The sequence below is a fragment of the Platalea leucorodia genome (assembly GCF_965183815.1).
Source record: "Platalea leucorodia genome assembly, chromosome: 3".
NCBI lineage: Eukaryota > Metazoa > Chordata > Aves > Pelecaniformes > Threskiornithidae > Platalea > Platalea leucorodia.
In genome coordinates, this window is record NC_138825.1 from 111,187,038 (window position 1) to 111,329,709 (window position 142,672).

Sequence of the window (142,672 nt, forward strand, 5' to 3'; positions counted from 1 at the left end):
CAGCAGCAACGCCGTGTGCTGCAGCAAATCCCCACAAAACGCTGGTCTCCTCTAGCCAGCACTAAGGGTGTTTAGAAAAGGAAATGGGAACAGATACGAAAATCTTTTCCACTTTCTCAGACAGAGAACTGAGAAATATATTATTTTTTAAACTATCATATGCCCTTCAGTATAAGCACAAAGGCATGCAATTATGGAAATATGGGTACATTATTTCAGCAGCGGAGCAAGGCATGTTTATCACACTGCCTTCTTTAGGCATCCAACCCGAATATGATCCAAATGATTGAAATTAGGAACCTGACTTTATTATAGAAGCTCTTGATAAGTTGAAATGAGAGGACTGAGGTGCACTTTCCGAGTGAGGGTGCTATTGGCAACACCAAGAGCCGACACCACAGAAACCCAAGTACAAGTGAATTTGGATGGAGCCGTATCAGTGAGATCCTAAATACACCTGACACCCGAATGCAGCTGGCCAAATGGCTTCCCGCCTCCGCAGTCTCCTGCCATCCACGCCAGAGCACGCCACCAGGTCTTCCCCAGCACCGGGATGCTGGTGGCTGTCACCACTGCTTCTTAGCCACGGATGGCGTTTCCATGCAGCAATACCCAGGAAAAAAAAGGCAAGTGATAAGAGTAAAGAGGAAACTGCAAAGGGTCATCAGCTGTTCCCCAAAGGGTCCTATAGTGAAAATCCTGAGAGTTAAGAAATTGTCTCCTTCAGGTGCTTCACTTTGTGTCTTTGGGGTTGAAAGGCTACTGATAAGAATGAGAAAAGGAGTGAGCACCCTTCTCTGAGGAGGGCAGGGAAGGTGGATGGAAAAGAAGACCCAGTTTGGTGTATGCGTGCCATGAACGACAGGTTCCTGCTCGATCAATGTGTACTGACCAGAGCAACCACATCTTGAATGAACCTCACGCTCTCCTGATGATAAGCATCCCAGACAGAAAGACAGTGACAGCCCCTGGGGTTCAGTGACAATCAGTTAATGATTCATGAATTGACAGCTGCAAAAAGAAATAGCAAACATGAATTTTTCTGTATCTTCTTGCCTCAGATGAAGACTTAGAAAAATGTTCTGCATTTTCTGCTTCTAGTGGGAAGGTTCTTCATGATACTTTTGTGAGTTAGGCCTGAAGAATATTTAAGCTGTGCATTAATCCTTCCTCAAGCCCTGCTTCTTAATACAAGACATTCCCAGAAACTGATGGTTGAGTGGAGAGCTGTGAGAATTGCAGCTACATATTAAATACACACACATATATAAAAATAGTTAATTTTGCTTCTCCTCAGTCTCCTCACGTATTCCTTTAGCTTCCTTAATGATGAAGTCTTTGGAGCAAGGAGCGCATAACGGCATTTGTCTGGAAAGCACCTGGCAAACCCAGGGAGCAGCAATGTCACAGCTCTGCCAGCCCGGCACACCCCAGCGCCATCTCCCCAGACGCTGGTGTGTGCTCTGCAGCAGCTGATCGGCACCTGCATGGGACACCCGGACCATCCACATCAGGGGAAGCTGTACAAACCTGGATCATACTTTCCATCTTTTATTATAGCCAGAATGTGTATATGTTTTAGCCGTTCTTTCTCTCGATGGTTACACCCTGTCCAAAGAGTGACGGAGACGCAAGGATGGAGCATTCACACCTGACTGCAGGTGTCTGATCTGTTTGCCAGGCTGGAAACTCTCTGCTACCCAGCGGAGTGCACTTCTTCCTTCACAAGGATAATTCTGGGCTAGACTGTTTTGTTTCCCTGTGTGCTGCTACGGAGCTACTCAGCCATGTATGTTTTCCTGTGTGGGTGGAGATAATCTCTGTGCCTCTGCCAGCACCTTCTTAACTCTTTTGAAGCTAAGGGTCACATATGAGTACTTTCTGTTGTTGTCAGCCTGTGCTTCAAAGTTATTTCAGACTTGCTTTGTGAATGGATTATTTTAACATACTTTATTATATAATATTGTTGAAAGAACCTTCCTGCGAGTTTAGAAATCACAAAGTTAACTAATAAACCATGTGTTGTTTTTTCTCATGGGTTTGTGAATGAATAAGGGTGGAAAGTGGACAGATTTTCATGTCAGATGCTAATTCTGCAACAATTTCATATGTTTGCCTTGTATGTGCAGACCTTTTGTTTGCCAGGCGAAAGAACGCACTGGGGTGCGGTAGAGAGGCAAATACAGACACTTTCTCACTGCTTTGCCAAAGGACCATCACCCTGAAAGTTCAAAGCTCATGTGCCAGGCCCTAAGTACCAGGCAACTAGCCCCAGCTTCTTTGGAAAAGTTATGGATTTTGATCTGTCTCTTGATATTTCCAGGACTTTTTTGTCCTTGTGTGTAGACAGGGGAGAACTGTGGTATCCCCCGCATTTCTGGAACGTAGTCCCTGATGCAGAAGTTCTCATCCTACATCTGTTTCCGCTTTCCATTCCCAGCCCGTACACCAGCCCTCCTCCGCACACCCATCCAGCCCCAGGTGCGCTCCGCTGCCTACTCAGGGAGTCCACGAAACTTCAGACAGAGGGGAAAACACCGCGGGCTCCTTTATTCCACCTTCCCAGGTCTGGTGTTGCAAAGAAAGACAAGAAGGAAGACAGATAAAGGCAACCCGGAACGGATGGGCTTTTCCTACAGAATTCCCATACCTGAGAGGTTAACAAAGTCACGGCTCAGTAAGGACTGAGAGTAAGCATGGCCTCCAGTATCCAGGCCAGCAGGATCACACGGGATCTGTCATTGCCTAATAGTGTAGGTTTTCACAGGGAAGTGGAAAAAATTGAAATGTGTATGATGAGCTACAGAAAAACATTTTGACAACTTGAAGTGTATGTAATTTTCAACTTTTTAGCCTAGCAATTATTTAATTGTAGATTTAAAAAAAAAAATTCACACAAAAGTTTTTCTTCAGTTTTTCCTCAACATTTCCACTTTTCAGCACCAGAAAAAGGGGAAAAACATTCCCCTGCCACCATCTCCCAGTTTATTTTTTCAAACCTTCACATATCTACTTCTGCCTTATCTCTCCTTTCCCCACTTCCCTGCCTCTTGTGACAGAAATGCTGTCTCAATGCTGATGCTGATGAGACGGGGTTTCCCTTCCTGACTGAACTTTGTAGGGCTTCTCCCAGTTAGGAGACCAGCTCCAGCCCCAGCAAAATGCTATGACTTACAGGGAAAAAAACAACCAACCAACCAACAACTGTTGGTGAGACCGCAAAATACAGAGTGTAGGAGGAATATATTCTCATGCTGGGGAAATACTGAATTTTCACAACATTGAAGCAGATAATCTGGAGGAGGATGGAATTTTTTCCCTAGCACTCCCTAGTACAAATAAACACTGCTGAGAAAACAAACTTGTTTAGGTGAGAGAGGGTTGAATTAAACAGCGGTATCCATTTGTGGTCACCTAAAGCTGCTTCTATGCAGATCGCTTATCTTTGTTTACTGCTCTAAATTGCCTAAATGGTGTGAGCAATTCTGGGGATGGGTGTATGCTGTTTATGCCTTTGTTTGGGCTGGCTTGCCCTTGTCATATGGACAGGGATAAGATGAGAATGTATTCCTGGTTTGACTTCCAGATCTCCTTTTTCTTCCTTTCCAATGATTGTGAAGGATGCTTAGAGTACATTAGAATTTTTAAATCAGTAAATTATTCCTTCCCCGTCTTGGATATACTTTTGAATTAGCCCGTAGTGTCTTATGGGCATGGCTAAAAAGAAGAAATAATAGAATAAAGATTGTGAAGGCGCCAGTAATTTGGGCACGTGGCTTTTTTACCACACATTATATTCATGTGAGAAAGCAAGCATCTATTTGGCTACCATTGAAAAAAATTCCTGAGTAAAATCAAGCCCCAAATCCCTACTCCGTGAGGCTACACGATTTCACATGCTACCTTCAGAGTGTGATCAGACCACTAAGCAAAGGTGACTTTATTACACAGGTATGTGCTGGATTTTCCTCGGGGCGAGGGTGGGATTCCCAGAGCACTCCATGTGTCAGGGATTTGCATCCCACCTTCCTGGTTTCAAAGTCTCTTCTGAGGAGAGCTCATTTGAAGAGGTGCTCTAGGTAGGCAGCAGGGACAGGGAAAGAGAATTACTATTTGTTTAAACCTCTACAGCCAATGTGAAACGTTTGCTCTGTGCAGACTGACCCAAGAAGTGGGGGCTGTAAGAAAATTAATTACTTATAATTTCTTCACATGCCAGGAATAGAAAAGAAGGTATAAATAAATAAATAACAAAGACACGTCGGGGAGAGAAATCCCTGATGCAATAGTAAGCTATCGCCCCAGAATTACGTGCTGCAGGGTTATGCGTTGATCTGACTAAGAGAACTCATAGTGTGCAGATCTACAGATCCATCTGCAAGTGGTGACAGCGATACTTCTGTTTCCCAAGGGTGAGCTAAGGCTAAATACATTCTTCCGTGGTAATTACTACAGTACGCATACATGCACCTAGCCCAAGTCAGTGTCCAAGAGGGCATGATCAAAAATCCACTGAAATGAGTGAAAAATTTTCCACTGTCTTTAATGGACTTTGGATGGGATCTTGAAGCTTATACCTTAATGAACAACCAAATAGTTTTATGTTTAAAACCAGGAAAACAACTGGTGCAGGAATACAATGAGTACTTTTAATGGCATTGAAAGGCCACCAGATGGACAATTTTCAATCATAATGAAATCACTGTCCTCAAGTAGGACTACATTGTTTAACAACTAAAAAGTCTTCAGATGAAATATATCAATAAGCTGAAAAAAGCATGACTCATCCCTAGCTTTCCTCTTCTCATCCTCATTGCACAAAAACTCTTAAAAATTCGTTTCAGCGTTTTTGTCCTCATTATAACACTTGATCCCTTTGTCACTGCTAAACACATCCTCTTAAGCCAAAAATTTGCTAGAACTGTACTGATAAAACAGGGCTGCGATTTAATTTGCTATACTCAAAACAAGTCCTCATGGAGTCTCAGGTACACCTCAGTCCTGGCCAGAGCCTTTCTACACTTTTGATGTCCCCATTGTATGACTGATACCTGAACTAAAGACGTGTGCAGTCTTCAGCATTGCAGGAGCAAAGCTTTCCTTTGTGACCTTACTGTGTATCTACAGAAACAAGTTGTTTTAAGGATATTATGTAGGGGTGAGGCAAAAAGGAACCATCGTGGCTCCGTCCCCTTGTCATTTTGGTCTATTTAGTAACACCACCACCACAAATGCCCCAGTGCACAGGTGAGCTCAAAACAGCACTGAACCTTGCTGAGGCACAATATATTCACGCTGGTGTGAAGCTGTCTAGGTCCCATAGCATGCTGTAACTTACAGGCTTAATCAAGCTTTGAATAGGGATGGTGACCTTTTCTTTCTTCAGAAAGAAAGGACAGAAAAATAGATGGTGAGAAAAGGAGGGCAAAAGCCGTTGGGGAAATGAGATTGCAAGTCAAAGCAAAGCTATGTCTCTTATGTCTCTACTATTTTCATTTTTATTATTATAATAGCAACCACAACTACTTTTTATAGCCTCCCATTTAAAAAACAGTTCATGAACTGCAGGGGGTCCTAGAAATTTAATTGCAATTTTTTAAAATGTTGTAGTTAGTTAGAAAATATATGTTTCTAAACTCTCCTTTTAAACTCCACAATCCTGCATAAGTATTTACAATAAAAACTATCATAAAAGCTGTGTATTGGGGATGGGGAATAGAAATTGAGAAAGGGAAATATTTTCTTTATTTTAAGGGCATATTAAATATTAGTCTCGGTTTAATTTTCTTTGCGAACATTCACTTTGCCAGGACCATGTCTAGTTTAGAACGGCGTTTATCAAACATCCTTTGTAACCTTGAATGTGCATGTCGGTTTTGAAGAGTACAGCATCCTGGCTAGGGTGATCCTACTGGTTCTTCTGGATTCTCCTGAATGCTGCTGCGCTCTCCTTTTGACAGAGACAACTTGGGAAGTGCAGACTTGAGTCCAAAGCTTGGGAATGTTCTGAAAACAGGGGTTTGCATTCTGCTCATTTCTATTTCTTCTACATTTGGCTCTCCTTCACCTCTGTGTATTCTAATGTGGAATCATCTGTCACGGTTTGTTTGGAACAAACATTGGAAACCTGCTCCCGGTGCTCTATGGATCCATGCATGATGGCCTCTTGGAAGCATGATGCAATGAAGTATGACAAGAAAAGTTACACCTTTTTTTAAGATTTCCATTTTTTGAAACCAGAATAGAAGTTGTCGGTTCCTTGCCATAGCCTTGTTGTGTCTTTTTCTGAATTTTCTCCTACTACCACATGCCATCTTATACGTGGTTACATTTAAATTACTGGGGAAAAATTAAACCAGTCTGAAGCGACCATTAAAGATACCAATAGATATCTCCTGTTTACCAAAACAATGTCTGAACAAAAGGGGAAACTGAACTCTACTAAGCATAAAGGATACGTTGGGCTTGTTTGTTAAGACTTGACCTAAAAAGAATGACTTGCTATTTGCTTTGTAGCATGCTTTGGGATATTAATGACTGTTTAGCTAACAAGGATTTTGAAAGTGGTATCTTTTTTTAAATTTAATTTAACTTAGAGCTCTGTGAGTGCGTAACTAATTAAAAAAGCTTCTGGAGCTGAAACTTAGCTCACTACAAGATGGGTAAAAGCATGTAGGACTGCTCAGTGTTCAAGTCCTGCTCTGGACTTGGTTGTGTCACGATTCAATAACCAGACTGATCACCAGCAGATTATCAGCTATTTACATCAGCAATGGTTTCTCCAGCACTTGGAGAATGACTGACTCCAGCATCACAGTCCCTTCTTTTTTGTGTGAGCGTCTTTAGATATTTAAGGTCTACCGCTTAGAGGACTTTTAAAATTTGTGCTTACATAAAACATATTTTAAAGTCATCATCTAATGACAATATGTGCTGAAGATAAAGCTGCTGCTGCATTAAGGTACTGAACAATATCAAACACCTCTCCTCTTGTTTTGGTAAGACCATGTGCTGGTATCCATGTATTGGTACTGACAAGCAGCTCAGAGTTCATCATGAGAAATGACGGGAGAGAAATGGTAAAAGAACCATTTTATAGCTCCTATTGCAACCTCAGAACCAAGACTAATCTTTACTTCTATGCAGGAACAATGACTGGTGAATACTTCCAGTTATGGGTTATGTCTATCAGTGATCCCATCTTTGCTATTTCTCTGGTTAGGGAGCATTTTTCTGTGACTTACATTCTTGCCTGCCACTGCCCACAAGTATATTTCTTTGCTGTCTGTTTTTAATCAGCAGAGGAGCCGTGTACTGTGCACTCACTGAATATGCGCAGACACGTGCACGTTTACCAGATTAACAACCTCCAGGATCCCGTTGGATCTGAATTCCTAGCAGTGAGTAGCTGTTCCCAGCAGTATGATTTGGAGCCCCTTCGTGAATCCCAGCTCCACAAGGTGGCTCTCGATTCCTTTAAAAATACCACTGTGTTTGTGGATTAAACACATCCGAGAAGGATCTTGACAACGCTCTTCATGGCTTTATGGACACACAAGGCCACAGTGGAACCCAAGATCCCCATCAGCATGCTGTGTATTTTTCTTTCAGTGAAGCTGGAAGCTAGACAAAGTCTGACACTATTAAAGTAAAGTATTATAATTTGAAGGAATGTTTCATGTTAGCTGTTCAATAAAATCTGAAAAAGGAGAAAATAAAGGCATTATACCTGCCTGGAATGTGAAATGGGACACTCAAACACCCACTGCCTGGTCTGTTCCTTTGTGGCTGCTAAGATCACCTTTTCTCCTAGAAGCGTCCTTCCCCTACTCTGTATCTCTGTGGGATCAGGTTAACATAGTCACCAGGTACTGAGGGGTGCAACCTCTGCCAGTATGGACAGTGAGATAGCAGCTTGGTGCTCCTCTGGAAAGGGGAGGGCCCACAATGACGTCTTTACCTGACTCCAGCCAGCACTTCAGCATCCCCAGGCAGACCTCCCAAATCACTTTGTTGCTGACCACACATTAGCATGGCTTCAGATCACACGAGGAGGTTGAACCCAAAGAGTTTTACCTCCTAGAGCAGCTCATCTGAATGTGAGGTCCTCCCCTGTGGTCCGTGTCTCCAAACACCCCTGGTTAGATGATCGCAGATGATCACCAGCTCTCTGTGGCATGGAGAGTCACACGTGAAACTGGAGCGAGACTGTGGCATTGCAGTGCACCTCTGTGACGGGCTGGGCTGCAGCCTATGTGCAAGGCAGAAGCTGATGGTGCGAACTGCATACTCAGTGCATAAGACTGGATAAGTCTGCCCTCCCTCCTGGGTGCGGTATTGCTGCTTTTGGCAGTCAAAAATTCAACTTCATGCTGCTTGCATCCTAAGAACAGCTCAAGAAAACCTGAATAAACTTTGGGAAAATAAGTTATCTGCTTTCTATTGTTTTGGATGTTCGAGGTTGTATTTTCAAGTTTTCCACAGCAGGGCTAGAAATGTATTTTAAAAATAAAATTTGAGAGTTGAAGCTATATCATAAACACTATTGCAAGGCAATGCTGGGTGTGTCTGAGCTGTAACGTTAAATTCATTCTTCTTCTGGCTTCCTTCAAAGCTCCGCTGAGCTCAGCCCCTCCCTGGTTATCCTCCCCTGCCGAGCTTGCTGCAACCCCTACGCTTCGCGGCTGCTCCCACCTTTGTCCCTTCGCCTGCCGGCTTCTTGCACAACTGTCTCTCCCTGCCTTCGCCTCCACCACGCTTCTGCTTGGCACAGCTTTTCCCCTGGGCCCTTTCTACAGTGTGGTCTCTTTTAAAGATCAGTTAGAGTAAAGCCATCTGCTTCTTGTTTTCCTAATTTCCCTTTTGTTTTCTGCCTGTCTTTAAACATGAGTTCTTCCATGGAGAGATGGTGCAAAAATCAAATTGTGGGTGCTAATAACTATGTATATTTTCTATTAACTTGAATCTGGTAGATCTGCCCTGTGTTAATCTGCACAATCTTTAGGGCAGCTGAGGTTGCCTTTCTGCTCTAACTCTTTGTCGTAGGTGTCTGACAATGGGTAAAGACTCTGGGGAGAATCTCTGCTACAGAAGTTCGTATCCTGAAGCCAGCACAATTTCATGAGCAATATCCCGAACGACAGGCCAAAGGACATATCTTTCAGTCCAATATGTAGTTTTTACGTTTTCACATGTAGAAAGTCTGCAGTCAAGAGCCAGAAATGTGATATCAGCAATGGAACCCAGTTCATTAAAAATTCAAATCAATGGAAACAACAGGACGTATTATTTATCTAAGCCTTGAATCAATCTGACTACTATGCGTAATGATCTTAATTAGAAAAGTGAGCCGAAGCAGGAAGACAGTCTGTCTCCTGGCTTTGAAATTATCATACCCCTATCAGTATGCTTGGGTAACTTGTAATTAGGGACAAAGGTTACACATAATTTTATATGCTGAAAAACCGGTTTTATACCTGTCATTTCAAAAAATATTTAAGAAATAGACACAAGACTTGCTACCCCTATTACGCTTTGATTTTTTGCTGCTAGATTACTAGTCTGCACTAATTATTTGATGGTCTTAAGAAACACCGATAGAAGCTTTGCATTTATATAGAGCCTGGATACTGGTAACTAACTAGTAATATCAGTATTAGTTTTTGTACAACTTCCCTTCCTATAGTTTGGTAGGTTTTCATATCTCTGTTTCACCTGCATGGAAAATGCAGTTCAGAAAAGCAGCATGGGTTGTCCAAAAGCAGAGAGTAAGCGCTTGCCTGTTCCAGAACTTCACTGGCACGTTACACCAGTATGCCCAGAAATACACCAATACAGTTCCCCGTGCAGTCACCCCCACTTTTCTTCTTGTCCTGCTTATCTTCAACTGCTGCCATTGAATATGAAGTGTTCTGGTTCTGACAAATTGGCAGAGTCCTGTGATTATGCTTTAACATTTTTTTTGACCAGCTGTAATTAGAAAGCAGAAGTCCTAACTCCGAGGTCCTGCCTCATCAAAGCAGTCACTTCCACGCTTAATTTAACCAAGTTCTTCGATGTAGTTAAATCCACTGAGCAGGCCCACTGCCTGCTCACAGTGTCGCGTCACACGCGAGCACCGCTCTCAGCAGGAGCAATGCCTCATCTTCTGAACTGGAAGACAACTCCTCCTGTTTTATCACAGCTACAGCTGCCCTGATTTTTTTCAAGGTAGTACTTCATCTTAGAAGTTCATTACAAAAAGATCAAACCCTTTCTGTCACACGAAATGGCCTTGCTTTCCCAGAACAGTATTTCCACAAACAAAAAATATGGAAATTAAAATCACAAGTAGGATCTGTTTCATCAAAGTATTAGCTACAGTTCTGTGAGGCTGACAATCACCTTTTTAACATGTCAGGAATTACATGCGTAATTCTCTTTAATGGGTGTTACAAATGTTCATCCCACACTGAAAAAAGATCACAGTTGGTATGAGTAATAACTTTTTTTCTTGAACATCAACAGTTCCCCTCTAGGTCTGTACATATCCTCCAACATCAATGTAACCACAGCTGTCAAGGCAGCCTCACCTCTTTCTATGTATATTTTAGCTTTAATTTTTTCCCATGCTTTCACTTAGTGGACCTTTTTTTTTTTTAAGGGGCCTAAACCTGTTCTCCAATTTTGTGGGCAAATTCATTGCAATAACAGATCTCAGTGTTTAGACATCTTTAAACATTATTATTAGCGTGCAAGAAATTAGAGACCTACATCAAGATCTGGAGGTTTGGGGTTTTTTTTTTAATTGAAAGCGAATTTCAAATCATAGTTTCCCTCATTCAAGGATCTCCAAGCACTTTACATAGTTAAATGAGTTCTTGTGGCCTCCTTTTGTACAGGCAGTAGCAGTCCCCCTTCAACAGCTTCAGCACAGCCGCCGCGGTCACCCGCCGTGTGTACCCGGCCAGGGCGACGCAAGGGCAGGGACGCAGGAGCTCAGCGCAGAGGCATGGCGGTGGGCTGGGGCTGGAGGGGCGCGTATCCCCTCCAGTCCCTGGGACGCTGCTGTGGAGAAGTGTCCCGTGTCCCCTCAGGGAAGTGCTCAATGTCCCCTCAGAGGTGAAGCATCCATGTCCCCTCAGAGGGGAAGCACCCATGTCCCCTCAGGGAAGTGTGCAATGTCCCCTCAGTGAAACACTCAATGGCCCCTCAGAGGTGAAGCACCCATGTCCTCTCAGCGAAACACCCATGTCCCCTCAGTGAAGCGCTCCATGTCCCCTCAGAGGGGAAGCACCCATGTCCCCTCAGTGAAGCGCTCCATGTCCCCTCAGAGGTGAAGCGCTCCCATCCCCTCAGAGGCGAAGCACCCCGTGCCACCTGAGCGGGGACGCGCCCACGTCCCCTCGGGGGGGAAGGGCCCCGCTCCCCCCCCGGGGCCCCAGCGGGCCCCCGGCCACCGCGGTGGGCCTGCGCCACCCCAAGCAGCGCCGGGGCGCAGCGGTCCCTCAGCGCCTCCGGGCCGCACCGCCAAGGGCTCTCCGGCGAGGGGAGACGGGGCGGCAGGGCGGCACCCAGGGGCGCCCGGAGCCGCCGGCGGGGCGGGAGATGGCGGTCCCCCCGCCGGGGACAGGCTTGACAAAGGCAGCCAGGCCGGGGGTGCCCGGCCCCGCGGCGGCCGCGGAACGCAAGTGCCGGGGCTGCCGTTTCCAGGCCGGCCCGCAGCGCCGGCGCTCGGCGCGGTTGGCATGGTGCGGGCCCCGCGGCGGCTGCCGGCATGGACGAGGAGGCCACGGTGGGGGCCGGGCGGCTCCGCGGCGCAGGGAACGGTGGGGGCGGCTGGTTTCGCTGGGCCGGAGGGCGCTGGCGGAGCGCGGCGGCTGCGGCCGCGTAGGAGGCGCTTCCCCGCCGGGCGTTCAGCGGCTGCGGGCTGTGGGGTGGGGGGGTCCGGCGGGAGAGCGGAGGCGCCGCTGGGCGCTGCCTGCCCCGGCCCGGCCTTGCCCCGCCCCGCCCGCCGGGCACGGCCAGGGCCTGGAGGCGGCGGGCGAGGCCCTGCCCGGAGCCCTCGGCGGGGCGGCCGCGGGGTCGGCGCTCGGCAGGCGGCGGCGGCGGCGGCGGGGGCTTTGTCCCGGCCGGGGCCCGGTGCGGGGCCGCGGGTGTGCCGGCGGGTGTGCCGGCGGGGGGGACCGCCAGCCGTGCCGCCAGCCGCCCCGCCAGTCGCCCACCCGGGCCGAGGGGAGCTGCCCGTCCCCAGCACGCTCCTGTGGGGTGCTTCTGAAAAACACCTTCTTGTAATCTGTTGTTTTCCCCCTTTGCTCCTTCCTCCTCCGGTTTCTCCAGGAAGTTGCCCTTTCTGCCAGCACGTCTCCTCACCGCCGTGTGCAGGCTTTCTTCCACTGCTTCTGTTTCTTCACAGTTTCAGAAATTTATTTTTACTTTCATCTCCCCCTCTCTACTTTTTGTCTCTGCTTCCATTTCTGATGTTCTGTGGTTTTTTTCAAGCCATGTCATGTGTGCTAGGTGTGGATTATTATTCCCCTTGCACTAATGTTCACATACACAAGAGCTCACGCTTGCCAGCTAACATTATTTGTTCACAGTTATCTATGACTGATAGCAAATGCTATGATTACTTGTTATCAACAAGAGCTAACATAAAGGGCATAAATATTCTCCTCTGAATAATCTTAAAAGCTGTGCAGTAGCCTAGTAATAGTGCCATTTGTTTTACTTGAATGCATGTGAAACTCCATATTTTTTTTTTCCTTTTAGAGAGATTTTAATGAACGCTGTGCTCAGTGTTCAGAAGTGAACTGGGGTCTCACTGATGGAGGCAGATTTTATTGCAGATCTTGCCACAATGTTACTGAGGTAAAAAGCTAAGCTACTGGCCTTGGAAAAGGTTTATTTTGATTGTTTCTTGGGTTTGTATTAAGAAAATGTTAGATTTCCTCTTTGGCATTAGGAGTTGAAGGCAGTATTGTGATTCTTCCTTTTTCACGCTTTACTTGACACTGTTTAAAACTAATGTTCCTTGAAATCACAAAATTTAAAATGAGCCGTTTTAAGATGCTGTGTTGCTGTAGCTGTAGTGCCAGCACACTGTCTAGGTGCCTTAAGAGTTATTGCCTGGGTATTGCTGCACTTTAGTACAGCACCGATGTAGGCAAACCCTGATGCATGTCACCTGTATGTCCAGGATAGTAATCCTCTATTTTTGCAGTTTCTGAATGAAAAGTTCAGAATGTTCTGTCTCCCTTTAGTTTAGGAAACTTGAACAAGTTCCTCCAGTATGTTTTATGATGGGACAATCTGGGCCTGGCTTTTTTTCTTGCTAAGATATATTCCTGTTTTGCAGAGAACTAGAGAAGTTGTAAATGCTGATTTTGTTTCTAATGTAAGAATCCAGACAATCTCCAAAGGTTTAAGAAAGCAGGAAAAAACAGGTATGTATGAGTTTCCCTCTGTATTTTGCATGAGTGGCTGTTCAGCCAAGGTTCATCTACCCCATTATGTCTTTGACAGTGGCCAGAAGCAGATAGCTAGGAAAGACTGTAAGAACTGGAAAAAAATACACCCCGCAAATGCTGTTAGTACCTCAAGCGCTCACCTTTGGTGACTTCCTGAGCCACAGGTGACCTTTGTGAGCCCGGTGGTGTTTTTTTGGCCTTGAACAGAACTATGTGTTACTTATTGCCACTTTGATTTGTGGAAGCCAATACTCACTAAAGATACTGGTGGCATGCATTCAGATGCAGTGATCCCTTTGTTCCTTCCTTGTGATGGCTATCACAAAACCAGAAAAGTTGTCTGTCTTCGTAAGTGAAATGTGATGGTGATCCAGCTCTTAGAATGTCAGTCTGGCTTGCACTGCAGGTTCTTGGCCCTGTAACCTACACACAGACCTACATGGAAGAGATTTCATGCAGTTACAATAGCTAAACCAACATTACATCTTTCATCCAGAGTCACTTCTGTACTTTTAATTTCATGATTCAGAAGAACAGTAGTCATTACGTATGATGATATATGCCGTGAGGATGTTATGGTAAGGCTGCTGCTGGAGCTATGTATGTATACTGTGATGGCCGGATAGATGTTCTACTGTTGTGGCCACTTTCAAAAATCAAAAATGCATTACAGTACTAAATGAAGCACAGGGTTATCTTTGTCTCTGATACGCTGACCTATCTTTGCTCCGCTGCGCTGGCAGTGGATTACTACATTCCTTTGAAAAGAACAATTGTGGGGAAGTGAAGGGAGGAGTGAAAAGGGGAACAACTGTAACACCTTCACTTGTCTTTATCCTGTATTGCTCCTGAAGCCTGAGCTGTGTACCACTTCAGACTTTTTATTTCTCCTGTTAGGAAGGTCATTAGCCATCCCCCAGGCTTCTTAAGAAAGAAATCCGTAGCTTTCTACCGTCCCTTCTGTGAGCGCAGTTACATTATACTATGGCAGCTTATTTTCACGCATTTCTAGGAGTAAGCTGTATCTGTGGTTAACAGTTAAAGCCAACATCATTAAAGCAGGGCAGAAGCTTTGGGCAGATAACTTCTAAGATGATGAGATGCGAGGTGTGATTGGAAGGAAAAATAATGAAGAACAGGTGTGGAGGAATGAAAAGGGAGGTGAGAAATGCAGAGAAAATTTTTAAGACCAAAAGCCTGTAGAAAAGAAGTTGTAAATATAGAGAAGTAAGGGCAAAAAGTAAATCTAACACAGTCTGACAATAATGAACAGATTGGAGAAGGCCTATTCCTTATGAAATTCATGTTGTGCTGAGATTTGCTAGAAGCTCTGAATATCTGAGAAAGTTTCTTTCATTTAAATGTGTATGATTCTGTGGGAGAGAATGGTGAAGAACGTGGCGATATTGGTTGTTTTTTGCCTGACTCACCACCATAATGTGTTCCAGTTTTCTGTGCTGGGGATGGGAAAGAAATGATCATATTTCATTTTTTAATGACAGGTTCTCAGTTATTTTAAAACTGGTCACTTAACAACTCTCCACTGGATTGCCACACTAGAAATTATAGTGAAATATATTATTCTTGGGAAATGTGCTTGTTCAGTAGCTTTTCTTCTTGATTAAGACTGTGGATAAATGGAAGTTAATGGAGTATTCAGTGTAGCTGGCCTTTGCTCTAAGATCTGAAAGTATTTAATAGAGAGACATATCTCTGTCCTGATACCAAAAGAACAGAACATTAAGTGGAAATAAGTGTGCATAAGGCTAAAAAAACCCCAAAACAGTACAAACAAAAAAAACCTTACTTTTTTTTTTTTTTACTTAGATGGAGGCTGTGAATGGTATGTTTGTGAAGGCTTTCAGCTTGTGCTCAAGAAACAAGCTGAAGCTTTGGAAGCGTTAGGAGTATGTCCACAAATGAAGGTATGTAGATGTCAGTGTGAGTTCTGTACACTGTGAGTGGGGTGCTATGTGAAAAGATTGTAGTTTTTAAAGTGAATTGAACAACTGCCTGTTTAAAAATATTGAGCATATGAAAACCAACTTAGTTTCTCTGGTAATTTTAACACATCGTTTATAAATCACAGTTAGTAAAATTAGAGCTGGAACATTATTCAGATTCCTGAGTTAGAAATTACACTCTGTTCTCTCAGCAATTAATGATCTTCTAAACTTTGCACTAATCACTATCCATTTGTATTTATCAGGATGAAATTCTGTGCAATTTTTGGAGGCGTTATCTTCAAAAGAGCAAACAGGCATATTGCAACAGACCGGCTGGGGAAACTGTCAAAGCATTATCAGTAAGTGAAAAGCTCAAATCCCATGAGATGTTTGGTACCTTTTTAAAAAGCAACAACAGAAACCTTCTATGTTCAAGCTACACATCTAGCTTGTATTAATGACACTTCAGTATGAAGGATGTCTTCTCAACAGGGTTCCACATGTCCATTTTGTTGTTTTGTTTTTTTTCCCATTTTAAGAGACAAATACTTCTCCAAGTATGGAAAACTGCTTGTTTAAAAATATTGCTTTGTCTTGGCATAGATAGTCAGCAGATAGAGCAGAAATCATGATACAAAATGCATCATCAACTACTATCCTTTCCTGCCTGCTCTCTTGAAGTTACTTATTTCATCAAGCTTTGATTCTATGTATTGCCAACTTTCTGGTCACTGTAGCAGATTGGAATGTAATGTAATCACTAGAAATCTTTTTATCTTGAGAAATCCTTGTAAAATACTTTTTTTGCAGGGTTTCTTTAGGTACCGGTGATTCATAGAGAAAGAAAAATGTGAACAGTTTGGGTTTAAACTTCATTTACTGTTGATCTTGCATCTGCCATGCTTTATTTGGTTTCTTCAGATTGAAACAGTAACTAACAGTAGATAATACGATGACTTATTTACAAAAAACAGGTATGCGATAGCAGTACCGATGTGGACAGTGAACCAGAGAGACCTAGCGTTCTTCACTTGTTGTCCCTCTCTGAAAGTGAGGGGGATCTACAAACTGATTGCAGTTTTGCCTCATCAACTAGCAAGGTCTCAGGTAGGAGCAATGAACTGAACTATCTGGAAACCATTTTTGTATAGTTTTTTAAATATAAATATGTATAAAGTGTATTCATGTACAATGAATTGGAGGAACTGGTTGGAAAGTGTAAAATTTTCAGTCCCGTTTGCCGCTAGAGTACTTTATATGCTACAAGAAATAGCAGACCTTCCCCCCGAAACCCTACTCAAAGAGATGAAGGTTGAACAGGACCTGGAAATACAATGGGCGATGCAGGAGGAAGTTCTATTTTATAACAAGTTTGCTCCATGCCTCCTGTTTGGAGTGGGAGGAAATTGCTCTTATATCTGCAAAGCTAGATGTTCACAAACGTGGCAGCTTTAGAGAGTAAGCACTTGTTTAGCTAATAGCAGAGCTGTCAGTCATGACTTTGATGTTAAAAAACATAAGTTTGTTCTTTTGGGGGGGTATTATTTTTTTTTCCTATCCTGTAGATATATTTAGCTTTCTAATTTTTTTCCTTACAGTATTTTCAGGACTTCTGCATCTTTTGTCTCTGCATTCTTTTTACTACTTTCCCTATAACCCCTTCTATCAAAATCGTCTGTTAGCATTCCACTAGTTTTTCCTTTCTGTTCACAATATCAACTTGAAAATAATTACAGAATGCTAAACGTTTTAATGAAAATGTTATAGAAAAATTAGAGTGTTTGGTGCTACTGGGCAAGTGTAATGCCAGACAGTGCTGCAATGTCTGATATTGGAAATACATTTCAAGGCACATTTGAAAGTCTTTGCTTGCGTTTTAAGCTTCTGATGTTTTTTTCTTTTCTGCTTTATTCTTTGCTTGCCTCTTCCTTCTTTGTCTGTTTCAGTGTTTCTTTTTCCCCTGTTACGTACTGTCATCTCTATGTCCCATTTCTGTTCTTCTATGATATTACCTGTCTGCTCTCAGAAGAATGGAATCTTGTTCATTCATGTTTTTCTCTTTATTTCATAAAGTTCAGAAATGGTAATAGAATGAGAAACTTGATCTCAGCAATTAAAAAAAATTAAGAAATTTTTAAAAATCCAAACAGAATTAGAGAGGAGAAAAAGGTTCAAAAATGGTGACACAAATTTTTGTGAATATAATATGAGTACCTTTCATCCTTATATATTAAAATGACAGAATTTTCAGGTAAAGAGTCACTGTATGTTTGTACATGTAGCAGATCTTGGGTGTTACACAAATATATATTATATAACAAGGAAAGAATTGAGTGAAAGAATTCTAGTGAAAATATCCATTGAATTTTCTTCCCCTTTTTGATGTCTAGAGGAACTCCTTTCTTCCTTGGTATTTGTGCCTTTTATAGTTGATGTTTCTTAGAGTTTTAGAACAGCTAGATAGTCTTAAGATAGGCCGTAATTTAATGTGTTCTTGGTCTGTTTCAGAAATTGAATTCAGCTTTAAGTAGTCATACCAATTTCACTAAAAGCACTTGAAATGGATCAAGAGTTCAGCAACACTAAAAGTACATTTTAGTGAAATCAAACAAACATAGGAATTGTTTTGTATATTGGAATTTAAGACAAGTAATACTAGATGTGTTCTAGTCAGTAATTGTTGTGAAGATTCATAGGTTTCCTTTTCTGTGACATTTTTACTGAGCTGTTACTGCTACAGACTGGAAACCTCAACACCATTTTTTTTTCCTAAGAGGCCTGTCCAATGTGCAAGCATTTTTTTTTGTTGTTGTTATTTTTGTATAGGGATAATAGCAAATTCCACTGAGTATAGCACTGAGATATTGCTAGAGAAGCTTATTAAACTCTTAAATTATTATATGTGTGTGACTGTGTGTTGTCATGCCTTGCATAAGCTGGAAGAAATAAAAGGAAATTTTGTGCCATCATTAAGGCCATAAATAGAATGAGGATTATTTTAAATTGAGTTGAATGTGAAATTAATGAAGCTTCAGTTGTGAAGCTGCTTTAAGCACAAGTATCCATGTAAAAGGTGAAACTGTTGACTAAAAGGATTAACTGGTGTTCCTGATTTTTTTTTCCTCCGACGCACCTATGCGCGATAGACCTCGTAGGATGCTCTCATCTAGACCTTGTCTTAGTCGGTACGAGGGGTATGTTTGAGCCGGTTCTTTTAACCTGTTGCTGTGTCCCTGGTGCTACTGGCCGCCGTTTTAGGAGCCGGTAGGTGGCATCACAGACCAGTTCTGGCTCAGGAACACGCTATTTGCAGTGTCTGCCTTCACATTGCGTGTCAGTGGGCGCTGGAGCTCTACCGCTGACCGCTGTCACCTTACAGGCTTGGCTGTCACCTGCCAGCATAACCGTGGAGTTGCCAAGCTCTCTCAAGTTTTAAAACTGTTTTTTGCAGGCTGCTTGCCATGGCCCTGCAGCTCCCATCCAGGGAGCTGTGGATCCAGCCCTCACTGTTCCTTTCTCAACAGGTGAACAGTCTGTGGGGAAACACAGTGAGGAAAATCTCTGCAGAATCAATGCTGATATTTTGTGCCGGTGTGCTTTAAATACAAACCACTTTCATTTGTCCTAGCTGGGTCATGATGTAGGGAAGAAGAGAAGCTTTTCTTTTTCTCTTCCTCCTTCCCTGAACTCCCAGGTTCCACTGCTGAAAAGGTTCCTAACTCATAAATCACTCCCCTAAATTAAATTTCTCATTGCTGCTTCTCTTAGTTTTCAGTGATTCATCTCAGTAAGGAAGTAAGGAGGTTTGGTTTTATGTTATTGGTTGTTGTTCCCCCCCCCTTTACCATTTGCTATACTTTTGTTCTAAAGGTATCTTCTTTTTCACTGAATGTAGATATGTTTTTCAAAAGGATACTTACGTTTCCACAGTTAGAGGTTATATGGCAGATGGATACATACCTTAACCTCAGTAAAATTTCTGTGACGTAAATCATGTTTTTGTCAAAGTCCTGACTGTGCTGAAGTTTAAAACTCTGTGCTTTAATCCCCAACTTCAAGGTACTCCTTTAAGCATATCACATTTTCCCTTGTTTCCCCGCTGTTCCCTTCTCTCTCAAATGGAAAATAGCATTTCCAGCTCATAAGTACTGTTGCTTATATGTTGTATAAGAGTTAATGTCCTTCTAGAACTCCAGGTTTAAGTGTAGCTCCCAACAACAGGTCTGCTTTGATGGGTACCAGAGTGAGTTTTGTCTCTTCATATGATCCAGTGTCTTAGTCAAGTGAAGTAGCAGTTTGTGAAACAGGTTGTCATCTCATGTTGTGGTAGATGAATAAATTAGAGTTAAGCTGTTTAGTAGAAAAGTACACAAACTACTCAAAGTAGTGATTTCAAAATGTTACTAGTTGCTGAACAAGAGGCCTTGTATGTTCCTTTATCTCGTTTTCTGTATACCATGGATTGTGTGTATATCATATCAATTACTTTTTTTTTTCTTTTCTGTTTTTAACATAAACCCAAGAAAGCACCTCTGTGTGCTCTGGATCGGTAGATGGTAGCTTGTATTTAATGAAGAACCAAAAGGACAAACTGAGGATGACGATGCCAATGACCCTTTCATTTTGTTACATGGCATTACTCTGGTTGAGAGAACCAATGACATTATCTGATCTCTTAAGGTATGAATAGTCTCTAGTGAAATATTTGTTGTGTTTATAAGTAATATATTTTTTAAAAATCAGATCTGTACTATTGCCCTCTTACTAATTTGCTCAGTGATAGTGAGAAGTTCTCTATATTTAGTTGTCGTATCTTTTCTTTGACATAACTATTTGTGCTGCTGCTTTTGGAGTACATTCTCCTCTGGCAATGAATCTCAAAGAACTGTAAAGGAGATTTTGGAACTAAAGAAGTTTTTTATCCTTCTTCAGAATTTCTTAAGATTCACTGGAGGTGCGTGTGGTCACACTTTTGCTATTTTTGTTGTTGTCAGCATGCCAGAATTAAATGAGTAAACGTTCTCCAGGACTTACATCAGTGTCATCATACAAACAATACCAGCAGTATATAGTGATCTGAAAGGTAGCTAAGTAGCTTCACGCAATGGAGTTGGGCACAGAAATTAATATATGAAGTCCTCTTTTGTCTTTGTATCTTTGTATCTGTAATTATCAGAGTTCAGAATAATATAGCTTTTAATATAGGAGAAATAAAGTGTTCTAATAATAGGGTTTGAAGCTAAATGCAGACCATCAGACTATTGCCAACAATGCAACCCCTCCCCCTACAACAAGGCTATGACTACATTCCATGTTTACTTAAGGAATGAAAAATAGTTCAGCTTTTCTTGTTAGCAATAAATATTTTAAATCAGGTGCAAATAATTTAAATCCAGGAATTCTTAGATTTTTCCTTGGAAGACCTTTTGTATACTGATACACCTTTTTAACTAGTGTTGAAATACTGGGTATTTCTAAAAAGATGGGGAAAAAATGTTACTTTGCCAAAATTTAAGGAACAGAAAGACTCAAGTAACTGAACGTTGGCCATTCAAATTGCAAACTCAGACAAAATAAAGGAAAAACTGATTCAAAATTCAGTTGATACAGTAGATTTCAGTTCTTTAATTTTTTTTTCAAATACATAACCTGTGAGGTAAAAGGCAAGGTAATGAGTGCATCATCCCCGACCTGTGGTGCATGTAACTAGTATTGCTGCTGGAAGTGTGGTGAATGCAAGGGGCGTTTACCCCAGAGCTTGATCTTCCATCATGGCCTCTCTCCCCCTGGAGTGCCAACTTCCACCTGCAGCTTTCTAGCTTTGTACAAGCTTTCCAAGAAGGATGGGTATTGAAGAACGCTCTTTTGCAAGTACTTTTAAAAAAGGGGAGGTTTGTGTGTCTCCAAGTACAGTAGTTAATACTAGCTAATTTATTTCCATGCAAAACAATGTTAAACTCTTTGATTTAACTTTAGGGGGCAGCTGTTGCCTTCATCGATCAGAATTGCACAAACCGTGCATATTTGCATAGCTGGATCTGCTGTTGTTGCATAAAGATGCTTGTAAAATGTTCAGCAAAATGCCACAGTATTCGGAATTCAATAGAGAAGTATTTATTGAGTGGATTAAGAAATAGTAGAACTATTCTAGTCTATTTCTAGTAGAACTAGAGTAGTTTTCAATAATAAGATTTGTTATTGACTATCTTCCTAAAAACATTCTGTAGGAATCGGAACTACTGTAGCGTACTCTGCATTTTCATCAATGATTAGAAAATAAATATATAAATCCTGTCTGATAATGTTTGTATATGGCAAAAATCCAAGTAGTAAATTACAGTTACTGGGACGGAGCAACTGGTTCACAGTAAAGAGTTCTTGCTTAGCCCGTCCTATTTGGAGAGAAAAATAAATAATTAAATATCTGTTCTTGGGTTACTGTATCTTGGAAACTGTTTTGGAAAGTATATGGGGGTCATACAAGGCAAATACATCCTCACGAGTTCCCGTCTTACTATGATGGTGTGGTTTAAAAAAAAAAAAAAAAAAACCACAGTCAAAGGCAACTGTTAAGAGGAAAAGTAGATTGTGTTGTTTAATTAATGCTATATTGCTGTATTTGGCACTTTAAAAATTGGGGACTGGAAAAAAAGGTCCATGAAAATGATTCAGAACCTGGAGAACATCCTTTGTACTGAGATCCTTAAGAGCTGAGCACATTTGCATGACAGGATTTAGAGGAAGCATGAAAACAGCAAAAAACGCTGGAAAAGGAGAGAAAAAAGATCAAGTACCCAATATAGCACAGAAAGGCATAATCAGAAACTAATAATTGGAAGGTGAAATAAGATGATTTGAATGAGAAGTTATCATTTAATTAGATACAATTTATACGTTTAATACTTTTAACAGTGGGTAAATCAAAATAATTCAGTGACTTTAAATGCACTGAACATATAACTGAATTAAATGCAGAAAGTGATGTTTAAAAGAATGTCATTTGTATTGCAAAGTTTTACAATGATACGATAGTTATATGAGACCATCATTATATTATCATGCTTCCCTCCCTACCCTTAAGGTCTTTGCCTTTCACAAGTTTGATGAAGAAGGGGAAAGAATTTTAAATTGCGTGAAGTACCATAAAACTCTTGTTTTCTAACTTCTGAATATTTAAGTTTTTTAAAAAAATCAGACGTTAACGTTTTTGCATGCATTAAGATACACAGATCAAAATAGTGACAGACCAGAGATGAAAACTATGCAGAGAAAACCTTAAATAGTCAGCATTACCCTTTAAATCTTTATAGGCAAATTGTTTTATTTAAACCACCCGAATTACAGTTGTGCTTAAACTTCTGCCTTGTTTCTTCCTGGGTTTGGTTTTCTCCCTGCCCTGAAGTCAGCTGACTACGGCTCCTCCCTTGTGATACATGCTTAGGCACTATGGTGGGGCAATCTGCCAGCTTTTAAAGGATTTACAACACCAAAAATATACTCCTCCTTGCTACCTGACACACTTAGAAGAAAAACACAACAATTACCTCCTCTCACAGGGACATTTTGTTTCAAAAATAACATTTTTATCAACCTTCTACTCAGGTCCATGCAACACATTAAATCCTTTTCCATTGTGAATAGTCTCACAGTAGTCCATATGCTGTATATTATTTATCTGTGTAATAAAACTGTTGGCTTGTGGAAAAAGTTTAAAGATGCTAGACTTTGAGATTCTGAGAACTAATGCCTTTCAAATGAGGTTATACCTAGCTGTGCTGGCAAGACTAAACTTGTCATCAGTTTGTGGCATTACTGTGTGGCTTTAACAGATGCATCATTTCCTCATAGCATGCAGAGGACCTAGGATTTTTTTCATACTTGGACCTTGCTAATGTATGCTGCTGCTGTAATTAAAAGAACATGGACTGTGTACTCTATCTGCCAGTCAAGTTTTCAAGCACTTCACTGATACAACATAGTCTTACAAGTGTTTTGATCACCTGTCTGTTAAATGAAAGGTTTGGAAGAACAGCAGAAGAAACTGTTCTGAAGTGCTCTTCCAAATTTGGGCTTTTGGAGTAAGTGTTAAAAACCTGAATCATCAGCACATTGTATTCATAACAGGGCATTTATGCTGTTTCATGTATTTTTAGAATGTAAAAACAACTCTTAACCTGAGGGAGAAGAGCATTCTTTTGTATGGAGACAGTAATTTCAAGCTAGGAAAGATGTCATTATTTTTTAAACAGTTGCAGTGCTTTGACTTCGTACAGCCAAGTTAGTGAAAACTTTTTTTTTTTTTTTTTTTTGGTTAAAAATCATTTTGATGGACATTGCTTGTCTCTTGCAGTGTAAGGATGCGGTTCCAGCATCAGTTTAAGCTGATCTGAGTTTCTGTTGCTGTGGTCCTGCATAAACATTCCTGCTCTTTCTCTTGCCCTGGGTACTAGCATTCATCTGGTTTATGGTATATTAGTTGAAAGAAGTAGATCTGCAGAAAATTAATTTTGCAAAAGAAAGTTTCACTGCATTATTTTAGCACAGGCTGATTTGCTTCACCGCAGTCCCTTTCAGCCTTGTGCTGGCAATAATGTTCCTGCAGTCAGCTGAGTCTGGAAATCTGTCTGGTTGAAATCAAACCCTGGAAAACAAAAGACTAGTTCTCAATCTAATCCTCTGCCTGAGAAGTCACACAAGTGCTTTTGTCAGCAGGGAGGAGTGTGTGGCAGAGGACTTAAGGGAGGGTGGGATTTCCCATTTCAGAGGCAGCTAGCTGTTAGGGTGGTTTGGCTGCAATCACCACTACACCACACCCGAAGGAAGGTCTTGATTGTTTGTCCTCTTCCAGCTGCTGCTGTGCTGGCTCAGGAGGTTGCTGCTCTCGGTGTCTTGGTACCAGCTCCTCAGATCTGACAGCTAAGTGTGTGATTTCGCCTTAACACGTGTCAGCCAAAGCTTATCACCAGCTGAGCCAGTAATGGGTCACTCTTGCTGAAAGAGGAAGGTCTTGCTCCCCTTTCTTCTCTCCTCCTGCCTGTGTGATGCATCCCCTTCTCTCTGCCGACCCTTGCGCTCGTTGGAGCCATCTGTGAGCCTCCTCAGTGCATTAGATGATGGGAAACAAACCCTTCTTTCTTGCCATAGGGTAAGGGGTCATCTTCTGCTGTTGTGAGTTACATTTGTGGAAGAGAACGATGAGCAGCAGGAGCACACAGCCAGACCAGGAGGAGGGAATTACGACTACTTATGTTGAGCTTTTAGGTTGGCTCAATCCATTTTGTGAAACCATCCCTCAAGTTTAAGTTCTTCAGCGTAGTGCAGCTGACCTTGACTAAAATGAGCTAAGGAGCTGTCGTGCAAGCTGCTCAGCAGATCGGGCAGGATGGCAAGGACAAGCAACTGGTGCTGGGTTTGGATGATAACCTCACCGAGTATGTGGACCAGTGCACGTCTCCACTCGGGGTGGGGAAATGCTATTTACTCTTGTTGAGGAAAGCTACTGAAATTTCGTTAGCAAAATGTACATCACACAACTTGATTAGAAGGGATTGCGCAGCGACTTTTACCCTTCGTTTAAGAGACTAATATGCAGAGCTTCAGAATAAAAAGTATTGAGCAATGTGGTTTTTCAGATTGCTGTTATTTTTCAGAAATCATTATAAATGGTGGGTTAATTCTAACTGAGAGTTTTGAGCAATGTGGTTTTTCAGATTGCTGTTATTTTTCAGAAATCATTATAAATGGTGGGTTAATTCTAACTGAGAAAGAGTTTTGATTAAGAAATGTACTTTTCATTTTAATGCTGGTTTGAATTAAATTTTTTAATTAAACTGAAAATTCAGTTACTATTTTTTAAAAAAATTAGGCTGTAAGTGTAAAACTTTGCAGTAGCTAGCCCTTAAATAGAATTTTAGTCAACTTCAATAGATATACACTACATAACATGCAACAAATGGTGATTAGGGCACTGGACTGGGAGAGGGAAGGTGAGCTTGTGAATTGCCATAGGCTCAGGAGGGAGGCGAATCCTCCTCAACAGTGGCTGCTCTCTCTGTGAAGACGTTGTTCTGCCTTATTTTTGGTCTCCCCCCCATGCATTTTGAATGAAAGTAGCAGATTGCTGTGCTTTATGAGGAATTTGGTATTTCAGCTTGTGGGATTGGATGCAGCTAGCGACCGCAGTGTTTAGGCACTGCCCCGCATTGGGAGCAGATGCGGAGCCCAGCCTTACAACCGCTGGAGGAACCCCGGAGGGACTTGTGGAGTTCGTAGACCAAGAAGTTACTAACCTACGTAGCAAGAGCAGAGAGATACAGTGCAGATCGCTGGCAGGAGGGAAAATTGTTTTCAAATCTCTAATATTCTTTAAAGAACGGGGTCTTCTGTGTTTGAAATGTTAACTTATTACAGTTCAACCAAATCGTTTTGGAGGAGACAGGAAGGCAGTTCTAGCTTAGTGCTGTGGGAGACCCCTAATATGCTTTAATCTGAACTGAGGGTAATGTCTGTTCCCTTGTGAAGATCCATGCTTGTTCAGTGCTTGCTTTGCCTGGTGTGAATGTCAGCGAAGATGTTAGATGAGAGCAGGGGTTTGGTGTGGTGGTGCCTGTTTACTGGTAGCTGTTGTTGAGTCCCATCTTTTATATACACATATATATATGTGAAAAAGTCAAGAAAAATTCCAAATAATACTGTTAACCACTTACCAAAGCCATTTTTTAACAAAAAATGCATTCTTAGGTGCAAATAAAAAATAAATTATTTTGTATTTATTAGTATACAAAATAATTTCAATTCATATGCGAATAATACTTTTTTAAAAAATCAGAATACAGATTGTAATTAATGGGGTTTCAGTTCTGTGTATCTGCTCATCATTTTGTGACTTTCCTCCCTACCACATTAAATGACTCAAACTCCTCCAGCAGAAAGTGTGTGTTTTAAAAGTAAAATTTACTTAAAGCTGTAGAATTTTGAAAAAAAAAAAAAAAAATTCCATACCATTCAAAGGAGGCTTAAAGCAGTTTCAGACATGCAGTAGCTGAAGAACATGGCGAACAAACTCCATATGAAGTGTGTTGATTGTAAGCTTACTGCCATGATATTATTATTTGTCAATCATATCCGAGTTTGAACTTAAAGGCCTGTTAAATGATTGAACTGGTTTTTGTCGTATGGAACATTTAGGGATGTGTAACTTCAGATAGAATTACTTAGGCAGTATAATACTGATGTTATTTCAAATCAGAAGTTGATTTGTATATTCATTTTAGAATAAACATATGCATTTGTCATACTAAATACTATTTTGATTTCGTCTTCATTTTTTCTTATGCAGGTTTGTCGTTGAAGGTCATATTCCATATTTGAATGTTTTTCAGCATTTTCCAGAGAAGATGAAATTATATGGGCTTGATCTTAAGATCTTTTGTGTAGAGGTAATTTTTTTCTTAAAGGGAAAGATTAAAAAAAAACAACTAAAGCCTAGTTATCTTGTGGTATTTTAATTTTTTTGGTCACTGTACGAATAAATTGATTAAATCTATTCTTATGTTGTAGAGTTCATGTTTTCAATTATTAGAGCCTGTGCAGAAACCAGTGCACTCTGAGACTGGGAGTGCTTTAATCTTTAACCAGTCTTATTAAGCCGATTACCCAAGTTAAAACAAAGTCAAGAAGTACTTGTGGAGAAAAAGGTATTCAGAACTGCTTTTAGAACACTCAGAAATAGGATTTGGCTTCATGTCTGAGGGCAATATATTATCCTTTTTGGTGCTTATTTAAAATATCTCTTGAAATTGTTTGTAATTCCATATTCTTTTCATAAAATACAGTTTAGATGCTATCTGTTGTTCTGTTTCTTGCTGTGCTGCTTGAAATATATCAAACCTAAAATCTACATAAGGGGTTATGGCCCTTCTAGAAGCTGAATAGTGATGGACTGTCTTGAGTAAAATGTAAATTTCCCTTATTTAAGGTTATTATGTACTGTGGTAATGGTTGCCCACTGGTGTTTGTGTTGCAGAAAAAAAGTTTATTATGGATTTTTGAAGTGTGCAAATAAAAGCTTTTAAGAGCAGAAAACAGCAATTCTGCTAACAGGAAAAGTTCGGTTTTGGTCTGCTATAAGGTGTTTGTGGCCCAAGCCCTCAGTGATGATGTTGCGAGTAATGTTACCGTTCTCCTATATGTAGCTTGTATTCAGCAGGTTGTGGGTTGTTCAGAAGCTAATCTGTAGCTTTTTTTTTTTTTTTAATACCACTGCTATCCTGTCTGGATAAATAATAATCATGACCTCAGCTTTTAAAAATCAGGAGATAAATCTAATATAAAACCTTTTGATTTTTTTTTTTCTGTCTTAGATCTTTCGTTAATAGAAAAGATACATCAGGTTGAAATGTGGGTGTAAATTTTCTTCTTTTTTAAACTCTCTTAATTCTCAGTCTCTCTGTCTTTCTTTGCCTCTGTCCTTTGGAGGTGTTTTTGTCTCTCAAAAACGGTTACATAGAACTTGTATTCTGGCCTGACTAAATGAAATAAACCCTGCGCCCCCCCCAATCCTACAAATCGCACAGATAAAATTTTCGCATGAATTGTAGCTGTAAAACCTGTACCACTCATCAAAGTGGGAGATCTGGTTTGCAGAGAGGAGATGACAACTGCCCTTGGAGGCTCCTACTTCTTTCTTTTGTGATAGAGCTGTTTCTGGCGTGCAGGATGATCTGATGCCAATCCTGAAGGCGATTTCATCAGTCCCTATTAGCTTGCTTTCTCCCAGACCTGTCAGTTTGGTTTATTCTACTGTCCCTCCATAAGCACGCTTCCACTCTGGATTGTAGCATGTCCTGATGTGGGAATGGGACTTCACAACTTGAGAGCCACAAGCTGGTCAATTTAATCTCATTCCACCTTTATATAAAAGAGGAAGCCTAGCCACTTTGTTCCTCTATCTTAGACAGTTATATAGCATATATGCACTTTTCTTTTTTCACAAACTGGGGAAAAAAAAAACCAAATCTGATTTTTTTTGTCTTAATATTTCTTACGATGAGTCTGTATCTAGTGTGGTCTGCTGTGTAGCTTACAGGAAATTGCTGATCTAAAAGCTGAATTTGTGTAACTTTTGACTTCCATCTTGCTTGTCTGTGATACTGACACCTGCACCCCTCACTTCCAAAGTATAAGTAGATATGCATACTAATCAGGTCATCTCCTAACTTTGTTTTCATTGAGATACGTAAGTAAAGTTCTGTAAGCTTACTGTACAGTTTGTTTTCCGGCCACTCCAGTATTATTGCAGCTTCCTCTTTCTAGGAATATCTGCTCCCTACTTTACCTTCAATGTTCCTTAGTAATGCAGCCTCAGGTTTATTTAGTTTTCACATTTTTGATACATCATTGAGCTCATAACTGCAAAAACCTTACTAGCTGTTTCTTACATCTTATGTTTCAGAATTGATCTTGCTGCTCATTGCAGCACTGAGATTACCAATAGCTTACTGTATCTGGTTTTGGCATCTGAGTTTTGAGAAATTCAAGAGATGAGTTTATTGTCCTGGAGCAGGAAGTTGGATTGTGTAATACTCCATCCTGAGAATATAGCCTGCATTCTTTTCTCCTTGGTGTTCTGTATATAATATTCTATAGACAATTATCTTCAAAACCTTTATGGGATTATGACTGTTAATAATCAGGCAGGTAAGATGCTCTACTGCCATTATTTGTTGTGCTTCAAGTCTGGTGAATGTAAGCTGCAAACATGTTCAAACATCTTGATAACTGACCGGACTATTCAATATGTCTCCTTTTTATTTTGAACAGATTTTTTGTGCTTTAATTGTGTCCTGTGCTAATTCCCTGCAGCCCAAATTTGAATCAAGAAGTAGTTATGTTGTAGTAGCTTGAAGGATTTGAAGTCATACTAAGTATCATTTTATCAGTTAAATACAGATGAAGCCTAACTTGATAAGGCTCATCTTATATAAAAACATTCTCAGTGGCTTACAGGTTTTTTTTTCCAGTAACAATTTCCCAGATACCCAAAATATACTGAATTTGCACAAGGCTGAAGTTGTTATGGCTTTAAAAAATAAATGCAACAACTATTAGAAGGTGAGTCACATCTACTTTCTATCTTTCCGTGTAGTGATGTGTGTATGTGTACATGCACAAGTTTTTGTTTTTTTATGCCTCATCATTTAGTAATAGTATTTCGTACGCAAGGAGCGTGACTAGTCTCTGGCTTTCCAGCTGATGAACTTCCGTGCTGTGTAATACAGTAATGGAGTCCATATCACTGACAATTTTTCCCTGTCCTGCGTACAGTTTAGCAATTAGAGGTGATTGCAGCATCTGTCATACAAGGAGAGGCTGAGAGAGCTAGGATTTTTATCTGTGAGAAGAGAAGGCTGGGGAGGGATTTCAGTAATGTGTATAAACACCTGACGGGAAGGAGTGGGGATGGAGTCAGAATCTCTTCTTGGTGGTGCGCAGTGCAAGGACAGGAGTCAACGGGCACAAACTGAAATACAGGAAATTCCATTTAAACATAAAACTCTCTTACTGTAAGCATGATTGAATGCTGGAGCAGGCTTCCCTGAACCACTGTGGAGTCCGCATCTTTGGAGATGCGCAAAACCTGACTGGACACAATCCTGAGCAACTTGCTGTAGTTGACCCTGCTTTGAGCAGAGGCGTTGGACTTGATGATCTCCAGAGGTCCTTTCCAACCTCAAGTATGCTATGATTCAGATGGCATAGTATACCTTGTATTCTATTTCACATTTTCAGTGTAGGTGGCAGATAAGCCCTTCGTATGTTAGTAATGGAACAGCTAGTAAGAAGGGCATAATTTTTCATTCTGCCCAAACTGAACTTTAAAATACCTGCCACAAAGGTTATCGTATCTGGACATCTCGGTCTAGAAGTCTGGGAGCTCTGGGCGTGACCGCCTCATAAATAAAGAGAAAAGGAGCCTCCACCTCTTCGCATCATCTTTATCATGATGCATAACTGTTAGACACGTGTCAGGTCCTAGCTGGAGATAAGTACTACCTCACAAGTATTTTATGAAGGATAAAAGTACTTTATAAAAAGATCTTGGTGTAAAATGAGTTTTTTATCTTCCATTGCTCCAAGTCTCTTCTCTAAGCCTTCACTTGATTAGTCATCCTATTTATCCCTTCCTCTATTAAAATCGTGTATGTTAGAAGTTCGCCTTTGGTAAATGGGTTTTACCTAAATGCACGATCAGAGGGTTCACAGGGCAAACAGCAGCAGTCGCAGGATGCTCCTGCTTAGTTCTTAGTTCAGAAGTTCGAAGTTCCCAATACAAGAGAAGAAAAGCAAGTTTTCATCTCACTCTGCAAAATTTCATTTTTCTAAAGCAAGTGGTTTTATTCCATTTGATTAAAGCATTTTTTGGTGCATCAAGAAAGAATAAGATACTTAAGTTTTGGTTTTTGTTCTATGCAGGAGGTCAATTTTTTTTCTTGCTATTTGCAATTTGTTTAACTGCAGTAAATCCCAGCTGATCTTGAGACTTGTGCCAGTAGCCAACACGTCTTTGATGAGTACAGTCATCTTTTCTCTTTTAGGTGGAAGTCACCTCTGTTTCCTTTTTAATGCAGATGATATCTATTTCTTTAAAAGGCTGGTAGTGTAGGAGTTAAAATGAATTTGTAAATTAGTAGTAGTATGTATAAAGTTCTGTGGGTAATTTGCTTTCAGCTGTTTTATTTTTATTGATAGTATCTGTCCTCCAGTGGAGCTGCACACAAATTTCCTCTTCCTTGTCTGCTTGAAGTAGGGATACATCCTTAAGATACACAACCTCTATTTTGCTTTTAGGGATTTATCTTTATCCTCATACAAAATTGATTAAAGCATCCGTTTTCTCTTGAGCTAGCAACAACTTGTCCTTGCCGTAGATCTGTTTTTCCTTACATTTTTGACTCAGGACTGTATACCTGATTATCTTTTATGTAATTGTTTTGTTTGTGCTTTAATGTTGGTTCTGCTTTGCTGTCTCAAGTTTACCTTTAGCTTTCATTACTTTTTATAAAACTCATTACTTTTTGGCATATTTTACCATTAATGCATCGTAGACTGATTTTTTTTTTTTTTTTTTTTTCCAAAAATAATTTTTGGTTTTGATTCTCACATTCTTAACACACACATGCAAACTTAAATGTACATGTATATATATATAGGTAAGCAAGTCACTCCCATGGCTGTTGGGCAACATGATTTACTGAAGTACTGAAGATAACAAACCTGTCACTTTGCAGTATGTGCTGTGTGGAACAGGATAGGTGTAGTCTCATAAATATCCTTTGGATCCTGCTCTGAAGAGCTTTGGGAATGGTCATCTTTTTAGATGCACAAGTGTCTAGACTTGGCAAGGAGCCCAGTGTGTGTCCTCAGTGAAGTTCCCTTCTTTCAATCTCTCCTCCAACTTTAAAATAACTCCTTTATTCCTAAACTTGTTAAGAATCTGTTTTTTTTCTAAGGGATGGGGGGGCTAGGAGAAGGTTGAGCTTGGTGAGTGTTAGATGAATTCTGTTTAGAAATTGTCCACCAACCTGCCCTCAAAGACAAAAGGAATGGGTATTTACCTGATTATCCTTGCTACTACTTCTGCCCTGGAGTGGGGTCATGGGGTGACTTCTCTGTATGAGCCTTTCGTTCTTTTTTTCTTTTTTTTTTTTTTTTTTTCTTTATTAATCTTAGATGGAAGTAGCTGCACAATTCTAAGTCTGTCTGAAACCTTCTATCTTCTGAGAGGGCCACTGAATGTTTCGGTGTTGACAGTGTGTTGTTGATATACTTTGCTGTCTAGGAACCTATATCTTGAAAATGCTTCCTTTTTTGCTTTATGATTTAATTACATTCCTCTCTGTCTTCCTCTGTGTATTTTTTTTTTTTTAATAATCCACTGAGCGTTGCTGTCCATAACAAGAAGTGTACTTACTTAGACAGCTTTGACCTTGCAACGTGAGAAAATTAATATCCAGGTTACTTTTTGGTTGTCTTAGTATACATTCTTATTTTTTTGTTTCCTTTTACACATCCTACCTCCAACTCACCCATATTAACAGAAGCACTGTTTAGTTTGAATTCTGCTCTATGTAATTCACCTATTTCCATCCCTAGATGTCTTGATTCTTAAATAACTCCTAGTGTTACTTTTCAGGTTTTTCCATGGTACAGAAATGTTTTTTCTAAACTCCCAGCTGAGAGGGTTGTTAGCATCTTCCTTACCTTTGCCTGTGCAAAATTCTTGAATGCATCCTGGTAAAGTGGCAGCAATATATTGGGCTTCTCAGAAATCAGTGTTGTGGACAAGAGGACAAGAATCATGAAACTCAAAAGCAGTGTCAGGATTTTCTCCCCTTTCTCCCAGCTAACTGAAAGGCTTCTTGTTTCTTTCTTCTCCCTGATACCTTTTTTTCTTTCAGGCTTATCTTTCTGCATAAAAACGATGTCTGGTTTTGTCTGTCAGATTAGGCCAGTAGTTCTGGGCAGCTCTCCATTGTATTCAGTTTAACAAGAATTTTAACTCGTGCTCCATTATGAACTGATGTTGGCTTTGATGGGAAAAGGAAGAGTTTGAAAAGAAATATTTGCTGCCCAAAGAAAAGGTCTAATTCATCCAGGGTCTTCCTTTAAGTAACCTGTGATAGGTGTTGAAGTAGATACCATAATGTATTTGTAAAGTAGACTGGAAAACTTTAGCTCTTTTGAGAATGTGCCTCTTCGGTGCGGAGTGTTTTAATCTGTATGATGCTTTGGATTTATTTTACTTGAGTTGGAGGAGTGTATACCTTGCACACATGCGTGCACACATAAATCCTCCCTAGCTTGGATTATTAAATTTCTTTCCTCTTTTATTTGGGAATGAAAAGTATGAACATTGAGAGATGATCATTCTTCTCTGTGCTGTCTGGAAACTTTTCAATTCTTTGGTTTCTTCTCTTACTGTATCCTATAGCTTGTATTTTTGTTCTTTTCTTTTGTTTCTTTCTTTCTTTTTTTTTTTTTTTTTTTTAATGTTGCTTGGTTTTGTTCTTGGCAGCAGTTTTGTATCCGTATTGCTCTGCCGCTAATCCTTTTGCCATCCATCTTTCTATGTCAGCTTCAGTCAAATCTCACTTTTGCTAAGGATTTGAGAGATCCAATTTCTGAAATGAATTTGCCAAGATTTTCCTCTGGTATCAAGGATGCTTTTGTTTTGCTTCTTTGTTCTGCACACTTTGCTTTCCAGCAGAGCAGTTCTTGAGTTTTGAGTAAAATTGAGTTACGGTCTTCCAGTGAGACTCTGTGTAATTTTTTTTTATTTGTGTCCCCTTTAGCTATCCCGTAGCGAAGGAAAAAGATTTTTCAGAGCAGCAACACCAGTAGATTGTGCTGTCTTCCTTGTGGGAGCTGGAGCTTCAGTCGTCTCCTCTTCTGACCTTATGAAGGTTGCTTGACTGACAGGATATTTTTAGCTTCCATTTTTCCCATTGCTATTGTATTATTTTGTTCGGGATCCGTGCCAAGCTAATCATTCTAGAGTTCCTGAATCTCCCCTTTTACATTTTTTTTAAATACTGCATATTAATGTGGAGAGTCCTTTGATGTTTAGAATTTCTTAAGATTATTTAAAAAACAACATTTGTGTTTCAGAGAGCTCCTCAGTTATTTCCTTGAAGCTTCTTGTGTGTAAATTATCTGTGCCTCTCCTTTGTAAAATACTCAGTTTTATCAGATACTGGTTTGCTTTTTTGCAGACATAATTTTTCTCTTCCTTACATATGATTTTAATGAGATGAAACCATATTCTTTTTCCAGTTACAGAACAATCTTGCTTTTTCTTCATATTTGTTTCATGACTTACCCATTTACCTGTGGCATTGAAATTCAAGGGTTTGGGTTTTGTTTTGGGTTTTTTTTTTTTTTTTTTTAGTTTCCCTGCTGCTTACGGCTTAGTCGCCTTTACCTCTTCCTTCATTGCAGAATATCTGTAGTGCTGTTTCTTCCCTTTTTTTTTTTATCCATGAGATTGTCCCTGAGCACTATGCAGTCAAATCCTCCCTCTGCTTCAAAAGGAGGATCTTTTATTTGTGGTTTTCCCTGTATCCCATTATCCCACAATAAAAAGAGGGATATGACAGACCTGTCTGGGAGCGTAGTGACCTACCAGGACTGTATTTGGAGAGGTCTAAAGCAAGTGCTTTCGTATCTAGGAGCTACGCATTTTTGTATCGTTTACTATCCTACTTGAGAACAAGTTTTAAACTCTGGACTTGTATCCTTGTGCAGTACTACCCAGTGTGGGACTTGTCTTCCAGGTTCAAAATGATGATGTAATGTTAATCATTTATGGTACAACGTGGTTAAATGTCGCTGAGTTTTACTATGGCAAGAAGGTTAAAGATATCGAACCTCAGACTTAGCCCCTCTTTCCGATTCTCTTCGTTACAGGCAGCATTGCAATTGGAGTACGGTTATTAATACTTGTGCTGTATAAACATTTTGTGCCTTGTGACCATCTGACGACTCAGTTGCTCGGTAAAAACTGGTTTGAATTAAATGGGGATGCACCACAAAAATGTATTTGAATCAATTCAGCATTGTTCAAGCATAGTAAAAGCCATTTTGTTTTGTAAATTTAGCTGACAAGTTTAAGTAGTTTAAGACGCCTCCTGATTTTGATTTCCCTGTGAATGTTGGGGGCAGAAGAACTGTCAGGTAGCCTGGAGGAAAACAAAATTTGAGGGTTTCTCATGGATTAAGAAAAGAAGATTTCTCAGTATTTTAACGATTACCTGCTGTATACAACCAAAACTAAGACTTGGTTTGACTCTTCAGTTTTCGAGGCTAATGGCTCAATTTTAGAAGTAATTTGGCATTCAGTCCTCATTAATTTCTAATCGCCTCTGCCAGCTTGTTATAAAATGTGAGGGGGTTCATGTAATTTATGCTGCTAGGATTGGTTGAATAATTTGGCGATGTTCTAACCAGAAGCGGCATCAGTATTACAGGCTTCTTGAAAACTAGTTCTTTGAATATATAGTACTGAATAACATGTGAAAACTGTCTATCAGTGCTGTATCTAAGTGTATTGCTTGGCTTATTCACATTGGAAACACCTGTTTGCGTTTTCTTGTTAGATACTTTGAGCTGCTTCTGTTTTGTTTTGTTTCCTGCAGTCAGGAGCATATCACAAATTGATAAAATATTTTACTGTGTTTGAAGTGCCTAAACTTAGATAGGATCTTCTTTGGGAGGCTTTGAAAAGTAGCTACCTCTCTCACTTACTGAGAGCATTTTCACTAGATAATTTAAATGTAGATACTGAAGAAGCACAGACAGAGATTAGCAGAGGGACTGTTATTAAGAGTATTGATGCTTCTCTCTTCTTACCTATGCTCAGCTCTTTTCCTGGTGGGCTGGGCAGGCTCATAGAGTTTGCATGCTACTTGCAGTCACGGTGGTAATTCTTCCCACCTTGAACCAAGAACAAAGCCTAAATGCTTTTTCATCATTCTTTCGAATACAGAAAAAATGAGTATCTTCTCACATAATAAAACAGATGAGTGGTGAGCTTTATGCACTGCTTTATACTGTGTGATGAGCACAGGGAAGAGTGAGGTCTGTACTCAAACCATGAGGTGCTGAGGGACGAGCACGATGTCTGTGAGAACGTTCTTACTTGGGGGCGGCTGTAGAGCACGCTGCTCCTATCTGCCCTCCTGCGTACGTAGGGCCAGGGGCTAGGTATTCTGGGTAAAGTCTAGTGGTGGCATAAGCTTATATGAAGTAGCAATACTGACCACTGGAGATCCCTAGAAAACTCACGATGGACCATTTTTAGCATTGCTAAAAATACGGGTATTTGTCCTGCTCTTCAGGCGAATGCCTCCTTCAGGTTTGCTGGTATCGTTCCTTGGTTACTACCCTAAACTGGATGCAGTGTGGCTGAGTGCTTTTATACAGCAAATGATATTTCATTCTTTGTGATTGTTTTATATAAAAGATGCTATTTATGGTACTATAATTTCATCAACTTAAAAGCAGAAGGATTAGCATTTGCTTCATTACAGAGTTTGGGTATGTGAATAGAAGTTTATAAACTTGACAGTATTTCTTAAGTGCTTGTGTTTCTTTAGTTGTGGGTGTGGATTTAGTCTCCTAATTATAGTACTCTTCTAGGAGGGGCAGATGAAGTGAATCGCTGTTCTAGGGCTTTACGTTTTTTGTCCCACTGTCTAAGGAGGAGTGAAATTCCTCTGTATACTTTTGTATTCTGAATAGTGCATGAGGTCACTGTACTGAAATTCTTACTGTGGGAATGATTTAAACCATTTGGTGACTGCTTTGGTATTGCTAATTTGATAGGTGACAACAATGCATTCTCTAAATTGGCATTACTGTTTTGAATGCTGATGTGTTAAATCATTTTCTAGTCTGAAAATGGTTTTTAAAATAAAATGGTCTGCTGACCATTTTTTATGAGTAAGCCTTGTAGGAAAAAGTAAAATGCATATCATTGATGCAAAAAACAAAAAGTCCCAGTGTAAACAAAAGTATACCTACAAGTTGCTTAGTCTTCATCATTCTATTCAGTCTTGTTTTTTCACTCTTGTTCTCTTCTTTCTTGGCAAAATTCTTAATCCTATGTTATGAGCAGTTTGGAACAAGTCTTGAAAAAATGCCACCCTCTTGATCAGATTTATTGGGGAAAAAAAAAACCCAAACCAAAAAAAAAGGCAAACCTGCCCCATTCTGCATCTGTTGAAATATGTAATCTCTGGGCTTCACAGTTATGGGAATACAGATGGAGAAAATACAGCTTGAAATTTCTCAAATTTTCTTCCTGTCCAACAGTTGAGTTAAAAAAAAAATCTCGAGTCTATTTGGAGAAAACAACATTAAGTAAAGAAAAACTGAGTGGGAAGGAGACCTTAAAAGACAGATGCAATGCAAGTTTTGGTTTTTTTGTATGGCATCATTACAGTGGGTAAGCATTACATGTTAGTTTTCGGTTTTCTTTAAAAAAAGATTATAAGTCATTGACCTACAAGCTGCTATTAGAACACACAGATATACTTTTTTCCCACCAATCTCTGTTTTGTGTCCAAGCACACCCATGAAGTACATGTCAATCAACATATTTGTCCATGCTATTATGTTTGTTAAATAGGAAGAGATTTTATTTTTTAAAGAATAAAATTCGTAGCATTCTCTGAAAGCTGGTGTTATCAATGCTATTATGTTCATGTACCAGCCTTAATTTAAACATCTGTGTGATATTAATTATACATGTTTCTTTAATCCCTTGATGATGCTGTGTTCGAACATGCTGTTGTTGTAGCCCAGCTACACTGGAATTATTTTCTAATAACTCCTGACTTCTAGTAAAGAAATGGAGATCAGTTTTGTGTTAATGTATAAATCTATCATGCACCCATATTTTAAATACTTCATGGATTTCTGGTTGGGTTTTTTTTTTTTCTTTTCTTACCCTCCCTCTTCTCAAAGTTATAGAAGAACTAAGAGGTACAGAGAGTCACAACAGGGATCATCAAATGTAGGGACAATTTTCCTACAAGAAACAATTATCTACTTACCTTTCAACCTAAAGAAGAGGTGACTGAGAGGAAGATGGGGTGATAGTTTGTAGAACGTGTTTAGGAGGCAACTGTTCACTGTCTCTTCCAGTACAAGGACTGGGAGGTGTCAGAAAAGGTTGCTCCTCTGCAGGTTCAGAATCAAACAGGAGGAAATGCTGCTTCATACATTTTGTGGGTAACTGGTGAAACTCCTTGCGGTAGGATGTTCTGGATGTTAAAAGGGCCAGATAATGACTGGACAAATGACACGAAAGAAAAGGTATCTGGAACTAAAAAATGCAGAGATCTCACTGCTGACTCAGCCACAAACAGTGTGAAGCTGGACAGATACTTGGTAAAATGTCATTGTGGCTTGCTTGGTTCCTGAATTCCTCCCTACGCATCTCTCTTGCTCGCTGCTGGATGCAAGGCTAAATAGATCTTTTTGGATTGATGTGGTACAGCCACTTTTTTTTCTGTTCTGGGATTTCAGTTACGGTTTCACTTTGTGGTTTTTGTGTTCTGGGGAGACTTTTTTTAAGATCGTAAAACTTCGTTTTTCATTAACTAGTTATCTCACAAAAACTCTTTTTTAAGTCATAGTTCAAGCCTTTAAGTTAGGTGAACTAAATACCATCCTTTAAAGTTTCAGATTTAGAGATCTGGGGATGTTTCTTATTCAACTTGAAAAATGCTGAGGAATGATTAAATCGTGAAGTATGCAAAATCATTGCTTAAAACGGCTATCTCTAGCCTATGGCAAAGAATCCTAAGCAATGAAAACTACCCAGTTTTCTTAAGCAAAAACTTTGCTTTTTGACAAAAGATTTTGCATGCTTGTATTTTTCTAGTGATCCTTTGGTTTGTTTTGTTGGAGGGACTGAAGGAATTGCTTGTTTAAAAATTCACAGTGTAAAATTCTTACTCTTAAGTAGCAGTGATGATCCCAATGCCAGGAGATAGAAGGAACGCTTGCAAGAAGTCTGGCCTAGAAACGTGGCAAGACGAGAAATGTGAAAAGCCATGTAAGAGTAAATAAATTCTAGGTCATGGGGAGCCATCAGATGGCAGAGATGGCAGCTTAAGGGTTTTTGTACTTTATCCATAATATTTCTAAACAGACTTCAGTTCTGTGCAATTTTTCTTGGCCCTAAAAGCACAGGTCTTGGATTTGTGCGTAGATTAAGCTAATACTAACTTCTTTTCATGTCTTTGAATAGCAATTACGGTTTTAAAGTTAAGCATATGGAATTTAGGAATTACTGGAATGAATTTGCTTTTAGCTGAGACTGATGTGTAAGTGCACTAGGGTGTAGTCATTAATCACTTCATCTCATATAGTTTCTAAACCAAGATAGCGTCTTAGTTTAGCATGCGGAAAATAATGAGCTGCTCTGTATATCTTTTCCTTTTCTTCATTTAATGTGGGAGTTTAAGCCTGCTGTAGCACACGCCGTGTGAAGCCAGCAGCGTTGCAGAATATTTGGTTCTTCCTCTTCTTTTGATGCTGGTCATTCCCTCTCATCACGCAAGGGTGCCTTCAGCTGCCCGGTGGCAGCTCAGGGCCGGGCTCTCAGGGGTGGTGTTGTGCTGCTCTATCACAAGGTGGAAAACTGGGACAAAGAGACCTGCCTGAGGCAACGGGGTGGGTTTGTGACACCACTGTGAGGAAACCCAAAGATTTCCTAAACCCTGTAAAGTTGTCCCAGTATTTAATTTTTTTTTTTTTTTTCCACACTGGCTTTTCAAAAGGATTTTGTATCACTTAATAATCTACTACTGGCTAATACCTGTGTCTTCAAGTCATCACGCAGCTCATAGGAAACTGCTGCTGTTCGGATTGTCTCACACTCCAGGTTTTGGTGGATCGCGTATTTATATTTTAGCTTGGATCTGATTCAAACGAAGTAATTCCTGACTAAATCTATTAATAAACTCATGAATGCAGGTCAAAATGTTTGCTTTGTTTTCTCCCAGAGTGTTCAGACTGCAATGACAATGGCTTTCTGCTTCCCTGGAAAGTGTATCCACCAGACTGGCTTTTAGACACGTTCCTCTGTTCGTTGAGGTCCTTTTCTAAAAACATTCAAGGTCTGATCTGTAAGAGCCTCTTTTCCTGACTAAAATTTGGATGAGCTTAATTGCCATATGATTTTTTTTTTTTTCTTTTAGTGGTAACTATTTAAAGAATTCAAATTAAGACAGAAGCCGGTCATTCTTGTTCATTTTAAAAAAAAATCTTCTAAGAGGTATAAAATTCTAGCCATACAAATTTTGCTAATCAGCTATGCTGCTTTTACTTTCCAAAACAAGCAGCAATTCCTGCTTTGGTCTCCTGATGTTTTGAGATACCTTGTAATCTTAGTTCTGTTGGCGGTGGGTGTCTGTCTATCTGTGGGATTTTTTTTTTTTCTGTCTAACTCTGTATTTTTTTGGTGCATTTTAACAGGTGCATGCAGTACTTGTTCAGGACAGAAAGTAGTGCAGAATGAAAAGAAGCAAGGGTGAGGCTTTTATTTGAAAGAAAAAAAAAAAAAAGAGCTGAGGAGGAAGTTCACTGCTGAAAGGGTTATTGTAATCAAGTTTATCATGGGAGCTTGCTGTTGTGTAACAGAAACTCTAGCTTGTCCATACCTGTCTTAAAGCATTACTTAATGAAGAAAGAAAACAAACCTACCAAAATATTTACGAAATTCAATAAAATTTGTTCCCAAACTCTTAAATTTCAGTACATTATGACAGTTCAGCTCCTTATTGGATTACATTTGTAGAAAGACTACATTTTTTTAGAAAAGTGATATTTGTCAATTAGCTTGTGAGCATGATCAGGCTAATGCTGAAGCACATGTCTCTGTTGGTTTAACAATATTGAAACTCATTTATTCAAAAACCACTTTAGCCAGAAATTATGTAATGTACAAGATGTCTTCCTCTGAAGGTAGCATATTAAAAGGTCTGCTATGCATCCAACGAAAATCTCTTCTCTCTCTTTTTTTTTTTTTTTTTTCTTTTTCTTCCTAGTAAAGGAGTACATCTGTATTGGGTGTTCAGTTAGTCTTTTCTCTTGTGTGTGGGTTGCTGGCTCATCCACATGCCATCTTGAATTCTTCTGTAAAAACTGCCTTTGTCAATTTAATGCAGTCTAATACCCTAGCACACCTAGATTTTTTTTCTCTCAAAAATGCATAAACATTGATTATTGAGTCATCTTCTAAAATTAATCTTTTTTTCTATACAAAGATCCTTCTCAGTTCCTCTGCAGCAATGATCAGGAGTAATTTGGGATTTTAAGATGTAGTAGCTGTTTCAGCTGAGACAATTATCAAAGGGGAGAGCAAAAGAGAGGCTGCCAGTGTGACTACTTCTATGATTTTCAAATGGTATCTTGACCACCTTTTTTTTTTTCTTTTGTTTTTTTCTTTCCCTCTTCCTCTGCCCATTTGCTGCCAGGCAGGTAATTTGGGCAGCATGTTTGCCTGGCTTCAAGGTGGACAAATTGATTTCATTATCTTGTGTTAACCTTTCAGTTATCCTTTCTGCTTGATGAGAGGCTTGTAAAGCAGCAGCTGTAAGTGTGTGCTTGGTCTCGTTATGTTTTTTCTAATGGAAGAAGTCTCATGAGATGCATATTTCTTAGCAGTTATCTAAATGGAGTTGTAGCAGTTTCACCCGTCTTTGTTCTTGTCATTTGGTTTCCTTTTAATAATTCCAGGCACACCCTCTCGCTGTTACATCAGCATCTGTATGTGATTCATGGATATCAGGGTTTGAAGAAATGTATCCGCTCGTTTAGTCCACATAAAAATGGCTGCACCAAGTCGGACTCGAGGCTCACCGAATCTGATCTTCTGTTTCTGATAATGACCTAGGAAGGGATGTAGGAGCAGGGTGCAGTGGCTCTCCCCACTGTACTTTCACGCTCACCAGCAATTCACAAGCCTGGGACATTTCTACGCAAAAGTGGTAACAGTGCTTACAATGCCCAGCCTTTACATCATGTGTGTCTCTTTTGTATACCCTGTGCTCTGGCAAGGAAGGCGTTCATGAAAAATTTAGCTTGAGACTACATTAGTTTTACTATCTAACCTAGCTGGGGAAAAAAGTATTAGTGAGTGCTGCTTATTTTTTAAAGTTTGTATTCATAATAAAACACACTGTTCAAGCACATTTAATTTGTGTGTGATGGCTGTTGCATTAATTTGCTGCTGTTCCAGGTGGGATGGTGATGGTCCCTGGGAGGTGGACAGAGGTTAGGCAAGGGGGAAAAAAAAGATGTTTACAAAATACATATCAGCCAGATTCGTTGGTGTGTGTTTGTATGGGAGGTAGCCACATTGTGTGCTGTGAGAGTACACACAAAACATGAAAAAAAATCTTCAGTAATCTAGGAGTTTGGGCTAGCCAACGATGTTAAGGATGTAGTACGTAACGATTGGTTCACGAGGTCATTTTATTCAGTTTTAAATACTAACTTGGGTGCAAATTTCACAGCTGATACAGTTATTGTCTTTATTGTCAATTCTTTTATGTAACCTACATGCACTGCAGCTGGCGTCGTCCCACATCAGGCTTATGCTGCAGATGCCCAGATATATCTGAACCAGTTGAGCAGCAGAAGCAAAGGAAGGTCTTGCTTTACGCAAGGATTGAACCAAAATTCTGGATCATGTTGTAAAAACCCCTTCTCCAACCCTCCTAACTTGATGTTTTCCAAATCTTCAAGTTAAATTGCTTTCTTAGTCCATTTCCTGAGGAGTTTGGTATACTCTTGTTCAAACTTTGTCTAGGTTGATGTGGTCATCTTAAAAATGATGAAGCCTTGCTGGTTTTTAGATAATTCCAAGCATACCCAAACTCTAAATGTCAAAGATTCCCAGAGGCCTACAAAAAGCCAATAATGAAAAAGTGAAGTTGGACTTTATTAGATTCCAGTATTCAATGGTCATTAAAGGAATCACCTAGGAAAGATGTCCACTGCTGAAAATGAGCAGCACAGGTGAAGGCAGAGCCTTGGAGAATGTGCAGGCATGGGAAGAAAGGGTTCTCGGGATGGAAATTCACCGGTAGAAGGGTGATGAGGAAGGGAGCTGTGCTGCGAAAAAATTACTGAACAGGAGAGGAGGATGGAAGGGGAAAAATATAAAGGGAAGAACTTAAAACAACTCTATGATTAATTCTTTTCAGAAAGGATAGAACATTATCACAATAGAATAAACTGAAGTGTGAATATGTAAGTAATGGCTGCTGGGATATTGTCCTGATACAGGAGAAGGAAACAACCTATACAGTCATCTAAGAGGAGAGTCAGTCAGACCACATTTAAAACAAGAAGCTATGGAGCCTGCAAATGAATCTAGAAAGCCAGCCAATGCATACTGTTTTCCACTTGTTGATCAGCAACATTCTGATATTGTCCAAACAAGTAGGAGAGGCTGCAATCGTGGCTTACCCAAAACAATTACCTGTTACTGTGATCTGATTATCATGCTAATAGTTTGGCTCATCAGCTTCTGAAAACCAGCTTGTTCTTTTCTAATACAGGTGAAAAATTCCATGTAACTTTGAAAGATAAAGGCAACCAATTTAAATAGTTAATGAATATTTATCATCATGAAAATCCTGTTCTAGACACTTCTTCACCAACTCAACAGTGTGTATTTTGTCCTCCTATGCTCAGTTGAAGATGGGGGGGTTGGGGAGGAGAAAAGAGAAAAATGTTCTCAAGTAGTAGTCATCTTTCCTACTGCTTTCTGGAGAAAACCTGAAATTACTGTATTTGTCACATGTGGGAAAAAGATACAGAGACTTTAAAGACAAAACAGTTAAGTTCTTGGTAACCTCTGTACCCAATCTAGACAAGCTATAGACTCTGTCAGCGTTGTTGATCAGCCTTGAAGAAATCCCAGCTTGCGAAATACCTGAAAAGGCTAGCAGGTGGCATAACTTTAGAGGAGTTTTCTGTCAGTCTTCCTGAAATTATTAAGTGCCCTCAAGGGTTTGTAACTGAGTTTTATATGTGGAGTGTTTCCCAGGTTCTCAAAACAAGGTGAGAGCTCAGTAGCTCCATGTGCTGATGGACAGGGGAGTTGTCCTAATATTTAGCACAGAAATACAACTTGAAAATATGTAACGCAAAATTTTTTAATTTATGATTGGATAAGTGAAAGTTATACTTGGAGAGTGTGTGGCGTATGACCTAATGCTGTTCCCCTCTTGTCCAAGTACTCCTCCCTTGGGGTTTAATCACGGGGTGCTGGAGGCAGAGCTTTTTCACCTGAAGGAGGGAGGCCCCAGCTCTAGATCTTGCTTTCCTCGTTGATTTCCTGGTTGACTTTCAGTGCAACTTGTTTTATCAGGTTCTTTTCTTCTGGCAGAGATACATAGCTAGGTAGAAGGTGATAAGTTTTATTAATTTCGAGGCTGCTTGTTTGCTGTATCTTGCTTCTTCTTAATATTGTCCTAACATTTGCTACGTAGGTTGTGTAGAATTTGGGTGTTCTTTCTGTTTTAACCCTCCCAGTATGTATGAAACTTTGCAGAGTAAGGGGTTTGCTGTAGGAACTCACAGCTCTTTTGGAATTAAACAGAGTACGAACAGGGTATGTAGTGACAGGTGAAAATTGTCAGCGCTTGATTGCTGAAACACTCTGCAGTCCTCAACCTTTCAGCCGTCAGCCTTTTGCCATGATGTGTCCTACTGAGATGTGATCTGGCGTTGGGTTCAGTTTACGCTTGCAGTTCACAGTTCAAGAGATTACTGCGCACTCCTGGAAGTGTGGTGTTCGGTTCAACTTGCATCGTCATGACTCAGCGCTGTGTTGTAGAAACATGAGTACTACGGTGAATGTTTTTGAGCTTAGGGGGTCAAGCCCTGGAGAGAAGCAATTGATTTGGTTGATCTTTATGGCGGATTAGTATGCCTTTCCTAGATCTGCACGTCCAGTTGTGTTTACATCTCTTTATGAACACACATAAATTAAAAACAGTTTTTGTCTGTTAACATCCTCTCTAAAATAGCTCTCAGTATTAATTTTTTATTTGTAGTTTTTGGACACTTGTTTGATCTTCCAAAAAAAAAAAAGCATCAGTTGTCATTGCAAAGCAAAGAGTGATTTCTAGCGATTCTGAAAAAGAACCGAATTGCCTTCTCTAAATTGCGAACAAAAGCTTTGAAACAAAAGTCGGTGTTGGGCTTGAGGAGGAAGGGATGATTCACTAGTACCTAGGATAGGAAAGCAGTCTCCTTAGCCTCGTGCAGTCAGAGAAGCTCAGATATGAGGTGATATAGGTGCCTACCTTGAGCCCTCCAATTAAGAGCTATGTTCCTTATAGTGCCTCTGTGTTAAATTAGACTGTTCAGATAACTTCATAGGTGATAGTTTAATCTTTGAGAATGGAAATGCTTCAAATGACTGAATTCACGTGTCTTAAGTTATTTTCATCTGTGATATATTATTAAGAAGCTACTAATTCAACTGCTTTTCATTAAAGGGAAAATGTATTTTCTTTATATCTAATTAGGAATAGCATTTATGTGATGCTTTTATTTGAATTATGTGGGACTTTAATTTTTCTCCAAATACACTGAAGAGACGTTACATATGATTCAGGTTTTGTTCCAGATTGTTTTGGTATTCAATTTAGCACTGCTTTTTAAGAGGAATGGAAAGTACCGTGAGCCTGGTCTTCTGTAGAAGTCTGGTAATGCATGTTTTTCTTGTTTCTCAGGACAGTCCTGTAGCAGTCTAAGTGAATTTTTAACACTGTTTAGAAAATATAATGAACATGATACAACTTCCTAACTGTTACAAAAAGTTGCATGTGTAAGAGTGACAGCAGTATTATTCATTTGCTTAAGCATGTGTTCACGCAGTTAAGCAAGTCTGAACTGCGGTCTGAGGGGAGATCTTTTGAAAAAAGAAAAGGAAATGTTGGCAATCATTCAAAACAATAAAATTTGAGCACTGGCTACACAGCTTATATTAAAATAGATGAAACCAAATGATTGAATAAAAATGCATTATTTCAGTCTTACTGGTATTGTAAACATGATTGCTCTGATTAAAAAAATCTGGTCTAGAAAAAAAACAGAAGCCTGAATCTGTGCACGAAGTGTAAACCCCTGCTAAATTCCTATTAAAGGAAAGTACCTTATGCACAAATTGACTTGATAAATGTGAATACATGATAAAGTGCTCTGCTGAATTAGAACCACTAACACAAGCAGAAAGAGCATTGCTTTTTATATGTTTAAAATGGTAAAGTAGCCTGAACAACTGAAACTTACTGCTTTAAGAGGTAAATTCAAGTAATCATTTAAAATATAAAGAATTAAGAATGTTTAATAAAAACAGTTAAAGTATTAAGAAATGAGGGTTAAGTCTTACAGTCCATACTTACGCAAACTTCAGGTCCTGCTGAGTTCATTATGAATGAGCATGTCAAAATCTGTTTGTAAGTTATATTTTCCTCTAGTAGGAAAACCTCAGTAGAAATTGGGAGAACTTTCTTCATGCAGTCAACAGTTTTGAAAAGAGAGTTGCAGATTTATTTTCATGAATAAATATGCCAATATGGAATTAGATTTTTTTTTTTTAAAAAAATGAAATTATATTAAATATTCTGTGAAAAGGTTCTAGAGAACATGGGCCTGCTGCTGAGTGGGAATGGGGACATGGTCACAAAAAACAAGGAGAAAGCTAAGGTGATGAATGCTTTTTTTCGCCTCAGTCTTTGCTGATAAGACTGCCCTTCAGCAGTCCCAGGTCCTTGGAAACCAGCGGGAAAGTCCAGGGGAAGGCAGACTTACCCTTGGTGGAGAAGGAGCAGGTTAGGGAATATTTAAACAAAGTGGATGTAAAAAGGTTCATGGGCCGTGATAGGATGCAGCCACAAGTGCTGAGAGAGCTGGCTGGTGTCATTGCAATGACAATGCAATTGTCAATAATTTCTGAAGAGTCATGGTGACTGGAGGAGTTTCTCGAGGACTGGAAGAAAGTAAACATCACCCCTGTCTTCAAGAAGGGCAGGAAGGAGGATCTGGGGAACTAAAGGCCTGCCAGCCTCATATTGATCATATTCATATCAATAAATATTACAAATAAATATATAAATATGATAAATATGGAAGGTGATGGAGCAAATAAGTGTGGAAACCATTTCCAAATATAGAAGGTCAAGACGGTGACTAGGAGTACTCGGCATGGATTTATGAAGGGGAAATTGTCTGGCCAACCTGATAACCTTCTATGATGAGCAGAAGGCTTGGTGGGTGTTTTTATCTTAAGTAAAGCTTTTGACACTGTCTTCCACAACATCCTCATTGACAAACTGATGAAGTTAAAAACTAGTCAAGTGGACTGCAACGTGGATTGAAAACTAAGCAAGTTTGCAGACAGTGTGAAACTGGGAGGAGTGGTTGACAGACCAGATGGGCGTGCTGCCATTTAGAAGGACCTTAACAGGCTGGAGAAATGGGCCAACAGGAACCTCATGAGGTTCAACAACGGGAAATGTCAAGTCCTTCACCTGGGGAGGAATAAATGCAGACACCTGCCCATGCTGGGGGCTGACCAGCTGGAAAGCAGCTTTTCAGAGAAAGTCCTGGGAGTCTTGGTGGACAAGATGCTGTGAAGATGAATGTGAGCCAGCAATGTGCCCTTATGACAAAGAAAAACATCATCCCGGGCTGCATTAGGCAGAGCATTGCCAGCAGGTCAAGGGAAGTGATCCTTCCTCTCTGCTCAGCACTGGTGAGACACATCTGGAGTGCTGGGTCCAGTTCTGGGCTCCCCAGTACAAGAAGACAGGGACATACTGGAGTGAGTCCAGTAAAAGGCCATGAAGATGATGGAGTGGAGCATCAAGGAGGGAAAATGACGAGAAGCTGAGAGAGCTGCCATCGTTGAGGCTGGAGATGGAGAAGACAAGACTGGGGGGGGGGGGTATGATGTGTGTATGAATACCTGACAGGAGGGTGCAAAGGAGAAGCACCAGATCCTCCTTAGTGGTATCTATTGACAGGATGAGCGGAAATGGAGACAAATTGAAATACAAGAAATTCCATTTAAGGATAAGGGGAAAAAAAAACAAAACAACAAACCTTTTTACTTTTGTAGAGTGAGGGTGGTGAAACACTGGAGCAGATTTCCCACAGAGCTTGTGGAGTTGCCATCTATGGAGATATTCAAAATCCAACTGGACGTGGTCCTGGGCAACCTGCTCTAGCTGACCCGAGCAAGGGGCTTGGACCTGATCTCAAGCACTGCCTGCCAACCTCCACTCTTCTGTGGTTCTGTGATCTTTTAGCTCTTTAGAGAGTTCACCCTCAATTGCACCCATTTGGGTTTTTTTCTTTTTTGTTTGTTTGGGTTTTGATTTTTTTTCCGATGCTCTTTCAGTTTTGGAGCATCTGGAGACATACTGATCACTTCACAAAAAAGGTAGTGGGTTGGCTGCAGGTCTGAAGCAACGTTTTATTTGTGGTGGTGTTTTTTTTTTTTTTAAATATATTTCATGGGCTTTAAAACTAGCACGTTTCACTTTTTCTCTACAATCTGGTTCCATTCTTGCATGTGTGTTTAGTCATACAGAGTGCTAAAAGAGTCTGTATAAATAATTCGGTATTAAATAATACAGAATTTAAAATGGATAACTAATTTCAAATCAAGAACAAGTATGGTAATAGAGCAGATGTATAACAGCTTCTAACCCTGTCTTTCAGTCATGGCCTGTATATGAGGAAGTATACAGCAAAATGCTTGAGCTTGCAGCGTTTTTAGACCTACCTCGTTTTCCAGATATAACAGACAGCTGCTTTCTTCATCCAGACATGTTGTGCATGAAGTACTTGATGGAAGCTAATTTACCTGGTAAATATTTTCCCAAACCCGAACTGATAAAATTTTTCTTTGGTTTATTAAACTCTAGCAAAAAAACTTGAATTACTACTTTAAAAATGCCTGCTCTTTCTCTTCTAATTTATACCTGTTTAAGCTTGACCTGAAAGATAATTTCTATAGAAAGCACCTTCATCTAACATTTAGAGGATGTATTATAGGCCCAGATATGCAGGGGCACTCTGGTGCTCACTCTCTAAGGCTGTGGAGTGGATACTTCATTTCAAATCTTTCAGTATCCATGTGAACTAAGAGGCACTAGTTAAAGTCACTTGACTTATTAACTTTAGTTAAATGATTCATGAAGTTGCGACCTGATTGCTTAGTACTGGATTGTCATATATAATAGTGAATATATATTCTATAATATTGCATATTAGCATTAATTTCAGTATTAACAAGTGATGCTGTGAGACAAATCAGCCGCTGTCTCACTTGATTTCCGATTTAGTTTTGAAATTGTATATTGCATAAATATTGAAAATTTTTGTTTATCCTAAAATTAAGTCTTGAATATTGAATTGCCAAAAAAGACCAGTAAGTTGTAGTTTGTGAACTGTCTGTTGGGCTGCCATACTTCCTATCAAATACCACTGTCATTGAAGATGAGTTATACAGACAAATAGCCTGTAAATTAATATTTTTTTTTTCCTCAAAGCATTCCAGCAATTAATAGTTTGGGGGGGTTTATTGTCTTATTTTGCAGTTAGTTACGTTGAATAAAGCTACTTGGCTTTTCTGTGTACTCACAGTTGAACGAGGAGAAGACAAACAACACATTTAGGGCTAAAATTCCAGAGTAGAAATTCTAATTTTGTAGTTTTACACCAGTGTTGCACTAGAGCCTATAGAGGATCCCATTATGTTTCAGATTTTGAAGTATCAATTGAATCAAAGAAGCAGCTGGAAATTTGGCATTTTCAGATTTATTACAGAGAAATACAAAGCTAAGTACTCTTTGAAAATTACTGTAAAAGAAGACTATATTGTCCTTTACTTTTTCCTTGCAACTAAACTTTTTATTATGTAGAAGCATTTTTTTACAGTTTGAAGGACTACTGATGTTGTCTAACAACTCCTAAAAAATAAATTAAGCAATGAATTGGCAGTGCCTCTTAGGACATAATAATAATAATGATGAAAAGGCCATTTTAAGTATCTGAAATAAAGAAAATATACTGACAGTATTCATAAGAAAATTTGGTTGCCAGATTTTGTTTAACTTTTACTGTTATGTATGAGAGGATTAAAAATGAGTTCCTACTGAACTCTTTGTAAGCAGCAAGAGAGTATAAAGTATAGCTGGATTAAGGTTGTACTTAGTCATACATTGCTAACCTTTGTGGAATCTGATGGTGATGTAATCAACTCCTGCATTTCTTGCTGAACAGGAAAAGTGAGAAATTTGGGGGATTTGTATCTGTGAAAAATAAGCATAGAGTAATAAGAGACTGTATAGATATCTTAACTGCTGCTTTTGGAGCTGTCGTCGTATCTTTTTGACATAACCCAGCTTTATAGTGTAATGCCAGTTTTAACCTCAGCTGGGATTATCTGTGCCTCGGCCAGGTTTTGTCGGGGTGGCAGCGAGTGTTGCCCTGCCATGCTGGGCTCCTGTTCATACCCGGCTATAACTTCTTTAAAACTAGCCTCTGTTCCTCTTTGCAGTACTGAATCCGTTCTTGCATGGATGTTTAGTCAACATGCAGGAAAAAAGTTTGCGACAAGTTTTTGGCTTTGGGGGTTTTTTGAAACTGTATTTATGTAGATCTAAGATAGGCTTTCCCACAACATTCAGGATGATCCAACATCATTCAAGTAACATCAAAACACTATTAAAAATGTGAATTTTTTTTTTTCTCCATGTGAATATGTAAGTCACGACTGTTTTCCATGTGCGCACAGTGAAGGTTGCCTAGTATGTTAAAAAATACCCCAAAATACTTTTTAGCCTGAAAAAAATTGCTGTCTAATGGTCCTAAAAGACATAAGCATTGTTTTCCTCAAATGACCAACATATTTGCACTGTAAAAGTACTTCTAGCGTGTCTCAACATACTAATTTTAAATTTTTATTTACATTAATCAGATGAATTGCATAATTGGACTTGTCGAGTGGTGAAAAAGATCTGTATTGGAGAAGTGGATTTCCTGACTCTTGTGCCTGGAAATAAGTCAACAAGAAACGTGAAATACGATGTTCTTGCTGCAGCAGTTATTGTAGTTGTGCTCAAATTATTGTTTTTACTAGATGATCACTATGAATGGTAAGTGTACAGGCAAATCTCTAGCAAAGCCCATATTTCAAATAGTGTAAATGATTGTCTTGGATCATTCTTCCTTTAGTAATATTAAATTTAAAGTATTTGAATTTTGATTAAGTTCAGTAGCATAAAACATACACTGAAGGCATTTTAGACATTACGTATTGCTTCTTTTTAAAAATCATCAATTTGAATCTGAAACTTGGAATAAAATTAGGGTGTAATTTTTGTTGGTTGTATTTGAAATTCATGTGAAAAGTGCAGTATTTGGATCTATAAAATAGCCTGATTTTTTTTTTCAGGTTACTTTCAGACTTTGCTGAAGAAAGAAATAAAAATAACAAAGAAGGTACATAAATATTCTAGTAGAAGCAGTCGTATGATTTTGTAAATGAAATAACTTTGTAATCAGGCTTAGAAAGACTTGTCTTATTGATCATTAAAATGTGTTTTTGTCATTTATTCTTTTAGGGCAAATCTTTATTCAAAGAAAACAGTAGATCTTGTTTATGTAAAATCATCTCAGTTTACCTGCATAATTCTTATTGTACTGGATAGGGGAATTTGGTACACATTTTGCTAGGTACTTTTTTGCTTCTCCTTGTGCGTGTTTGCCTCTTGTTTTAGAATTTTATGCATGGTAGGTGAAGATGAATGGATACGCAGTAAAGAGGGAACGCACTTTGATCGTAAATAGCAGATAGTTATTAGGGGCATCAAACCACGTTTATGATAAAATCCAAACTTGTTTAGTCTTGTTAAATAAAATGTCTTAGTGTGTAACATATTTCAGATGTAATCTATTTTCTTAGTCCAAATAATCCTGAGAGAGTGTGGAAAAGCTAGCAGCAATTAAGATAGAGAAGATAATGGTGTGAACATGGTTCTTTGAGGGCAGAAAGACCAAATCAAAGATTAGAAATCTTCAGGAAGATGTTCCACGGCCTGATCCAGATCACAGTTGAAGATAAGATCAAAGATGTGTTACAGTGGTTTATCTTTTAAGCCTTCCATCCAGTTTTGGGTCCATTTGACCCTTCTGTTACTTTTTAAAAATTTAAGTCAATAATAAAATCGGTGTTAGCCATGCGTGAGCACAATTACTGCTGTATCTAGAGATAGTCATCACTGTTAACTAAAACCGGTAATTCTCATTTTCAGGTGGATACACAGACTTATTTTTGGATCTTTTTTTTTTTTTTTTCCCCTTTCATTTCCCTTGAAGACTTGAAGTATGTAATAGTGACAAGAGTAGAAGTTGTGCAACAGCTTACAAGCTGAGGCTCAAAGCCATTAACGTCTTAATGGGGTTTCTCCCTTATTAATAAGTCTCATTGCCCTTGGGAATTAACAGCTCATTCTTTGCCCACTTTTTACTTTAAAATCTGCTGGTGCAAAATGATATATGTGCAATGTTATGTTGTCCCTATCCTTAATATGTTGAGGTGAAGGTGAGCAGCTGTGCAGAGGAGCTGATGTGAGAATTTCTGTTAGAGCACTGATTATTGCCAGAGCTCAAAACTGCCTCTGGCATTTTCCCAAAGTTAGCGCGCTGAAATGAATAATGGTTAATACTGAGTTTTAAAGATCCAGTTTATGTTGACTCCATTCTCAATTTAACTATTCTTTCTCTAGTCTTTTTTTTTTTTTAATTAAAAAAAATAGTATTTCAGCTCCTACAGTTTTTCAAGACAGACTGGAAGCTGTACAGTAGATAGTTGTAGTTACCTAGTGTGTTTGTGTGTGTATGTTCTGTGAACTGCACACATACACAGTACTGTTTATGTTCAAATAAAACATGTGACCGAGATGTATATATGGATGTGTGTATCGCAGAGCGGTGTATTTTTCAGTCAGCTCAGCTATATGAACACCGGACTAGCAGTACTGGCCAGGTAAACGGTTGTTATAGTGTAGCATCATGTCTCTGACAGTGGTTTTGCTTGTGACAGATGCTTAATAATTCATAGGAAGTTTAAAAAAAATTTCCGTCACCCCACCCTGGAATGCTCTCCCAGCACTTCAGGGGTACTTACTTAAACCTCTGGGTTTAAAGAGTTCATAAAAGAAGTTGTATCCACACTTTTGAATTTTAAGAACTACTGAAGGGTCTTTCTTCCCTTCATTTGTCTGGTGCTTTTTGAGTCCATCTATATTTCTAGCACCTAAGACATCCTGTGGCAGGATAACTTGAATAGCAAAAAGGCAGATAATACAAAACGTATATAAGCTTGATTATAAGAACAGTATATTCACCTTCAAAACAGTTTAAACAGCTAGCTGGCAAAGCTAAGCATGATGCAAGCATCACATGCAGTGCAGCTGGGGTGATGGGGAAATGCAAAGCCTGGTTAATTCACAATGCAGATAATCCACCCACAGGTAATGAGAGTTGATTATATTTTAAGTATATAAATCTACACCATAGTTCTGTTTGAAATTCTTACACTTACTGTACCCAGTTGGTCTACTTCAGTCCTGTGCCTCTTTGGAGCATCGATGATAAATGTGCTGCTAGAATGCCATATGCCCTAATGTTCTTGCATGTGCTGGTAAATATTTGTTCGCATATCAATGAGTGAAGTTCCTGTGCTCAAAAACATGGGAGGCTGATACGAAGTGAGTACAGTTGTCTGGTCCATCCTTCCTGCCCTGTAACATTTCAAGGGTAGTAGGATAGACAGGGGGGAGTTGATGAAACTATTTGAAATCTTAAATCTAAGCTTGTTTAGATCTTATTTGTTTAAACCTAACCTTGATGTATAGTTTCATTAATCCCTTGAAGTTAGCTCTCAAAAAGATGAAGGCCATTTCACACTGTGGAGATCTAGTTCACTTGGTAGAGAGGGGGTGGTTTCTAGGCTTAATTTTCAAAAAGGAGGGAAAAGGGTTGAATTGTGGTAAATCTATGAAATTTATACTAAGCTAAGGAGCTTCTTTGCGCTTCTTATGACATGCTGTTCTTTCACTGCATTTCTGCCTTTCTTTTTCTTACAGAATTGTTAGATCAGGTATGTCTTCTTAAAGCACATAAAATTCAGGATAGGTTTGCATACAGGTGGAAGATGCAGGGTCTAACTGTGTGAAGACCACCTTCTGTGTATCACATGTTTCTTTGACTTCTTCCCAACCTAAAATGTGAATGTTTTATTCAGGTGGTCCATATTTTGAGTTCAAAAAGTGGTACAAGGTTATAAAATGTTCCTTGGATGTAGAGCAAAAGAAATTGGACGAAGAAAGAGCCAAGTAAGAGGTTTTCAAGTACTTCATCTTTTTTAAGGTAGTCAGTTTTATATGAAATCCTGACTCCTACAGAAATTAAAAAGGTTAGGAATTTGCTCCATATTTCCATCCAGCAAGCCTGGGTGAATAGAGCTATTAAATCCCTATCTTAATTTTTTATTTACACTTGTAATATTTACCCAGCATATTAATTAAATGCTCATTTTCTGTGACAAGTAGCTTATACAACTGAACAATTAACTGATTACAGTAAATCTAGGCATACATGCCTCAGTTTTCCTACTCTGAAAAAAGTCTTCCTAGATGCGTTGGGGGGGCAGTGGCTTTTAATAGCACTAACCATTAGATTATTCTGATTTTATTTTAATAGCTCTAGAAGTATTTCTAAGAAATTACTATTCTTTTACTTATTTGCTCCAGCTTTCTTTTTCCTAACAATTCTTATGTCTCTTACTGGTAGGTATCTGTGGAGATGTGAAAAGCCACTGTTTTATTCAGCACAGAAGAAATCTAAAGTTCTTAAGAGAAGACGTGAGTAAACTTTGCCTCTTCCCAGCAATGGAGAAATCTGCTCCGACTTTTCCCATCATAGAAAATCTGCGGCCCTGACTGTGATAACATTTACATCTTAAAATACTTAATCTTCTCTCTTTCATCTCTGGGTACAATTACTGTAGTACTGTTTTACAACCTGTGGCTGGAATTCTTCAGACAGACATTTTCCTCATGCTTAACTGAAACTGCCTTTGCCAGTCTTCCTAATGACCTACTGAACCTCATCTCAGAATGAGTACTCTGTCCTCATCTTCACTGGTTGGTCAGCTGCCTTTACATAACTGTGATCTTTGTGAATTGTTGTTGGTCTTCCATAGCTTTCCAGTCCCTTTTCTCCTCTACTTCCTCGTATCCTTTGGTATGGATATCCCAGTATGTCCTTTGGTAGACCTTGCATGTCCCTCTTCTCTCCCACTCCTTCTTGCAGTCTTCTATAGAAAGTGAGGAAGCCTTGTCTGAACATGACTTTACTTGACCAGCTAGCTATACGTGGTCAGAATGCAGGTACATCTACTTTATTTTAGTAGCTCTAGAAGTACTTGAAAGAAATTACTGTGTTTTACGTTGACATAAAAGCAAACAAACAAAACAACAAAACCCCTGCTTATCTGTGGAAATACGGAAAACCAGAATTTTATTCAACCAAATTAGATCTGAAGCTCTTCATTCTACATTTAATGGTATCTAGTAAGCAGCAGATATTTGGAGAGAGATATTAAGTGTGGCAAGTGATATTTTTCCCTTTATATACTCTTCCAGTTTCTGGAAGTGACTGGTTCGGGGACTTCTAAACAAGTTGAATAATCCTATTTGGTTTGAATAACTCATGTTGGATTTCTCTTTCAAGAATGCAATTGGGGTTTCTTGAATGTTGTTACTCTTCAAAATTCAGTAGGGGTGATCCTTCAGTCAAGTCATGTTCTGTGGAAAAACACACTTAGGTTTATTTATTTCAAGCTGATCATTTGCTCAGATGTCCTCTAGTTCCTGTGTTTATAACAAAAAGTGAATAATGATTCATTGTTCATCATTTCTGTGGCACTCTAGATTCCTCTTCTGACTCTGCTTCTCTTTGAGCTAGAAGAGGACCACTTAGATTATGGAGCTTTACCGCTGGCTGTTGCAAGCAGGAATATCACATAGTGCCATTGCAACTGGGCAAGATTAATCTTAAAACAAATTTAAAATAGTAGAGACAAAGAATACCTACGCAAAGAGTGCTCTAGAACACTTAGTGCCAGATACAGGTTTTCAGAAACCTTCCTCAGACTTTGTTTTGATGGTAGATTTTAGTGTCCTCTTGAAAACTAAGATTCCCAGGCCTTGGATTACTTTAGGATGTCTTTTCTGCTTTTTTTCCAGTTTATGAATTAGTTTATTCAGATACAGATCATAAAAAGAAGTTGAAGCTCCAACAACAGTGTTTTTTAACTTGCTTTTTATCCTAGGAAAACATGGCTTAGGCGGTCATATTGTGTGTGCTGATCTATCATCATATCTTCTCTCCCTTCTCAGCCTCAGTAACTTATGAAAGTTTCTCATTGTTTCACTAGCAGTGGGGAAAGGTGGAGTGGGTTGGGGTTTTTTTTGTTCTTTTTTTCCCAGTTGAAATTTGTACTATGAAAAGTTTAACCTTAAATCCATATGGGTATGAAACCAGGCTTCCTTAATTCTGGTACACAGGAAACTACTCAAAAGATCTTAGCCAGTCTGAGTGATAGCATACAACCAGGTACATACAGAGAAAGGCATCCTGGCATGCGTCTTCTATCAGAATAAAAATACCAGCAGTATCAAATGGATTTTACTGTTTTTACTTGGGGAGTCCTTTTGGAGTACTCCAGTATTAGTATCATTAGGTATGAATTGTCTTTAAATTTTTAAATTGTTTTAAATTGTCTTTCAAAATCTTTTTCCCTAAAACACGTGACAGAGTTGAATTTTAAATGGAGTGGAGGAGAGAACATACAGGCCTTCCAAGGTTTCTCGGTATTCCATACAGAGGTTTAAAGAAAAAAGAAAAACTAAAAAAAAGGCACAGATACCCTATTTTCTTCCTGTATTAATTACCTCTAAACAGTATTCTAATACTTAATACTTTTGCCTTGTTTTTTTGTTTCTATTTGTACAGAAATGGTTGTGAACTTACAAAATCAGTTTGGCAAGCTGTCTGGTTCAGTGCGACCTGCTGAGAAGCCAAATCCTTCAAGTTTTCAGTTACGTTGGTCTGAAGAAAACACAGATGGGAGTTGTTTTCACGGGCATAGCCTGAAGGGAATTTTGCAAGAAAAATGTGGTTTACTTACCGCCATGAACCCTGACTATTGGCTGTGTACAGTTAAACTATGTACTGAGAAGTAAGTATCCAAATTTTTGTTAAATACATTTTGGAAGGTTCTCCTGAAAGTAAAGTGCTATATACATTTTTACAAATGACAACTATGGGGTGTGTACACACCTATGTATTCACATATAGTTAAAATCATTTGTAGAAAAGGGCGTGTGCAAAATGGTTAGTCTTGGATTGGGAGTAGACAAATTGTAATATGAAGAGTGATCAAAGTGAGCTTTTGAGAAGAGAGGAGATGAGACAAAATCAACAACTAGAGTCACATGGCAAGAGTAGCAGCTAGATACAAATATTCACTTCCTTCTTCATAGTATTTTAGAAAAAACTTGCGCCACAGCTCTCCAGAGAATGGGAAAACAGTTCTGTTCCTCTCTCCCCTGGACCCCAAAAAAGCACAGGAAATTAATTTTTTAAATCACTGTACTTCTTTTGTTGTGGCCTTAATCAAAATTAAAGTTAAAATTAGTAGTCAGAGTTCAAATAAGCAGGCAATTAATGCTTCGAGAACATGTTTTTTAAAAAAAAATTATGAGTGAAAAGGACTCTATCACTATTTCATCTAGGCATATCGGCAATCAACAGTTGTATTTTTTTAAAAGATGACATTTCTTTTACTGGAAAAGTCAAATAAGAAATATGGGAAAAGAAAACATCTTCTGCTATTAAGGAAGTTTAGTGTCTGTCTTTACTAGAGAACTGTTCCCAAATCCTGACTTTCGCAAGTGAAAGGGAAATTTTTTTTTTTTTTTTTTTTCAATTAAGGGTATATCAAAACAGTCATGCTATTTGTTAGTAAAATTATTTTCTTTAAAGGACCTAAGTAGCAAGGAGAATGATAGCCCAGCTAATCCAGCCTTGTACAACGTTATAGGGATATTTCAGTACCTGCCTGGTTTGTGTTGAACTTCTCACTGGTCCTTAATATCTTCTTCTCTTGTATCAAATTGAACAAAAATTGGTGAATTTTCTGTTTGGTGGGTGCTGGCAGAGAATCATGGCCAGAGACAGAGAGCAAAAGCCCTGCTGAGGGAGCATAGGAGTTCAGCAGCATTTACTCCAAGGAATCAAAAATATCTAATATAGTGTTTCTCACAAACTCCCTTGGTGGTGTAGATAAGGCTTCTGGATCATAGATCAGATTTTGGTTCTGCCATTGGTTGTATCATGAAATCCTAATGCAGAAAATGAATGTACGAGCGGGTATCAGTGAAAAAGATTAACTTTGCAGATGGATTGGATTCTCCTGAATTTCTCATGTGTGCAGTTGGAGGGTGTTTTTTGGAAAAGAGGTACGTTAATGTGAAATGAGTTTTCATTAGCACATTGAATAACATCTTAATTCTTTATCTGGTATATACTTCTAAATGTCAAGCTTAAGAGAGCAACAGCCCCTACAAAATCGTGGTGATATGCTCCTGATTTTTAAGACGTTAAATATTCCCCTTGAAAATAACTGGCTTTTACATGTATGCAGTCTTTTCTGTCTTTCAGTGGATTTATTTGCTTATCTTTTTTTTTCCTTTTCATATTACCTTTCACATATCCACTGTGACAGAAATGGGTTGGAATAATGTAAACACAGTGTTATATTACAAGAGCTTTGGTTGTATGGATTCATTCTTTTGTATGAATAAGAAGCTTTTTTTTTTTTGAAGGGAGGAGAGGTAATAATCCTTTTACCACAAATTTGCGTAAATCTTGTGTACACACTGAATGAGTGGATATTTTGGTGTATGCTTGTGTGAATAATATTTCATGCAAAGTCTGTTTTTAAGCCTACATTTTCATATGTAATATATTAAAAAGTTAATGGCAAACTGTCATAGCCTTCATGAAACAAGATTTGAATTTAAATTCTAACTGGTTAAATTTCCCATTATATCATTTGCAATGCAAGTAGTTAATTATACATCTGACACTTACTTAACTTTGGAAAACATCATCTCCTCCCTCAGATATGAGGTTTTATCTTATGAAACTGTGTGTATGTATAATAGAACTAAAACCAAACTTACAAATTCTCTTTCTCTAAAAATCAGCATGGTCTAACTCGGACTACTGAAATGCTTTAATCCTAGGGCTAAAGTATGATTTCAGTGTGGGCAAAGCTGAGATCGGTCAAATGGTTGGTAAAATGCTTTTACATTTTACTTTATTTTATTTTAAAACTTTCAGTTTTAAACTGGATTCTAAATTAATTTGGTATAGAAGTCTTTAGGTGATCTATGATGAGGTATTATAATGTGTGGAAAATGTTGAGAAAAATGGATTTCACTTATTACATCTAAATTTAAAATCACTTGGGATTTTTTTAGCTCTTCAGAGATGCTCTTAAAGGTAAATCGCACAAAATGGGGCAAAAAGGTCTGTGTGTTTAGGTGCTCTTGTGAAAAGTGTAACTGCAGTTAATCAAATAGGTGCTTCACAGTATTGATGTAATTTATGTGTTTGCCTCAGAATATACAATATCACTCCCCTCCACCCCCAGTGAAGACCGAGATTTGACACATAAGTCGCCATAAGAGCTGTAATTGCTGAATCTGGGGTTAGGACTAGGATGTAGCAAAATGCCTTAATTCATATTAGCCCAAAAATGCAGGTTTGGTTCAGCCAACAACATCTCTCAGTGAAGCTCGAATTTAGCGAACGCCTTGGGATGTGGGGTCAGCTAATTCGTTCTGACGCTGCCGAAATGTCTGATTTAATTTAGTTTTTGTAAGAAGTCGCTGGCAGCTTTTGGGCAACATGAGGTAGGGCAGATGATGGGATGTACAGTGCAAGAGACCTGATTTCAGATTTCCCATCTGCCAGACTTCGGGAGGCTTTAAACAAAGACTCCGCTCCCCGTAGCGCGGCTTGCGTGGCACTCCGGGACGGGTCCGTCTGTTCCTCCAGTTTGAGGTAAAATGTAAATGTTCGTTGGGCCAGAGGGAGTGAGCAAATGACTCTATAGTCTAGTAATTAGCACACTTGCCTGTAAATTGGGACAGACAGGTTCCAGTCCTTGTTCTGGTGAATATTTAAGACCGCTGCTCTGAATCAGAGGGGAAATTTTAAACTCTGCTTCTCCACATCCGAGGGCAATACCTAGTAAGCTAGACAATGCATAGGGCTTATATGGGGAATAGCACCTAAATCCCCATATCAATGTAAAGGTTTTTTTTTAAAAATGAAACAGATGAATTTTATACTATTTTAAACTTACCACTTTTAATCAAAACAAATTTGGGAATAACCCCAAACAGGGTATTTTTCCAACCTAAATTGCTGAACTTTATGTTTATGGATCGATCTCTACAGTCTGTCCTCTGTGTCATTTTTTGTTCAGTCTGACACTTGTTACCAGTGAGTCTGGTCTGCTATTTTCATTAAATACTTCATCAATAAAATCACCTCATCATTTTCATTAACATTTTCACTGTGAAAGCTACAAAATAATTAAGCAGAAGGCTACTACAGCATTAATTACTTTCTGTCGACCTGGTTGATGTTTGCCCCAGTGTTTCCTGTGTTATTCCATTGACTTGAACTTAGCTTTTCTCTCTTGTTTCTAGGCAGATAATTTATAGTTAGCCCACAAAGGCAAGAAATGGATGGGTTATAATCCCATGGCATAGTGTCAGGAATAGGAGAGGGGACCATACAGAGAGTGTGGGCAAAGAATAGAGAAAAGAGCCTGGGGTGTCTGCACTGGATAGTCTTAGAAATTTTAAAAATAAATTAAGGTAGCCATTTACACACTCTGCTACATTTGCTAAAAGCTGGCAGGACAAAAGCTGGTTCAATTTAGTCCGGAAAGGCAAAGAATGCATTCTTTGCCTGGTTGAGTATGGTCTTGATTCATAGTGCAAGAAGCTATACGGGCTTCTCCTTCTTACCGTGTCTGCACCATCTCCGAACATGTCTTGGTCTGATCCTCTGCTTCAGGGTTTTGCAGGAGTGGATCCCTTCACAGAATCGACATTGTAGACCAGAATTGTGATGTATGCTGTTGGTAAAATGTAGAGTTTTCCTCTAATTACAATTAAATAGAGAAATGCTAGCTAAATACTAACTAAATACACTTGTAATTTAGGGCTTTTTTTTTTCCCCTTTCTTTTCAGATTGTGTGGTCATCTGGCTCATTACAGAGAAGTGGACTTTCCCCAGAGTTACCATTTTGTGCTAAGGTTATTCTCCTTTCTTCTGAGGATACAGCCCTCTTATATCCATGACGAGGTGTGTGTGATAGAACACAAACTTTTTAATAAAAAACTCTATAAAAAGCCAAAATACAACACAGGCTTAAGGAAGTAAAAAGGCGTAAAAATAACAGTATTAAAACTGTGTAAATTAGTTGGTTGGATCCCAAACCATGGTATTACATCTAAACTTAGATTGATCCTTTTGCCTGCATGGAAATCTTTTGTTAAGATAGTAGTGCTGAGATCTACTACTGTACTTTAGTTGTAGTGTCATTTTATCTATAATTTAAGTCACTGGTTTCCATCTGGGAAAGTTACCAAGGGAATTGTTTATCACAATTTATTTCCTCACTTTGCATCAAAGCCAACAGGAAGCTATGAAATTACCATTTTTTGGCATAATTGTACATACTTCGAGTGTACCGGACAGCACGTTAGCATCTAATTACATGGTGAGATTTTTGCAATTAAAATATTATCTATTTTTTTTACCTACTGTTGCAGGACAGCAAATACATTTCTAGAAAGTAATGTTTACTTTGTTTTGAAATAGCATGTTAACAAATAAAAGGAGCAGTTGGTTGATGTTTTCACTGCAGTGAGTTTTTTAGTCATTGTTTCTAAACAGGCTGTTCTGGAGCAACTCTGGCACTGTTTTCTACGTTCCCTTCCATCCTGTATATCTCCCAGTCTCTTGTTATGCCTGAGCCTCTCATTCAAGTTAACACCTTTCAGGTCCATGTTCCACTCCAGGCTTCACAGATTTTGCAGCTACTTTTATACCTGGAACTGCCTATCCTACTTCTTGTGCAATGGTAACTGCCAGGTCCTCCTGTCATTCTTCTTTTGCAACGCTACTGTCGTTTGAATTTCTTCTGACCGCTTTATGATCCAGCATCTTCAGCAGCTTGTGCCTCAGCCATTCTGCCAGTTTCTCATGCTTGATCTTATTTATGCGCTGTGTTTTTAAAGTGTCCCAGACAACGTGTAAATGAGGTTGGGTGCTGCCACTACATTAAAGACACCATAACGTATACATATGTTGAACAGAGATGTTGAGTAGATCCCCGGATGAATAACGCTGCTTTCAGTTGAATGGAATAAAATTCAGCAAGTCCGACCATCAGTACGGAGTACAGAAGTTGCCAAATCTATTTGATCAAAACCAAAATAAACAGCTGTTTCTAAGCATTATTATAGACAAGAAAAATGGTGTCTGCAGACTTTAAAAAGAGTAATAGCTTCCTTCCTGAGCAAGGGCTTCAGTGAGATGTAATCTGGGAAGGTAATTAGTTCAGCGAGTAGACTCTGAGCGTGATGGAAGGGTTTAAAATCTGTTGCAGTTAAATCCGTGAAGCTGTTGTCTCAAAATTGAGAACAGGCAAATGATAGGAGAGGAGATGTGCTGCCCTACCTGTCTGGAGCAAAGTGATAAAGCAGTTATTTGAAGCACGGGTAGAGCAGACAGGACTATTAAAGGTAAGTTGTAATAGTTAATTGAAAATACTGGCAAACCAGGAGGCTTCGCTGGCTCAGTAGAGGCAGGAGGTAATTGAGCGCGGTGTCCTCATTTAAGGTGACAGAAAAGACACGGTTTGGGTGGAAGTTATTACTTTTTCAGATATTTTAAGTAGTTATTGTAGAACAGGGATTTAGAGCAATGGTCCTAGAAAGTGATTGTAACATGCAGATGAGAAGGCATAGTTTTAGCCATACAGAGCTAAACTGTGCGTGATGAGGGAAGAGCAGACTGAGCTGTTGTTGTATGTTACAGATTTCATAAGTGTGTACAATTTCACTGAGTTTCATAAGCATCTGTTGCCACGTTGTGCTAGATACCTAAGACTTCTAACAAGATGTGTCTTGAACTGATGTTTGCATTAATGGACTCTGAATATACCAATTTGAATCTCATCTTGTGTCTGGTGTTTATGTTTTAAAATTAGCCATTACCTAGTTTGTTTGACCTCACCTGAGTGAATTACTAAAGTTTGTAAATATTTGGTAACATGTAATTGTTCGTTGTTCTTGTTTTAGATGAGTATTTGTATCAGTTAAAAACCTACAGAAGTGTAATACCCATTGTCAGTGTTTTCAACAGTGCTTGCTCAAGCGACTGAAAGTGTCTCATTCTTTTTACTGCAATATCTGTTAAAGTTTTGAATTAACTATCTAAAAGACACCTTATTATACATAAAGGATTCATTTAATTCAGAATTCTTTATTTGAAAGACTTATGCACTTAATTATAGGTACACCTTTCTTTTAAAACTACTGTAGTAGTAAAATCCGAGCTTCATAAATTAAAAATACTGTGCTCATTGTTACATTGTTACAAATGTAACAAAGCTCCCTTAGATGTTAGAATAAATTAAAGCTGTACTTTAATAAACTGGAATAAAGCTTGCAGTTAATCATCAAGAGCCATGTGCCTTCTGGACACATAGGTTAAGAGTCAGATTTAAAAGTAAAGGGTGTGCCCCTAAAATACTTAATGTTAGTTCTATCCAGTTTAATCAATCAACACTTACGTTGGAGTAATGATGTTTAAGAAGCTGACGAGCCACAAGAGTGCCTTATCTTCAGTGAAGTGGAGTTGAGCTCTCTTGGGACAACTACTTTGAGTCCAGTTAACGTAACCCTGAGGTGGAGCCGCGCTGGTTGAACAGACAGCTATCCGCGGATCGCTGAAGGGTAGGCTGTCTGCCGCAACCCAGCAGCTCCAGCCACCTCTTCTATCTACTTTTAAGTTGCAGCTCCTTTCTGTAACTATTTGCTGAAGATGTCCGGAGAAAACTCAACTTTCTGGCAGCTACTTTTTTTGTACTTCTTCCCGTGGAAATTTTAAGTAAAGAGACTCAGTTTGTTTTGTTTCTTACTCTAAAAGTTGAATGAGAGTTCTTAAGTATATAGATAAAGGCAAGTGTTTTTTTAGATTAAACTTTTAAAACATTATATATAGAGAAGATTTATAGTTAAATAATTATTAACTATATTATTAACAATAGCAAATCAGTTATTCTGAGACCTTGATGTGCCTTCTAAAGTGAATTTAGGCTTTTTCCTAGTTTGTGTGTTATATTTTAACAGGTTTTTTTTCTGTCTTTAGGAGTGCAAAAGTAACCTTGCTTTATGAGTTCTCCTAAATAATGCAACCTTTCTGTTGTTTCAGTGGAGAAATATGAGAGATGTCTCATTTTCTTTTGAAAGGTACAGCCTTCAGCAGAATTGGAATTTTCCCTTACTATTTTTTTCACTACCTTAGCATGTCTGCATTCTCAATATCAACTTAGTCTCAGTCAAATACATTTTTCTTTTTAAAGTTTTAACCATTTTCCAGACATGAAGGAGAGATGTTTGACTTTCTCCTTAACCTCTTATGCAGTGAGGGCCCTGAAACTGATTTAACCAGAGAATAAGAATCAGCAAAGCCCTATGCCTGCAAGCAATACTAGTCTAATTTATTGTCCACAGTGTGTTGTATGGGCTTCACTGTAATTACATGTTTCCAAACCTCTTTTTAGCATGACCCCTGAAACAATCATGTTTGGAAGCTTTGAGAAAGCTTCATGCAATGTTGCAGGCAATGCAATGAATAACTCGCTTTCTCGTAACTTCTTGGGAAGCTCAAAAGTCCCTTCCTCAAAATGACTTTTCCCCCTTTATGGATAAACAAGACTTTTGCTGATGGTCTTGAAAAATGATTTCAGGGTATTTATAGAAAGTTGTTAAGAGGGTGCTTTTGCAGGGCTGGGAGCAAAGGGGCCAGGATCAGGACCCACAGGGCCTTTGGGAGAGGTAAAGTCTGGAAATGTTAAGTCCCTGAGTAAGTGTCTGCTCCTTGGTTCATCCATCCCTTCCCCATGTCAGGTTGAGTCAACTTTATGCTGCTTCACTTGCAAAGAAGAGTTGGGATAACTTCGATTAATGAATCTCCTATTTGATCTAAAACAACATGGGCTTCCCAGCACATACCATCATACATATTTCCTGGCTGAGCGTGTTAGTCTGTGGATTTGCCAAAGCAATGTCTCTCGCTGCATTTGTCCTTGCACTAAATGCAGAATGCTTGCTTTCCAGTATCTCCTCCACAGTTACTGGTCTTGTTGCTCCCCACGTGTGAAGCTCCTTTGTTCCTGGCCGGATTAGATGAGGGAGAGCATAAAGGGGAGGCCAAGATGTGGAAAGAGGTATACGTGAAAGAGCTTTCCTCACCGCTGCTTCTGCTAGGATGCTGCTGAAACGGTTAACAACAGTGAGTAAGGATTGGCAGGAGAGGAGATGATGAATGCTTGTGTCCTCACGTGAGGTTATAGTTGCCCTTGTACAACTGCTAATGCCAGCATTTCCAGAGCCAGAACACTCCTCCCTGATCCTCAGCATCTATACTCTGCCTCTAGCAGTACATCAGGTAGTTTTAAAAGAAAATACAAGCATGTTCCTCTAATAATCTCACATGGCTGCTCTGTATTGTAGAAGAATTGTGTGTCTGCTCCCTGTTGTCCTAGCAGTGGCTTTGCTCATCGTCTGCATACCCTGCCACTGCCTTGTGAGAACACTGTGGAGCATGTTTAGTGTCTGTGTTGCAATCCGAAAGCTTGATCTGGATCCTGGGGTGCTTCTGTGCTGCCTTTTCATGGGGGATGCCTGCGGTGGCTGTCTGAGCGAGCATTGCCTCCCTCTGACAGGGCTGCCTGAGGGGTGCGGAGTAGAGGCTGCTGCAAGAGAGAGGGGTGAAGACACCACCTCTTCACAGGCCCAGGGAAGAGAAGTGTCCTAAAACTACATCCACGTGCCCCAGCTGTCAAGGACAGGATATCAGGCTGCGGAGCTAGTGAGTTCCTAGTGAGCTGTCAGCTCCTCGCAAGCTAGGCAGGCTTCACATCTGTGGGCAGGCTGGTTCTTGTGCTTCTGAGCAGGACTTCGACCGCGGTCCCTCAACAGGGTGCAGCAGGGCTCCCCGTGACCGCCCCTTGCAACTTGCTCTGACGCTAGGATGTGAAGGAATCCACCTGGCCCTGGATCTCCTCAGCACAGTAAGTCATGCTGTGTCGATAGAAGATTGTGACAAAGCATTTTTCTTTACTGAACTGAGATCCCTGGCATTCGTAACTCCTAACTGGGCAGCTGGGTGGTTTCCGTGCTGCGGAGCAAAGCGGATTAGGCAGAGAACAGCATGCAGCCAAAGAGCTGCACACGCTGTTCTCTTGCTACACCGCTGTCAGCCTGTGTGGCAGGACCTATGTACACAGAAGTCAAACCCAGAGGAAGCAGAGACGAGACGAGAAACGTTTAGTGAGACTGGTTAGCATGCTAAAGATTTTATCATTGATAAAATTCTAGGCTTCAGGCTGACTTCTTTTTTTAATACATAGGCTACTGCAAAATTGATCCATTTACATTGTAGTTGTTTCACAGCATCCTCAGTCAAGCTGATGGAGCTGCATCTCCAGCCTCTGATTAGTCTGTATGCTCTCAACAGTTTCTACATTATCTTTAGGGCTAAATACAGAATTAAAAGGGGAATCTTTAAGGAATGCCTGCAAGATTGCATATAGGGATATGACTGACGTGAAAACCAAACCATTTCTTTACCTGTTCTGTATTTCACACATTGTGCTTTCATTTATTTCTTTACCCTTTTTTTTTCCCCTGGCTTTTTTCCCTCTCTTTCCTACAAGGCGTTTCCAGCTTCCTTTTCCACTGCCACTTGCCTTTCTATGTCTTTCCACTGTGCCTGCTTTCACCTCGCTTCCTAGTGAGTTCATGAACCTCTGCCTGGGCTTTTCTCTTTTTTTTTTTTTTTTTTTTCAGCCCTTTGATGCCTCCAGGCTAATTCTGTGGGGGTCAGTGATCAGCTTCGGGCTTACTTTACCGGCTCCATCGTTAGTGACCACAGGCCTGTTGCAGAAGAAAAAAGCTTTCCTGGTGGGCTGTGTAATGGAGAAGCATAGGAGATCCGCTGCTCTTTACAGCCAGCTCTGCAGCCTGGCCCTCGCATCTTAGGGGTTCAGATTAAATAGAAAGTACCTTGTTTTGACTCCCTGCTGCATTTTGTGAAATCAAACGTACTGTTACAAACTTGATGCAACTTGTTTGTGTATTACACAGGTGTGAATGGCCAGTGCGCGTAGATGATAATTATCAGGTATGGGACTTTAAAACCCTATTTGTTAGGTAAGTCGTAACAGTACCTAATCCTTGTCTAGAATAATTCCCAGTTTCTCTAGATAGCGATGTCAAAAGACAGACTAGGAAGAGGTGCAAGCGCGTTGAGACAGTGCTCAGCCAGATGGTCGCAAATGGTGCGTGAGTTCGGTGGGGTTCCTTGGATGTTTCGCGTGGGATTCATTTAAAAGGAAGCAAATCCGTGAAGAAGGGAAGGAGGCGGCTGAAGGCAGGACCGAGGCAGAGGGAAAGGTAAAGGGAAGGGCATGAGATGTGGAGGAGAGCAGCGAGATCGAGGTGAAAGGGCTGAGCGCGGGAAGAAGCTGGAGCGAACGCCAGTCAGCGCAGGGCAAGGGAAGTCCTGCCAGAGCGCTGCCGCATCAGGCTGGCACGGCTTTATGCCCGAGCCAAAGCTCTGCTAAATCCCTGTGTGCTTCTTGCCTGGTTTTATTCAGCGATGATGCAACCTGGTTAGTGACATCAGAGAAATACACCTACAAGTGGTGTTACAGAGTCTAGATTGTGACCGGCAGATTAGTCAGCGGTGTCACAATCCGGTGTTTATATCATTGTCTCCTGAATGTGGAAGTGATTGCTATGTTGATAGCTAAGTTTTCATCGGCGGCTCAGGCTGTTAAGAAAAGCCGTCCCTTTTGCAGAGGCAACAGCTTTGATTTATTTGGAATAAAATCATGGTAAATTCTAGCTAAGTAGAAATACCAAGCGAGGCACATTACGAAGATTTTAGCAATTCGGGTGCAATGTAAACATGTGACTGAACTTCAGCACGTACTGCATCTGGGTCACTTATAGCTACGGGGTAGTAGTATTATATTTTATTGGTAACAAAAAGTATGCACGTGTGCCAAAAAGCAGCGATTGTGTCTGCACGTCCCAGAATTCTACGACCGGAAGCGGGGAGCGTGAGGAGTGAGTAACACCTGAGAAAGTTAGCAGTCCTTTCCGATACTTGCAATTTTGAGCTGGTTTTGCAATTTGTTTCGGAAACAAAGCGAGTTATGCTCGTTTGGAAAAATGTAATTTTCTGACATCTTAATTGGATGTCAGTATTTTTTTCATATGTGGGAGCAGATAAGAAATTTTCTTCTACGTAATCTCGAATTAAATTTTAAAGTGGGTTAAAAATACAGAATACCTTTTATTGCATGTCATAAAGAACAATTTACATCGGTTCATTTCACTTTGTAAGGCAAGATCCTACTTCAGTAATGATATTTATCTTTTGCCGTCCTAATGGCAATGTTTGCAGATCCAAACAAAGCATTTTGTTTCTAGAACACTAGTTGTAATCCAGTCAGAGGATATTAAGCAACTTCCAGGATTAGACCCTTAGTGAAAGTTTGTTCGCTTTAGTTTCATATTTCTCTTCGGTTGGCTGCTTGAGTTATCCTTCTATAATTTTGCATTGGAGTATATCCTGTACAGATAGGGAATAGATTTTGACCTAGAAGGAGAGACCTCTTATTAGTGTGCATACTTTTAGATTACAGTAACTATCTGAAGCATCTTGACATATGATAGATAGCATTGTTGCTATATGGGTTTGATTCAAGTTGTTACTTAAACAAGCAACCTCCCACCCTTATTTCTCAAGGAGAAACTTAAATCAGAAACATCTTAAGTTCATCTGCGCCGCTTTGAATATATGCAGTGTATTTGTACTGTTGCTTCTGCTGTTAAACCAGAGGATTTAGATGCATTTCTAGCAGTACCTCCGTCGTAAACCTCCCTTTCTCTTCAAGCGCGGGTTCCGCTACGAGGCACTACCGATGCTAGGGTCCACTGTGCTTTGGCAGTCGGCGCAGTGCTCGTGCGAGTCGATGCACCTTGTGCCGTCTTTAGACCTTCCTAAAAATGGCTTTAGTGCAGGAAAAAGAAATAAGGTTATGTGGGGTGGGAGAGGGAGAAGGGAACCCCCGGGCGCTTCCCGCGTCCCCTGCCGTGAGCCCTCGCCCAGGGCCCGGGTCCCGTGAGGCGGCACCGGGCCTTGGGGGGAGCGGGCGGCCCTCGGGGACCCTCGCCTACCGCGGCCGGGAGCGGAGGGCTGGGGACAGCGCCTTAGCCCCCGCGAACGCTGTACGTGCCGGGGGAGAGGCGAAACCGGGGGGAAAAAGGTTTTTTTTTCCTCGGGAAATCGGCCTTTGACAGCGGGGCGCGCTGCCGGGCGGGCTGGGGGCCGGACGCCAGCCGCGGGCGAGCACCCTCCCCGCCAACTTCTACTCGTCCCTCACTTGCGCCGTCCCCAGCGTTGTAAGGAAGGGGCCGCGGCCAGCACCCCGCGGCCCGGCCCGCGCCCTCCGCGCTGCCGCCGCCGCCCCCCGCGGAGCCCCGCACCGGCGGCGGCACCGCCCCCCCGCGCCCCGCCGCCCAATGGGGGCGCGGCGGCTCCGCCCCGCGGTCGGCGGCAGCCAATGGGAAGCGTCGCCCGGCGCCCGTCCACCTGCGGCTGCGGGAGCCACCTGAGCGGGCGAGAAAAGCCGACAAAACCCGTCGGTGCGGCGGGCTGCGCGCTGCTCTCTCCGCTCGCCCCCGCCTCGCCCTCCCGACCCGCCGGGCCAGTTCTGCCGCCCGCTGCCTGCGCCAGACATGACACAAGACTACGACAAGTGAGTGAGCCGGGCGGGGGGGGGGAACCGGGTCCGGTCCGACCGGTGCTGCCGCCCCTCCGGGGGGCTGCGGCGAGAGGGACCCGCCGCCCGCTCTCCTGTGGGGCCGGGCTGGGGGGGAGCCGCTCTCCCCGGGGGCCCGCCCCCCTCCATCTTCGCGGAGGAGTAACCGGAGGCTGCGGCGGGGCGGTGCGAAATGGCGGGGGGTGAGCCCCGGGGTGGGGGGGGCCGGCGGCGCAGCGGGGCGACCCCGGCGGCCACCCCGCCCCGCGAAGGCGATCGGCGAGGCAGGGCCGGCTTTGAAACCCGACACCCGCGGCGAGGCGTGGGTCAGCGCCGCCGCCGTCCGCCCCCCGCCCCGCCGCGCCTTAAATGCGGGCGGCGGCGGCGGCGAGCGGGCCGCGCCGTCGGGAGGAGCGGGCGCCGCCGCAGCGCCGGGCTGCCCCTCTCCCGGGGCTGAGGGAGGCGGGCGGAGCCGCCGCGGCGGGCTGTGCCCCCCGCCCGAGCCCCGCGCCGCTGCCCGGCGGCCGCAGCGGCCCCCATGGACTTCTACGAGGCGCACCCCTCCGGCAAGGTGGATTTCGGCAGGTACGGGGGGCGGCGGGCGGGCACCGGCCCCTCCGGCGGGCCCACCCCGCCGGCGGCCGAGCGGGGCCGGCGGCGCGCTGGGCTGCGGCTGCCTCGCACGACGCGAAGGGGGTGTTGAAGAGCTAAAACTGGGCCGAAAGCGCGTTTTGTGTGACTTGGCGGTGTTGGACGCCGAGGCGTCGCCTGCGAGGGGTCCCTGGCGGCGTGCGAAGGCGCGGGTTTATTCCTGCGCCTGTCGCCGTGTCCGTCTGGGGATAACTCTGACGTGATTTGGAGGACCGATTATAAAATTACTGTATTTTGAATGATTTCTTTTTTCAATATACTACTTTCTAGAAAGAGGACCTATGCAGCAGCTCACTGACTTCACCCTGCGATCAGCATTTTTCATATGTTTTTTTACCTGCAGTGATGCTTAATAGCTGAGGCCATAGTAATTTAGGTACATGCGCTTCTTTTCTGGCACGTAGAAGCCGGCGAAAGAAATGCCTTCTGCTGCCTCAGCACTAGAGGTGTGCTCTGCGCAAAGAGCGGGCGTAAAGCGCAGCGCGGCCGAGGAGCTGTTAAGGTCCGGAGTTAAACTGCTGCACGGCGAGGGGGAGAAAGGGTGGGATTTGGGTCGGTGAAGTAAGTGGGAATGGTTTCTGTGATCCGAAGGCAGAACGTGGCGGGCGGGGGGATCCTCGCAGGCAAAGAGAGGCTGTCTGCTTTTTGTCATACTCCTCTGCTTCCACTTCGGTCGCGTAGAACATAAAATCCAGAAATTATTCAGGCTGCAGTAGGAAACTTATTTCCAGCCTTTGCTGGACATGTCTGCTACTTTGTGAGCAGATCCACGTGCCAGTAATCTTGAAACCTAAAACTTAGGAAAAATAAATGTTTGCCTTCTCTTATTAGCATGTTCTCATTCTCCTGAAAGAAGCTGTGGTTCTGTTAAGGGATCGAGTTACTGCCAAACCCTGAGCTTCTCTTGATAATTCTGCAGATAATTCTTTCTATACTGCTTTTAGGAGGGTAGGTTACCTTTAGGGCAACGTGCATTATATTTAGGTGTTGCAATGACAAAAGAAATCACGCAAAAATACGTAGTTTTTGCATTTGCTACGTTTCTGGTTAGTGGCTGCTTTAATTCTCCGTATTTTTGGTTCTCCCTTGGTTCTCTCTTTCCATGTGAGCGTTGCACTGCTGGAGGGAATCAGCTCAGTGGTCTTGTGAGTCCCAGCAAGGCTGACTTAGCCCTTCAGCTTGGCAGAGATGGATCAACTGAACTTCAGTTGCCTTTTTCTTTACGAGTTACTAACTGGAGGATTTACCCACTTGCTGTGGATATTCGAGTTTTCTCTTATCACATTTTATAAGAACAGGAGCGTGTACCATGTCCCTAAAGAAAATTCCACTTTGTCTTCTGCTGTGCAGTCTTTGATACAAAGTGGATGTCCTCGATAACCAGATCTACGCTGCATTTTGGTATCTGCGTCAGTGTGTACACAAATATGTACAAAGACCTAAAGAAAGGGCTTGGTGCAAGAGCTTGTCTCTTTTGTTGTTGTTGTTTGCTTTTTTTCCAGCTATATAATACTGATTTATAGCCACAAAGCGCTCTTACAAGTCCTGGAAACTCCCACTCGCTTTAAGTGTCTTCAGCTCAGCGAGACTCCTTGTGTAACTGATAAAGGATCGAACGCGTAATTTGCAAAGTGCTTTGCAATCTTTTTGGTAGAAGGTGGTGATAAATGTAGGATACTGTTAAGCTGATTATAGTGATTAGAGTATTTCACAACTTTATATTTCACAACGTTTTGTATTTGTAGTATATTTCAATCTCTGAATGCATCTGGGTAAATAGAAGAAAAGTGCTTATCAACTGGGGAAGGGGTGTGATGGTGGTGGGGAGCTGGTTTTTGTGGGGTTTGTCTTTTTTAAATAATTACTTATTTATTTCAAACTGTTACCAGTTCATTAAAAAATGCCGAGTTTGGGATTATTTAAGAAAATAAAAAAGCGTCCCTCCTCTCCCTGCCAGTCTGCAGTAAACTAATGTTATGCTTGCGCTGGAAAGAAAACTGTTTGAACTAGTTTAAAAGTCAGATTTAAACAGCATTAGCTTTAGCCGACTTGAAGTGTATATTTTAGCAATAGAACCAAAGTATATTAAGTTGTCTAAGCTGGTAGGACAGCATTTTCTACAGGTGTCCCACTTTCATCTGTGGGCAGAAAGGTCCAAATCATCTTGTTCCCAGCAATGTCAAAATGTTCAGAGTAAATTTTTTTTTTTTTTTTTTGTATACTATAGCATAAAGGGAAAAACTGCCTTTTTCTCCTTTTTCTCTTTATTCCCCAGTCGTCTGTTGAGAGTGTTTCGAACTAGTGTCACAGATTATTTCAGCAGTAACCAGGCAGTAGGTCTTTTGGCTTCCCTTGTCAGAAAAATTCACTGCCGAATTGATTTGAGGTCCCTTTGAGCAATTTCCCTGTGTGGTGTATAACTAATCAGCGGCTTCTAGGTGGTGTTTTCAGATACACTCTGAGAGGGAAGATGCCTTCTGAAAGCTCTGGGAGAAAGAGATGTTTCATTAATTCACGTTTTTTAGTCCCACGTGGGAACTGGAGCAGGTTGCGGCTCGGTAGTATTACGTAGGATGTGCTAGAGGTTTCGTAGGTGGTAGGCCAGCAAGCGCGTGTAACTTTTTCTGGGTTGGATTCAGAGTGTGAGCAGGTCAGTGGTGCTCTGAAACGGCTTTGCGATTTTTATATAGGCTGGTGTAATCCAGCTGAGTTTGGTCAAATTAATCCTGATTTACACTGAGCGTGAGTGAGATCAGAATTAGGTTTCTGGGCTTTTTGTGTTGACTAATCCTTGCAGTGCACTGAATCAGAATATGAACCCTGTGAAACTGGGGCAGCTAATTTTGAAGAACTTGAGGAATGTTTTTCATGTGTTCTAACAGGTGGCCTTTTTCTTTCTTCTTTTTTTTTTTATGATTCAAGTAAAAGACCTGTGTTGGTTCTTCAGAATGACTCTCTCTACTCTCAGAGACGTCCTTACACCAGTGAAGATGAGGCCTGGAAAACCTTTCTTGAAAATCCCCTTACAGCAGCTACCAAAGCTATGATGAGCATCAATGGTGATGAAGACAGCGCGGCTGCCCTCGGACTGCTGTATGATTACTACAAGGTAGATCGGTGTGGGTGTGCTCTGGCAGCCAGCGGAGCTCTTGTTCCGCCTATGGGAAAGGTGTCATTTGCTAGAGGATTTTACAGAAGCTATGAATAGATCACGAGTGGGTTTTAAATGGAAAAAATTCCATGTCCCTTATTCTGAAAATTGGTTTATTTTTAGCTCAGTAAAATAAAATCCCCTGGATCTTAATGTAATGGGTCAAAAGCTTCAGTTGCACTTTGCCTGTCGACTCCAGGTTCTGCAGGAGGCAATGTATTATAGAAATAGTGGTGAAGAATGAGACTTTGGGAGCATGTCCCTATCTGACTGTAAATACACATGGAGAAAGAAACTTCTCTCCTTTTGCTCGCGCGATCCCTGTTCTGGTGGGACTGTTGGCTTTTGCTGGGGCTTTGATGTGCTACCTTAGTGTCAGCTGATACTAAGCTATAACTACAGATTTTGGTGGTGTGTGGGGCAGAAGTGTCCACCTGAAGGAGTTGCTGTCTGCATCCCTCTAACCTTCAATGAGCTTCAGCTGCCGTAATCTGTTAATTCTTTGGCAACTGTGGTTGTCTTCTCCAGTGGTCACGGTCTTCTCGGAGACATGTGCCTTCCTAGATGCTCACAGGTGAATTGAACGCAGTCAAACAGATAACCTGGTTTGCGTGGGATACGTTTTGCTGAGCTTTCTTTCTGAAGTACCAAAAGTCTAGGCCAGGGTAGCTATCTCCGGTCCATGTCCAAGTCAGTGGAGACCAGCAGGCACTTCCAGGCAGGGAGGTGTCCTGCTTGTGTTAGACGCCTGCATTACGGTGGCCTGGCTCACCGGGTGGAGACGCCTGTTTTTTCTTTGCTGAGCATGCAGGGAGGCCAGGAGGCTCACTTGGCTCATGTGCTGGACGCTTTGGCTAGTGTCTTTTAACAGTAGTGAGTGCAATCGCCAGCCTTGCTATGTTCTTCAAGCATGAGGAGAGGCTGCCCTGTGCATACAAAATCCTTGCCTGTCCTTTTAAGAGTTGAACATGTCTTACGTATCAAAATATTCTTGTAATGCTTAATATGGTGATTAGCGCTCCACACACAACACACACACACGGCAAAATGCCACGAACTCACTGATGTGGATGTTATTTAGCTAATTTTGTGAGAAAACTGGCTTTCTGCTTTGTGCGTGCACTTGCTATGCTCTTAGAAAAAAAAAAAACACTTTCACCAGAACGATTTTAATCCACAAAATCAATTTTGATTTCTAAACCTGTAGATTACAAAGAGAACGTTGATGTTGATCCTTCACGCTTGGCAAAGCAAAAGGGATTTGCTGTACATTAATGTCTAATTCGAGGTTTCCTCTTATGTTTGGGTATCAGCGGGTGTACAGAAAAATCAGTGGAAGAACAGGTATGCTGCATGCTTGCGTGAAGCAAAATGGTTAGAGGTTGAAAGATTTATTGAGGGCTGTTAGGAAGTAACGCTAGAGGGATGATGTCTAGGCATTTCTAATATGCCCCCTCTGCAATATTAAAGGCAGCCGATGAGATCACCTTTGTATTTAAAAAACACCGAATCAACTTTTCTTCCATTTGACTAATGGGCTACCCTGATAGCTGAACTGTGGTTAACAAGGCCTTATGGGAAACAAATTTTTGATCAAAATTTAGAGTTTAGGAGTGTTGGGCTTGAGGCCAAACGCAGCTTGGAAGACCTTTTTTTTTCTCAGTGACTAGTTAGCATTGGCCTCCCAGCAGTCTCCAGCTAGAGGTTCTCCAACTTTTGCTGGTTACTGTGGAAACTCCAACAATTCTGGTGTTATTGGAGATTCCAGGTTATGTGGAAGAGCCAGGACTTAGGTTTTAGTCAGGGGCTGTTTAGAGAAGTATGCTGTTCACACAGATATGCCATCAGTTTTTGAGTTAGCAGTAAAGTGATGGTTCCCCGCGTTGCACCCAAGCTGGCAAATGCAGGCAGTATCTGAGCAGGCTTCAGCAAAGGAAAGCGGTAGGAGCTTACTCCTCCTTACACCACAGAGTGTTTGCTTTGCTCGTTCAGGAGGTGTGTTGAAGGTGACAAAAGTCCTAGGCACCACGTGTGTGTTCACATAGGAGCTTGTGTGGACTTGCTGCGTGGCCGAGAGGACCTGAGCACCACGGGCTCGTGGCAGCGGTGGCGAGAGCCGTTCAGGTCGCTGGGGCGCTGGCTCTGTGCTCTGCTGAACCGAGCTGCCATAAGTCAGAGAGTTCTTCTTCTGCGTGCCTTGGCCTTGCAGCGCACCCAGGAAAATGGCGTGCATCTGCGTGTGGACGAGGTGGCTTGTGTGATCGGTGTTGCGGGGTGTGGCGTTTTCAGGGCAAATCCTGTCCACGGCATAAAATACGAGGAGCAGGATTGAGCTGTCTTAAATCCAGAGCATAGTGGTTACCTTTCCTTTATAAAAGACTTAATACAGTTTGGGCCAGTGTGTTGTGCGTGGCCATGCACAAAAATGAGCTGCGGCATCCCAGTGCACTTATTGACCCTGGTCCTCCCCGAATCCCCTGGTCTCCGAGGAGCAAGGAAAGCCTCAAGTGGTCTTTGAGGAAGTGGCCTAGAGAGCACATGTTTGTGGGGAAGGGGCTGTGGAGCAGTGGCCTTTCACAAGCCTTGAGCTCATCCAGCAAGCAGAGGAGAAAACCTGCCAGCCTGCAGAGGAGAAAACCTGCACTGCCAGCACAAACCTTGGGGGCTCTCCTCCTGGTCCCGTTCACACCGGTGCTAGTGCTCCAGCTGGGGATGGCCAGTTTTCTGCACTGGTTTTCCCACCAGCCGGCACTGGCAGGAGCCCAGGGCTGGCACAGCTGGCTGGGTCAGCTACACGGGGATCTGTGGGGCATCACCTGAGGTGGGCCTGGCATCCCAAAGCCATGTGAGCATCAGTCAAGCTGTAGTGCTAATAATGACTGGTATCAGAGAGCAATGCTTTCTTAATTTCACCAAATGGCTGTGTTTGGAGGAGCTAATTTTTTTTTTTTTAATGGGAGGAAGAATGCCATTATAGTATGTCTTCTATTTCCTAGGTTCCAAGGGAGAGGAGATCTTCAACAGCTAAACCAGAGGTAGAACATCCTGACCAAGACCATAGCAAAAGGTATTAGTTTTTATTATTGTGTGTCTGCTTATCTTCCTTCCCTCCTAGACCCCAAAGCTGCTGAAGGAAAGTAACTTGCCGCACTGCAGTGTTGCGCTGGAAGAGAGAAATTGTTTGCTTTTACTCTGTGCCCCAAATTCCTGTGCTGCCCCAGGAACAGGATGGGGGTTGGACCATGATGTGGAGAGCTGAGGCTCAGACTGCTTCTCATTGCCATCCTGCTTTCTACGTACTGGTGTCATACAGTCAGCGTAGCAAAAGCTGCTCTTTTGCTCTTATGCTGCTCTCTTACACTAGGCACGGCCTGGTAGCACAGGCACCCCTTCCCAAGGCTGTGCAGGTGACTGATGACCCTTTTATTTTTGCATGTGGTTGCTTCAGTTGCTCACTGCTGATTTTGTTCTCGGGCACCAGCAGCGTGTTTCTTCGTGCATGGGCTGATAGGGAAGGACTTCAAAGTGCTTGTGAATTAGTTTTGGTTTTGTATTGTTTATGGACTTCTTTTGTATCCTCTGGAACTCCTTTCTTTCTTCCTTTTCCTGCCCTCCCTCTCTTGTGCCTCCCAAGCAGAAGAAGATACTGAGTAAGTAAATATTACGAATGCGAGGTTCATTCAAGCCAGGCTTCCACTCCTACCATCCTCTTCCTTTGGACAGACTAGAATGCTTTAAGGACTCGAGGTGAGGTTTTGTGGTCTGGCTGAGCCGACTGAACGACTCGTTGCTGAGAAGAGCGGTCTGGTTCCCAGCCATGTGTTCACACTGCTCCCCTCATACCAGCTCTGGTCTTCCACTGACCCATAACCTAGCAGGAAAAAAAGAAGTGGCTAGTTTTCTGCCAGTGTAACAAGCCGAACTGGCTAACTAAGGGGACAGGGAAGCATCAGAATTGGTGCAACAGAGAGGGCAGGACCACGTTGTGGGGAGGGAGAAAGGGAGGGCAGGCTGACTTAGTGGCTACTAGCTATGAGCTCAGCTCGGCCACGGACCTCAGTGTCGTCCTGGCAGAAATGAGTGTGGTGGGGTGGAGAGTGTGAAGTTATGCAAACCACTCCAGGGAGTCTCGGTGTGGATTTTCTCGGGGGTTTGTGCATGAAAGAGGGGTGTAATTTCCCTATTAGTGCTTCCCGGGTGGCGTGCAGTCCTAGGGCAGAAGAGCAGCAACCTTGCTCTCAGTCCTCCTCCATCCGCCAAAGAGCAGTTTCATGGAGCCTGCATGTGCCAATGCGTGGTGGGAAGGGCCTCAAAGTGCTTAGTTTTGGACTGCTGTTTTCCAAGCAGTGAGGATCTGGGCTGTGAACCCTCACCCTTTGCTCCAGGGTAATTCATCTCCGAGGTGGGGTTGTTAGCAGTGGGTGAGGTTTCTTTTTTGAATTAGTTTCTCAGTTTTTCAGGTTAGGATTGAGCTGTTCTCCACAAGCAGGAGAGTTGATATCAGCTGTCCCTGTCCAAAAGGCTGAGAATTATTTCTAGCTCTTGTTTAATGAGAAAATGAGCTGTATAATTTATGCATGATTTTTTTTTTCTTTGTGCTTTAAAGGAACAGCATCCCAAATGTGACAGAACAGTCGCTCATTTCTGCTGGAGAAAACAGAGTCCAGGTTCTGAAAAATGTGCCTTTCAATATTGTCCTTCCACACACGCCCCAGATGGGCATGGACAAGAGAGGCCACCTCACAACCCCTGACACGACGGTCACGGTTTCAATTGCCACGATGCCCACCCATTCCATCAAAACGGAGACGCAGCCCCATGGCTTTGCAGTGGGCATCCCACCAAGTGTCTACCACCCTGAGCCCCCTGAGCGGGTGGTGGTCTTCGACAGGAACCTCAATCCCGACCAGTTCAGTTCCAACGCCCAACCTCAAAATTCCCAGAGGCGAACACCAGACTCTACCTTCTCAGAGACTTTCAAGGAGGGTGTACAAGAGGTACCAAGAGAGGCAGTGGCTCTGTGTGTGTGTGCGCGTGTCTTGATTCTGGATGGAGAGATCCCGTCCCACCTTTAATTGTTCTTGTTAGATGAGCCCAAAATCTGTCCAGTGATTTAGGAATAGAAGACTTTCTCAGAAAGTGCATAAGTATAACTTAGTAAATAAAACCTTCACAACATGAAATCATTATCAAAAGCAAATGACTAATCTTACTAGTGACAGAGCCTTTGGCGTGCAGAGTGTGGAAGTAGTTGTCTTGATCCCCAGCACTGGGCCAGGTTTTGCAAGGGTTCAGCACTCCACGGTGCCTTTGCAGGTACTGAAGTGACGATGTCTGTAAGCTTCCGTACTGCCAGTTTCTAGGCGTGGTGTGTGTCAGTGGAAAACAGCTGGTTTATTTAGGGGCCTTGAGTGAAAGTTAAACCTGGATGAAAATCCATGGTTTTTGTTTTATGGTACCAACTGAAAACAACAGCGTAACTCTGTTTTGATTTTTAAGCCAGACCTCAAGGAACTGTGTGGCTATGCCCTTTCTTTGAGATTTGGGAAAGCTGTAAAATGTTGCCCTAAGCTGAGTCAGAAGGCTTGTGAGATGTTGTGCTTAGTTGACACCCAAAAGTTTTGGATTAAAACCCTACTCAAGTGTCCTGTTTGTACAGACCAGAAATCAGTTGTTATCTGATGATCAGTTTGCCTGCCAGAAGCTCTGTGGTAAAGAGTATCTGTTTAATCTTGACTTTTCTCGTTGCTGCTCTGTTAATTGTTGTGTTGTTTTGTGTCTACCCCAGGTTTTCTTTCCTACTGAACTGAATCTCCGGATGGCCAACATGAATTCAGAAGATTATGTGTTTGACAGCATTTCTGGGTAATGCTTTAAGCCCCCTGCTTGCCTATATCCTTCTCTTACAGTTGGCTTGTCCACGAGCAAGCAGCACAGCTCACTCCCTTCTGCGCTGATTCTCTATCAGTCACTGGGGATGCTGTGGATCTCAAAACCACAACAGTGCCTGCTCATTTGAATTTCGCAGTTGAAAATCCTACCTGTATCTTTAAGGAAAACTATATGCAGGGTTGGAAATAACACCCTGTTTCAGTCAATGTCCTTGTACCGACTCCCTGTCCCATGGGAAGATGCAGTGCTGTCTGTCAGCTCTGCAGTGGTCTCGTAGCTGGTTTCCAGCTGGGTCCCTCTCCCTGGCCTGCTTGCCTTGCTCTCTCCCTGTTGGAAATCTACAGCAGAAATAGGAAGCATGAAACTCACCTGAACTCCAAGGGAGGGGAATAAACTAGTTGTTTGGTTAGCTGCAGTTGACCAAGAGGGAAGAGGAGAAGACCGTGGCCGCTGAATGGCTTATTAGGTTGTGAATTTAATTGCTAATAGATACTTTTCTGTTCCATGAGAGCAGCTTGCTGCTCTGAGTCTCAATAGGGAGCTTCCAGTCTTGCCTGCTGATGTGTCTTGGGATTTAGCTTGCCAAGAACTTTTCTTAAATGTTCATTCATGAAGGAAATGGTTGAAAAAGGGGCTCATCCTGTTTTCCAACTTCCTTGCCTGTTGATGGCTTAATGAGTCAACTAACGACTTTGGAATTTCTCCAAATTAAATGTGGAACGTTTAATCGGCTTTCCAGGAAAATACCTTAGCAATCACTGCCCTCTTCGCTCCGTAGGAATAACTTTGAATATACTCTGGAAGCCTCCAAGTCCCTCCGACAGAAGCCTGGGGACAGCACGATGACTTACCTGAATAAAGGTCAATTTTACCCGATCACACTGAAGGAAGTCAGCAGCAGTGAAGGAATCCATCACCCCATCAGTAAAGTCCGAGTGAGTGGCAGCTCTTGTGGTTTCTTGGGAAAGAGAGTGTGTACGAGTGGTAGCCTTAAACTGTCCCGAAGTGCAGTAATCTAAACCAGAGCATCAGCACTAAGGCCAGCTTACCCACTCTCTTACGTCAGCGTTCGTTCCTTTGCTGTCCACCTAGTCCAACCCATCCTGGCTCAGTCTGTTAAGAAGTGGTGTCAGCACTTGTGTAAAGGTGATGCAACACCTGGAATGAGATCCTTGAACTCCAGTTAGGAGCGCAGTTCTGCTCATCTCTGTTTATGACCCAGAAAGCGCTGCTGTCTGCCTTCCTGTTGCGGCGGCGTGCCAGGTGTACCGCGGTGCGTCAAGTTGGAAAGCCTAAAGCAGAAAACCTGATACCAGGGAGAACTTCCAAAACAAATGTACTTTGTGGCCTTTTCTCTTTCACGTGTTTGCGCTTTATTTTTTTTTTTTTTAATCTTGTCCCCCCACCCTTTCAGAGTGTCATCATGGTTGTGTTTGCTGAAGACAAAACAAGAGAAGATCAGCTCAGGCACTGGAAGTACTGGCACTCAAGACAGCACACGGCTAAACAAAGATGCATTGACATAGGTAAGGAACATTCTCATTGCTGATGTCAAACTCCAAACCTAATTCCTTGGCAAGGTTTGGTTTTCTGCTAAAGCTTTGTTATTTTAAGGAACCTTTGGATCACACTCTCTGCTATCCATAGCTTTGCTGAAAGCCCAGAGAGAGCTTTTGACTGCTTGAAGCTAATGCTGTAGTTTTTAGGACTCCTTAAAGAGGCTGACTTTTGGAGGGTTTTGGTTGGTGAGCCGTCTGAGTTCAGGGTTTTGCCCTGGGAGATCTAACACCCCCCTCCAAACTACAGTTGCTTTGGCATATCCCGGTGCTTGTAGCTAAATCACAGCTTACAGACTCTGTGGCTGTCTAAATATTGTGTTTCTTCAAAGGACAAGATCTCTTAGAAATACCTCGACACTAATGATCCTTCTTCCCACAGCTTTGCTCACAACTGGTCTTTGGTACACACAAAAAAAGAAAACACTGCAAATTTCCACTTGCCTCCAGACAAGGCTGGGGCTGGCTGGCTTCCAGCCTTCTCTGGCTGAAGGCTGGGTTGTACTCCTAGTCCCGTCCTTCTGTGAATAAAAGCAGGGATTAATCACTTGGCACTTAAGGCAGACGCGCACGCAAATCTTTGTTTGTTATTGAAGGAGTTTTATTGAGAGCTTATGCCCTTGCTGTACAGGGTAGAGTTTCCCGCACATAGCAGGCTGTGGCGCAGGACGTGGGATATCTGGGATGTCTGCCTTTCTCACTAGAGTTTCTAGTTTGGAATTTCTGCGGAGTCCCGTTTTTCTCCTTTCTCCTGTTTGTTGTATTTTGGTTTTGTATGAGAACCATTTCCAGTCTTTTTAATGATCCATTCTTAAGTACAGTTCAGCTTCCTTTGCCCCCAGGGAGTTGCTGAGGAGTTGCAGTTTCTGGCTGCTTTGTGTGATTAAGGACTGCAGATGGTATCTCCTCTTCCTCTCCCTCATGCATCCTTCTTTCTAACAGCTGACTACAAGGAGAGCTTCAACACCATCAGTAACATCGAGGAGATCGCGTACAATGCCATATCCTTCACTTGGGACATCAACGAGGAAGCAAAGGTGCGTGACCACGATTATATTTCCTGTCCTTTTAGCAGATTCGGGGGCTGGGGGAGGGGAAGGGTGTGTGGCCTACCTGGTGATTAGCATGTAACAAGTTTGTTTACGCTCTTACATTAGGCAAAACCTTCTGGCTATTTCTTAAGAGGGTTTGCATGTGCAACTGCGGAGAGCTTTGCAACTGCTTTAAGGTTCTTGGCAGAACTGCCTACCTGACAGACAAGTACTGACAAAAGGAAGCGCCGAGTGTTTCCAGAGCAGATGAAGTGGTGCGGGAGCTGTGATGGAGCGTAGCTGGGCTCGGCAGGGAGTGCGGTCTCTTGGAGGATCCCTGCGGGAGGCAGGGGGGCAGCTTCTGAGGGAGTTAAGACCTTTAGCAGAAGAGGGAGTAGCTGCTGCCATTGCGCTCCCAAAGCACGCATTGCTGAAACCGTGGATCCCAACACCCAGTGACCTGTTTCAAGTTAGAGCAGCCTCCTGGTGAACTCTGGTTTGATCTTATTTCAGAACTGTGGGAACTACGGTAGATGTGTAAGTACGGGCAGCTTCCCTAGCTAGTAGCCAACTGCAGCTGTTTGAAGCCACTCCAGCTTTTGAGAAAGGCCCGTACATCTTCTGGGTGCCAGGACAGCAGGTTGGAGAGCAGAGCCACCTCCATTCCAAAGGCATTTCCCACTGCTTTGTTGCTGGAGTCAAGGTGCAGGCATTTTCTTTGGAGAGTTTTGTTACTTCCTGGGTTTTCATTAAAAATTGGGAATGGTTTCCTTCAGTTTTTGGAGGCTACCTGTTCCCTTGCTAGTACGTCATGTGCTAGTCACCAGCATCATGGGGAAAACTGCTGGTGGCTGCAGAGCGCCATGCGTAGGGAGAGCCCTAGCCGGGGGGACATAGGAGCTCTCAGCAGAGAATGCAGAGGTCCTCTGGAGCCGTGTGCGCCGCTATGCTCTGCAGGAGGCACAAGGGATGGTGTCACTGCACAGAGCTTGCTGTCACCACGAGCTTTGCTCTGTGCAGCACAAAAGCTTTGGAGAAGAGAGGGAAGGGTTGCGTGGGGGCTGCTCTTGGGTTTCAGCTCTGTGGGAGAAGTTTGGTATGGTTGGCAGGCAGGGGTGAGGAGCTGTGTGTGCTGCTGATGAGAGAAAGCTCTGCCTTGCAGCATGCGTGATGTTACTTTTGAGGCTGGCGTTGGGTGCCAGGCTTCCCTGTTTGCCAGATTTGGCTTCAGTCGGGTTGAGAGGGATGGCAGGGAGGGCCTTATCTGCTGGAGGATGCTAAAAGGCTGATGTGATTTTTGAAGCACGAAGCACTTCGCTATGTGAACAAACAGATGAAGCTTCAGAAGGCTGTCAAAAGGAGGCAAGAAGTATTCCCAAAATGGTATCCTGCTGCCATAGCCAGTCTAATATTGTCCCATTCAAGGAACTCTGTGAGGCACTCAAGGGCTTAGGATTTGTATGCATGGATGGGTCATGCCGACAGAGTGGTGATTTCAGGTCCCCAAGGAGTCAGAAGCCTTTCTCGGCTCTGCAGCTGCCTCTCTGCTGGCTGAGCCATCCTATAGCAGTAGGGACTGGCTGCTAACCCAGGAGCAGGGCTTAGAGCCAGTGCCGAGAACCCTGTGACTGCCCCAAGGAAAGCTGTCCCTTCCCACCAGGTGACAGAGCCAGCCCTGTGAAGCAGGTGGTTATTGCCCAGGTGCTCTGAATGAGTAGTTTCAGTCCATAGCGAAATTGCCAGTAGCAGCTTGAAAAGGTCTAAGGACCCTCAAGGTGGTATTTCAGCTCAGAGCTGAACTTCATGGGATGAGGTGGTGTGGGGAGGTGTGACCCACACTGGTTTTGCAGCTACATAGGCAAATTTACCTCCAGATTCACAGTTTTAGTGTGTCAGATCCATATACTTTGAGTATTGATTTGTATGAACCTGCAGAGAGGACTGTTGATACCGAGAGTGCAAGCCTTAGCTCCTGGGATCAGAATCATATTAAGACAAAAATACTCCGGACTTCAGTGTTCAAAGAACTGGCATTTTTAGCAAGTGCTCTGTGTGTTTAAGTGTCTGTTTAACTTTTTTTTTTTTTTTCCCCCCCCCTGAGTGGATGCGTTTTGTCAATGGTTGGATTTCTCACCAGTAGAGCTGCAGTTCTTTCTCAACTCCTGTGATCTTATCAGGAGATGCCTGAGCCAATTTCAACAATTTTTATTGCATGGTTCATTTACCTTGCATGCTCTCTCTCTCTCGCTTTTATTCCACCACCCCACCCCCCCGTCTTGAAGTATATGAAGAGAGCAGGCAATAAAGAGAGCTGAGTTTCTGATGCTACAGAAAGTCCTCCACAATAATAAACATGGTGTCTTAAGTTTAATAACAGCAGCGGCGTTGCATAGGTGGTATGTTTAACCAGCTAGCAAGTCTTGATTATTAGAAACTTGCTTCCTGAGCCCTGGAGTTACCTGGATCAGAGCCAAATGATTCTTCTGGGGTTGCTGCTTCTCCAGTTTCCCTCTTGCTCCCAGTTTGCTGTGGGAATGATTTGGTCCTGTGCAGCAGTGTCAAACAGGAGGTGATGAGGCTCTGCGTCTGGGTTTTCTGATGTAATAACTTGTTTAGGCAGCCAGGGCTCTGGGTGTGTGTCAGATTAAGGGAGGAATAGCATATTATTGCAAGAAGTTACCCCTAGCAGCTGTGGGACCAGGTACTTGCCCTTCTTGTGCTGTCCCTCATTGTGGGGATGTACAGGAATATCGGACCTCTGCCGCTTTGTCCGTTCAGGAGCGTGTCAACTGCCCGAGAGAGTGCTTTGCCAGTCCCCTTGGGGCACTTCAGGGATTTTGTAAAATACAGCTTTCTGGTGAAGAAACACTGTTTTCAGGTGGTACGAGGCGTGCGCTCAGTCTGTAGCAAGGAAAATGTGTGGATTTTGCAGCTGTGGAGTTGGGGATGGAAAGGATGTTTGAGATGCCCTCAGCGATCAGTATTTCCCAGTTGCGTGTTGCTGGGAGAGCCGAGGGCAATTCCAGGGCTTTGGACGCTGGATGCAGCAGGCAGGTCTGGCTCTGCACGGATGGAGTTGTCATGGAGCTGGCTGCATTTGTGTGCTGTTGTGAGCCCATGTGTGTAGAAACCGGGAGTATTTCATGCACGACAGACAGACACTTCCCACTGCGGGACCAGTGTCTGTGGGTTTCGGAGCAAATGCTGTGTGCTGCTTTCTGGCAGCTCCTCTCTGCCCTCTCCTGTTGCTTTGGCACATCACAGGAGCTGCTAGAAGCAGCCGCTTTATAGAAGAGTGGTGGCTTAAGTATTCTCTGACCTTCGCAAGAGTGTATTCAAGCTGGAAAAGGGCCCAGGATCCAAAGCCTCCTTGCTCTGAGACAGCGAAGGGAGCCGAGGGTGGGGAGGAAGGACAGGCTGCCCTGAAGTGGTGCTCCTGAGATTGGAAGGGAGAGCAAGGTCAGGGTTAGAAAGATTGACAGGAGGCGCTGTGGAGTGGGGAAGCAGTGATTCAGGTGGGCTTCCAGGTGTCCGTGTTAGAGGTGAGGTCTGACCCCACCACCTGGGAGACCGGGGAGGGGAAGAATTAGATGAGGAGACAGTCATGCTTTGTGAGAAGAAAGGGGGAGATGGTGAACTGGGAAATTAGTTGATGAACTGGTGGGTTTTGAATGGGATATTTAGGAAAGCCAGTGTAGCTACTCAGTCAGGAGCCATCCTGGTTGGGTGGAAGCATGGTCCGATGAGTCTGACAAAGATGTGTAGCTGATACTCACTTGCACGCAACAGGTAATGCCGGAGTTACCCTGAGGCTTGTGGAGACTTCAAACAATTTCCCACCCTGTCCCGGATGTCTGCCATGTTGGGCAGACAGTCAAGGTGGGGTTCTTCTGCAAAGAAGCTTTTAGATGTCTGAACACAAGCTCGTCATCTTTCTCTTCTATGACTTCATTAGGGATGGGGTGTCTAGAGCTGGGATGGAGCTTTCTCTGGAGGTGCTTGCCCCTCCTTGTTGACTGAGCAGGCTTGGCCATCTTTAAAATCAGGGGATTTTACAGGTAAGGTAGAGAAGAGGAATCCTGTCCTTGCAGCCCTTTTTGCGTCTTTGAGCTCCGTATGTCAATCAGGAGAAGCATTTGTAGGTTCAGGTCATGAGTTTTTGAGGCTGGGAACCATCTCTTCCCAGGTCTGTACGGCATGCCCAGTTCTCCTTCTCTTGGTTGGTACCCATTAGAGGTCTTCTAATGAAAATTGCCACTATGTGCATGGTTAAATGCACATTTCTTCTGAGTGTTTCTTGCTGCTCTTCATAATGTTGGCCATTGTCCTGTTACCTCTTTTGGGTTACCCATTAGGCTGTGAAGCAAATTCTCTATCCCTTAACGCTGGCCTGGGGACACGGCCTGCTCTCAGGTCAGTGGCAGTTGAACAATCTGGACAGATCGGTTTCCCCAGGGTTAACTGGCTTTGCTGGATCCCGCTTTGCTCAAATCCTGTCTGAGCTCCTGCCCGCTGGAGCAGGAGGGTTGGGGCCTCGTGTCTGAACAGGGCGAGTTGTTGTCTGCGCGGTGATTGCAAGAGCCACCTTGCCCCGTTTTTGTAGTCCTAACAGCGCAAGGACCCTGCTGTTGTGCTGGGGCACCCCTTCCGCGCTTGCCAGTGGGTCAGTTTTGAAATGTAGCATTGCTTCCAGCAGCTCCCGGAGAAGGGCCCCCGTGGAGGTCTTCTGTCTGGCTTGCTTTAGGCTGGATGGTGGGACTGTAGCCAAAAATGATGTCACTGCACGTTAAGGGCTCTATTGTCCTCCCACTCCTTCCCTCAAAAAAAAAAAAAAAAAAAAAGGCATTGTAAGCCAGATGCTCTGTGTGAAAAGACCCTTTCTACTAAAAAAGGATACATGGTGAGGGTGTAACCGGCATTTTGAGCAGGAGAATATCAGAGCTTTTTGCTGTCTTTCCATCAAAGAGAAGGTGCTGTGGTATCTCTTAAGTGACACCCTGAATGACAGACCAATTAAACGATGCTGCTTTTTCTTGTGTGTGTGTGTCCAAGAAAGGTGGAACAGTCCTGTAATAAGGTAACTTGTGGCTAATTTGGGTTGGCCTTTTGAAGTAGCAGATTGGGCAACGAGGGTGGTCTTCTGGCAGATCCTCATGTGTGTTGACTGAAGTTCTTGGGCAGGATTTTTTTGTTCACATGAGCTCAATTTTTGAAGAGGGTGGATCTGTTGCTGCAACTTGAAGTAAGGCTGGGGTATGCACTGCTGATTTATTTCAAGAGTGTATTCCAGTATAATCCTCACTTGGTGTTCGCTGTAGGAAGAATTTCACCTTTTTTGATTGATGAATATTGCATGCATTTATATGGATGCCATTGTAATGAAACAGCAGTCATATGCCTCATTAAAGAAGGTGTTGCCACCTTCAGCAGCATTGAGGAGGTACAGGTTTGGCTAGTTGGAAATGAAACTATGAAATATGATGAGTCAAACATACTTAAAGGAAAGAGATTGGTTTGAAGCCAAGGCTGCAGACCACAAGTGCTTTGAGGCACAAGTACACACAGCCTTTGGAGCAGTGACATAGGAAAGTCATAGCAAGTATTGCTTACCTGCCTCGTAATGCAGACCTCTCCCTACTGTGTCCTGGGTTTTCTTAAAAACAAGCACGTGTTGCCCTTGCTTTTAAGTGTTGCAAATTAGAAGCAGGTTTTCACCTCGCAGTTTTTCTTCAGAATTTGGTGTCCCAAATTCCACTATCCAGCTGGTCTTCCAACAGCTACGGAGCTCACAGTGTATTTCCTAAAACTGAAAGAAAAATCTTCCTGAAGTTAGCTTTTCTATAGAGAAAACTGGGAGGTGATTTTTTTTTTTTTTCCTTTTCTCTATTCCTCTTATACCTGATGGCAACACTTCCTTTTCAGCCATTTTTGTGCCTTTGTAGACTTAATTCTTTCAGTTTCGTGGTGGGTGTTTTTCTTGTTGTTTGTTTGTTTTGGGGGTTTGGTTTTTTGTTTGTTTGGGAGGGGGTGCGTTGTTTTTTTGGGGTGGCTTTGTTTATTTGTTTACATATTGCCACTTTTTTGCCAAACTGCTGTTTTTACTTTCTTTCCAACCAACCTAACAAAAGCTGACACCTGGCCCTGCACCTTTATCTTATCAGAGCGTGGGGTGGGAGGAAGCATCATTAGGACTGGGAACCTCAATCCCCAGGTTTCCCACGTGTTGCGAGCAGAGACATTCCTGTATTTCCTTGCCTCAGAACAGGTTGGAATAACAATCAGTGTTTCTCTTTGTGAGCAGGTATATGTATTTTCCTTTCATTACCATTCATTTTTGTTTTGTTGATGGAATGAACTTGCTAGGAGGATGTTTTCTCTTATCAGGGGCTGGGTCCTGTTTCCCACTCGGCGTTCCTTGGCGTGGTGTGGGACCCGCGATGTGTTTTGTGTCAGCCATCCAAATTGGGCTTGCTAGGTTTGACTGCAAAGTAACTTCCGTGGGCTGCGGTGCTGGGTCTGGCTGAGCGGAGCCGGGACGGATGCGGCCCTATCGCACATCTGCCAGACAAGCCTTATTTGGGACGTCCGATCCCGAAGGCAGGAGGCGGCTGGGGAGCCCACAGCTGCATGAGTTGCCCAATTTTTTTTATCTCTTTTTCCTGGCTCGCCTCCTGCTGATGCAAAACCTGCGGTGGATGTGGGAGGTGAAGAAACGAATGTGAGAGCAGTAAGATTAGCCACCTCTCAGGTGATCTATACCAAGCTTTTTTTTTCCCGCCCCCCCTTCTTCTTTTAAAGACGGAACAGTCTTCCCAGCGCTGCTTTCTTAGGCCGTGCCTCCGCGGATGTGTGCAGGCAGACCTGTGCTTGCCCTGCCTGCACGCCGAGCTGCCGGGCCGTGACCCAGCGCCAATCCTGGAAGCCGCGCGGCTACGTTAGCGCAGCGCGGTGCCCAGCCTGACAGCTCTGCCCTTCAAGGGCTCGGAGCTGCGCTGGTGTCATTTATAAGGCTTTTGGGCTGAAGGTGATTTGCATCCAGCCAGCTCACGGCATAGATGAAGCACGTTAAGGCCTATCTAGTATACACCCATGTGGACAAATCTTTAGGAAAAGAACCTTTATTTTTCCCTTTTATGTTTATATTTGTCCAAGTCTTCAGAGAAACCACATGCTTTCAGCCATCAGCATTTAAATAACAACCTTTGAGCTTCTGGGTAATTTTTCTTTAGTGGAAGGCTGATAAATGAGTCGTTTATGGAATTTAGGCCTAGGGCTGCTCCTTCAGCTAGCCGGCAAGGAGTGCTGTGACCAAATGGGTGCATACCCCTGAATTGCACGCGCATCCGCGGGAGACCAAGTGACCTGGCGGCTGCTGGGCTTTGCACTGACATTCCCAGAATTCCTGCTGGCAGCCGGGGTGGGGAGCGGCTGCATCCTGGTGTTGGTGATAGCTGTGTAGCTTCCCGCTCCCCAGTGTTGGATGGTGCGTGTCTTGGTTCTCCGAGGGAGTCTGTGCAGGCAGAGGAGGGATTTGCTTGTGTCCTCTGGTCCCTACCAAGTCCTTTTATTTAGGTCTGATGGATCCTTTACCTTATTTGTTCCACTGGTTTTTAATCCACTGTTGTAGTCTCAAAGGCTCCTCTTCACATCAGTTTGGTTGAGGGTTTCTATGACCCTTTGTCCTGTAAAAAGTGAAAATAACATGTAGATCAAGTCGGCCGTGCAGTCACTGCTGCCCTCCCTAGCCGGAGAGCACGGGGAGGGCCTTGCTGCTCCGAGGAAAAGCAAAGCGAGACGCAGCGTAGGTCCCGTGGGTCCCGGCTGCGTGTGGCCTCAGGCTGGTCTGCCAGTAGGATGCGTGGTGATCAATCCACAGGTGAGACACTGCCTTTGTGTTGGGGAAGTGGTCCCAGGGCACGCTGGAGTCCCTTTGCCTACTGTGTCTTGGGCAGAACATTGAAATTATTTAGCCACAGTCAAGAAAAACAGTATCCAACTGCCCTCCCTGGAAAGAAGCTCATCGCAGTTTAACCTGTCCCTGGTTGTTATGTTGTAGGCTCCAAACTCTGTGTTCTGTCCAAACACAATAATCCAAAATCAAAAGCATCCTGACAATTTTAATTTGAAGATAACATGAAAATGAGAGGCTTTTGCCTTCTAGTGCTAGAAAAGAGCTAAAGTTTTACCTGAATTCTCAATAGAGAAATAAATACCCAATGGACTTGGATTATTAAGTGATGTCTTCATCCTCTGGGTACAAAAATATAATGGAGCATAAATAGGAGGAGGTGAATTCAACTTACCTGTCTTCGATTGAAATGAAAGCCATGTGGAGCAAGGTGATCAGACTGGAATAATCCCGAGTCTGTCTGTACCGGGTCTTATCCAGCAGGACGTACAAGACTTTGCATGACGGGGGGATCTGTTACGTGGCCATTACAGTCTTACCCATGCCTGTGTTTGCTGGGGACTGGCCAGAGCTTGCCGTGTGCCAGTACTTACCTGAGTTGCTTGCCGTTACCTATGGCAACCCCAGACATTGTTGATGTGTACCTATATATTGTTGCTTTTCAACTTTGCTTTGCAGTGAGACTGAAGAGGCTGTACAAGATCTAAAGCTCATCTAAAGCTGCTGCATATGTAGCCTTTGGACTAATAAAAATGGCTGGTGCTTTTTGTGTGACAAAAGAGCACGGCGTCCAAGATAAACCAAGGAGAAGAGATCTGGGTATGCAAGCCTTCATTTAAAAAAGGCATCTTTCATCTCGCTGACAGCGAGGTTCCTGGAGCTCTTTGATTGCCCTTTAATTATGGCTGTTTTTCCTGGTTTGTTTGAAAGGCAGATCTTGTTAGAAAAAGGTGCTGTGTGGAAAGAACTTGGCTGTCTCTGCTGCCCTTCCTTGAGGGCACACAGCAGAGCCGCCAGATTAATTTTTTTTTTCTGCGTTATTAAAATGGAAGATTGTTTCTCGTAGATTTGAACGTAGGCACGGTGTGTTTCTCCTGAGTTAGGCGAGGAGAGGCGCGAGTGGTCGGGTGGTTAAAGCAGACTGGGAAGTCATGAGGTCTGGCTCCTTCCCACACTGACTTCCAGCGTGATCCCGGAGGAGCTGCTTTAATCCTTCTGCCTTCGGTCTTTCGCTGTGTGTGGCTGGGCTGCTGCTCATCTGCCACAGAGGAAACCCAGCCTGGTGCTGGGTGGAGGAGGGCCTGTGGTGTGTTGGGGTGAACATCACCAGATCTGGGGGCTTAACAACTCATACCAGCTCACAGGTTTCATGCTGTGTGGTGTTTTATCTTTAAACCTCGCCGCTGTGGAGTCATTTATCTCGATGAGAATCTCGTCTTTCGTTAATAGTAATAAAAAAGCACGAAAAAACCAACAAAAAAGAAATGGAAAATAAAAACTGGCTTTGATTAGGGAGAAAAGCCTGGAAATATGATTCAAATATAGACTAAAGGCTTAACTGCCAAGCAAGCAAAATAACTTGAGAACAGGTTTCTAATCCTTTCAGAAATCTCAGTTTTAAAGAAAACCTGCGTAACTTTGGAGGGCTTGACTCATGTTTGTAAGTGCTGGGGCTTGACAATGCTCTATTTTTAAGTGCTGTCTTTATGTTGAATCTTGGGAGGTGAGATGAAAATGTTTTTTTTAAAAGTAACAACAAATCTTAATATAGCTGAGAATGCGGAACTGCCCTTAGAAAAATAGGTTGGACACATGAAAAGGAATCTTGCTCAGCAGGCTGAAGACGCAGAGCAACTTCTGTGGTTACGTTTTTCTTTCTTCTGGCAATTTTGGGGTGGGGATGTAGCTGGCGCAGTCACTTGGCCTTACGTTTCTTTTCGAACGCAAGTCAAACCTTCCTGAACAAAAAGCACCTGGCTTGAAACTGTTTTAGCACAAACTGGAAAAGCTGTTTGCTACAGCTCTGTTTTTGTGGAACTTGAGGCAACCTGAAGTTGCTCAAAAATAGGAGTTACAGGATGGGTAGGGAGAAGTTGATGATTCTTTTGAGCTGAAATGGCTTTGTATGAACAGGAGAAGACAGGCTGGTGCTCTGTTGCTTCAGAGAGGTGATTAGGTTTTAGTTGTCATCTCCTGCCCAGGGTCCTGAAGACTTAAATGGCATGAAACTGAAGTCACCTGCTTAAAGCCAAAAGCAATCAAATGAGGAGACTCTAAAGTAGGAGGATAATCTTTGTCATCTGACAGGCAATCCCAAATTCCTATGGGATACCCATGCAGCTCTGCTACCATAGCATGGGTCTGTTGTGCTGCGACCAACGCTTCTACCATGAGCCCAGTGTGCTGCATGGGCTTTGCGTGGCTGGTAAGCCATGAAAACTGGAAACATAGACCTGAACTATCTGGTAAAGAAGTGATACTGCTTTCTAGGGAACTGGTGGCCAATGCTGTACGTTGAGTCCACTGGTGTCCAGTGGTTTGAAACTCAAACGAGGGATTTCACAGAAATTTTGAGGCTGTGATGGACCTGCTGGCACGGCTGCTCGGGCACGTTTTCTTGAAGAACGCAGTCATTTCTTCATACAGACGTGAGAGTTGTGTGTGAATATTCAGTATGGGTAAACAAATCTAAAATTAAAATTTAAAATGTAAAAATATGCAAACACCAGAGCTGAGGCTCTTTTTAAAAAACAAAACCCCTGCTCAGGGAACACAATTATTCAGGCTGTGCATACATCTGATTACCTAGCTCCGAAGTGGGTGAAAGCAGCTCTTCAGACTCCTTGAAGCTTTCCCCCGGGGTGTGCCAGCGCTGCGGGCAAAATGCCCTTGTAAAGCTGAAGGTAGCAGAAAGAGAAGGAGGGTGGATAAAAGCTGGCAAAGCCATCATTTGGGTTAGTCTGGGGAAGATTGAGAAGAGCTTATTTTAAAATAATTTTCCTGGCTGCAATTTGGGATGTATTTAATGCTTTCAAAAAAAGTTGTCTTGGAATAGCACGGGTTTGGGATGCTGAGGCACAGGCTGGAAGGCGAGCGGGCATTGCGCGCTGGCTCACCTTTGGCGCTGCTGTCCCTACGTGCTGTCCTGGCTTGGGCCACCGCAGAACAAGCGGCGCAGGCTGGGGTGGCTGGGGATGGGCCTCTGCCGGCGTGCCGCGCTGGCGTGATCTACATGTTGTTTTACACATTTCAGTTCCCCTTGGCACAAGCGGGACTCGGGGGGGGCATTGCCAGCTCTGTGAGACAGTGTGCGTGCACAAGGGGAGGGATGGGGACTGTTGGCCGAGCTGGTGTGCCGGCAGCTGCCTCCCTGCTCTGGGGCAGCTGGGGCTCATAGGGGCTGCAAGAAATTGCATGTGAATCTTGAACATTCAGACAAGTTATTACAAGAGAAGATGCTTATCTATACTATTCTCCTCCCCTCCCCCCCCCCGGCTTGTTCTACTGTGTTATATATGGGGAATAAAAAAAAAGAGCTTATATCCCTAATCTAGTGATAGTTATGATATTTCCGTTTCCCCTCTTTTGTTAAAACTAGTAAAGGATATTGCAGAGCCTGTGTGAAGAAGCCCATGATAAGCGCTTTGCAAAACCACAAATCTAACCCAAACCCCATAGCTTTTCAAAACCCACCTTGAGACTTTGCAACACCGGGCCGGCTCCGGGAGGTGGCACTCGCTCACTGCGGAGGCTGCCCGGCGGGTGCTCTGTGGCAGTAGCACAAGAAGTGAGCGATGGGGCGGTGGGACAGTATTCCTGCAAAATCTCTGGCAAGGCGCTTCTGACTCCCAGGGCTTTGATTTCTTTTATTTTTTTTTTTAGCAGTGGGTTCCCAGCTTTGTTCTTGAGGCGGAGGAGCATAGGCACTGCAGGTCTTGGTAGCTCATAAATTCCTGGTAATTAATCATTACAGCTTCTTCTGAGGCATGCCCATAATGAACGTTGTGTCTGGAGAAAAGCCCTAGCACACAGCAAGCCTATGTTCTGGATACGAAGTACTTTGGTCTTTCAGCTCATACACGCACAAGGATATTTCTTCCTTCCATTAAGCAGCATTGGACTTGTTCCCTGGTTGTCGGTTTGTTTGGTGGTTTTGGTTTGTTTTTTTGTTTTTTGTTTTTTGGTTTTTTTTTTTAGGCGATTAGGAAAATGAAATTAGATATGTTGAAAATCACTCTTAATTCATTTTTCCCATAATTAAATTTTTTGTATTAGAATAATGAAAATTTTACTCTTTCCCTTTTGATCTGAACATTAACAGGGTATTGTAGGTCTTAGTGGGGAATATTTCAAATGGTGTTCATCTTTTTAAGTGTAAAGCCCAGAAACTCTTTCACTGAAATAATAGCATTATTCCTGTGTTTAAAGGTAACATATTGCCTAATGTTTTTTAAAAGCTTTTAATATCATCCAGAAAAAAACAACAACAAAAAACCCAAGTAGTTTCAAGCACAAGCTGTGCTCACAGCAGCTTATGTAAAACTCATGGAAAGCTTTGTTTTAACTTGCCCAAAGTCATGTAAACTTTTCAAAGCATGGTTGTGTTCTTACCAAGATGGTAAAACATTGGCCAGTGAAGGTTGGGTGTAGGAGGATTCCCGTTGCTAAAAGTTTGATGACGACATCTGAGATCTGTTGGGTGGGAATATGTGGGGAAGATGGGCGAGTTTTCATAAAGTGTGGAGAGTTGAAATTCATTCTGGACAAAGTGGGTTTGTGCCCTGTAATGGTTTATATAAAGAATTAAGAATGTCATACCGCTTCTTGGGGATTTTACCTGATCTCTCAGAAGACAGAAGGTCCTGTTTGTGGTGGCAAGGACCAGCACTGAGATCTCAGCGCTCACTTAATAGTCCCTTGCTCGGCGGCCAGCCTGGGGTCTGTGTGTCACTACTGACGGGTGCTGCTTTCCTCTTCTGCAGGTTTTCATTTCTGTGAACTGCCTCAGCACGGATTTCTCCTCTCAGAAGGGAGTTAAAGGCCTGCCCCTGAATCTTCAGATTGACACCTACAGCTACAATAACAGGAGTAACAAACCCGTCCACAGAGCCTACTGCCAGATTAAAGTCTTCTGTGACAAGGTAAGGTTGGGTCAATATGCCAGTGACCCTTTGGGAAAGGCCATTCCACAGCTTAGCAGCTTTTTTCTTTTTTTTTTTTTTTTTTCTTTCCTTCTAATTCTGCTGCTTGCTATTTTGGCTCTCTGAAAACTCCCATCTGTGTTCAGCCTTTGCAATGAAAAAATTTCAACCCCTTCTACTTGGCTCATAGATGTTATGATGACCTCAGATAAATTTGCTGCTCTCAAAATGCTGGAGTGCTGAGAAGTGTTCCTGAGCATTGACTTTGGAGAAAGGTCAGTCAGTGGTGGAGACTGACTGTCAGTACTCCAGACACTGGAAAGCCCTGCAGGGTGCCTTCAGTAGGAGAAATCATTGCAACTGATTGGAGCAAGTGGAGGCTTGTCTTTTTGCCGAAGCTGTGTTGTGTTGGTCCTTTTAAATTTCTTTGTGTGTTCTTACTGCTTTTTTTATTAAAAAACCCAAACAACTTGCACATCTTGTGAACAGAAAATGTTGCTGTTTTCATTGTGCCCCTGTGAGATACAGCAGTATAACGAAGCCCATTTACAAGCTGGATGGGTGCTGTAATTTGACTACTCTGCCTAATGCACTTAGCACACAGAGAATTAACACCTTTCCCAAAGCCACTGTTCACCTGAAGCTGTGAAAGAAACACAGCAGGAGCTGAGCTGAAAGCAGTTGTAAAAACTTAACTGAGTTTACAAAGAAAGGACATTTCCCCAATCTTTGTAACCCGTTCCGCTTGGAACGGTCTTTTGAAGGGCCAGAACAAGTAATGTGCAACGTTACTATTTCCAGAGTGACCAAGATCTTTCTAGGCTGGGATGAGCGCTGCCCAGACTTCCCCAGTCCCTCTTTTGATCACTGAACCACTCTGACGTCCTGTTCTGTTGCATCCTACTTGATTAGAGCCTCTCATTCTTTGCATCCAGACTGCGTCTTCATTGCATGGAGTCTTAAATACCTCTCTGTGCAGCTTACAGGTCTGAGACGGGTTTGTGATCCCCACTCTTGAGTCCTGTGCTAGCTTTGCACCAGTTGCACACTATGCGGTCTGGCCTTGTCATCCCCCAGGGGACTGCTGCAAAGATTAATCTGAGGAGCCATTGCTCTGCCTCTACTTACCTCCCAAAATGTATGGACCCCTCTACAGTCTGCCTCTGTTGTAGCATCCTATTGACTCATCCTGCCATGTTTTATTGTCCATATATATGCTTTTAAATAGGCCCCTCTGCTTTCCTGCATGGTTGGGAGAAGCTGCCTCTAGCTGCCTGCCAGTGTAAAGTTACTTAGTCATCTTCCTTCAAGTGCCTCCTGTTGTGATGATTTCTGCAAAGACTTTACCAGGGAGTTGATGAATGCTCTCCAGAGCTATCTTAAAGACTTGCCAGTAAGCCTAAGAGGCTTGGTTCTCATGGGCTTTCTTCAGGCCTTTCCCCTCCCCCCCTTCTTTTTTTTTTCTTTTCTTTTTCCTCTAAAATGAGACTGAGGCAAGTGTGTCATCTAAAGCTCTTTCATTATCTCGGAGTCTTGTGTGTTATCAACCCGTATTCTCTACAATACCAGTGAGTATAGATTTGCTGCAGGGAAGGGGGCGGATCTTTTACTAATAAGTTGTCCAGTCAATTACTGACACTGTGCTAAACTTACTGACAGGCTCGTGCCACTGCTAATAAGACAAATTGGCTAATAAAAGGGCAGACGTGTAGTCAGTACATAGCTTAAAGGAAACCATTTGAGTCTATACCATAAGTTTCAGCAAATCTAGTAGTACAGTAATGCCAGTGTATCTTTTATTTTCCTTCGGGATTTTGACCTTTTCTCCTGCTTTATTCCTCCAGATACTTTGCAAATTGTACCTGAATTAAAAGAGGAGGGAGGAAAGGAGGAAAGATTACTTTTCTGTATTTAGTCTGGCTGTTGTTCATTCTGTGAACATGCAGCCAATGTGAGGCTGGTGCCTGAAGATTCTGCAATTTGTATTTTTAGAAAGGGTGTTGAAGTTTGCTGCCTTTCAGATCCCGTCTGGGTCCGGCAATGAGAGCTGGGGACAGAGGCCAACAAGCCGAGTACTATTTGTCACCGCATTGAATCAGACTCTGTACTCAAATGCTTGTTTGAGGCACGGGGCGAGTTCTCCTGTGAGCAGACCTGTGACTCGTTGTGGTGGGTTGACCCTGGCTGGATGCCAGGTGCCCACCAAAGCTGCTCTGTTGCTCCCCTCCTCAGCTGGGCAGGGGAGAGAAAATATAACGAAAGGCTCATGGGTCGAGATAAGGACAGGGAGAGATCACTCACCAATTACCATCATGGGCAAAACAGACTCGACTTGGGGAAATTTAATTTATGGCCAATCAAAATCAGAATAGGATAATGAGAAATAAAACCTAATCTTAAAACACCCTCCTCCCACCCATCCCTTGTTCCGGGGCTTAACTTTACTCCTGATTTCTCTGCCTCCTCCCCCCTGAGCAGCGCAGGGGGACGGGGAATGGGGGTTGCAGTCAGTTCATCACACGTTGTCTCTGCTGCTCCTTCCCCCTCAGGGGAGGGCTCCTCACACTCTTCTCTGCTCCAGTGTGGGGTCCCTCCCACAGGACACAGTCCTCCATGAACTTCTGCATTGTGAGCCCTTCCCACGGGCTGCAGTTCTTCACAAACTGCTCCAGCGTGGGTCCCTCCCACGGGGTGCAGTCCTTCAGGAACAGACTGCTCCAGCGCGGGTCCCCCATGGGGCCACAAGTCCTGCCAGCAAACCTGCTCCAGTGTGGGCTTCCCACGGGGTCACAGCCTCCTTTGGGCATCCCCCTGCTCTGGTGTGGGGTCCTCCATGGGCTGCAGGTGGATGTCTGCTCCACCATGGAGCTCCATGGGCTGCAGGGGCACAGCCTGCCTCGCCATGGGCTTCACCAGGAGCTGCAGGGGAATCTCTGCTCCAGCGCCAGGAGCGCCTCCTCCCCCTCCTTCCTCACTGACCTTGGTGTCTGCAGAGCTGTTCCTCTCGCATATTCTCACTCCTCTCTTGAACTGCAGTTGCCCCCCCCTTCTTAAATATGTTACCCCAGAGGCACTACCACCATTGCTGATGGGCTTGGCCTTGGCCAGCGGCAGGTCCATCTTGGAGCTGGCTGCCATTGGCTGTATCGGACATCGGGGAAGCTTCTGGCATCTTCTCATGGAAGCCACGCCTGCAGCCCCCCTGCTACCAACACCTTGCCACACAAACCCGATAGACTCCTAGACCCCAATGCTGGCCATCTTCTTCAGGCTCCTGTAAGAACACTGGCATTTCAGAAGGAGCACCCATTTTCTGCTGTGCTTTGAATCTTAGGTAATCGGTCAGCTGGTCTTGAATGTTTACAGGATCATCGTTACTATAGTATCCACACGTATTGCAGTCCTTAATGTGTTTGTGCTCATGTGGCCGCTCTCACCTGTAGAAGTGCTGTTATCCACGTGTTCTTCGTGGAGGGCCAAGTCTATAGTGTGGAGGTCTGCTGGAAAAAACAGCACAAAATGATGATGCCGTGGCCACTTAACAGGGACGGCTCTGCGTAGGTCCCCTTTATTCCCTTGTCTGTTACGGCTGTGCTTGCATTGCACACCTGAACTGACTTTGAACCCAGACGCTGGCATGGCTGTCCTCTGCTGTCTCTCTTTTTCTGTGTACAAATCGATAGATGTCCTACGAAAGGTCAAACAGTTTAGTTAATGTTGTGTGGTGGCCTTTGCGTGGGAAAGGAGTGAAGGAGGAGGGTCCCCATGCTTGGGGTGGAAGGGAAAGCTGCTAATACTTGTTTCTAGTTTTTGGCTGCTGCCTGTCAGACCAAGTTTCTTCATGCGTTTCTGTCTTCCCCTTCGCGCGCTCTCTGTGGAAAGGGGGTCCGCAGGTGCCCAGGACGTTTGATTTTCATCTAATCCTATGTGGCTTCAAGACCTGAGTAAAGCAGTATGAGCGTAATGGTGTCATCCTGTAGCATGTTACAGCATAAGCTTCGTTCAGGCTTGGCCCAGCAATGTTTGGGCTGTGCAGGGGTGGGGGTGACCCATCCCAGAGGAAGACAACCTCTGCTGTAAATGGTGCCTCAGCTAGCATGCATATGGGGAAGATTAAATACAGGATTTCACAGGCTACAGCTAGTGTTGTCCTCTGGGACCTGCTGTGACTCTTGTAGCGATGGGCAGTGCTGTGGGAAGGTTTTTGTGGGAAGGTAGGAACCAGTGAGAGAGATGGTGCAAGACAGCTGGAGGCAGCATTGATGCAGATGTGCAACAATCCTTCTGTTGCATGATCACAGAATCATAGAATGGTTTGGGTTGGAAGGGAGCTTTAAAGATCATCTAGTCCAGCCCCTCTGTTGTGGGCAGGGACATCTTCCATGCGATCAGGTTGCTCAGAGCCCTGTACAGCCTGGCCTTGAACACCTCCAGGGATGAGGCATCCACAACCTCTCTGGGTAACCTATTCCAGTGTCTCACCACCTTCATTGTAGAAGAATTTCTTCATGTGCAATCTAAACCTACCCTCTTTCAGTTTAAAACCACTGCTCCTTGTCCTGTCACTACAGGCCCTGGTAAAAAGCCTTTCTCCATCTTTCTCATAAGCCCCCTTTATATACTGAAAGGCTGCTATAAGGTCTCCCTGAAGCCTTCTCTTCCCCAGGCTGAATAACCCCAGCGCTCTCAGCCTGTCTTTCATAGCAGAGGTGTTCCATCCCTCTGATCATCTTTGTAGCCCTCTGAACCTACTTGAACAGGTCCATATCTTTCTTGTGCTGGGGACCCCAGAGCTGAACACAGAACTCCAGGTGGGGTCTCACCAGAGCAGAGGGGCAGAATCACCTCCCTCGACCTGCTGGCCACGCTTCTTTTGATGCAGCCCAGGATATGGCTGGCTTTCTGGACTGCAAGCGCACACTGCCAGCTCATGTCCAATTTTTGGTCCGTCATCATCCCCTGGCAGCTCAGCCGCTGGGGCCACAGGGCAGGAGAAGAGCTTGAACAGTTCATGGGCTGTGCGCCAGCGCTGCACCCAGCACGAGAGGGCGTGCAGAGAAGTGCCAGGGAGCAGCCCTCCGTCTTCGGAGCACAACCGACTGGCGCAGCCCTGGTGCGGAAGCGGGGAGTCCCGTGGTGCCATGAAGGGCCCAGGTCCCACTGTGCTGTGACTCGACATCGCGTGCTGTTCCTGCATCTCTGTCGCTTATCAAATACGTGTTTCTCTGCGGGAGGGAGGGATGGCAGTTCTCCCCAAAATGTTGCTTCCCTTTCTCAGCCCAAGAGTCCATTACACAATTGGAGACTTTGAGGGAAAGAACAACAAAAAATAACCCTGCAGCCTTTAACACATAGACAAGAGTGTGAAATCTTGTTTTTCAGACTGTAGGCTGTTCTCTAGGTGATGAAGTTGGAAAAACCTCTTTTTACAAGCTTATTTATTCTGTAATTGCGGAATACAGGATTGCCAGTATCTTTTCTTCAAAAGCGTCTGATCCTGGCTGTCACTGAGCTCTGCTGACAAGGCGGAAAAGCCTGTTATCAAGGCATGACTTTATTTTTTTTATGTGGGTTTTGAAATGTGTTTACTCGGGCCCCTGTAGCCTGGAACAAGTTGACTTTCAAGCAGAACTCTGGCTGTAGGTATGGAACAGTAGAGGTTTTCTCAAAATGCGTGCTTTTGATGGATTAGCCCGTTCTCCACAAGGAAGCAGGTGCTGTTCTGTAGCACAATGTTTGAGTAGCAGAACTTCATTATTTCCACATGAAAGGTAAAAAACAGGTCTGGAGCCAAATCTGATCTTTCTGCTGTCAAGCTGAGATGTTGTCACTGTTCTGGTAAGGCAGTTCACAGAAGGGTGCAGGTCTAGCTGTGCTGAGGTTTCAGTGGGATGTCTTTACTACAGTGGGCTGTATCAGCTTTATGGGGTCAAGCAAAGCTGGCAATGCCTCTGTCTTCATTAGTAATTTTTCTCTTCTTTACAGCAGCTGCCTGAAGCTGCTTGTGTCCCTGTTGTTAGGTGGGAGAAGAGGTGATATATGTTAATGCACGTCAAATATCTAGGCTAATTTTCCTTTTTATTGCTAGTGCAGGCATGCCCACTGCTGCCCAGCAGGCATGGGCATCCTGTCACCTACAGGGTGTTGATTTACGGGGGGTTAGGAGGGCTGTTGCCCTTCTCCCATGCTGTGTCCTGTTAGGTACCATTTCCCACCCCGTCGCCACATGCTTTTTGACATCTCACTTCCCATAGCTAATCTAGTCTTTCCCCAAGCACCGTGCAAGGATGTGGGTGTGTTTTGGCAGCTTTGCAGGAGTGAGAATGAGAAATAATGGCTTCCTGTGGCCAGATAACTGTTACCTTTTACCCTGCTTTGCAGGAGGGTGCTGGGAGACAGGTAGAGCTTGTGTATACCAGTTTGGGCAGTGATCTGGTGGTGGCACCAGGATTGAGTGTTGGGGATCTACTGTGGGCTTATCACCTCATGCAATTGGCAATGTGACATCTCTGACTTAACCCACAGTCACGTATGAGGTCTGGGCAGAGCTGGAGGAATGAACACGATTCCAATACAAACTTCCTTCCTTCCTTCTCTCTCTCTGTCATAGCTGCCTGCACCTTGCAGAAAATATGGCTCTCCCCACTGCTGCTTGCTTTGGAGGGCCATGGAGGAACTGTGCAGGCATGAACCCACTTAGGTATCTGTGGATTCCACCATAGCCTGGCCCTGATAAAAAGAGAAGAAATAATGTCTTCTTTAAAATGATGCATGGCTACAGCTTGAGATCGGTGAAGGCTGGTATAACTGCTGCCGACTCCATGTGCAACGTGCAGGAAGGTATCTTGCACTTGGTGATCCAAGTGTGGCGTGACTTTTGTACATCAGGATTTAATGACAATCTAGTGAACTCTTAAACTGAGGGAACTTGCTTTTTTTTTTTATTGTTTTAAACACCTCAGATGTATTTTTATCTCACACTTTATACAGTTGCTATAGCTGTGGGTATCTTTTGTCATCGTATCCCCATCTGACTTGAAAGAAAAGCAAGGGTTTGCATCTTAGCTATGGTTGTTGGATTTCATTAGTTGACAAGACTCAAAAGTAAACAGATCTCAAAGTTGGCACACTCTGGCAAACCTGCAGCTCAGGTACCATGGAGCTCCACAAACACAGCTCTGGAAGAATCAGTGGTCCTGCCTCTGCAGCTGAAAACCCCCCAAAAAAACTAAAAACACCTTCTCTCTCCCCCCCTTCCCTTCCCTTAATCTCTTGTCTGGCAGGGAGCAGAGAGGAAGATCAGGGATGAAGAGCGAAAGCAAAGCAAAAGAAAAGGCAAGTGCACTGACCCCAGCTCTCAGTTGAATGCCTGTAAGTAGAAATTATTCCATCGGTATTTTAAATAGTAGATCTCATTTTGGTTACAAATAACTTGTGCAGTAGATCTCTTAAGTCATTTTTTTATCTGCTATGGAATAGCGCTTGTTTTAAGTGCTTATGGAGTCATTAATTGTGTTTTGCAACATACTGGGTCACTTAGGACTTCACTTCTACGTAGTTCTTCCTGTCCAAGACAGGGTCCTGCTGTGTATTCAATCAGGTATGGGTTTTAGCAGTTGAAGTGGCAGGGTGAGGGTGGGATTTCTGGGCACTGCTGGAGCCCCTGCAGCTCCAGGTGCTGCGAGAACTGGAGCTGTTCGAAATGATTCCAGCTTGATCCTAAACTTAGGCTTTAACTTACGTTAAAAATGTGTTTACAACGCTGCAGCAAGGCAGTGGCAGCCTTGGGACTGAGCCTCCACCCTCCCAGCCATTCTTCTAGAGCAAAGTGGTCCTTAGTAAATAATTTCAATAGAAGTTGCTTCTGCACATACGAAAGATGTGAAGGCGTCAGCACCGTAGCATGTCAACTTCTTCCTGCTGAGCATCTTTTCCTTTAACTGCTGCAGATGACTGCAGCAGATCCTGTGTTTGGATGACTAGTTATTCACCAGCAGAGCTCCTTAGAGAAAGATGTGTCTCCCTGTTCTTCCTTTGCACGGGGCAGGTGCGTGCTCTCCCCGGCTCTGCTCAGTGTGCTTGTCGGAGCTGTGCTACTAACAGTCCAACTGGTTCAACAGGCATGCACCTCACAGCTTGCTGGGCAGGATTTTCCTGACGCAGCAGGTACAGGCTGCTGGAGCAGCTTCAGAAGAAGATAATGCTACAAGGGAACCCATTTGCTCAAGGGCAGTTGCAGAAAGGGCTGGGGTTTTGGGTTTTTTCCCCGAAGTACATCATGAAAGGTAGGTTTAGCACACTGTTAGCATTTCACAAATGTAGTAGCCCCAACGGCTCCTAAAAGATTAGTGCATGCAGCCCTTTGCGTAATGGCTGGAAAGCACAAACAGTTTCAATACAGATTTCCAGGATCTTATGATTTTACAAAAGCTGCTTTCCAATATGAATTTCCTAGGCTTGGGATTAGCCTGATGTGTCCTTTGTTTTCCTGGAAAGTACAATCCATTGCTATTCTTGCGTGGGAAGTTTTTGATTGCTTTAAGCCATAAGCTGTTATACCCACCTCCAGGATCACAAACGCCATGCGCGCATGGACTCATCAACAGCAGAAATAGTTTGTGGCTTTTGGTCAAAGTTATTTTTACAGGGATTGAGCAATCTTGAAAAAAAAAATCAAGTTTTGCAAGGGAAGAAAAAGTATATTTTCCACTAGGGACATGAGAAATGAAGTGTTTCGTTTGCAGTTAGTTTGACCCAAAACTGAAATGTTTCCTCTTTGTAAAATGAAGTCTTCAGTTGGGGTCAGTCTGACATGAACGTGTCTGAAGTGCAGCTTAAGGCACCTCCTGCCTCCCTCTCTCCCAAGCGGGTCTTTGTGGGTGAAGTCTGTCCACTTGGTGTCTTGTGTCACGTCAGCTGGAGCATCGTGAGAGCCGAAGTGCTCCGTGGGAGGCAGTCCTGGTCCTGCTCGGGGTGAACTGGGGTCTGGCAGCTGGAGGTGACCAGGATGAACAAAAATGTAAAATTTGAAAGTGTGGAATCAAAATGTAACTCTAAATGTAGCATCTTGCAAGAAACAGTATTTGTACCACCTCTGTAGTGTGATAGCGCTTCTGTGGTGCTGTTTCTTTGAGAGGCTCCCAACTGGAACCATGTGGGTTGCAAGGTGTCTCTTTGTTTGTCTTTCTGCCTTCCTGGTATAGGAAATCTGGCAACCTTTTGAGAAAACAGACAGGGAGAAGGGGGGACTTGGACGAGCTTTTGCCCTCTGTTTGGATGGTTTGCTTGGTACGTGGGACACCAAGGTTCCTCTGTTGGCATGAATGGCGAGACCATTCCCCAGCCCAGTTTAATATCTGAACAAAGTCAAGCAGGTCCCTTGCAGAGATGGAGCAAACTTCTTCTGCTCTGTGGAACAGGGTGTTTTCTCAGAGTCTGGGCTCTCATCTGAGAGATAAGACAACCCGGGTTCAAACTTCTCTACCACAGGAGCTTCTCCCTTTGACCCAGACTGCAGAGTACCCTTCTTCAACAGCATATGTGCCTTTTAAGTGATGTAGGAAAGCCGCAGCCCCGTCAGTGCCTTCACTATCCTCTGTTCCAATCTTTGCTCTCTGCAGTTTCTGATGTCAAAGTGCCCATGCTTCCCTCACACAAACGTACGGACATCACCATCTTCAAGCCCTTCATGGATCTAGACACTCAACCTGTCCTTTTCATTCCTGACGTTCACTTTGCAAATCTTCAGCGTGGGGCTCACGTAAGTAAAGCTCACGGGTGTGGGGGCGAGGAGCCTGTGGGATGTAGTTGCAAAAAGCCAGGGATGCATACATATGAAATGACAGACTGTCTGCATTGGTGCTGTAAACAAATACAGGCTGAGTCTCATGTGAGCAAGAGATGTTGCTCCTAGACGCATTGGCTCAAGTTAACCGGGGATGTTTTCTGATTAAATTATTTTCCTATGAACTCCTGTTTCCATGATCCTGAAAGGATTTTTCCACCAGATCTCCAGCCGAGAGTTCATTGAACGAACTGCAGGCTGGCTTTCTCTTGTAAAGTCCGCTGGGTTCCTGCTGCGCTGCTGTAGACTGTGGGCTCCTCCAGCCCGCTGCTGCAGGGTGAAAATCCGCTCTGTGGAACTGGCAAGTGTGTCAGCTCTGTGATCCGCTGCCAGAGCGCCCTGCCTCAGCGTTCCTGGAAAGTCCCAGCTGACAGGAAACTGGAAGGGAAAAAATTAGAGTGCAACCAAGTTTCAAAATCTTGAACTTTACTGTGCTGGGAGTTCTGGCATGCTCTAACGTAATCTAAATGTTACTTTTTAAGAGCATAGCCTAAGTTCCTAGCAGGGATGGAGAACAAACTTGCATCCGTAAGGCTGAGTTTTCCGCATGTTTTCCTACGAAGGCTCTAGTGCTGAGATCTGTCAGAAGACTACGCCAGTCCAGATGGAAAGCTGGTTAGCTCTTGTACGTTACTGCCTCTCTCGTTTGAGGTCCTTTAATTTCACTGTATGAAAAAAGGTAAAGAAGATGCTTACTGGCTTTTGGGAGATTGAGCCAAAGTGTTGTTTGGTACAGGGTTCAAAGATAACAAGAGGAAATTAATTCTAGTTCTGGATAAAATTTTCACAACCCTAAGTGCAAGTATTGTTTGTGTATTAAAATGAAGGCCAATGTTTATTGCTCGGACCAAAGTATCTGACTTCTAGTAGTGTAGTTGTGGCTGGCTCCCTACTTGACAGCCTTGGTTTCCCCTACGTCCTGTACTGATGTGGCTACGAGTGAGTTGGGTGGGTGAGCCATCTGCCTGTCCCTTGCAGCGCCTGCCGTGGGCTCAGAGGTTCCCTCTCCTTCAGCGCGATGCTGTTGGACCTCTGCTCGTGCCAGGTGCAGCAGGATTGTTGTTCTATGCCAGTGACGCTGTAATGCAAACAGAGCTATTGCTAAGTCGCTGTTAACAGGTAGCACTTAGAGGGACGGGGAGAGCATTGCTGACAAGACCATGTTAGGCCAGTTAATGGGTCTGTCCTTATGCAACTTTGTTTTGTAGCGTTCGGAGCCCTTTGTAGTGTTTTCCGAGGACTGGGTACCACATAAGGTTCTCACTAGTTAGCTAATTCAGTGTGTGTTTTTCTGCATATGACAAGAAAATCTCCCCTTTGTTTTAAAAGGTCCTCCCTGTTGCTTCAGAAGAACTGGAGGGTGAAAGGTAAGAGCTGCACTACTTCAGCCTTCTTGCCCTCAGACGAAGGGGTAAGTCCCTGTAGTGGTACCACTGCTAACTTTTTGTCTTGTCACAACGACAGTTCCAATCTGAAGAGAGGAGCCTATATCGGTGAAGAGGACTTCATTGCTACTCCAAATAAGATGGCCAGAATAGAAGAACCAAAAAGAGGTATTATTTTCTTCTTTCAGAGACTGAATTATTGGTGTATTTGTCCATCAGGATAGAGATGTGCATCTGAGGTTGAAGAGTTGTTTTAATTTATTTTGGAGTATACTTCAGCCTGATTTTTCTGGCTTTGAGTAGTAATAGAAAGAGTTTGTACATCAGGATGTAGTTCAGCTACGCAAATCTTCTACAATGTCAGAATTTCTGGGTTTCTCTGCCAACTCAGACACCGGTTGGCTCTGAACCTGTAAGGAAAGAGACTCAGAGGAGGTGAGCAGCTTACCAGTCTCCTTGGTGGATTGAGGAAGAGAATTCATCACGTAATCCACTACAAAATACTTTTGAAATCTTCTCTAGGACTTTAAGCAACAAATGCCAAGAACTGGCTGTGGGTATAAAACTGTTGCATCTTTCGTGGTGTTGGAAAATGGGCTATTCACCGCTGAAAGCCAGACTGAGAGAACATTCTGCTTATTTTTAACCTGTTGTCAGCCTTTGCAATTTGATGTGGGATTGGATATTGCTGTGGTGTTGTGGAAGGAGATGAGAGGTCCCTTTGGAGATGGTGTAGAAGATTACCTGCTTGATGACAGTTGTGTGTGGAAGGACCACAACAAAGCTCAAAGGATTAAAAAAGGAGGATTAAACTTGTGATGCGGTGAAGGTTAAGTCTAGCAAGTCTGACCTTAGTGGGGCTGCACTTCTGTAGTCTGGATAAACTAGTGAGGAAGGATGGATTTTAAAAAAGGAAATTAGACTTCTTGGTTTTTCTTGTTGCTCTGTGCCATAAAATGAGACCCATGGGATTCTCTCTCCTTTGGCTGGTGTATCATCCGACCTGCGCTGTAACTGAGAGTGTGTGCTGTCTTCATTTTTTAAATCTACGGTCCTTCTTTAAACCTGCCTTTAGTGGAGGAAATCCGTCAAGGTCCTGTGCTGTCCCAAGTTCACCTTGTTCCATTAGATATGCCAGTAATCGTTCCGTGTTGCAGGTGTGTCAAAGCTGTGGCTGAGGAACCCTTGTAAACAATCCAGGCTGCAATACCTAGTCATTAGAAGATGGATTAAAGGCGGCAAAGCTGTTAAAGTCCAAACTTTCTTGCTCTCATGGCTTATTCCTCAGCCTTAATGCAGTTTTTAATGAGGCGGCTGTTACATACAATGACTCTCTGGTAGCTTGAGAACGCTAGGGATGCTTACCTAATTGGGTTTCTTATTCTTTCGTTCCCCTCCTAGCAGGAGACTAAGTCTGCATTATATGTCAGCTGTGGTGGTATGAGTGTTACTGAAACATGGCAAGGGATAGGGAGAGAGATGAGACAGCGTAGGAGGAGCAGAGGACTGTACAAATAAATTATTTAAAAATGAGGAGGTGGCCAGGATGGCTTCACCTGCTGTGGTAGCATCTGTCAAATCATTCTATTGCGCAAAGTCTTACGGCAAATGACCTGTGAGATACGGAGGGACCTAAGAGTCTCAAAGCTCCGTGTTTCATGTTCGTCCTTTCTGTGTTTCAAATATGGCCTTTTTTCAAATAATAGAGAAAATATCTAATAGAAATTTTAAAGTATTTTGACAGTAAAGATGCTTGAGCATGCAGTATTTGTGTGTGCAAAAAGTATGTTTTGAGCTAACCTAGCTATGCATGTTCACGATGCAGTCTTCAATGTACAGTGAATGTATGTATGTATGTCTCTTCATAAGATCCTCAATGTATGTTACTGTGTGCTTAGCCACTATCATATACAGATCTCTTCTGAGGAGCAATTATGCAGTTAATTCCTCTCTCCAATTTGCCTTTCAGTCTTGTTGTATGTCCGAAAAGAGTCAGAGGAAGTCTTCGATGCACTAATGTTGAAGACACCATCTCTGAAGGGTCTAATGGAAGCGGTAAGTAATAAGGCTGTTTTACAGTCCTTGCCTCCAGTTTGAGAAGAAGCGAGTGTAGTCCCTGGCTATCCAGTCCTTACACACTGGACGGTCACAGGAGCTAGACTCTTAATTGCAGCTTGTGTCCACATATCCCTGCTCTTCTGGATAAGAAGCATAAGGCTGATTTCCTTTCAATAATATGGAAATTAATGTAAATAATGCTTTAATTCATTATTAAGGGACTTCAGGAAGCTTCCTTTTTAAGTACCTTACCCCACATCTGTGGCGTCTGGGTGTAAAAAGGTGTTTCTCAGCCTTCCTGAAAATCCAGGTGTGTCAAGCTTGATGATACCTGAGATAGTCCCAAAATGACAGGCGCTGCTGGAGAGAGCCTTCTAGGCTTGCTTCTTATGCAGGCCCTGCTTTGGCCAAGCTCTAGAAGCAGCTGTGTAGGTGTTTTCCTAGCTGCATCAAAAACCGGTCAACAGAGTCCTGCTGTAGATGTCCCTCTTGTCAGAGTGTATTTTAATTAGAAGATGGAGTGATTTCCATAATGTGTTCAGTGACTTGGGTTTATTTCAGTCTTTCAAAGCCTGTTTTGGGGGCCTCCCCTCCCCTTTCACAACCTGCTTGTGAAGAGCTCCAAGTCCCAGCTCCCGAGTGTGCTTGAAGACTTATATATATGTGCACATGCGTGTGAAATTGTTCTCTGGTACTTGACTTCCAAAATAGCCTTCCACTGCCCCTGCTGCTGCAGTGCCGCAAAGGAAATAGAGAGCTTAACTCTGAGGAATGGTGTAATGTTTGGCACGAGCTCAAAACTGACGTTTCTAGCTGCCTGTTTCTGTGACTAATGCCTCGTCGATGCTCAGAGGACGGAGGCTTTGGGGCTGTACAGCCAGCTCTTGCCATTAGCTTTAGGACCCAGAGATGGTTCTGCAATCTGAAGCTCTCTCTTCCTGGCTGTGGGGCTTTGCCAGCACAGGCAGGCTGGAGGTGGGGGCTGACGGGGAGGGGGATGGAAGGCTGTGAAGTCCTCCCTTACCCCATGGTCCTGAAGTGAAGCTGCACCTTTGTTGTTTCACTTGGACTTCTTAAAGCCAGGAACCAAGAGCTCATAACTGTAGCTTGGAGGAAACCCCTCTGTGCTTTCGTGTCCTGAAACGGCGTATGGGTTTGGTGCTTGCTGTTGGTGTGATAGAGCAATTTGCCAAAGTAAACCAGGCTTAGGTTACTGACCTCATGACTTTCTGGAGGTTTGTACGGTGAAGTGGCCGTGGTTAGTGGCTGTAGTTTCACACTGAGGTCACCCTGCTGGGTAAGGGGACATTTCTGATCAGCTCCTGTCCTTAGCAGCAGAGGTCTTTGCTCTGTTACTATTTTCTTCCTGCACCAGCCGCTGTGATGACTAGTTTTCACTTGATCCCTCTGACACTGAATTTAAAAATGGTTTTTGGTATGCTAAGAGGAGAGAGAGCCAAGAGAGGATGAGAACCAGGGTGTGGGGCGGTCTTTTAATGCGTGGGCTTTTTGGTGTGGGGGCAGGGGGTTGCTGTATGAGAAGTCAGTGGCCAGCTTTAGAACATGATTAAATTTTTTGCACAGAAGTTGGCAAACTGCAGAGGAGGGGTTCTCATCTGTAGGCTTATGCTATAGTTCAGGATTTAGTATTGCCTTTATAGGGCAGAGCAGTTGTTTCCATCTGGTGACTTTTTTTTTTTTGTTCCTTTCTGTAAAATAGTAAGTGGAAGACAGTGCCAGCAGTCTCCTTGCTTCACCAATGCTTGCTTTCTTTTGTTCTAGATATCTGACAAGTATGACGTTCCTTTTGATAAAATAGGAAAAATCTTCAAAAAATGTAAAAAAGGGTGAGTATGTACCTATGCAGCGACTGTCTGAGAATATGAACTCCTTTCTTCAAACCCGTAGGTGAATCTGCTTTACGATTCCTTCATGCACTGCACGTATGCAAATGCCATTTGCAGATACGTGTGTGTGCACACAACGTACACACGTTCCAACATCATACACAGAGCTGAAGACCGGAAGGGTCCTATAGAAATATGTAGTCTGACTTCCTGGGTAAATACAGGTCCCAGAACCTCTCTGAGATAATTGCTGTTTGAATCAAAGTTGATCGTGTCAGAAAAAGAAGAGTTCAGTTTGTTTAAAGACTACCAGTGACGGCGAACCTACTTCAACCCATGTTAAATTGTTCCAGTGGTTAACTGTACTCCCTGTGTCTGCATTTGGCTACAGTTACTAAACCCGGTTGTCTTTTTGTGGGCTAAATTGAAGAGAACTTTACCGTGAAGTGCCTGTTCCCCACAGAGGCCACACTCCCCCATCTTTTTTATTTTGTAGCATAAATAATTGAATTCCTGAACATTGTCTGCTTTTGTTTTACCTTTTAATCTCTCAGTAATTTTCTTGGTTTTTCTCTGAAGTCACTTTGGTGCCTCAGCCCCTTCCCCAAAGCCCCTCTGGCCAGAAAATTATGTCCTTTAATCACCTTTGGAATGTGATTTCAAGGGTTGTGCTTTCATAGCAGAATTACCCCACCAGAATAACTGCAAAAGTTTCGAATTGATGGTAGCTATACCACTGCCAAGGACAGCTTTGTGCGTGTGTGTGTGGACACGCACACTCACATGTGTGGTGCACACAAACACACAGATATTGACCTTTCTGGCAAATAAAAGAAGTGGCCAAGCATCGGCGGTTTCTTCCCTGAAAGCTCTGTAGGGTTTTGTGCTGATTGTTTATACTGTCAAACAAACCAGTTCAGAGCCCCAAGGTTGCCCAAGTGTCTGCAGCTTCAGAAGGATTTCTGCCAGTTCCAAGATCTCTCTCCCTCCCTGGTCCAGGAGCCAGAATTAACCCTTTCATTCAGATCCTAGAAACACAGCTGCAAGCCTTGATGGCAGGTGTGGGTAAGGTCAGCTAGATCTGCTGTAGGAAGCAAGGAGTGAGAGATAGGTGAGCAGGGATCTTGCATTACCGCTGGGCAGTCCGGGCTCTCTGAGGTTTGAGGGCGCGTTCGCTGTCTTTGACATTTAGAACTGTAATATATCCCTGATTTATTTTATTTTTCCAGAATTCTGGTCAATATGGACGATAACATCGTGAAACACTATTCTAATGAAGATACCTTCCAGTTACAGATTGAAGAAGTTGGAGGATCTTACAAGCTCACTCTGACAGAGATCTAAAATCACGGATGCTCTGTGGATTTTAAACAAAGGTCTCAAGTGAACATTTTCCCATAATTTAGTATGTTGGGCAAAACACTAATCACCTTCTCCAGAAGAAAGCCAGGTGTTGACTTGTTCTGGGGAGCAGAGCAGTGGTTTTGCTTAATACATTTGTGTGTCTGTTCGTTCCAAAGAACATTGTAATGCTCATGACCTTATTTGCACTTGAAATGAGCGAGCAAAAATCAGCGATTAAATAGAGAGCATGTATAAAACACTAGTAAATACGGGAGGGGAAAACTCCTGGAAAGTGGCCTTTTAGAGTGGTGATATCTTATTTATCTATTCAGTAACCATGTTTGAGCCTGTTATCAGCGAATACCATTTTATTGGACTGTTTTCTGCTAGGTTGAGCTGCAAAACTACTAATTGATACTAGTAGGCATTGCGTGCAGGTTGGAGAAAAGTCTTTATAATGTTTACTCTTGAACAGGGCAGACTGTTGAAATCACATGTGTCATTTGGGGGGAATGTAAAACTGCCTTGCTTATGAAGAACTCGCCTTAGTAACTGTGTGAACTCTCATCAGATGAAGCTATATTGTATATAAGTGCAATATATTTTTGAAGGTTTGTAAATGTGTACATACAAGTGATATATAATATATATAAAATATGGTGTTCTGTATATACAGTGAATATATGCAATGAAGCCCATCTAAAAGGATGCCATATGCAAAGAAAACAGATATTTAACGTAGCTATTTAAAAACGGACAAACCCTTAACACGCACCAAAGGTGAGCACATGTTTGTACGTTCATAGAAGGCACGAGAGACCTGCTTGTTCAACGTGGATCTTCCTGTGTGGAAGGAAAAAGGTACCAGCGCTCTCCTAAACCCTCCTGCACAGCCAGGCGACGGCAGTCCTGGCTTCTCTTGTGAACTGCCGGTTTGAGCCCTGAAACGGCTGCGTACTGCTGCCCTGGGAGGTGATTCGGGCCGAGTCTGAGAGCTGGGTCCCAACAAGAGCTGAGCAGATGCAAGTTCCTTGAAATCTCACTTCTGGGGGTCAGGAAGGTCTCCCAGAGGGTGGATTTTTTTTCTGTAGCAGTGTACTTAAGGCTCAGCTGGATGCTGCCCGCAACAGCCACTCAGGCTGGATGAACCCATGGGTCGGAGCCAGCTTGTAAGGTCCTAGGATGTCAACATCTGGAAGTGCACAGGCAAGGCTTTTGAGAGAGGAAGGCGGCATCCCGGCTCAGCAGGCCAAGTGTTAGCGGGGACTAGGGGCTGCAAGCAGGTTAAGCGTTCCTGGTGTATGTACATCGTATTGACCCGCTGCTGAGGTGGAGAGACCGAACAGGGGCAGCTGGTAGCAGGCATCCTGAGCCCAGCCCCAGCTGGGAGTGCCAAACACCTCCAAAAAATACTGCTCTGCAGTAGATTGTGCAGTATTTACTCATCGCGTGCATGTGGTTATGAAGGAAAGGCACCCTCTGGTTGGTAGCAAGTGAGAGAGGAACATTTAAACAGCAGCACGTGGCTCTAAGGCAAAAACCTGCATTACAGGGTGAGCAGGTGAGCTCAGGTGAGTACCAGGTCTGGTGTCACTCAGTGCTTTTGTTAGGGATCTGGATAACGAAAGAGAGCTTTATAACATTTTCAGACGGCACAAAGCTGCACGTGCCTCACCTAGGACGTGAAGGTCAACCTGGATAGGCTGGAGAAATAGTCTGGAAAAGTAGGATATGATTCTACTTAATGGTTAACGATTCTACTTAACGGTTAACGAATCGTGACTGAATGTTGCTCTGCTGTGTCATGCTGCTGTTTGGAAGAGGGAGGCAAATGCCACGTTGAGTTGATAAACAGGAGCACGGCCTGCAAGAAACAGGAGACCCGCCTTTTGCTCTACTTGGCATGGCCGAGGCCTCGGCTGGAGCGCTGTGCCCTGTGCTGAGCCCGGCCCTTCCAGCAGAGCCTGGTCCTATCGGATGTCCCAGCGAGGCCAGGCCTGGTCCCGCAGCCAGAGCTCGTGGCGGCTGAGGAGGAAGGGCTGGATGCCTCGCCTGGGGAGGGGTCGTCTTCAGAAGGGAAGGTCGAGGGGAGCAGCCTCCCAACACGTGGAAGTGCTCTCCCGGTCCGTTGCAAGCACAACGAGAAGCAGTGGGCGTAAACTGCAGAAATGCAGGTTAGGCGTCAAGGCGGTTTTCTCTGGTGAGAGGAGCAGGTTGCCCAGGGAGGCGGCGGAGTTTGGCATCGGAGGTCTTGGGAGCCAGGCTGGGCAAAGGTGTCTCTGGACTGTCACAGCTATAGTTGATTCTCCCTTGGTGCTGAGACTAGGTGACCACTTGAAGTCCCTCCCCACCATATTTTTTTAATAATTTACATGAAACATAGTATTCTGGGATTTGTGTTCGGACCAATCCTGAGCTGGTTTATAGACCGCTCCATTCCCCCCTCCTTCCTCCTCCTCCTCCGTTATCGGGCCCCACGAAGGCTCGCCAACGCTCTGGGCACCGCGTGCTCCTCTCTCCGCTCTGCGGCTGGAGTTGAGCAAACTCCACGTGGATGCATCCGCGGCTGGGCGCGTGGACGCAGCCCGTGGGCTTGAAGCCGAAGGAGAGAAGCCGGCCTGCAGCACGGCGCTGAAGAGGCTTGGCCGAGGCACGCCAGCCGTACGGGGATCCACCGCCCGCAGAGCAGAGCACCCGGCCGACAGCAACCCGCCGCTTGGGCTTACCTTCATCAGTCACAGGGAACAATGTCACTATGGCAAGGGAATTTTTTTTTAAGCTTGATATATAGAATACATATATATTTACACATTTTTATTGAAAATGGAAGTTTTATTACAGAAACGCAGTCTAGGGTCAGGGAAGTAGATTTAGAGTCTCCATAGAGGTAGGATTGACATGGATGTTATTTCTTTTTACTGCTTAATGAAGTACGTGAACTAAATCTGACGATTGTTTTCCACTATAAGATATTCTGGGACACGGGTCTTATAACAGTAGCAGCAATGTCACGTATGTTTTATGAAACTGATTTTTTTGGTTTTGCCTGCTGTTTTTTAATTGAAAATGTATTTTAAACCAAGCTATTAAATTTTATATGTTTATTTCTAATGATGAGTCTTTTATCTAGTAAATGCATCTGCCCTTCCCCCTTTATTTTTTTTCTTTGACAGGGGATGTATAAAACAAAACCCCAGTGATCATTTACCAGTTTCTCTTCTTTGCAGAAGCAAATAATCCCAATGCCAGCCTTGCTGTTATTCCCACATAAGCAGGGGTTAGTCCCACTCTCATTCCCTGCTTGATTCCAACTGACCTCATTCATTTTTCAGTATGGGGAAGCCATGTAGCATTTTGTTGCAGTAGGACCGTTTCCTTTGGCAGTAAAACAAAACCAAAAAAGCCATGGGTGAGCCGGGATGCGTAGTGGGTCGGCGATGGCTGGTGGTCTCTGTTGGAGGTTGAACAAAAGCACGGGGGGGGCATTGCCGCCTTCCGCACCCCGTGGGGCGCTGGATGGGGTCTCCCGTGGCTGCAGGCGTGGAGCTGTGGCTCGCAGCAGTGCCTGCAGCTGTCCCTGGCTGCGGTGTCCGAGGTGCTTCGTGTAATCGCCAGCCCGCAATCGCTGCCGGCAGCGGTGGGTGCCTTTCCAGGAGGAGCTGTCGTAACCAGCGCTTCCCAGGCGCCACAGGGGACCAGCGGTGAAGCTGCAGCCATTGACTTTCCTGATATGAAAACACAAAAAGTCCACACTAATTCTCAACTAATCCTAATGCTGCTGTTGCTGTAGTGTCTGGAGAGGTGTTCACCTCCTCCTTTTCACTGTTAGAAAATATCTTGACAAGCTTTTGCATTGGCCAGCTCCCCAGTCCCTGCAGCCGCGGCAGGGCGCTGCCCTGGGGCAGCTTCTGCGCTGGCACCTTCCCCATCGCTGGGCTTGCGTCGGCGCGCCCGGGGCTCGGTGGGGAGCAGCGTGGGTGGCAGAAGGTGTCTGGGCTAGAAAAAGGCAGGGTAACACTTTTTATCTGTATTTATTTATTTCAAGTTCTGGTATGGGCTGTGCTTGCAGAGTGTGTGTCCCAGACGTAGGAAGATGCTGCAGGATGTCGCCTAGCAAGTCCTGGGGTGCCCTGGGTGATGCCGGAGCGCCAGGTGATGCCGCGTGTCACCTCCAGCCCAGCTGGTGCCCACTGGTTTAGCCCCTGTGCGGTCGGTCTGTGGCGTGGCGGCCATCTGGCAGTAAACCTCAGCGTGAGGCCGGACCTGCTGCAGGGCCGGCTGGGAAATGGCAGCAGTGCTACTGCCTCTTCGGGCACGCGATAGCTTCGTCTTCCCAAGCCTCCACGTGCTGTGCGTGTGTGCGCCTACGCCATCCCTCCTTCCTCCTCCTGCCACCCCGCCGGCCCCTTTCCGTTCATCGAGTGAATTTAAAGAAAGCGTGTTTTTAATCAGCTGTTACCTGCATCAGTGGATGAAAGGTGAGCTCCCAAAGATGCAGGTTTGAGCTCCCAAGCCAGGCAGCCTTACAGGGAGATCCGTGCTGCTTCCCTGGGGCGTGACTTGGGGCTTTAATATCACAAATGTTTAGTTAAGCTTTCACCATCCGATCTTTTTTTGTATGGGAAAGCTGAATTCTGCAGCTTATTCAAGGATCTTTTGTCTATACGAATTAATTACAGGAGCTTTTTCTCAAGGCTTTGCAAGAGCATGGAGATTACATGCTCCTAATTTTGGTTGGTTTGTTATTTTAGATTATTTGATTTGTTATTATGATTAAATTATTAAATATTAGATGATCTTTAGATGACCCCTCAACTAGATGAATTGCTCTAATGAAAAAATAAGAGCTCTTACAACTTGTTTTGCTGTTTGTCCTTGGACTACCCTACTACAGCACCAGGTGCTTTTCGTTGGCTGCCTTTGCATAGGTCACAATACTGCAGAAGGGATATTTTGGCTTTTCGTTTCTTCTTGGCTAGTTTCAGTAGCTGCTGTGGCCGGGGTGGTTGCGCAGTTTTTGGTGCATCTTGCAGTTTCTTGTTTGCGCAGGGCAATCCTCCATTACCTCATCAATCTGTTTGCCTGCGCACACAGGCTGTGGATGGATGGCACGCCTGCTGGCTTAAGCGTTATTTATTTTGCCATCTCTCCGGCCTGGCCATCCTGCAGGCTGCAGATGCGTGTGCAAATACCAGCTGGTGACCAGTGTAAGCAGCATTGAACTTGTGTGCTCCCGCTGCAGCACTGGTCATCTCGGGCGGCATCCCGAGCCTGGCGCTGGCCTGCAGGTCGGTCACCTCTGCCGCAGTTTGTCGGGTGGGAAGCACGTGCCGGGCAGAGGAAAGGTGCGTGGCTGAGCCCGGCAGCAGCTCTGAAGAGTGGGAACGTGGTGGAAAAGTGTTTGCACCTCTTGGGCGTTTGACACCTGGAGGCAGGGACAGCCCCCGGCTCAGGGATCGATGGTAGCGAGGGATGACGGAGCATGGTGTGTGGGTGGCTGCTGCCGCCAGGCTGGAAAAGACAGTGTAAATTGGAGTGAAATCTGGAGCGGGGGCGAAGTGACGTGGGGAAAGGGAAGCGAATCAAGTCCTCTGGTTCCCCAGCACCAGGGAAATAAGTCCCATCGTTCCTCAGCGCCTGGTGGGTGAGGGGAGCTGGATGGAGCCCCGGCCGGGCAGCGCTGGCCCTGCCAGCCTCTCGAGTCTGCACCCATGGTTTCTGGGCTTGATGGCTTGGGGCGAAAAGGGCGCAGTCCTGCTGCTGCTGCCAGGCAGCCCGGCTTGAACCAACTTGCCCGCTCCAGCCGTCGGCATGTGCACGGGCAGAGCCCGGTCCCCTGCCCGCAGCGGCGCGTTGGCTGCCGTCGGTAGGGACCACACCGCGGGGCGATGCTCAGCCCTGCCCGCGGGGGCGGCGGGTGCCCGGGGACAAGGGCGCAGGAGCACAGGGATAGGCACCAGCTGTGCCGGGCAGCTGTGCCGGCGGCACCGGGGTTGTCAGCGCTTGGTTTGATGCCGCTTTTAATTCTGTCATGATAAGGTTTGCTTGATTTTTTTTTTCCTTAAAGTAAATAATTACATGAGCTTTGCAAACATTAATAAGTAAATAAAGTAAAAATGATCGCTCGGTGGTCAGCTCTGCAGGTTGTGTCTCCACAGTCTCTGCTCTGTGACCCTTCTCGCTTGAAATGCGTTGCTTTGAGCCCAATAGCCAGCGCTGGCCACAGGCTTTCAGGGGGCATCTTGTCCATGTCCCCCACCTTGTGGGTGTCAGGGCCCTAAACCAGCCCTTGCTCTCCTGCTTGCTTCTGCTCTGTCTGCTTAAAAAAGAGCCCAGGCTGCAGGCGAGAGGCTGGTCGAGACTTGCTGCGTACGAAGCCCCAGGTCAGGATAACGGCCAGGACAGTTAGAAAAGCAGTGATGGCAAGCTAAAAAAAAAAAAAAAATCTGTTGCTGCTTGCATCACCCCTTGCCGTGCCACGCGGCCGTTCCCGAATGAGCTGGCATCTCCCGGCAGTCCCGTGCGGAGCTTCGCCTGCGAGCAATGCCCAGCCCGGCCTCGGCAGGGGCTGAGCGGTGCCCGTGGGGATGCTGTGTGCCCGTGGGCTCCCCGGAGCTCACCAGGGGCGATGGTTTCGGCGAGAGAGGGGCCCAAATCCACCCGGTCTCTGTGGAGGCGCAGCTCGTCCCCGCTGATCCGTACGCGCTGCGGCACCAGGGGCGCGGCGCTGCCCTGTCTGTGGCCGGCAGCTCCCTCGGGACCCCACGCTGGCTTCTGTTGCTTTTTCAGAGGAAAATTTTGAGCCCTCCTCTGGGGCTGCAGAGGAAATCTGGAAGATGCCTCAAGAGGAAGATAAATGAAGAAGATAATTACGACCCTAAATCACTCTCTTTTGCTTCTTTTTTTTTTTCTTCAGGTCCATCTTCCAATTCCTAAATGCTTGGAGTTAATGATGCCTTTCAATGCCATCAAATTTTTCAATATTTAATTTCTTGGCAGAATTTCTCCCCATCACCCTGCTTTGAAAAGCCTCTCTCTCTGATCCTCAAGGTTTTCTTCATGCTGCATTACGCCTATCCATTACCCCGCTGTTATTTTGCTCCAAAGGTACATCTCGAGGCTTTTACGAAGCATATTCGAGCTCCCTGACGATGGCGCTCGGGCAGATGTGATACAGCGTGACGGACCGTGCGAATGCCGTAAAGCGCAGAGATGGCAGGCGGAAAGCTGGCCGGAGGGGACCTGGCTGCCTGCAGCAGTGCTGGGATTTCATGCCCAGGTGAAGGGAGAAGGAGGACCTGGCCTGAGACTGATAGAGCTGGGGAATAAAATAAGCTTTGAGCTGGGCAAGTCTGTCTTTGGCACTGAAATGGAAGCGCAAACCTTCAGGTTAAGGGCATTAGGATCTGCACTGTGCAAGGGGAGTAACAGCAAGGAAGTCTGAGCAAGCACCAGTTATGAGAAAAAGCATCAAGTGCTCTTCAGCAGCCCAGCCTGGTGGGATACTTTATCAAAGCAGCAAGTGGGGTACGTTCTGCTTCTGAGCAAGGGGGTGGAGGAGACGGAGTCACCTGTGGCCAGCAATACTGCTGGGGAAGTATCAGGAGAGCAGGAATTCTGGTTTTCCAGCTCCTTAGCTGGGGCAGGGATGGGATGCGGACATCGCCGGGGTGAGACACCCCCCTTAGACGCTAGGACAGGGGTTTAAACTGTTAAGTGACTCAGTTGCTACTGACTTTCCCCCCCAAAACCCCAAAGGCTCGGAAGAACGTAGGTGGCTTTTATTTACTCAGCTCCTAATGGAAAAAAGTATTCGTCAGCAGTAAAATCCTATACTTGATTGTGACTGTTCAATTGTAAAGCATGGTGTTAATTCAGCATTATATATATGGAGGGCAGTCAGGGAACATAATTATTAGTTGTATAGTTTGATTGCAAGCGTTGCAGGGGGATATTACCCTTGCAAGCAATCTCATCCCCAGCTCGTGCCCTGCTTTGCTTTGGCTGCCGTTAAACAGGGACGCGTCCTTGTCCCCGGGCTTGCCGTCCGTCCTGCCACCTGCAGCTCTGCTCGGCCCCCAGCGGGAAGGTGGCATTGGAGAGGGACACAGAAACCCTGTCACCCGTGAGGGAGCAGGGGCTGGCTCAGCTGGAGACAACACGTTTTAAGAGCACCGCTGTTCTGCCTGCCCAGCAGCGTTTGGGGAGGCAAAGGGAGGTGTCAGGCGAGCGCAGATGGAGACCCTGCAACGAGGAGCAGAGACAGGAGTGGGCACAGTGCAGTCCAAGGAAACTGGGAGAAGGTGATGCTGTAGCCACACTGGTTGGTGAGGAGTTTATTTATAAACATAATGGGTTAGCGATGGCATCTCAGTTCGGATGTCAGTGTAGTGTGACAGCTAGCTGTCACGGGGAGGATTTTATACAGCAAAATTCGCAGCGGCACTCACTCAGACATTATTTCAGGCATTTATGTTGTTATAGGAAGCAGCAAGCGAAGCTGAGCATGCAGAGCAGGGGTAGCTCAGCTTTTGTCTCTTGCTCATCTGCTCCTGCAGACCCTGTGCGTCTGCGAGTGGCGAGCTGGCGAGGGCCGTGCTCCCGCTGCGCTGGTGGCCCTGCAGCCCGGCTCTTTGGCCCTGCCCGGGAAACGTCCGGCGGCGAGCAGGGCCGAGCCTCGGTGCCTGTGAGGACGTCCACTGCAGGAGAGCAGCGCTAGAGGCGAGTTTGGTGCTGAGGTCGGTTGCTGGAAGGCGGCCGTCTCATCTGTCCCCTTCTCTTCCACACAAGCTCTTGTGCTTATTTCTGTCCAAGCATGCCCTGGCTGGTCTCCTGGCCTCCTCAGCACCCTCATCTGTCTCATTTTCAGTGATGGTCATTAACTGCAACCCAAGATAGTTACTTCTTTATGTGGATGTTCCTTCTCCTTAACGTTTTGCCAGGAGAGGGCCAAGAAGGCAGAGGGAGAGGCGCTCTCTGCAGGGCTGGGGAAGGGAAGGGTGGGAGATGCAGCTCCAGGGTGGAGCAGGGGAGGCTGCAGGATGGACGATGTGGACCAGGGACGTGTAAGGGATTAATTCCCCAGGACGCGCAAGGTCAGGAGTCACCACCGGGTGGGGGGAGAAAAAATACAGATAAGGCACTAGACCAGAAGCAAAACGGACAACTATTTTAAGACCTGCTTAGAGATGTGACCCAAGAGGCAGTAACTTTTCATCAGGCAACCAGGTCTGGGATGTCACGGCCCTTCCCAGGCACGTAAGAAAGGCCCATTCCCATAAAGAGGTGTTAGGGGAAGCCTTTGAAGATGCTCGGTAGTGTTGTCTCACGTTATTAGACATGATGGGGGACAGAAGTTGCACATCTGAGCCATGCAGAAAGCCCCTCTGGCATCAGCCAGGTAATCCAGAAGCAGTGGGAGGAATGGGAAAAAGTGCCAGGATCTTAAACACACCCCATTTGGTGTCAAAACACTCCCAGTGAGCTGCCCGCTGCGGCCGTGTGGGAAGACCACGTCGACCATCTCTTCTGACCACACAAGGACCTTGGCCGAGAGCCAGCGAAGAGATGAGTGAAGACATCTGATGAGACAGCCGGACGCCTGCGCTCAGCAAATCCCCCCACCCACAGACCTCCCCTGGGCTTGGCACCGTGCTGCGCTCGGTGCTGGACAGCCATGCAGGTCAACATGGACAACGTCCTGGAGGAGATGGCAGCGCTGGTACGGGAGGACCTTCTCTCTGCCTGCGAGGACGCCGTTGCGAACTCCCTGTGCGAGGCCACTCCTGCCCGGTGAAAGTCTGCGGTACCAGTCACCCGCAGCTGTGAGCGTGAACCATGTCCGACGGTCCAGAAGTTGGTCTCTGGTCACACAGGACATCTTCCCAGCATCCGAGTGCTGCACGAAAACACTTCAGAGCTAATAAAATGTGAAAGATGATTCAGGATGAAACACGTTTGCACATAGGCTTGATACCTGCCCAAGCAAGTTGTGAGATGACCAAAAGAGGGGAACATCTGTCAGCATTGCTAATGCTTTAATACACTGTGTGTCAGAAAATACGCATGGGTTTAGCTAACAGTAATATTGAGGTCAAGAGAACAGTGAAAACGATGAAGACATCCACTTAAGCAGAACAATAAATAAGTAACATGTCATTTTTATTTTTGCTGGTATTTGAATCCATCTTCTGGTGCCACTAAAATAAGATCAGGGCATGAATAGCAGCAGTAGAAAAACCAGATGGTGCACTCGAGCGAGCAGATGGTGCACTAGTGTGTCATACTTATTACTGTCACTTACTTTATTATTTCTATTATGGTGGATCTCTGGACAGTCCTCACCTGTAATCAATATTTGTGTACTGGATTTTTTTAATTCAGTAAACATTATGGTTCACATACTTGGGAAAAACCTGGTTGAGTGGTGATTTCTCTCTGTAGTACTGCCAGGTCTCAGGAAGCGTTTGATGCAATCAGTATTTTTTCAGGTAGAAACATGTTTTTGGGGGTGGAGAAAAAAAAAATGGCAGCGTGTGTTTATTCTATAAGCACCCAGGGTCCAAAATAAAGTCGGAAACAGTCCGTGTGGCTCTTCTCTTAAACCCTTTCCTTTGCTGTAACCTGGCTATGTTTCCTTACGCCGTGCTGTCTGCTTACCCGCTCCTTGGACGCTTGGACGCTTATCCATGTACTGAAAGCTCAGCCTGTTTCTGAAAGCGAATACAGAAGATGCAGGTGAGGAAGAAGCCGACTTTTCCCTCACACCAGTTGGGGATGGCACACAAGGCCCGTGTTTGTCGTCCTCCCTTTGGGCAAAGGCTGCTGTGTCACAGCCTGTCCCTGCTAGCAGACACGTACGCAGTTTGCCAGGGAGGGCTGGGGCTCCTCTCCCAGCGGCGGGGGGGATTCGCTGTGCTATTCGATAGCCCGCAGCGATAAATGAGATCTCCCCTTCGGCAGCTGGCCCACATGCAGCGTGACAGCGCGGAGGGACTGCACGTCTGCACTCCCCTTCCCTCTTACGCGCTGTCTAGCACCGCGCTCGCCTCTGTCGGCATGTTGGGAGCGTGTCCCGTCAGCTCCGCGATGCTGCCAGGCACGGCGACAGGCGCGAGAGCAGCCAAAGGCTGAATGGTCTGTATGGCTGCACCCGTTTCCTCGCTAGGAAAGAGGCAATCTGTCAAAACATCGTTCAGACAGACCCTCGCTGTCGGCTGGGGCCAAAGTCTGCATAAAAGCCCCTGGATTTATCATCGCTTTTGCATTCAGGAATTATTCTAGCGAGAAATACTCCTTGTTGGTCTGTCTGCCTTTTTTTTCCTTCTCTTTTTCTTCCTTTCCCTCACTCTATTCTTCATGGATATCTGTTATATCCCTTCCCCCTCTATTCTTCACGGACATCCCATATATAACTCTGTAACTATAAATCCCTTCTCTAACGCTGCAATTCCCACTGAGGTTGGTGCATTCACCCCCTGGGTGAATCCCTCCAGTTCTGCTTCTGCCCTGGGCTGGGGGCTGCTGCAGCCGTTTCCATCAGCTGGTGTCAGGCAGCACCTGGCAGAGCTGCTTCGTTTGCTCCGTGGCGGGGAGTTCCTCCTCTGGCTGCTGCTGTCGGGCCGGCAAGCGTGTTTTGGGGCAATCCAGGGCTGCGGCAGCTCCCACTGCTCCATCCTTCAAGTGCACAACAAGAGAAGGAGAGTAAACGGAGAGACGCATCCTACGCGTGCGTGGCAGTATGCATTTCTTCTGATACATCTTCTCACGTCTCCCGTATGGGAGCTCTGATTGTAATTATCTATATTTATTTAATCCTGTCCCATTTGCTAGGCTGTATGCGTTTGCTACAGTAGCCTGCTGCTGTATTCGGCCAGACCAGATGCTGCTGCCAAATTGCACTAACTCTAAAGCTGCACCCAAGACAACTGCTTTAGTCTATTTTTAACGGCTGGTAAACATTAGGAAAACTGTCTGAGCCCGTAATAGTCTTCTTCTAGTCTCTTTTGAATTGTTTATTGTGTGATTATCTGCAAAAAGGGAACGGGGGAGAGTTGCCTGTGTGCCCTTTTGTTGTTTTCAGTCTACAGTATTAAATATTTTCCCTCCTGTTCGCACGCAATGTTTGATTCTTTTCTTGTCTTCCCAGCCGAAAGGATAAGATAACCCGAGTGGAGCCTTCTCAACCCTCCGCTGAAGCAGCTTACATCTGCTCGTTCCGATGCCGGAACAAAGACGTTGTCTGTCTTTGACAAAGAAAGCTTTTCTCTGAAGTGTTTGCCAACAGTCTGAGTTAAATACGCCTTTATAAAACCAAATGGTACTCGGGGAGCCAGATCGCGAGGACACCGGAGCAGCAGCAGCACGGCGGCAGGGGAGGATGGGGGAGGACGGCTCTGCTGGGCTGGGGGCTGCAGGGCAGGGGCACCGGCAGCCTGCAGCCACCGACACGGGTGGGCTCCTCCGAGCTCTTCGGGAAGGAGTACTGCAGGTATTTAGGTCCTGTTCCAGGTCGCCTGCTTCAGGAGGGAAACCACAGCCAGCGTGGATCATCCCGATGAGCACGCTCGTGGGTCGCTCAGGAAGCTGCGCTGCTGGTTGAAACCCACAGGGAGGTCGGTGGGTGCAGGCAGAAGTGCCGAGGAGCGAGGTCGTATTAACGGCGTTAACATCCACCTTCGTGCAGCTGCGGGAAAGGAAAGAGAAAGGGGGAGAAGTAAGAGCAGATTGAGCAGGAGAAGCTCTCGGCTGTTAGGGCCGGGGGCTCGGGCTCCGTGGGGTTCAGACCCATGCTCTGCCGCTGACATCTGATGCGAGGATAAGGAAGATGCTCCTTCCTCATCTAACACTGCCTTAGCTGGCAGCAGCAGCACAAGGCAGGCCAGGTGATTTTGATAAGAACTTTGAGAATTGTATTAAAAACTGTAGTTGCCATTTTTAGCTCAGCAAAGGGAACACAATCCAACACATTTTCCCTGTGGTGCAAGTTGGAGTGCAGACATATAACACCACTTCTTTTAACCGATCTTGCATGCGTACGCTGTAGCGAGGACCCCCGGCCCAGCAACTTCCACCTGGGGACTCAGAACACACAGGCACAGTCTGTGGTATGTGACACGGGACAACATCCCGCTGGGAGTCGGGAGGAGAAGCGATCCACTCTGCGTACCTGCGACCGCTTCTTCACTGGCGAGGTTGCTCTGCTGCCTCCAGATGCTATTACTCAATTAAAAATTTGTGCTGTAAATGAGTAAGGCTGTGCGTGTAAGCGCTTTAAGCAGAAACTGCATGTGTTTCAACAAGCAGCAAAGAGACAAATACGATTGTTTCTCAACTACAGCGGAACTGGAGAAAATGCAAAATAGAACGGCACAGTGTTTTCCTAGTTTTGCAATTCCCTAAAGACTTCCCTTGAAATGGGACGGTACAAGTGGCTCTGGTCTTACAAGGAACAGCTAGGGATTTATAGAAGAGGCACATACCCTGTGCCCCCACGGTGCTACCCCTCATCGTGCTTCTTAGTCACTGACAGCATTTTCCCCGAATTTCTTTCATTCCCTGTCACACAACTGATTTCCTTTTGCGAATGTAACTAACGTTGGAGCTGGATTTGCAGTTTGAATTATCAGCATTTTTCTTATTGTCATAAGGCACGGGGCCCTGCCGCACAGGCTACGGCTCCAGCATGGCAGCTACCACACAAACACAAACAGAAAGCCGCTCGGAACCTGCGTACAGCACGAGACGCCGGGCAGAGGCACGAGCTTGCAGGTTGCAAGACGCAGGCAGGAACAACGGTGTGCAGGAAACCCCGTGGGACCTTCTGGGGTGAAGGGCTTGGAATCATAAAATCATAGAATTGTTAAGGTTGGAAAAGAGCCTTAAGATCATCAAGTCCAACCGTTAACCCAACACTGCCAAGTCCACCACTAAACCATGTCCTCGAGCACCACATCTACCCATCTTTTAAATACCTCCAGGGATGGAGACTCAACCACTTCCCTGGGCAGCCTGTTCCAGTGCCTGACCGCCCTTTCGGTGAAGAAGTTTTTCCTGATATCCAACCTTGTAGCTGCACCGGCCGCCGCGGTCCCTGTGGGACCCCCCCACAGGGGAGACGGTGGTGGGAGGCCTGGTAATGGGGAAAAAAAAGAGAGGTTAGGTTAAATACGGGAGGCACCGAGGAGAGATGCAAAGGGGCAAGGGGAAAGCCCGGATGGACGGGCCGGGGCGATCGTTTTGATTTGGTGTCTGGTGGGCCGGGAAGCAGTAGCGCTGGGGAGGCTAAAGTACAAGCAAGAAACGTGCAGGAATGGAGACGGGAGCTGGGCACAGTATGGGGAAGCTTCAGAAACTACGTGGACAGCGGGGAAGGACCAGGATTCAGAAGAGCTGTGATGGAAAAAATGAGCCGCAGCGGCCAAGCGAAGCTAGCGGCGGCAGGAGACGACAGACCCGAGGCGATCCCTCCCTCCCCTCCGCATCGCCGGGGAGGGTGCCGCGCCGTGCGAACGCGAGGCAGGGAGAAGCCGAGAGAAGCCGGCAGGGAAACAAACGCTCATTGGGGCCTGCGCTGTGCTTCCGCCGGCGGGGAGGCACCCAGCGGGGCCGGGCTGGGAGGGCGCGGCTGCGGCTGGGGGCCCCGGCCGGCCCCTCGGAGGCCCTGCGGGAGCCGAGCTGCCCGGGGGCCGGGGCCGGGGCCGCCGCCGCCGGGGCTCGGTGCCGTCCGGTAACGCCGCGGGCCCTGCCGGGAACCCGCTGGCTCCATTAAAAACCAAGCGGCTGGGCACTGGAAGGTGAAAAACCACGGAATACACTTTTTTTTTTTCTTTTTTAAATACGTTGTGATTTGAAGACGTTTTACAGGACGCCGGCCGGGCTGGCGCAGGGGGCCCTGAGGCGTCCCTGAGGGGTCCCGGGCTCCCGCCTGCGGGGGCGGGGGGGGCGGGGGGAGGCTGCCCGCGTGCCGCGCCGCACGCACCGCTGGAAAGGGTGGGGGGGGAGCCGCGCCCCCGCGCGCGCCCCGCCCCGCCACACCCCCGCGCGCACGGGCATTCCCGGCCGCCGCCCCGCCCCCGCCCGACCTTTCCCCCAGTTTCCAGCGCGCGCTCGGCCCCGCCCCCTCCCTGCCTGCCTTCCCGCCCGCCCTGCCCACGCGCCGCCCTTCCCGCCGGCAGCCCCGCGGCACGCCGCGATCACGCCGGCCGCCGCCGCTCATTGGCCGGGCGCGGGCGGCGGCGGGCGGTGATTGGCGAGGAGCCGCTCCCCCCTCCGTCACCCCCCCCGCCCCGCCCCGCCCCGCCCCGCCCGCGCTGTCTGGCGCAGGCAGCGCTTCCCCGGCGCGCGGGCCGCTCGGCTGCCGGCGGGCGGGGCACGGGGAGGGGAGGAGGAGGCGGCGCCGGCTGCGGCTGCTGCTGCTGCTGTGTGCGCTGCTCCCGCGGCGGCTGCTGCTGCTCCCGCTCCCGCTGCGCCCCGGTCACACCGCCGCCGCCCGCCGGAGCCGCGCCATGCACGGCTCGCCCTGCTCGGAGATGGGAGATGCGTCCGCGGTAAGCGCTGGGCGGGCGGGCGGGGGCGGCGGGCGCCCCCCGAGCCGGGGGCAGCCGGCGCCGGTCCGGCCCGGGCACGTGCTCCGCGGCGGGCAGGGGCGCGGGGACCGTTATGGCCTCCGCGGGGGCGGCGGCCCCGCGGGACCGGCGCTCGCCCGGGGCGGGGGGCTCGGCTGGGACCGTTACCCGCCGCGGGGGCGGGCGGCCGGCGCCGTTGCCGCCGGAGGGGCGGCCGTGCCAGGGCGGAGCCCTCAGGGGCGGGTGTTGCCCCGGTCACCTGCGGGGGGGGGGGGTCGGCCCTCCCGCAGCGGCCGTGCGGGGGCGGCGGCAGGGCGGGAGCTGCCCTCCTCCTTCTCCTCCTCCTCCTCCTCCTTCCCTTCCCGCCATCCGCCCCTCAGCGGCGCCGCCCGGCCGGGGGCACCCGCCGTCAGGCGGGGAGCGGGCGGGGGTGGCGCGGCTCCGCGGGCGGGAAGAGGCGCTGCCTGCCCGCACCGTCCCTGCCCGCACCGTCCCTGCCCGCACCGTCCCTGCCCGCGCGCTGCCCGCGCACGTACGGCCCCGGCAGCCGGCGGGGTGATGTGAGGACAGGCGGGCAGGCGCGGTTAGCCATTTCCCTGGCAGCGGGAGGGACTGGGCTGCACCGCTCGCCCTCAGAAAAGGCTTTTTTAGGTGTTTTTTTTTTAAGCGGGGAATATTTTTTCGTGTTTCTTTAGGGAAAACTGCTCTTCTAAAAACGTAGGATTGGAAAAAAAGATCTGCTGGCTTGGTTGCCTGCAATCACACTTTGAGGAACACTCACAGGCTTTCTGGCTGCTTAGTGCAGAGCTTCGCCTGCCGTGGCTCCTGTTTGACAGGCGGTCTAGGTCCCGGCTTGCAGGCAACATCATTTTTTTTTATTTTTTTCTTTCCCCCGTTCTCATTGTTTTCAGTGGAAATTCTTTAGAAGTCTCTCTCATGGCAGTTAATCTCTTGGATCCCTGTTTTAGAGTGCTTTACCCCTTCCTGCCCCCAGCCTTGACATCTCCATGCGTGGTACCTCTTGTTTTAGGCAAAAGTCCTCTGTGAGTCCAGTACTGGTATTTTGGATCCGTTATGTTTAACGTGTTTGCCATGCACGTCCCTGTAGTGGAGACGGTGTCACACAGCTTTGCATCTTTGTGACACCGTTGAGCCAGGATCATTCCACGTTGCTTAACTCAGTAACAAAACGTGTTGACTTAGGTGTGTAAGGGATGTCCCCCAAGAAGTGTCGTTCCCTCCAGGGCTTCAGGCCACGCTAACGGTGTGGTGGTGCTTTTTTAGTTAAAACTCTTGCTGCAGCGTATAAGCACCCTGTGTAACAGCATTAGGCTCAAGAATCTTGGTCCATGCTTCACAGTGAGTTGGTGTGCCTAATGACTGGAAGAGTTTGGACACCCAGTTGAGACTGAGCTAGCACGTGAGCGATGAACCAACAGCACGACGTGGCTTTTGGAGTCACTGCCAAGCACTGAGAGAGCTTTATGAAGTTTGGGTGTCCTTTCACAGAGAAGTCAAGTGTTTTGCATGCGCGTGTACACATGCATACGCAAATTTTCTGTGATGCTTGCAGTTGGAAGCAAATCAGTACGATTACGTTTGTCATCGTGTTGCTCATAGTGCGTTTCGGGATACCTAGCATTTATGTAGTATCATACCTTTCTAAAGTACAATACAAATAACTCCCCCTGCACTTTGAAGGCTATTTTCCTTCCTTCCCCCCACCCTGGTTTCCCTATTGGTAAAAATAAGATTAAAATACTTTTGCAAGGTGTGGTACTCTGAATCAGTGATCATACCTTAAAACATCTTACTGTCAGCTGAAATTTATCTTCTAAACGTTACCAGAATGAGATTACTGCTGAATAGCAGTTGTCTTTTGGGTCCAGGAAACAGCCTTGTCTAAACAGTTGGAAGTCAGGATTTTTTCCCTCTTTTTGCTTGTATGCAGGCACGGGATGTGTTTATTTAGAGCAACGTAATCCAGGAAAGTAGCTCTGGAAACGTGAGCTACACACATACCTGTTCCTTTCCTGCAAATTGCACTTTTTTTTTTTTTTTTTTTTTTTTTTAAAGAGTAGGAGGGGTGGGAGATGAGCTGGTGGGGGGAGGGTAAGAGTTGAGCTGGTTGGTAAAAGTCTTGCTGTGGGCTGTTTCATCTGTTTCAGATGACCTTCATCGGGAGCAGACAGTATGTGGGTGGTGTCGGCTTTGTTTTCTGACTTGTCCTAATAGCCAGTAATCCGATTACCTTTAGGTTGACATTGTGGACATCTATGAGTCTATCCGTGAAAGGCAGCGTCATGACAGCGAAAGGTCTACCTGCAGCACCTTGGAGCAGAATGACATTGAAGCTGTCGAAGCGCTTGTTTGTATGAGCTCCTGGGGTCAAAGATCGCAGAAAGGTGACATATTAAAGATAAGGCCACTTACGCCCTTCTCGGATTCTGGTGATTTCACAATGCATGCTGAGGCTACGTCTGAATTACCAAAGGACTATTTATCTACACTGGTAAGAAAAACATGAAGGCAAAATAAATATGCAACATCTGGATGTTGCATCTCTGCAATGTTTTAACTTGGCTGGAAAAGATAGCTTGCTCGTGTGTCCCTGTGTACAATAGCTAGTGCTGTGTGTATGTGTGTGTACATAGAACAGTGAGAGTTTTTTAATTGGTAATTGTTTTCTGTATTGTTTAAAACAGATCAAAAATGTAAGTCTATTGGTAGAGATTTTAAGTATTTATTGCTACTACTTAGTTGACAAATTGATGTCAGCGTTGATGGACGTTGAGTTTGGGTTTTGCTGCTGTCTCTGGAATGGCAAATGTAGGAGTTTGATCCCTTATTAAACCTAGAAGCGAAAGCCCTTGCTGACAGGATATTTAATTTGACAGGCGCGCTGAGGATGCTGTCCGGGTGGCTGTTGTAGGTTTCGTGGAGCACTTTGAGTAAGAATGGCAGAATGAGCCTCAATGATTCGGCACCGACTTATCTGCAAGCACCATATGAAAAAGGCTTTTGATGACATTTGGCTTCACTCTGGTCGTTATAAGAGAAAGTACAGGTTACCGTGATGAAATAGACAATTTAATTAGTTTCTATGCTATGTGTTTGTACATGTAGTCTGTTATTTCTCCAGAGCATTGGTCTACTCTGCCTGACTAATGTCGGTTGAATCACAATTTTTTTTGTTGCAATTTATGTTGTAACAAAAGTAGGTGTTAAAAAAGGGCTTGGTGCCACTTGGGTTTCAGACGGTTAAGGCCCATTTTAACGAGTAGGCTTCTAGTATGCCGTTATGTCAGGAAAAAGGGGAATAATAGAGGCTGAGGTGATGTGGCAGCTGGTTGGTGGACTTCTCTCGTACGCCTGCCGCTCAGTGTTGGCACCGTCCCTTGAGCAGCACAGGAGATAGGCGTGAGTTTTCAGTGGTAAAGGAGGAAGAAGAGGTGGTGGCAGCAAGAGAGCGTAGAGAGAAATGGATGAATAAGAAGGGAGAGCGCAGTTCCATTTGTCTTTATCTCAGAAGTAGCCACCAGCTGATGGGGTAATCATTGACAAAAGATCTAGGGCTTGCTGGAAGCTTGACACTGAAATGGTGCAGTATCGCTATCTGTTGCTAGTCTGTTTTCTGTGAACAGCAGAGCGCTCATAGCCTCTTACAGCTGCACCCATTGCTAAGGAGAAAGGAACGAGAGAGTTTTTTGTAGCTCAGTGAGTAGATGTGCAATGTTTTATGCCGGTTTACATCTGCCTCATTGCCTTCCTTCTATTAACGTGTTTTTGAGCATACTCAGAATGGCCATCAGATGAGGCAATGTATCCTTTAATCAGTTTGTCCCAAGAGGCAGATTCTGAGATTCTGGGGAGGGGGTGTAATTTTATTTTTCACAGTAAAGATAGTGAAAAACTGTGCTATGAAATTACACTGCTGTATAATGGTGTTTTCTTTTTTTGCAGTGCATGACCCCTCCGCACAGCCCTGACTTTGTTGAGATTTCAGCCGCTATGCTCCTCTCCTCACAAGTCACTTACTCCAAACCCAGGACTGTCATGGCAAGTACAGCTGCCTGCTCAGTCACATCAGCGACCGGTGCCTCTCCCGTACCCAAGCCATCTGTTATCAACATGGAGCGACAGTGCAGCCAGAAGCCGGTGATGTCTGAATCCTTTGCCCCTCAGCCTTGCAGGGCCATGGCAACAAGCGTCATACGTCACACAGGTGATAGTTCTGCTTACCATCACATTCCTGCTGTGCAAGAGAAAACAAAGGTAACTTCAGGCTACAGCACTTCCAGAGACTTGTGTGAAGCGGATGACCGAAGACATTCCAGACTGCCACAGGACACGTGTGCTGCAGATGATTTAATTAACAAAACCTCTCCGGTACATCAACCTTGTGCACATGACTCCGGTGATATTGTGACCAATCAAGGACAACTACCAGTCCGGCCCGTTTCGCCGCAGGCCCACTTACCAAAGAATTGTGAGAATGACTTGCAAAAAAGAGCTACCCCAGTGACACCTGCCCCCGTTTCAAGTCCCCAGGTTCTCTGTCAAATGATCCCTTTAAATGGACAAAGCAGTATGATCAATGCCTATGTCAAGCCTTCACCTCCAACAGTCTCAACTCCCATGAAACCTATTTTACCGCAGACAGCCCCGCTCTCTCAGCCCGTACTCATGGGATCTTCTGTGCCTCAGGGGACCGTCATGTTGGTTCTTCCACAGACTGCTGTCACGCAGACACCGCAGTGCCCGCAAACAGTAATGACTGTTGGGAACACCAAGTTACTGCCCCTTGCTCCTGCTCCTGTGTTCATCGCTTCTGGTCAAAGCTGCACCCCCCAGATGGACTTTTCTAGGCGGAGGAATTATGTTTGCAACTTCCCTGGGTGCAAGAAAACCTATTTCAAAAGTTCCCACCTGAAAGCCCACCTTCGCACCCACACTGGTGTGTACGACAGGGCGGGTCCTTTCTCGCTCCGGCACTGGCTTGTGTTGGGGTGCTGAAATGCAGATTTTTGGGGGGAGGGGGCAGGAAAGGGAAGAGGCAGGTGATCAGGAAACTTATGCTCATCTCAGAGAAGTGAGGAATGTTCATTCTCCGTGGGCAAACAAAACAAGACAGACTTTGTTCTGAGACCTCAGCTGACCCCCTAGTGTTAGTTGAATTTCACGTGCTTTAGTTGGAGCGAAGCTTTGCCGTCTGTGCGTGTGTGTTGAGATTTGCGTGGAACCCTGCCATCTGGACTAGATCGAAATGAATTGTGCAAGTCCCTTTTTTTGGGGCATGGAGAGGTCTGGTGTAAGCAAACCATAGTACGGGTAGTTGGTCTTAATTGTTACGTGAGTAAAAGAAAAGAGAGAAAGTCAGAAGCTGCACATTTTTCCGGAGTGTTTTTTAAGGCTAAGTGAGAATGCATTTAGATTTTGGGATGCTGTGTTAGGAAGCAGAGCTGCTACAGGAACATAGCAGTTTATTCAGTTACAGAAAGGGAATTTGAAAGGCAAATGAAAATTAATTGTAATGAATCTGAGCTCATTTTCTCCATTAAAATCTGGTTGATGTGGAGACAGTATACATGTGTTTTACTTATCCTTTTTCTAGCTCCAAGATCCTCTTAAGTTAACACTAACTTTGAGTTCTCAGGGACTGTTTTTGATGTTGAGGGACAGGTGTAGTGAGAGACTGGTACAGAACAGCTCATTGAAAAGTTTGTCTAATTTTGTTTTTCCTTGGCTTTTTTCCCCTCACCCTTCCTTGCCTCACAGACACTGTGGTTTATTGGATGTCAGCTTCCGTGACAGGATTTGCATTAGTTTGCCAGCTTGTCTTTACAGTTCCTTTAGGGAAAGAGCTTAAACCTCATATGAAGCTGATAATCCTTGTAAACCAGAGCTCAGAGGTAGATGATGCTTCTGCTTCTGGCTTGAGAGTGAGTGCTGCAGGCTGCTGAATTAACCTGGCACTACAGGATAAACATAGACTAGCAGCAAGTGTCTCGCTTTCAGCATGTGCTGCTGCCGATCCATAGGGAAGCTGTGTGTCTCCCTGTATCGCGACTGGGACTAGGACGTCTATGGGAGGTGAAGCACACTGACCGCTCACTAGCCAGTCCACCTTACGGGATCGAGGGGCAGAGTAGTTTAGCGTTCTCTTTCCACTTTTGTCCTGCTCACTGAGTAGCTAGGTGGTATCATGCATACCAGACAGAGAACTTTATCCTCTCTCTGAAATAAGAACAACGCTTCTGTGGTGTTTCCTTTGTGCTGGACACTTTTGTTCTGCTCCAAAGTGTTACCATAAATTTGAGTCATGTGGTAGTTGTTTATCTTGAGCTTTACGGGGGTTGCAGGCGGTAGATCACATTGCTTAGGATAGGTTTGACGTTAAGCAGTCGCCCAGGACCCAGGACGAGCAGAAGCTGACGTGGACAGCCTTCCTGACTGCTGTCATTCCTGGGCATGCAGAACTCCCCTAGCTGTCTGTTGGACCTCGAGCTGCGTGGGGGTGGCAGGACAGGCCGTTCCTCCGTAGTACTCGCTGGGGCAGCGTGTTTGTGCGCGGGGCTGGATCGCTGGAGCGGCAGGGCTCTGAGGCTTGATCCCAGGCTTCCAGTTTGCCCGCAGTGTTTGCCGATGACACGCAGCAGCCGTAGAGCTGGGGATGGGGGCAGGGGAGTGCTTCTAGTTCAGTCAGCAGATAAGGTAGCTTTAAACCCAGTTTGAAGAAAAAGATGAAGAATCTTGGATAACTGGGGTTTTGGATAACCGAAAAAAATAGACTCAATTAAATAACATTTGAAGAGTTATGAGGGAATAAGTAGAAACAATACATACGGTGTTTCTTAGGAACACAACTTAAGCCAATGTTGACTGCACACATGAGCAGTTCTGTGGAATTCATCAGTTTTTGCAAGGCAGGATGTAAGTTAGTTCTTTGATAAAACTGTAGCACAGCTTCTCAAAAGTAAGTTATGCTTCTTTTATGTCCTGCAGGAGAAAAGCCTTTCAGCTGCAACTGGGAAGGCTGTGACAAGAAGTTTGCCCGCTCAGATGAACTGTCACGCCACCGCAGAACTCACACGGGAGAGAAGAAGTTTGCTTGTCCTGTGTGTGAGCGTCGCTTCATGCGCAGCGATCACTTGACAAAGCACACCCGCCGCCATATGACCACAAAGAAGATTCCCAGCTGGCAGACGGAGGTTGGCAAACTCAACAGAATTGCCACGGCAGAGAAACCGAAAAGCAGCAGTGCTCTGAGTATGCTCATCCCCGTGCCATCGTCTGTCTGTCAGGGCTAGTGTGAGGAAGCACCTTCTCTACAAACTTTCTGAAGATCAGGAAGAGCTCTGATGGCTTCAACAGAAATGACAATGGCTTTTTTCCCCCGTGTTGTGCATACTTTAGTTTCCTTCAGTTTAGATCCTCTGTTAATAATGCTATGTGAGAAATCTATCATATCTTTCCTTGTCCCTTCCCTATTTGTGTGTTTTTTTGGTTTTTTTGGTTTTGTTTTTTTTTTTTTCCCGATACTTGGGCAAATGCAATCACCAGCACTTCAGGAAAGCAGAACTCTTTGGAAATGATTTTGGCAATAGGTTAAAAAAGTCACTTGTAATGCTTGCTGTTAATATTTTGATGGACAGTAAAACAGGGTGATTTTTAATTTTTATACTAGTATTTTCTATACCAAATATATTTTGTATTTATTCATTTTGGTCTTGATATGCAGGCAAATTACTTGACCTGCATTAGTAGGGGTGTGCAGGATGAGACCCAGAGTTTTGGAAACTCCTTTTCAGTAAACCTAAAGAATGGCATTCAGAGCATTTTATAAACCCATAATATTTGATAACTCATAGTGGTTGGGATTTTCACACTTGCAGATCCTGATCCTGCAATGGGCTGGTGCTGTTACACCCTCTTTACGCAGGTGACATTGGAGGTTTGAGATCAAAGTGTGTCATCATTTTTAAAACAAACCAAACCAGAATGACTTTCTTTCAGAAAACAAGTGTTGAAATCCTTAATGTTTTGTAAATCCATACCTTTTGCAAGTGGAAGCCGTTGTGACTTTCAGTAGAAGTTTGACATACTGGGCATTCCTGGGTCCACACTCCACTGGAGCAAAGTCTGGAGGAGCCAGACTCCTCTGATGGAGGTAGAAGCACAAGCACTGTTTAGAAACTTTGACACTAAAAATTATGCTTTACTTTCAGTCCTACTAAACCAGCATATCAAAATCTACAGAAAAATGCAAAAATGGCGAGATAACCCGTGAATAATTAGCTGGGTCTCTGCTTATATTTTTTTTTTTGAGTACAGGAGAAATAGAGAATTAAGGTTTTTTTATGTATCGTGGATGCTTGTGCACCTTATAGGAAATTGTTCAAGGCTTTCATTTACCTGTATCAAAGCACGAGAGGAAGTACTAATCGTGTCTTGACTTAAGAAATAGCCACCATGTCAACTTGATGATGCTCTTCATGTGGCCTTATACTGCTCCACAGTACTTTGTATAAAATCACCCTTTTCTATTAAATGAGATACTCTCCCTGTTGAATGGATTTTCTTTTACACCAAGTGTAAATATGGCTAAGAAGTGGAATCGCTGGCTGCAGGAGTGCTGTGTTGTAATGGCATGGTATGAGTAATAAAATGCCCGTAGCACAGTCGGACTGCTCGGTTTCCGTGGTGCAGAGGGATGTGCATACGTATTGTAGCAGAGCTGAGGGCAGAGCTGTTGTGCTGTGAAGCACCAGGTGTTGTTTGCTGGGAACCGGCTCACCTACTGGATTGAAATATTTCTGTAGTGTTTATTCCTTCCGGACTCTTCTCCCTTCAGCCACCTCTACACCGAAGCTTAGTTGAGCACTGAGGAGGACTATTTTTCCTGGATGTGTAAAATGTGGATAACTAGGAATGCGCTCGCTCCCGCACTGCTTTGTTGTTCTGAAATCCTGGTCTTGCTTCTCGGTGTGGGCGAAGCACGGTTCTCGTCTATGTAAGTGCAGACTTGCTGATCTCGGCTAGCGCTTCCCTGAAATTGGCGGAGACCTGTTTCAGCTGAAAGCAGAATATGTCATTATTTTTTACACTTAAGTCTATAGCTATAATTAATGGTAACAAGTTTTCAAACAGCACTAAATTGGAGTATTGTGCTAAGTGTACTAAAGTTTTTGTGCCTGATCTTCAAAGTGTCCACACCCTGTTCGCTCAAGACACGCCGTAACCCCACTGACCGCAGCGTATGCGCCGGTGAGCGTGTCTGCCTGTGCAAACCTCGCTTTGTGCTCCCCAAAGGGCTCGGTTGAAACCCCTCTTCCTGGTAAAGTGGGTGCTTGTAGTGTTGCTGTTCTGTGTCGATACCCGGTTTTCCAAATTCGTGTGGTGAAGAAAGAGACATTGCTGCTCTCTTTTAATTTATTTTTTTCTCTGAGAAGTCCCTTAGAACAACAAGTTTGACTTTTGGATGCCATTTTAGCATGCTTATACCTGGGGAAGAGCATCCTGTCTCACTCCAGTAGCCAATGTAGTACTTTTTTTTTTTTTTTTTTTTTTTTTTTACGGACTTATGGTGTTCACCTGAGCAAAACAGTTTGGAAACTAGTGTCATCACTTAATAAGTCGTCGTGTCAGTTTGTTGCATCGTGCGGGGGGAATAGTGGACTGGAGAATGTGGAATTTCAAAAAGGGCGCGTTGCGTATGTGCGTCATGATGTGGAAAAGCGACGGCTCCCTCTCTGTTCGTTTGACCTGGCCTGCGATGCCTCGCAGCCCGCTCCGGCAAGGCGCGCGCTGCCTCCCGCCACCCGTGCCCGGGACGTGCCGCTCGCTCTCCCGTGGATGTGCACGAATGGCTGAGCCGGGGTCTGGCTGCGCCCGCTCTGTTTGCTCTTTCTGCTCCTTCCTGCTGTGTAAGGGTTATTTATGGATTAAGCATGACTGGGATAGCTGCTGTCTTTGCACTTTACTGCCTGAACTATATTGTTCAGTCTTTTTATTTTGAGCCTATATTTTAAAGAAATGGAATCACATTTTTGTACCTGTTTTTAACTTTTATTAAATAAAAAGTATGTAATGTGACTGGTTTTAAATCATAAAAAAATTGTGAATTTTCAGGTTTCATACACATCCATTCCAGAACTATGTAAATCCATCTGGATTAGGTTATATATCTAGGCCAGTGGAAGACTTTGGGGCTCGCTAGTTCACTTCCTTGTAAGGGCAGGACTTTTTGGATCCTGTTGTAAATTGACCAGTGCTTGTCCATTTATAATTTTACACAACGCTTCTTGCGTGTTTGTTTGAACGTGTACACCACTGCCAGGGCCTGGGGTTTTTGCATGCTGTCTGAAAACAAGAGTCTCGGAGTTCATAACTGTTCTTATAGCATGGCCTCCAGAAGCTATCGAAAAAAGCTGATGGTCTGAGTGCTGCTCTGTTAGTGTTGCAAACTGTGCATGGCACGAACGCTGGAAATAAAGAAGAGATGAGAGTTTGACTCAAAAGATGGCTGCATTAGCCCTGGTTCTTCCCGTTCCCGCGTACCTGCGCTCCGGCGGGGAAGTGGCTCTGGCAGGCTGGGTGTCACCTCCAGCTCCTGGCAGGGAAAGAGGTGTCTAGCGACGGTGACAGCAGCAATAACTACTTTAAATTTTTAAGTATTTCTGCTTTTTCTTTCCCTCTGACCAGTTCCCAACTTTCAGCAATGTTTATTTCTAGCAGGGTCACGTTTTAATGGAAGAGGAGGGGAGGAGAGGGTGTAATGACACCAGCTTTCTGTCACAGCCTCTCCCTGCAAGGTGCCTCAGGCTCCGCAGTCAGAGCCCTCGGGGAGCGAGCTGGGAGCTGTGACTCCGGGCTTCGTCCGCAGAAGAGCCCATCGTTCTTGCAGGTGTGCGGAAGATGCAAAGAGAAGATCCCGTGGCGGATCCTGCTTCCCCCTCAGGAGAACAACTGGAAGGGGAGGCTTTACTGCGGGATCAGTGCTCTGGCAGAGTAGCACAAACCCTTCAGCTCCTGGGCTCTGCAGGTCTCCATAACGCTTTTACCTCCCGGGGGAAGATGTCCTACCTCTCTGTTCCTACTACTAGTTTTCAAGGAAGATTTTTCTGAGCATCAAGTCATATCCTAAACAATACCTATAATTTTTTTTGCTGATTTTTATATTGTCTCCTTGGCTTTGCTTACGTGAAACACGACCATGGATTTCACAGTTCTGTGCTCATCTTTCTGCTTTTCTGTCGAACCCAGCTGTGGTCTGAGCTGTTACGTGCAGCCAGGAGGTGCAGCCAGCACGCATCCTGACGGGGCTGGAGTCTGGAACAGCTTCATCCTGGGAGAGAAAACAGCTCGCGCGTGAGGAAGCCTTCCGAGCTACTGCCGTGCTAACACGGGCATCGTGTGGGCAGAAGTCTATCATGTAGCCATTCTAAATCCATGAAAACGAATAATTTTCTAAAGAAAAATGCACGTGTGCTCAAATGTGTCCATTGGTTTTTGATGCTACCTTTTGCAGTTAGAGCAGCATTGCTTTCCTGCATGCGGTTACACAGCCAAACCTCCAGCTCAGCGGCAGCTCGCCTCGTCTTGCTCGCAAACCTGATGAGCACCAGTCCGCTTGCAGCTAGGATACTGGAAGCGTGAATCTGTTCCGAAGCTGCGGCGCTGGGTGGGCAGAGGTGGCCTGTGCTGCCGGCTGGTTGCGCGCTCGGCCTGCTCCTCTGGCTTAGGCTGCAGCGCTGGCCAGCTCTCCAGTTCCAGCTGTGAAAGCTGTGCTCGACATCCTCTGAACGATGAAGGTGGCACTTCATCTGTTGTCTCTTCTGAGCCGAATCCTGCCTCAGGATTGCATCTGGCTTGAGTTCATCTGCTGGGATAAGTCTTCTAACTGGTTTTGAAGTTTAATCTGTGAGCCCATCATCTGCCTGTTTACCTTCCGTTCGTGTCTGGCAAGGCAGCTGGAGGCAGGCAGGCTACGGCCATGAGAAGGCAAACTTCTTCCGTGCGTGCAGAAAGAGTGAATCATGACTCAAAACCCGGCAACCTACAGGCTAAGGAAACAGCGAGACGGGTCAGGAGGCTGCTGCAAAGCCTCAGCCACGTCTGTTTGCAGTGCATGAGATGATTACCTTCCCTGCAGTGAGTATGTTAGCACCGAGGTGTTTTTCTTTCCAGATTGGTTTCATCCTCTGTCAAGTGCAGTCCTCGATTTCTGCTTCAGTCCTTGAGTGTAGGAGGAGGAAATCAGGTGTCATTTACTTGCTGATGTGTGCAGGTGGCCATGGGCACATCTTGCAGTGCAGAAAACTTGAGGAAGCCGGAGCATGCCCGTTCCTGGGAGAGTTTTTTCTAGATGGGAAGAATACCTTAGGTTTAATTTTCTCCCTTGTAGTGTCTCTCGAGTTCAGAGCGATTTCTTTATTGCTGGTTATCATTGTCCAGATAAACGCACTTCACCCTGTGCAAATAATTGCCATGTCCTGTGTACAGAGTGGGGGGAAAAAACCCAGCCTGGTTGTGGATGAAGTCTGTGCCAGGCAGCTGGTGCTCCACCTCCCCTGCCACGTGCGGTGGGGAGCTCTGCCACGCGCGTGTGGTGCAACTCCGGGGCTGCACCTCGTCCGGGGCACTGGCTCCGCTTCAGCTCCTAGGGGTGTGTGCGAGTGGTTTGGCTGAAAGCTTCTTGGGGTTTGATCCTCAGAGGAAGGAGGTTGGGGAGGAGCATCCCTGGGGTGGTGAGGGTGCCACCCTCCTTCCTCCTCCAATGTTGTGAAGGCGAGTAGGCGACAGCATCAGGGAACTATTGGTTGCCCTGCTTTCAGAGGTCTTGGCAATGGGATGCTGGCAGATACACACGTACGGGAGCCATCCTCGCATCATACACTGGGCAAAAGGACCAGCAAGCAGGGTCCCAGAGACGGAGGTGGACTATAAAGACTTCTTACCCTGAGGAGTTACGGTTGTGGTGACTGGCTGTTCTTCATCCTTCTTTTCAGCCATCTCACCCAACCAGGGATCAAGTCACAGCTTTTTCCCCACTCAAGTCTACCTACAGCTCCCGACTGAATTCTTGATGCTTGTAGGAGATTTCACTGGCTGGCTACACACCAGGTAAAAGACAACTCACTTCCTAAAACCACTCCGTCACTGATCTGTTTTCTTAGTTGCTCTTTGGGAAAGTGTTCTGCCCTTTTATTGGGCTATCGAAAAGGCAGAGCTCTGCAAAAAGAAGTAGCATCCATTGCAGTGCTGTCAGAAAGAAAAGACATTTACAAAGAAAGGGGAAAAAAAGGATTCAAAGCATTTGTTTGCACATGAAAAACCCAGATTTGAGGGAAATTGAGAGTCTGAGTAAGTGTGCAAATTGGTTCTGTAGTTTCAGGTTCATTAGTTTTGTTTTTTAAGATCTTGGGTTGAGTAATTTTAAAAAATACGGCTTTAATGGTTTCACCACGAGAACCTTTCAGCTGGCATCCTGTTGCATGGCCAAGTAAGAAACCTCCTGAGCTTGTGGAAGTCACTAAGCTCAGAAGTGGTGATATCTCTTCATGCACTAAAGAGTAATTTTTCCTGATTAGCTGAAAAAAATTACCCTCTTCAGTCCTCTCAGCAACTGTGGTTTTGCCTCACTTAAAAAATAATAGTAATAGGACGTATGTATAGACAGCCCGATGGCCAGCAAGGGTCTCTTACTCCTTTTGGACTGGTGCAAAACATGGTGTGTAGCATTTGTCTTTGTTAGATGAATAATGTAGTAATTTGGCTAATATGCATAGCCTATTGCTGTTTTATTAATGGGGATTAATAGCGTTAGCTCAAAACCCATGCTAAGCTACCCTGTCTTACGCTGCGTGTATTGGACAGGAGGGTAGTTTCTAAAATGATGAATGAGAGACTCTCCAGAGCCCTACTTAATTCTAGCAGACCTGTTTTAGGGGCAGAAAGTACTGGCAAGCCAAATAATTTTTCATCTTTCTTACATACATTTGTGATTTGATGATGGTTATAGAGGACTACAATGAAAAGAAAATAAACTTTCTGATAATTCAGCTGGTGGGATGTCAGCATTCACTGCCTGAGATGTGGCAAAGTGATCTCCATAGTGCAATTGTCCTTTTTTTAAAAGAGCAATTAATTCAAGAAGTTTCTCTTGAATTTAGTCATGGGCTCGGGTACTTCTTCAATACGATTATTTACCTGCAAATGATCTAGTGTCCTATTTTCCCTGACCAAAGGATGGATCAAAAGTAGGGTTACACTGACAGCAGATAGATAGTTAAACTGTGCGATCCTGCCTTCCTAGCTACAAACCCCACTACCACCCTCCAGGTTTTGGCACGCTGCTCCACCCATCAAATCCATATCTCTCCAATTTAGAGAGAAGGATGTTGTGGGGGACTGTGTCAAAGGCCTTACAGAAGTCCAGATAGATGACATCCATAGCTCTTCCTTTGTCCACTGATGTAGTCACTCCATCACAGAAGGCCACTAGTTGCTAGAAGGCAGGACTTGCCCTTGGTGAAGCCATCCTGGCTGTCACAAATCACCTCCCTGTCCTCCATGGGCCTTAGCATAGCTTCTAGGAGGATCTGTTCTATGATCTTCCCAGGCACAGAGGTGAGGCTGACAGGTCGGTAGTTCCCAGGGTCCTCCTTTCTACCTTTCTTACAAATGGGTGCAATGTTTCTCCTTTTTCCAGTCCCCAGGGACTTCACCTGACTGCCATGACTTTTCAAGTATCATGGAGAGTGGCTTGGCAGCTACATCAGCCAAGTCCCTCAGGACTCTGGGATGCAGCTCATCAGGTCCCATAGTCTTATGTATGTTCAGGTTCCTCAGGTGGTCACGAACCTGATCTTCTCTTACAGTGGGAGGGACTTTGCTCCCCGAGTCCCTGCCTTGCGGTCCATCCATTCGAGAGGTGCAGGAAGAGAGGTTGCCAGTGAAGACTGAGGCAAAGAAGTTGTTGAGTACCTCAGCCTTCTCATCTGTTGTTACCA

General features: G+C 44.5%; 3 protein-coding genes across 3 annotated transcripts; all 3 read left to right on the forward strand.

The window, feature by feature from the left end:
* Nucleotides 1-11,709: 11,709 nt before the first annotated feature.
* On the forward strand, nt 11,710-61,925 carry TAF1B (TATA-box binding protein associated factor, RNA polymerase I subunit B). The gene is made up of 15 exons (XM_082306716.1): nt 11,710-11,773; nt 12,751-12,849; nt 13,337-13,424; nt 15,276-15,373; nt 15,658-15,753; nt 16,369-16,501; nt 19,918-20,074; nt 26,733-26,832; nt 48,716-48,863; nt 50,979-51,156; nt 51,456-51,502; nt 54,309-54,399; nt 54,857-54,927; nt 57,083-57,308; nt 61,405-61,925. The coding sequence occupies exons 1-15, from the start codon at nt 11,756-11,758 to the stop codon at nt 61,595-61,597; spliced, it is 1,743 nt and encodes a 580-aa protein (XP_082162842.1). The 5' UTR covers nt 11,710-11,755; the 3' UTR covers nt 61,598-61,925.
* Nucleotides 61,926-70,821: 8,896 nt separating this feature from the next.
* On the forward strand, nt 70,822-112,092 carry GRHL1 (grainyhead like transcription factor 1; the record flags this gene model as incomplete). Its single annotated transcript, XM_082306197.1, has 16 exons — nt 70,822-70,868; nt 73,857-74,043; nt 77,082-77,152; nt 78,692-79,082; nt 79,874-79,950; nt 80,756-80,912; nt 81,392-81,503; nt 82,476-82,570; nt 95,456-95,614; nt 102,898-102,985; nt 105,235-105,374; nt 106,788-106,825; nt 106,923-107,011; nt 108,813-108,898; nt 110,684-110,748; nt 111,978-112,092. 16 exons carry the CDS (start codon nt 70,822-70,824, stop codon nt 112,090-112,092), a joined length of 1,917 nt encoding a protein of 638 aa, XP_082162323.1.
* Nucleotides 112,093-127,526: 15,434 nt separating this feature from the next.
* Nucleotides 127,527-136,275, forward strand: KLF11 (KLF transcription factor 11). The gene is made up of 4 exons (XM_082305569.1): nt 127,527-127,640; nt 129,916-130,170; nt 131,622-132,615; nt 134,664-136,275. Exons 1-4 carry the CDS (start codon nt 127,599-127,601, stop codon nt 134,966-134,968), a joined length of 1,596 nt encoding a protein of 531 aa, XP_082161695.1. The 5' UTR covers nt 127,527-127,598; the 3' UTR covers nt 134,969-136,275.
* The last annotated feature ends 6,397 nt before the right edge of the window (nt 136,276-142,672 follow it).

Bases quoted from the DNA above. Each gene is read 5' to 3' on its own strand.
- KLF11 (XM_082305569.1), top strand. From the start codon at position 127,599: ATGCACGGCTCGCCCTGCTCGGAGATGGGAGATGCGTCCGCG. The intron at 130,171-131,621 runs GTAAGAAAAACA...CTTTTTTTGCAG, and splicing joins AGGACTATTTATCTACACTG to TGCATGACCCCTCCGCACAG. The intron at 132,616-134,663 runs GTGTGTACGACA...TATGTCCTGCAG, and splicing joins CCACCTTCGCACCCACACTG to GAGAAAAGCCTTTCAGCTGC.
- TAF1B (XM_082306716.1), top strand. The intron at 48,864-50,978 runs GTAAATATTTTC...TACATTAATCAG, and splicing joins GATGGAAGCTAATTTACCTG to ATGAATTGCATAATTGGACT. The intron at 51,503-54,308 runs GTACATAAATAT...TGTTTTATTCAG, and splicing joins AAATAAAAATAACAAAGAAG to GTGGTCCATATTTTGAGTTC.